This window comes from Rhinoraja longicauda, chromosome 19 (genome assembly GCF_053455715.1).
Source record: "Rhinoraja longicauda isolate Sanriku21f chromosome 19, sRhiLon1.1, whole genome shotgun sequence".
Classification (NCBI taxonomy): domain Eukaryota; kingdom Metazoa; phylum Chordata; class Chondrichthyes; order Rajiformes; family Arhynchobatidae; genus Rhinoraja; species Rhinoraja longicauda.
The window spans coordinates 9,437,066-9,580,494 of NC_135971.1; the positions used below are offsets into that span (position 1 = coordinate 9,437,066).

General features: G+C 47.7%; 4 protein-coding genes and 2 long non-coding RNA genes across 8 annotated transcripts in view; 5 read left to right on the plus strand and 1 right to left on the minus strand.

Moving 5' to 3' along the window:
- The first annotated feature begins 4,212 nt into the window (after positions 1-4,212).
- Positions 4,213-25,161, plus strand: neu1 (neuraminidase 1). Its single transcript, XM_078415934.1, has 6 exons — positions 4,213-4,263; positions 6,837-7,026; positions 9,083-9,345; positions 16,878-17,060; positions 18,692-18,911; positions 22,778-25,161. Exons 1-6 carry the CDS (start codon positions 4,213-4,215, stop codon positions 22,981-22,983), a joined length of 1,113 nt encoding a protein of 370 aa, XP_078272060.1. The 3' UTR covers positions 22,984-25,161.
- A 2,739-nt stretch (positions 25,162-27,900) lies between these two features.
- LOC144603109 (V-type proton ATPase subunit G 2-like) lies at positions 27,901-35,951 on the plus strand. Its single transcript, XM_078416252.1, has 3 exons — positions 27,901-28,132; positions 30,617-30,717; positions 35,514-35,951. Exons 1-3 carry the CDS (start codon positions 28,051-28,053, stop codon positions 35,685-35,687), a joined length of 357 nt encoding a protein of 118 aa, XP_078272378.1. The 5' UTR covers positions 27,901-28,050; the 3' UTR covers positions 35,688-35,951.
- Positions 35,952-35,979: 28 nt separating this feature from the next.
- Positions 35,980-37,549, plus strand: LOC144603112 (uncharacterized). Its single transcript, XR_013548543.1, has 2 exons — positions 35,980-36,026; positions 36,160-37,549. It is a non-coding gene; the product is annotated as an uncharacterized LOC144603112 (long non-coding RNA).
- A 9,063-nt stretch (positions 37,550-46,612) lies between these two features.
- Positions 46,613-101,783, plus strand: tmem268 (transmembrane protein 268). Of its 3 annotated transcripts, XM_078416241.1 has the most exons (10): positions 46,613-46,687; positions 69,934-70,186; positions 75,219-75,305; positions 77,579-77,688; positions 83,436-83,543; positions 86,219-86,380; positions 90,960-91,070; positions 95,021-95,110; positions 96,996-97,205; positions 99,775-101,783. In XM_078416241.1, the coding sequence occupies exons 2-10, from the start codon at positions 70,084-70,086 to the stop codon at positions 99,943-99,945; spliced, it is 1,152 nt and encodes a 383-aa protein (XP_078272367.1). In that variant the 5' UTR covers positions 46,613-46,687; positions 69,934-70,083; the 3' UTR covers positions 99,946-101,783. The 3 variants fall into 3 exon arrangements, with proteins under 3 accessions (XP_078272367.1, XP_078272369.1, XP_078272368.1); XM_078416243.1 differs by lacking the exon at positions 86,219-86,380; XM_078416242.1 differs by lacking the exon at positions 83,436-83,543.
- A 2,859-nt stretch (positions 101,784-104,642) lies between these two features.
- On the minus strand, positions 104,643-114,750 carry LOC144603111 (uncharacterized). Its single transcript, XR_013548542.1, has 3 exons — positions 114,535-114,750; positions 108,890-108,985; positions 104,643-105,568 (listed from the first exon to the last, which is right to left on the minus strand). It is a non-coding gene; the product is annotated as an uncharacterized LOC144603111 (long non-coding RNA).
- Positions 114,751-128,011: 13,261 nt separating this feature from the next.
- The window catches only part of LOC144603088 (cytochrome P450 2K1-like), a 25,532-nt gene continuing 10,114 nt past the window's right edge, over positions 128,012-143,429 (plus strand). Inside the window, exons 1-6 of the mRNA XM_078416224.1 lie at positions 128,012-128,439; positions 132,699-132,861; positions 134,359-134,508; positions 136,519-136,679; positions 138,489-138,662; positions 141,751-141,892. Of these exons, the coding sequence (XP_078272350.1) occupies positions 128,239-128,439; positions 132,699-132,861; positions 134,359-134,508; positions 136,519-136,679; positions 138,489-138,662; positions 141,751-141,892 (991 nt within the window). The 5' untranslated portion in view covers positions 128,012-128,238. The remainder of the gene's footprint in view (positions 128,440-132,698; positions 132,862-134,358; positions 134,509-136,518; positions 136,680-138,488; positions 138,663-141,750; positions 141,893-143,429) is intronic.

The window sequence follows — 143,429 nt, forward strand, 5'->3', positions numbered from 1 at the left end:
GATATGATATCTGCCTCCACCACCACACACGGCAGGTGGCGTTCCAGGCCCCCACCACACTCTCGATGTGTGTAAAGATAACTTGCCCCACACTCCTCCATTAAACTTACCCTCTTCCACCTTTCAGCTGTGCCCTCTAAATTCATACGTCGTGGGAGCAGAATTAGGGCATTCGGCCCATCGAGTCTGCTCCACCATTCAATCGTGGCGGTCACGAAATGCTGGAGTAACCCAGCAGGTCAGGCAGCACCTCTGGAGAGAAGGAATGGGTGACGTTTTCGGGTCGAGGCCCTTCTTCAGACTGATGTGTGAATCAGTCACATCAGTCTGAAGAAGGGTCTCGACCCAAAACATCACCCACTCCTCTCCAGAGATGCTGCCTTGACCCGCTGAGTTACTCCAGCATTTTGTGGTTACATTTGATTTGTAGCAGCTTCTGCAGTTATTTTCCTATTCAATCATGGCTGATTTATCTTTCCCTCTCAACCCCATCCTCGTGCGTTCTTGGTAAGGGAGGGGATTGTGTTTGGTTTAGAGATACAGCGTGGAAACAAGGCCCCTTGGCCCAGGGAGTCCACGCCGACAATGATCACCCGCACACTAGGTTAATTCCCGGAATGGCGGGACTATCATATGTTGAAAGACTGGAGCGACTAGGCTTGTATACACTGGATTTTAGAAGGATGAGAGGAGATCTTATCGAAACGTATAAGATTATTAAGGGGTTGGACATGTTAGAGGCAGGAAACATGTTCCCAATGTTGGGGGAGTCCAGAACAAGGGGCCACAGTTTAAGAATAAGGGGTAGGCCATTTAGAACTGAGATGAGGAAAAACTTTTTCAGTCAGAGAGTTGTGAATCTGTGGAATTCTCTGCCTCAGAAGGCAGTGGAGGCCAGTACTCTGAATGCATTCAAGAGAGAGCTGGATAGAGCTCTTAAGGATAGCGGAGTCAGGGGGTATGGGGAGAAGGCAGGAACGGGGTACTGATTGAGATTGATCATCCATGATCACATTGAATGGCGGTGCTGGCTCGAAGGGCCGAATGGCCTCCTCCTGCACCTATTGTCTATTGTCAATGTTTCTATCCTAGGCAATAGGGACATTTTACTGAGGGAAGCACAGTGGCCTAGCGGTAGAGTTGCTGCTTAAAGCGCTAGAGACCCAGGTTGAGTCTTGACTATGGTTGGTTTTGGACATTGTCTCTGTGACCCGTGTGGGTTTTCTCCAGTTGCCCCGGTTTCCTGCCACACTCCAAAGACCTTGATCGAGGTTTGCAGGTTAATTGTCGCTTGTGTGTGTAAATGTTGTGTTTTGTGTAGGGGGATCGCTGGACTCATTGGGCCAAAGGGCCAGTTTCCGTGTTGTGTCTCGAAACTAAACTAATCTTTGCGTTTGGCATACAGTATGTGGTGGCTGTAATGTTGACTACTGACGTTCAATGTGTATCTTGCGACCACTGACTTGCAGTGGCAATAATTGCGTCAATTAGTGATGACTAGTCTCAAGTGTTTGGCTTAATGTCATTGCTTTCCGTATAAGAGGATACTCTGTTTGTTTCATCGAGATTAGTGAATTCTGTAAAAATAATCAGACTTGATTGAATTTGATTTCAAGCTGGAAAGGCCAAAATGTCTTGTCGGAAGGAACTGCAAGTCAAGTCAAGTCAAGTCAAATTTATTTGTCACATACACATACACGATGTGCAGTGAAATGAAAGTGGCAATGCCTGCGGGTTGTGCACAAAAAGAATTACAGTTACAGCATATAAATAAAGTTAATAAGTTACTATTAGTGTCGACAAAAAATTAGTCTCTGGGGTTATAAAAGTTGACAGTCCTGATGGCCTGTGGGAAGAAGCTCCGTCTCATCCTCTCCGTTTTCACAGCGTGACAGCGGAGGCGTTTGCCTGATCGAAGCATCTGGAACAGTCCGTTACTGGGGTGGCAGGGGTCCCTCATGATCTTACTTGCTCTGGATCTGCACCTCCTGATGTATAGGTCCTGCAGGGGGACGAGTGTAGTTCCCATGGTGCGTTCTGCCGAACGCACTACTCTCTGCAGGGCCATCCTGTCCTGGGCAGAGCTGTTCCCAAACCAGACTGTAATGTTGCCGGACAGGATGCTCTCTACAGCCCCAGAGTAGAAGCAATGAAGGATCTTCAGAGACACTCTGAATTTCCTCAGTTGTCTAAGGTGGTAAAGGCGCTGCTTAGCCTTACCCACCAGTGCGGCAATGTGCATTGCCCACGTCAGATCCTCTGTGATGCGGACTCCCAAGTATTTAAAACTGCTCACCCTATCCACAATCGACCCATTTATCTCCAGTGGCGTGTACGTCCTTGGATGTTTAGCCCTTCTGAAGTCCACAATCAGCTCCTTTGTTTTAGTGACATTCAAGAGGAGGCTATTGTCCTGGCACCAGATCAGCCACCTCCTCCCGGTAGGCCTTCTCATCGTTGTTGGAGATCCGGCCCACCACCACAGTGTCATCAGCAAACTTGATGATGGAGTTTGAGCTGATGCTGGTTTGAACTGGAGATAGACACAAAAAGCTGGATCATGGAACTCAGCGGGTCAGGAAGCATCTCTGGACAAAAGGAATGGGTGATGTTTCGGGTCGAGACCCTTCTTCAGACGGAGTGGCGGGGAATAGGGAAACGAGAGATACAGACAGTGATATAGAGCGAGATATAGAACAAATCAATGAAAGATATGCAAAAGAGTAACGATGATCAAGGAAAGGTGGAGCCCACAATGGTCCATTGTTGGCTGTGGGTTAGATTTTTTAGATTTAGAGATACAGCGCGGAAACAGGCCCTTCGGCCCACCGGGTCCGCGCCGCCCAGCGATCCCCGCACATTAACACTATCCAACACACACTAGGGACAATTTTTAAAAAACATTTTGCCCAGCCAATTAACCTACATACCTGTACGTCTTTGGAGTGTGGGAGGAAACCGAAGATAGATAATAGACAATAGACAATAGGTGCAGGAGGAGGCCATTCGGCCCTTCGAGCCAGCACCGCCATTCAATGTGATCATGGCTGATCATTCTCAATCAGTACCCCGTTCCTGCCTTCTCCCCATACCCTGTGACTCTGCTATCCTTAAGAGCTCTATCTAGCTCTCTCTTGAACACATTCAGAGAATTGGCCTCCACTGCCTTCTGAGGCAGAGAATTCCACAGATTCACAACTCTCTGACTGAAAAAGTTTTTCCTTATCTCAGTTCTAAATGGCCTACCCCTTATTCTTAAACTGTGGCTCCTTGTTCTGGACTCCCCCAACATTGGGAACATGTTTCCTGCCTCTAACGTGTCCAACCCCTTAATAATCTTATACGTTTCGATAAGATCTCCTCTCATCCTTCTAAATTCCAGTGTATACAAGCCTAGTCGCTCCAGTCTTTCAACATATGATAGTCCCGCCATTCCTGGAATTAGCCTAGTAAACCTACGCTGCACGCCCTCAATAGCAAGAATATCCTTCTTCAAATTTGGAGACCAAAACTGCAAAATCTCGGAGAAAACCCACGCAGGTCACGGGGAGAACGTACAAACGCCGAACAAACGGCGCCCGTAGTCTGGATCGAACCTGAGTCTCCGGCGCTGCATTCGCTGTAAGGCAGCAACTCTACCGCTGCGCCACCGTGCCGCCCGATAACGAGTTGCGTGGACAATGAAACTCAACAGGACGACGATGAAACTAGTGCAATTACAAGGGTGGTGGGGGTGGGGGAGGGGCAGAATAGGGAGAGAGAGAGGATGCAGTTGTTACTTGAAATTAGAGAAATCCAATTCATACCACTGGGGTGTAAGCTACCCAAGCGAAATATGAGGTGCTGTTCCTCCAATTTGCATTTGGCTTCACTCTGACAATGGAGGAGGCCTAGGACAGAATAGAATAGAATGGCCTTTATTGTATTCCAAAAACAAGTTTTTGGACGAAATTACGTCCAAATCACAGACAACAATGAGAGGCGATATAAAATAAAGCAATAAAACACACAATCACAAAACCCAACATTTTTTTAAAAAACATCCATCACAGTGAGTCTCCTCCAGTCTCCTCCTCACTGTGATGGCAGGCCAGAATGTCTTTCTCTTCCCTGCCGTCTTCTCCCGCGGTCAGGCAGTCGAAATTGCCACGTCGGGGCGGCCGATATTGAAGCCCCCCGCCGGGCGGTGGAAAATCCCGCGGCCTATTCCCAATGACCGGAAAGCAGTGTGGGAATGGGAACGGGAGTTCGTGTTTGGCGACTGTGAGATCACGTAGGGCAAGGCGGACTGAGCGAAGGTGTTCACCTTCTGCGTAGGCCAACATGTTAACTTGTTTTTAAATCGCTGAACACGTGTAAAATGCCATTGTGAGCCATTCTGTAATTGTTCAACAGTTCAACAGAGCTTTATTTGTCATTCGGTACCAAGGTACCGAACAAAACTACATAGCAGTCACACACAAAAAAGAACACAAGACACATGACCCCAACACATAACGTCCATCACAGTGACTCCAAACACCCCCTCACTGTGATGGAGGCAACAAAACTTCCACTCTCTTCCCCACGCCCACGGACAGACAGCTCGTCCCCGACCGACCCGCACAGTCCCCGCAAGGGGATGGAAGTCCCCGCGGCCGAGTCGCACCGGGCGCTGAGACGTCTCGCGGCCGAACCGGGCGGTGGAAGGCCCCGCGACCGAGCCGTGCGCAGCTAAGTCCCGCGGCCGAGCCGCACCGGGCGATGTTAAATCCAGCGGCCGAGCCGCACGGGGCGATGGAAGGCCCCGCGGCCAAGCTGCACCGGGCGATGTTAAGTCCATCAACTCTAGAAAATAATTGGTAAATGAACTTTCATTGTTTAAAAAAAAATATTCCAATGAACCAACCAGGTAGGCAGTTCAGTGGCACAGCTGGTAGAGCCACTGCCTCGCAACGCCAGAGACCCGGGTTCGATCCTGACCTCGGGTGCTGTTGTTTCCATGTGGCAGAAACATAGAAAATAGGTGCAGGAGGAGGACATTTGGCCCTTCGAGCCAGCACCGCCATGCATTGTGATCATGGCTGATCATCTACAATCAGTAACCCGTGCCTGCCTTATCCCCATATCCCTCGATTCCACTAGCCCCTAGAGCACTATCTCACTCTCTTTTAAATTCATCCAGTGACTTGGCCTCCACTGCCCTCTGTGGCAGAGAATTCCACAAATTCGCAACTCTCTGGGTGAAAAAGTTTCTTCTCACCTCAGTTTTAAATGTCCTCCCCTCTATTCTTAGACTGCGTGGCCCCTGGTTCTGGACTCCTCCAACATTTTTTCTGCATCTCGTGACCACGTTGGTTTCCTCCGGGTGTTCCGGTTTCCTCCTGCATTCCCAGGGTGTTTGTGGGTTAAGTGGCCTCTGTATATTGCCCCGAGTGTGTGGGGAGTGGATGTGAAAGTGGAATAACATGGAACTAGTGTGAATGGGTCGGCTTGGACTTGGCATGTCATATGTTGAAAGACTGGAGCGGAATGGCGGGACTGTCATATGTTGAAAGACTGGAGCGACTAGGCTTGTATACACTGGGATTTAGAAGGACGATCTTATCGAAACATGTAAGATTATTAAGGGGTTGGATACGTTAGAGGCAGGAAACATGTTCCCAATGTTGGGGGAGTCCAGAACCAGGGGCCACAGTTTAAGAATACGGGGTAGGCCGTTTCGAACAGAGATGAGGAAAAACTTTTTCTGTCAGAGAGTTGTGAATCTGTGGAATTATCTGCCTCAGAAGGCAGTGGGGGCCAGTTCTCTGAATGCATTCAAGAGAGAGCTGGATAGAGCTCTTAAGCATAGCAGAGTCAGGGGGTATGGGGAGAAGGCAGGAACGGGGTACTGATTAAGAATGATCAGCCATGATCACATTGAATGGTGGTGCTGGCTCGAAGGGCCGTATGGCCTCCTCCTGCACCTATTGTCTATTGTCCATCGTCTATCGTCTGGTTGAAGGCATCCTTTCCATGCCATGTCTCTGAACTAAAGTAGGCTACCTAACCTTTGACGTTCGAGATACAGCGTGGAAACAGGACTTTCAGCCCCCCGAGTCTGTGTTGACCAGTGTACACTTACACTAACCTACACACTAGGGACAAATGACAATTTTTACAGAAGCCAATTAACCCTACAAACCTGTATGTCTTTGGAATGTGAGAGAAAACAGGTGCACCAGAGAAAACCTGAGGAGCAACTTTTTTTACAAGCGGCTGGGTGGGTATGTGGAATGGGCTGCCGGAGGAGGGAGTTGAAGTAGGTATTAACGGCAGAAGGCTGTGGAGGCCAAGTCAACGGATATCATTAAGGCGGAGATTGACGGATTCAATGGCGGTGCTGGCTCGAAGGGCCGAATGGCCTACTCCTGCACCTATTGTCTATTGTCTCCTGAGATGCTGCCTGACCTGCTGAGTTGCTCCAGCATTTTGTGACTTCTCTCCTGAGATGCTGCCTGAACTGCTGAGTTACTCCAGCATTTTGTGACACCTTCGATTTGTACCAGCATCTGCAGTTATTTTCCTACACCATTAAAATGTGGAATATATCTCATCTATGAATTCACGGATTTTTGTTATGTTTCTTTTTAAATGTTTCTGCCTGCTAAAATGGCGCCGTGACGTGCTACGGTTCTTTGGGTCGAGTGGTCTGTCTTGTTCCTCTATCTTTGCTCTAAACTCAACTAAGGTAATCGCAGCTTTTAGATGCAGGTGCGTGGGTACTGCACTCTGTGTTCTCTGTTTTGCCCAGTGAATGAGAATGTGTGGGCCGCTGGAGCATAGTAGAGTGACTCTTCCCCATTGTGTTCCAGATCCAGCCACTTATTGAAGATGAACAGTTGCTGTGGATTAGTGGTGGGGTTGGCCACGTCGACACCTTCAGGGTGCCTCTCATATCTCTCACCCCCTCCAATGACCTCATTGCTGTGGCGGAGGCACGAAAGCATTCATCGGCCGATATTGGTGCCAAGTTCATTGCCGTCCGCACGTCGACTGACAAAGGTGACTGACCGCTGTTTCCTTTGGTGCGGCAGGGCCCTAGAATAGGACGGCAGAGTATTATCTGAATGGCGCCAAGTTAGAAAAAGGGGACGTACAACGAGATCTGGGTGTCCCGGTGCATCAGTCACTGAAAGGAAGCATGCAGGTACAGCAGGCAGTGAAGAAAGCCAATGGCATGTTGGCCTTCATAACAAGGGGAGATGAGTATTGGAGCAAAGAGGTCCTTCTGCAGTTGTACAGGGCCCTAGTGAGACTGCACCTGGATTACTGTGTGCAGTTTTGGTCTCCAAATTTGAGGAAGGATATTCTTGCTATTGAGGGCGTGCAGCGTAGGTTTACTAGGTTAATTCCCGGAATGGCGGGACTGTCGTATGTTGAAAGACTGGATCGACTAGGCTTGTATACACTGGAATTTAGAAGGATGAGAGGGGATCTTATCGAAATGTATAAGATTATTAAGGGGTTGGACACGTTAGAGGCAGGAAACATGTTCCCAATGTTGGGGGAGTCCAGAACCAGGGGCCACAGTTTAAGAATAAGGGGTAGGCCATTTAGAACTGAGATGAGGAAAAACTGTTTCAGTCAGAGAGTTGTAAATCTGTGGAATTCTCTTCCTCAGAAGGCAGTGGATGCCAATTCTCTGAATGCATTCAAGAGAGAGCTAGATAGAGCTCTTAAGGATAGCGGAGTCAGGGGGTATGGGGAGAAGGCAGGAACGGGGTACTGATTGAGAATGATCAGCCATGATCACATTGAATGGCGGTGCTGGCTCGAAGGGCCGAATGGCCTCCTCCTGCACCTATTGTCTATTGGATATTGGCAGGCAGTGAAGAAAGCTACTGGGCACGTTGGCCTTCCTTGCGAGAGGATTTGAGTACAGGAGCAAGGAGGTCCTAGTGCGGCTGTACAGCGCCCTGCTGTGACCGCACCAGGAGTATTATGTGCAGTTTTGTTCTCTTAATTTGAGGAAGGACATTCTTGCTATTGAGGGAGCGCAGCGTAGGTTTGGAAGTTAGAAAGATGAGAGTGGGGGGGGGGGGGTCACAGTTTAAGAATAAGGGGTCGACCATTTAGGACTGAGATGAGGAAAAACATTTTCACCCAGAGAGTTGCGAATCTGTGGAATTCACTGCCGCAGAAGGCAGTGGAGGTCAATTCACTGGATGTTTTCAAGAGACAGTTAGATTTAGCTCTGAGGGCTAACGGCCTTCTTAGGCAGAAAATTCCACAGATTCACAACTCTAAGGGCGAAAAAGTTTTTCCTCATCTCAGTCCTTATTCTTAAACTGATGAATTCACTGATTTTTGTTAATGTTTCTTTTTAAATGTTTCTGCAAGTTTCTGCCTACTAAAACGGCGATGTTTTTTAGGTTCGAGTGGTCTATCTTGTTCCACTATCTTTGCTCTAAACGCAACTAAGTTAATCGAAACGTTTAGATACTGGATACTGCACTCTGTGTTCTATGTCCCCCCCCCCCTCCCTCATCCTTCTAAATTCCAGTCCATTAGCAAGAATTGGCAAGGGTCAGGATTGAACCAGGGTCTCTGGCGTGGTAAGGCAGGAAGTGTGTGTCTACTGCTGTGCCACCCAGCTTCAATAGACAATAGACAATAGGTGCAGGAGTAGGCCATTCCGCCCTTCGAGCCAGCACCGCCATTCAATGCGATCATGGCTGATCACTCTCAATCAGTACCCCGTTCCTGCCTTCTCCCCATACCCCCTCACTCCGCTATCCTTTAGAGCTCTATCCAGCTCTCCCTTGAAAGCATCCAACGAACTGGCCTCCACTGCCTTCTGAGGCAGAGAATTCCACACCATCACCACCCTCTGACTGAAGAAGTTCTTCCTCATCTCCGTTCTAAATGGCCTACCCCTTATTCTTAAACTGTGGCCCCTCGTTCTGGACTCCCCCCGACATTGGGAACATGTTTCCTGCCTCTAATGTGTCCAATCCCCTAATTATCTTATATGTTTCAATAAGATCCCCCCTCATCCTTCTAAATTCCAGTGTATACAAGCCTAATTGCTCCAGCTGCTTCTTCTTGTCCCCTCCAGGTGCCACCTGGAGCCCCACCACCTTCCTCGACAACGACGGCTCCAAGGTGGACGGGCTGAACTTGGGGGTGATTCTGGTCGATGAGCAGAAGGGCCTGGTTTTCATCATGTACACCATGTGTGCCCACTACTACCACTGCAACGTCTCCAGCACCCTTCTCATCGAGAGCAACGACGATGGGAGAAGTTGGAGCCAACCGAGAAACCTATCCAGAATGATCGGGACCAAGATGTTTGCACCAGGCCCTGGATTGGGAATCCAGGTGGGGCAGATGGTTGCGTTTAGTTTAGTTTTAGAGAAACAGCGCGGAAACAGGCCCACCGAGTCGACACCGACCAGCAATTTATTTCCACCCCCCCCCCCCCCCACATTATACAATAGGTGCAGGAGTAGGCCATTCGGCCCTTCGAGCCAGCACCACCATTCAATGTGTTCATGGCTGATCATTCTCAATCAGTACCCCGTTCCTGCCTTCTCCCCATACCCCCTGACTCCGCTATCCTTAAGACCTCGATCTAGCTCTCTCTTGAATGCATTCAGAGAATTGGCCTCCACTGCCTTCTGAGGCAGAGAATTCCGCAGATTCACAACTCTGACTGAAAAAGTTTTTCCCCATCTCAGTTCTAAATGGCATACCCTTTATTCTTAAACTGTGGTCCCTTGTTCTGGACTCCCCCATCATTGGGAACATGTTTCCTGCCTCTAACGTGTCCAACCCCTTAATAATCTTATACGTTTCGATAAGATCGCCTCTCATCCTTCTAAATTCCAGTGTATACAAGCCTAGTCGCTCCAGTCTTTCAACGCATGACAGTACCGCCATTCCGGGGATTAATCTGGTGAACCTACGCTGCACGCCCTCAATAGCAAGAATATCCTTCCTCAAATTTGGAGAGCAAAACTGCACACAGTACTCCAGGTGCGGTCTCACTTGGGCCCTGTACAACTGCAGAAGGATCTCTTTGTTCCTATACTCAACTCCTCTTGTTATGAAGGCCAACATTCCATTGGCTTTCTTCACTGCCTGCTGTACCTGCATGCTTCCTTTCAGTGACTGATGCACTAGGACACCCAGATCTCGTTGTACGTCCACTTTTCCTAACTTGACACCATTCAGATAATACTCTGCCTTCCTATTCTTACCACCAAAGTGGATAACCTCACACTTATCCACACACTCCGGACAATTTAAACTTATACCAAGCCAATTTATCTACAAACCTGTACGTCTTTGGAGTGGGGGAGGAGACCGGGGGGGAAAAGGGCAGAACGTACAAACTCCGCACAGACAGCACCCGCTGTCGGGGTCGAACCCGGGTCTCCGGCGCTGCAAGGCACCAACTCTCCCGCTGCACCACCCGATGTATAGAGATTTAGTGGAGGAGTCCAGGGCCAGAGGGCACAGCCTCAGAATAAAAGGACAGACCTTTAGAAAGCAGTTGAGGAGCAATTGCTTTAGCCAGAGGGTGGTGAATCTGTAGAATTCATTGCCACCGACGGCTGTGAAAACAACTCATTTGTGAATTTTTAAGGCAGAGATTGATAGGATCTTGATTAGTGAGGGTGTCAAGGGTTTTGGGCAGAAGGCAGGAGAATGGGGCTTGGAGGGAGAGATAGATCGGCCATGATTGAATGGTAGATTAGACTTGATGGGCCGAATGTCTTAATTCTGCAGTTTCTTTTGCATCTCAAGGCCATGTCAAGTTTCAAGCTCTTCTAAAGCTAATGACTATAATATATATACCAAATCTCTCGTTTGTTTGTTTGTTTGTTTGTTCCTGAACTACAGGATAGATAGAGCTCTTAAGGATAGCGGAGTCAGGGGGTATGGGGAGAAGGCAGGAACGGGGTACTGGTTGAGAATGATCAGCCATGATAACATTGAATGGCGGTGCTGGCTCGAAGGGCCGAATGGCCTCCTCCTGCACCTATTGTCTTTTATCTATTGTCTATACAGCCAAAACGGTGCACGAGAGCACGACAATTTCAGGCCCACCTTACTCTGGTGCTAGTGGAAGAAGTTTCATTGAAATCGGTGTTATATTTTTAAAGTTATTCACATTTTAAAGTTTCCTCCTAGGGAGGGGGGGAGGAGGGGGAGGGGGGGGGGAGAAGGAAGGGAAGGATGGAGGATAAAGGGGGTTGAGGGGAGGGGAAGGGGGGAGGGAGGGGGAGGAGGGAGGATAAGGGGGGTTGAAGGGGAAGGAGTGAGGGGGGAGGAGAAGGTGCTGCACCATTGCAGGTGAGGTTTGGGCCCAACAGATCCACTTGGTCTCATCACAAATAAAACTTGCACGAAACATAGAAACATGGAAAATAGGTGCAGGAGTAGGCCATTCGGCCCTTCGAGCCTGCACCACCATTCAATATGATCATGGCTGATCATCCAACTCAGTATCCCTTACCTGCCTTCTCTCCATACCCCCCTGATCCCTTTAGCCACAAGGGCCACATCTAACTCCCTCTTAAATATAGCCAATGAACTGGCCTCAACTACCTTCTGTGGCAGAGAATTCCACAGATTCACCACTCTCTGTGTGAAAAACAAAATGAAGCAGGAAACCAAACAGCAAGAGGCGATGCAATTATTTTCCTTTCTTTGCAATAAGGTCACTTCATTGTATTTAAGAGTAATTCAACCTCACCTTATTGACACAGCTGTAAATAGGTTTGTCACCAATGTTAAGCATTTTTAAGGGAGTCCAGTCCTCAGCCTGTGAGTAACTTGTTTTCAATTGCTGAAAACATGTAAAGAATCCTGTTCTGAACCATTCTATAATTGCACTATGTGCTTTTTTTTTTTAAATTGCTGAATTAATTTCCATTGTTTTAAACGAAACCAAATGGGTTTTTTTGTTGTTTTTTTAAAAAATTTTGAAAAGCATATGTACAAATAGAAATTTAAAAAACACATTTGTTACAGAGTTCTTACATAGCTTCAATTTTTAAAATTTTGAAGAGAGAAAGTTAAAAAAAAACTTTAAAAAAACTATAAACTTGGGGAGAGAGAATAAGAGGGTTAAAAATATATATTTTTAAAAAAAGGATCTAACTATAAAAATTAAAGGGAGTAGATCCGGGAGACAATAACAGTACATCCAACCCCTAACTCAAGTTTCAACTTTTAATTTAAATTTTTTATTTTAGTCCTGTGCCAAACCCATTTACTTTTCTAAAAATTCAATAAATGGAGACCATATTTTAAAAAATAAATCAGGTTTGTCAATTAAGGCAAATCTTATTTTTTCCAAATGTAGGGTCTCTGTCATTTCCGTAGTCCACATTTTAATTGTGGGGGTTATTGTTTTTTTCCAAAATTTAAGTATTAATTTTTTCGCAGTTATTAAGAAAATGTACCTGACTTGCTGTGAAATTTGTAGTATGTTCTGATAATCCTAATATAATTAATTTTGGATCCATATCTAATTTCTTGTTAATAACTTTAGAGACTATTTTTAAAATCTCCAACCAGAAGTTTTGCATTTTTATACAAGTTACGAAAATATGAGTTAAATTAGCTTCTTGAAATTGACATTTATCACAAATATGAGAGATACTAGGAAAAATCCTATTTAATTTCGTCTTCGAATAATGTAATCTATGTATTATTTTAAATTGTATTAAGGAATGTCTAGTATTTAATGAACATTGATGTATATGTTGTAAACTTTCATCCCATATGAAACCAAATGTTTTAATGAACCAAAGAGATTGGGTGCTCAGTGATGCAGTTGGTTTAGCCACTGCCTTGCAACGCCAGAGACCCGGGTTCGATCCTGACCACGGGTGCTCTCTGTGTGGAGTTTGCAGGTTCTCCCAGTGACCTCGTGGGTTTCCTCAGGGTGCTTCGGTTTTCCTCCCGCATCCCAAAGGCGTTGGATAATTCGCCCTCTAGTAAGATTTCCCCTGATGCCCAGAGTCGGGGAATCGAAGACCAGATTTTATATATGTCTTATAAACATATAAGATTATTAAGGGGTTGGACTCGTTAGAGGCAGGAAACATGTTCCCAATGTTGGGGGAGTCCAGAACCAGGGGCCACAGTTTAAGAGTAAGGGGTAGGCCATTTAGAACGGAGATGAGGAAATACTTTTTCAGTCAGAGAGTTGTGAATCTGTGGAAATCTCTGCCTCGGAAGGCAGTGGAGGCCAATTCTCTGAATGCATTCAAGAGAGAGCTAGGTAGAGCTCTTAAGGATAGCAGAGTCAGGGGGTATGGGGAGAAGGCAGGAACGGGGTACTGATTGAGAGTGATCAGCCATGATCACATTGAATGGTGTTGCTGGCTCGAAGGGCCGAATGGCCTCCTCCTGCACCTATTGTCTAGTGTCAGAGGACGTAGGTTCGAGGTGAAGGGGAAAAGATTGAATAGGAATCTGAGGGGTAACTTATTCACACAAAGGGTGGTGGGTGTATGGAACAAGCTGCCAGAGGAGTTAGTTGAGGTTAGAACTATCCCAATGTTTAGGAAACAGCTAAGACAGGTACATGGATAGGACAGATTTGGAGGGATATGGACCAGGCGCAGGCAGGTGGGACTACCGTAACTGGGACATGTTGGCTGGTGTGCGTGAGTTGGGCCGAAGGGCCTGTTTCCACACTGTACCACTCTACGACTCTGAGTGGATAAGGGTAACATAGAATTAGTGTAGGGGCGGCACGGTGGCGCAGCGGTAGAGTTGCTGCCTTACAGCGAATGCAGCGCCAGAGGCCCGGGTTTGATCCTGACTACGGGCGCTGTCTGTATGGAGTTTGTACGTTCTCCCCGTGACCGCGTGGGTTTTCTCCGAGATTTTATTTTTTAGATTTAGAGATACAGCGCGGAAACAGGCCCTTCGGCCCACCGGGTCCGCGCCGCCCAGTGATCCCCGCACATTAACACTATCCTACACACACTAGGGACATTTTTTTTTTATTTTTACATTTGCCCAGCCAATTAACCTGCAAACCTGTACATCTTTGGAGTGCGGGAGGAAACCAAAGATCTCGGAGAAAACCCACGCAGGTCACGGGGAGAACGTACAAACTCCGTACAGACGGCGCCCGTAGTCAGGATCGAACCCGAGTCTCCGGCGCTGCATTTGCTGTAAGGCGGCAACTCTACCGCTGCGCCACCGTGCCGCTCGTGGAGATCTTCGGTTTCCTCCCACACTCCAAAGACCTTCAGGTATGTAGGTTAATTGACTGCGTAATATGTAAAAATTGTCCCAAGTGTGTGTAGGATAGTGTTAATGTGCGGGGATCGCTGGGCGGCGCGGACTCGGTGGGCCGAAGGGCCTGTTTCCGCGCTATATCTCTAAATCTAAACAGGTGATTGATGGTCGGCATAGACTTGGTGGGCCTTAGGGTCTGGATCCATGCTGTATCTCTAAGCTGTGCTGTGTTACCTCTTTTACCTGACTTTAGGCTTAGCAATAGCGCGTGCAAACAGGCCCTTCAGCTCCCTGAGTCCGCACCAACCAGCGGTCACCCCGTATTACAGCACTATCCCACATACTGGGGACAATTTACAAGGCAATTAACCTACAAAACTGCACGTCTTTGGAGTGTGTGAGCAAACCGGAGCACCCGGAGAAAACCCACGCGGTCACATGGAGAACGTACAAACTTAGTACAGACAGCGCCCGTAGTCAGTGTGGAACCTGAGTCTCTGGCGCTGTGAGGCAGCAACTCTACTGCTGCGCTAATCATATCATATATATACAGCCGGAAACAGGCCTTTTCGGCCCACCAAGTCCGTGCCGCCCAGTGATCCCCGCACATTAACACTATCCTACACCCACTAGGGACAATTTTTACATTTTACCCAGCCAATTAACCTACATACCGGTACGTCTTTCTCGTAGATCCTCTCGACGTTCAGTTCTCTCTTGTTCCGTCTCTTCATCCCTTCTGCTTTGCACTCTTTCTCGGAGATCCTCTCGACGTTCAGTTCTCTCTTTTTCTGTCTCCTCATCCCTTCTGTCTCGTTCTCTTTCTCGGAGATCCTCTCGACATTCAGTTCTCTCTTGTTGGGTCTCTTCATTCCTTCTGTCTCGTGCTCTTTCTCGCATATTTTGGAGACGTTGAGCTCTTGTTGCGTCTCTCTATCCCTTCTGTCTCGCGCTCTTTCTCGGAGATATTGCAGACGTTGTTGAAGACTAACTTCCATCTCGCCGTCAGGGTGGCGCAGCGGCAGAGTTGCTGCCTTACAGCGAATGCATCGCCGGAGACCCAGGTTCGGTCCCGTCTACGGGTGCTTGTCTGTACGGAGTTTGTGCGTTCTCCCCGTGACCTGCGTGTGTTTCCTCCCAAATCTTCTGTCCCACATTCCAAAGACGTACAGGTTTGCAGGTTAGGTTAACGTGTAGACACGTTAGAGGCAGGAAACATGTTCCCAATGTTGGGGGAGTCCAGAATCAGGGGCCGCAGTTTAAGAATAAGGGGTAGGCCATTTAGAACGGAGATGAGGAAAAACGTTCAGTGAGAGAGTTGTGGAATTCTCTGCCTCAGAAGGCAGTGGAGGCCAATTCTCTGGATGCTTTCAAGAGAGAGCTAGATGATAGCAGAGTCAGGGGGTATGGGGGAGAAGGCAGGAACGGGGTACTGATTGTGAATGATCAGCCATGATCACATTGAATGGGGGTGCTGGCTCAAAGGGCCGAATGGCCTCCTCCTGCACCTATTGTCTATTGTCTATTAATTGACTTGGTAAATGTAAAAATTGTCCCAAGTGGGTGTAGGATAGTGGTGATCTGTGATAGCGGGGATCGCTGGTCGGCGCAGACCCGTTGGGGTTTAGTTTAGTTTTAGTTTAGACTAACTTCCATCTCAATCGACAATAGACAATAGGTGCAGGATGAGGCCACTCGGCCCTTCGAGCCAGCACCGCCATTCAATGTGATCATGGCTGATCATTCTCAATCAGTACCCCGTTCCTGCCTTCTCCCCATACCCCCTGACTCCGCTATCCTTAAGAGCTCTATCTAGCTCTCTCTTGAATGCATTCAGAGAATTGGCCTCCACTGCCTTCTGAGGAAGAGAATTCCACAGATTCACAACTCTCTGACTGAAATATGATCATTTCAGTTCTAAATGGCCTACCCCTTATTCTTAAACTGTGGCCCCTTGTTCTGGACTCCCCCAACATTGGGAACATGTTTCCTGCCTCTAACGTGTCTAACCCCTTAATAATCTTATACGTTTCGATAAGATCTCCTCTCATCCTTCTAAATTCCAGTGTCTACAAGCCTAGTCGCACCAGTCTTTCAACATATGACAGTCCTGCCATTCCGGGAATTAACCTAGTAAACCTACGCTGCACGCCCTCAATAGCAAGAATATCCTTCCTCAAATTTGGAGACCAAAAATGCACACAGTACTCCAGGTGCGGTCTCACTAGGGCCCTGTACAACTGCAGAAGGACCTCTTTGCTCCTATACTCAACTCCTCTTGTTATGAAGTCCAACATTCCATTGGCTTTCTTCGCTGCCTGCTGTACCCGCATGCTTCCTTTCAGTGACTGATGCACTAGGACACCCAGATCTCGTTGTACGTCCCCTTTTCCTAACTTGACACAATTCAGATAATACTCTGCCTTCCTATTCTTACCACCAAAATGGATAACCTCACACTTATCCACATTAAACTGCATCTGCCAAGCATCCGCCCACTCACACAACCTGTCCAAGTCACCCTGCAACCTCATAGCATCTTCCTCACAGTTTACACCACCGCCCAGCTTTGTATCATCTCGATGAGTCGGCTTGCGAAAGTCTGAAGTCGGGCGTTTTCTCAAACTTCTGTTTCCGCGCAGAAAAAGTTCAACCCGAACAAAGGTCGCTTGATCGCCTGCGGGCATGGATCGATCGAGGAAGATGGGATATTCTGCGTTGTCAGCGATGATCACGGCGTGACCTGGAGGAACGGGGGCAATCTGAAGGGGATTCCGTACAACCAGCCCAAACGCTCCAGTGACTTTAACCCAGACGAGAACCAGGTAACAGTGGGTGGTCGAGCATTCTGCAGGGCGTGGGTGTACTTGCTAAGATAGCACATGGGGTTCAGTGGCTCAATCATTCCTTCGTTATCATGTGTATCAAATTACAGTGAGATTCTTTTTTTCGAATGAATGAATACGTTTATTGGCCAAGTATGTGCACATACAAGGAATGTGCCTTGGTGCTCTGCTCACAAGTAACAACACGAACATACAGTACACAATTAAGAATAAACATTAAAACAATAAGGATACAACATTACAGTCTAAACATGTGGGTGAAAATAAACCAGAACAAAAGGAGGCTAGAGACTTTTGGTTATTGAGTGGAGCTACTACTCGTGGGAAAAACAGGTGGCGCAGCGGTAGAGTTGCAGCCTTACAGCGAATGTAGCGCCGGAGACTCGGGTTCGTTCCTGACTACGGGCGCCGTCTGTACGGAGTTTGTACAGGGCATTGGTGAGACCACACCTGGAGTATTGCGTACAGTTTTGGTCTCCTAATCTGAGGAAAGACATTCTAGCCTTAGAGGGAGTACAGAGAAGGTTCACCAGATTGATCCCGGGGATGGCAGGACTTTCATATGAAGAAAGACTGGATAGACTAGGCTTATACTCGCTGGAATTTAGAAGACTGAGGGGGGATCTTATTGAAACATATAAAATTCTTAAGGGGTTGGAGAAGCTAGATGCAGGAAGATTGTTCCCGATGTTGGGGAAGTCCAGAACAAGGGGTCACAGTTTAAGGATAAGGGGGAAGTCTTTCAGGACCGTGATGAGAAAACATTTCTTCACACAGAGAGTGGTGAGTCTGTGGAATTCTCTGCCACAGAAGGTAGTTGAGGCCAGTTCATTGGCTATATTTAAGAGGGAGTTAGATGTGGCCCTTGTGGCTAAAGGGATCAGGGGGTACGGAGAGAAGGCCGGTACGGGATACTGAGTTAGATGATCAGCCATGATCATATTGAATGGCGGTGCAGGCTCGAAGGGCCGAATGGCCTACTCCTGCACCTATTTTTCTATGTTTCCCCGTGACCTGCGCAGGTTTTCTCCGAGATCTTCGGTTTCCTCCCACGCTCCAAAGACGTACAGGTATGTAGATTAATTGGCTGGGTAAATGTAAAAATTGTCCCTAGGACGGTGTAGGACTAGTGTTGGTGTGCGGGGATCGCTGGAGAAGGCAGGTACAGGATACTGAGTTGGATGATCAGCCATGATCACATTGAATGACGGTGCAGGCTCGAAGGGCCGAATGGCCTACTCCTGCACCTATTTTCTATGCTTCTAAGACCTCCAGCTCCGTGATGTTAGGCCGCAGAGCGACCAGAGATACGATCCAGAAAACAATCGCATCTCCGGCAAGGGAAGAGATTGGGAAAAAAAGTTTCTCCCGACCCCCTCTCCCACCCCCCACATAAAACAAACCAGAGGACATTCACACGAACTTTTAAAACTCACCAAAAATAACACAAAGAGTTTGAGAAGGACCGACAGACTGTCGGCGAGGCAGCGATCGAGCGGCACCCCCTGGTGGTATTGACTGATCGCTGGTTGACGTGGACTCGGTGGGCCGAAGGGCCCGCTTCCACGCTGTATCTCTTAACTAAACGCGTGCATGTGTTTGCGTTTAAGCCCTACGAGCTGCCCGATGGGTCTGTGGTGGTCAACGCCAGGAACCAAAACTTCTACCACTGCCACTGCCGAATCATAGTGAAGAGTTACGATGCCTGTGACACCCTCCCGATAGAGAACGTGACCTTCGACGAGGATCTGATAGACCCCGCGGTGGCGGCAGGAGCCGTCGTCAAGAACAACATCGTCTTCTTCAGCAACCCTGCAAACGCCAACAAACGTAAGTTTGTTCCCGCCGGCGCAAAACGCACAGTCCAGCTCTGTTTTGGTCTCCTAATCTGAGGAAAGACATTCTAGCCTTGGAGGGAGTACAGGGAAGGTTCACCGGATTGATCCCTGGGATGGCAGGACTTTCATATGAAGAAAGACTGGATAGACTCGGCTTGTACTCGCTGGAATTTAGAAGACTGAGGGGGGATCTTGTAGAAACTTACAAAATTCTTAAGGGGTTGGAGAGGCTAGATGCAGGAAGATTGTTCCCGATGTTGGGGAAGTCCAGAACCAGGGGTCACAGTTTAAGGATAAAGGGGAAGTCTTTTAGGACCGAGATGAGAAAACATTTCTTCACACAGAGAGTGGTGAGTCTGTGGAATTCTCTGCCACAGAAGGTAGTTGAGGCCAGTTCATTGGCTATATTTAAGAGGGAGTTAGATGTGGCCCTTGTGGCTAAAGGGATCAGGGGGTATGGAGAGAAGGCAGGTACAGGTTACTGAGCTGGATGATCAGCCATGATCATATTGAATGGCGGTGCAGGCTCGAAGGGCCGAATGGCCTACTCCTGCACCTATTTTCTATGTTTCTATGTCTATGTTTTGCGTCCAATCTCAGTAACGTATTGACATCCCCAAGCACCATCCCCGATCAGCCAGCAAGTTGCTGCCTCACAGCGCTGGAGACCCAGCTTCGATCCTGTCCGCAGGTCCTCCCCTTACGTAGTTTGTACATTAATGACTTGGATGAAGGGACTAAAAGTACCATTAGCAAATTTGCAGATGATACAAAGCTGGGTGGCAGTGTGAACTATGAGGAAGATGCTATGAGGATGCAGGGTGACTTGGACAGGTTGTGCGAGTGGGCGGATGCATGGCAGATGCAGTTTAATGTGGATAAGTGTGAGGTTATCCACTTTGGTGGAAAGAATAGGAAGGCAGAGTATTATCTGAATGGTGTCAAGTTAGGAAAAGGGGACGTACAACGAGATATGGGTGTCCTAGTGCATCAGTCACTGAAAGGAAGCATGCAGGTACAGCAGGCAGTGAAGAAAGCCAATGGAATGTAGGCCTTCATAACAAGGGGAGTTGAGTATAGGAGCAAAGAGGTCCTTCTGCAGTTGTGCAGGGCCCGAGTGTGACCGCACCTGGAGTACTGTGTGCAGTTTTGGTCTCCAAATTTGAGGAACGATATTCTTACTATTGAGGGCGTGCAGCGTAGGTTTACTAGGTTAATTCCCGGAATGGCGGGACTGTCATATGTTGAAAGACTGGAGCGACTAGGCTTGTATACACAGGAATTTAGACGGATGAGAGGGGATCTAATCGAAGCGTATAAGATTATTAAGGGGTTGGACACGTTAGAGGCAGGAAACATGTTCCCAATGTTGGGGGAGTCCAGAACAAGGGGCCACAGTTTAAGAATAAGGGGTAGCCCATTTAGAACGGAGATGAGGAAAAACTTTTTCAGTCAGAAAGATGTGAATCTGTGGAATTCACTGCCTCAGAAGGCAGTGGAGGCCAATTCTCTGAATGCATTCAAGAGAGAGGTAGATAGAGCTCTTAAGGATAGCGGAGTCAGGGGGTATGGGGAGAAGGCAGGAACGGGGTACTGATTGAGAATGATCAGCCATGATCACATTGAATGGCGGTGCTGGCTCGAAGGGCCGAATGGCTTCCTCCTGCATCTATTGTACGTTCTCCCCGTGACCTGCGTGGATTTTCTCCGGGTGCTCCGATTGCCCTCCCGCACTCCAGAGACGTGCAGGTTTTTTAGGTTAATTGGCTTCCGTAAATTGTAATTTGTCCCGAGTGTGCGTAGGATAGTGTTAGTGCGCGGGGATCGCTGGTCAGTGCGGACTTGGTGGGCCGAGGGGCCTGTTTCCACGCTGTATCTCTAAACTAAACTAAGAAATGGCCCACTAAGACCGCATGCAAAGCGCCAAGATTTAACATATAACATATATAACATATAACAACTACAGCATGGAAACAGGCCTGTCCGGCCCTACCAGTCCACGCCGACCATTCTCCCTGACCTAGTCTCATCTACCTGTACTCAGACCATAACCCTCCAATCCCCTCCTATCCATATACCTATCCAATTTACTCTTAAATAATAAAATCGAGCCAGCCTCCACCACTTCCACCGGAAGCCCATTCCATACAGCCACAACCCTCTGAGTAAAGAAGTTCCCCCTCATGTTACCCCTAAACCTTTGTCCCTCAATTCTGAAGCTATGTCCCCTTGTTGGAATCTTCCCCACTCTCAAAGGGAAAAGCCTACCCACGTCAACTCTGTCCGTCCCTCTCAAAATTTTAAAAACCTCTATCAAGTCCCCCCTCAACCTTCTACGCTCCAAAGTGGCGGAGTTTCGAAAGTCCTGTCCTGTCTTATGAGACGCGCTCGATCCAGGCGAGCCCCAGGCTACTGCGGGGCATCCAACCATCACCTGCCATGGACATCTGTATGTAGGGTTGCCAACTGTCCCGTATTTGCCGGGACATCCCGTATTTTGGGCTAAATTGGTTTGTCCCGAATGGGAACGCCCTTGTCCCGTATTAGGCCCGGACGCTGTAGGCCCGGAGGCCTGGGCACCGCCTAATGGAGGTTGCATAGCAACCCGCCTCCAGGCCCGGTCGGCCGCCATTGGTGGAGCCGAAGCACGTGGCAGCTGGCTGGGTGAGGTCACGTGGGGCGCGGTGACATCACCTTGTCCCTTATTTGGGATTGAGATAGTTGGCACCCCTATATGTATCATCGAGCAAACTGAGTCGGAAAAATCTGAAGAAGGGTCTCGACCCGAACCGTCACTCAGTCCTCTCCAGAGATACTGCCTGTCCCACTGAGTTACTCCAGCATTTTGTGTCCATCCAGCGAACTGACATGGCTCTTATTTGCAGCCTGTGCTACTGGGGCCTCTGTCATTACACACTACCAACGCGCTCTTTCCAGCAGGGCAAAAAAATTGTTGACGCAAGGAACTGCAGATGCGAGATTCTTGCGTAAAAAGACGCAGGTTAATTCAGCAGTTTGTGTTCTGCGGGGAAAATATTATTCTTTTGTGGATGGCGATAGACAATAGGTGCAGGAGGAGGCCATTCGGCCATTTGAGCCAGCACCACCATTCAATGTGATCATGGCTGATCATTCTCAATCAGTACCCCGTTCCTGCCTTCTCCCCATACCCCCTGACCTCCGCTATCCTTAAGAGCTCTATCCAGCTCTCACTTGAATGCATTCGGAGAATTGGCCTCCACTGCCTTCTGAGGAAGAGAATTCCACAGATTTACAACTCTCTGACTGGAAATGTTTTTCCTCATCTCCGTTCTAAATGGCCTACCCCTTATTCTTAAACTGTGGCCCCTGGTTCTGCACTCCCCCGACATTGGGAACATGTTTCCTGCCTCTAACGTGTCCAACCCCTTAATAATCTTATATCATATCATATCATATATATACAGCCGGAAACAGGCCTTTTCGGCCCTCCAAATCCGTGCCGCCCAGCGATCCCCGTACATTAACACTATCCTACACCCACTAGGGACAATTTTTACATTTACCCAGCCAATTAACCTACATACCTGTACGTCTTTGGAGTGTGGGAGGAAACCGAAGATCTCGGAGAAAACCCACGCAGGTCACGGGGAGAACGTACAAACTCCTTACAGTGCAGCACCCGTAGTCAGGATCGAACCTGAGTCTCCGGCGCTGCATTCGCTGTAAAGCAGCAACTCTACCGCTGCGCTACCATGTTTCGATAAGATGTTGAAATCATTTTTCAATTAACTTTGTCGTTTTTTTTTCTCTCTCTCTCTCTCTCACTCTCTCTCTCTCTCTCTCTCTCTCTCTCTCTCCTCTTCATTTGATGACCAGGGGTCAATCTGACCGTCAGGTGGAGTTTTAACAACGGGATGTCATGGGAAAAGGACAGGCTGTCGATTTGGCATGGCCCGAGTGGCTACTCATCAATGACCACCTCCAACAGCACGAGCAACGAGCAGCACCTCTACCTGGTCTACGAGAAGGGGCACGTGGACACCACCGAATCCATTTCCTTCGTGAAGATCCGAATTGTTTGAAGGGAGCCTGGACGTCCCCCATTCCATCCACGGAGAAAGTCGGGGTGGCAAGGAGCGCGAGGACCGATCGGGTCTTCACGGACAGTGGCTCCGGTCGCCCCAGGAAGAATTTGGTTTTCTTCTTCGCCACTCTGCACCAGATGATAGACTTGCGCCCTGCGGTTGGTGAAATGGGTCCGAAGATGAAATCGATCTTGTAAAACTCTAAATTTCCTTCTCCTAATCTTGCCAGGTTTATTATTCCGCAAAGCTCGGCGATGGGCTGGGCTCGTGTCTCTGGGCCTGGGTTGTCACGTGTCAGCCCTAGGGGTCTTTCAATTGCCCGACAAGGGCCTGTTTTCTACCGGCATCTACAGTGCCTTCCTTCGGATTAAGACGAAGGTGTTAATACATCTCTCCGTTTATTGAATATATTTTTACAATTAAAACCTGGTTTTGGGAATTTGATTAACTGTGGAAGCTATTGTTGTGAATGGACCTCTGAACTTGTGCAGAGAGAGTTCGAGAGAGAGTTCCAAGAGTTGCCTCATTTGGTGGAATGGAACTTGCCTCCTTGGTCCCAAGTCCGAGATATCAATGCCATGGGGGCGGAGTTTTCTGAGCGCCAATTTCCGGTAGGGAAGAGCTTTGGGAAGACCGTAGGAAAGGCCATTTGAGGGGAGGCAGAGCCTTTCTGAAGCTGTAGACCGCAATTGAAGGTTATTGGACAGTGGAGACACCAGCTCAACTAAGAGTCCTTTTCTTATCTACTGTTATCGTGTACAAACGAGAGGTCAAGTGATGTCTGTGGAGCGGACTGAATAGTCAGAATAAAAGCTTTATATTATTTTTAATAAATTCTCAGGGACTCTGGCTGGTGACTGAGCGTGGCGGTACAAAATGCATATTGGTGATAGGAAAGTTACTCTTTGAACGAGAGTATGGAGATGTGGTTAGGGTTTCGATATGGCACCAAGGTGATGCCCAAACTAGTGGCAACCCCAATAACAGTAACTGGGCATCCACACCGCTGTACCACAAGCATATTTGTGGGCCGAATGACAGAGCGATAAGCCTCTACTAATAACATCCCAACATCCCGAATAACCTACTGAAATGGTCAGTGGAAAGCCTCAGTTATAATGCCAAAGCCTTTTAGATTTAGATATATTATAGATATAAATCTAAATCTATATCTATAATCTATAATATATCTAAATCTATATATCCATAACTTTGGTATCATTCAAATAAAGTCCAATTCTCTTTTTGTTCTAGAGGTGATGGTGAGGGAGAGATTATAAAGCAAATCTAGATATAAGAATTTAAAAAATGATATTTTACTTGACGAGTCAATATTTTTACTTTGCCTTGCAAAAAATTTTACTTGACGAGTTAATATCTTTACTTTGCCTTACATTATTATTTTAGAGGATGAGATAGATAGATAGAAAGATAGAAAACATAGGAAAAATAGGTGCAGGAGTAGGCCATTCGGCCCTTCGAGCTAGCGCCGCCATTCAATATGATCATGGATGATCATCTAAAATCAGTGTCCCGTTCCTGCTTTTTCCCCCACATCCCTTGATTCCTTTAGCCCTCAGAGCTAAATCTAACTGTCTCTTGAAAGATTTCTCCCCAGCAACTGGTTCGATCCTGACTACGGGTGTTGTCTGGACGGAGTTTATACGCTCTCCCCGTGACCTGCGTGGGCTTTCTCCGGTTTCTTCCCGCACTCCAAAGACGTACAGGTTCGTCGGCTAATTGGCTTGGGCGAAATTGACAATTGTTCCCAATGTGGAGGATGGTGCTGGTGTTTGAGGATCGCTGGTCAGTACGGGGTCGGTGGGCCGAAGGGCCTGTTTCCGCGCCCTACCTCCTAACGAGACAGCGAATACACCTTCATCCCGCTGATGAGATTGGGACAGTGATCATGTCCCTGAATAAAATATTGATACCTCGTTCTGAATCTGGACTAATGGTTTCCTTTGTGAAGTGCACCAAATGAAAATATGTGGCATTGATTCATCGTGTACTGTGTTTTACTTGTACATCCTGTCTCCCTTTGCCCCAGATATCTCTGAACATTACAGAATTTTATTGTGCCTTGAAAATACAGAAATTAAAATGGGTGTCTATACGACCCTGGGTAATCAGTGGTTTTCTGAAGTTTTGCTGATGCAAATAATAAATTGTACAACAGCACTTTTTAAACGTTCTTGTTTGTAGCACGTCTTGCACAGCTTCACGTTTTATTATTTTTTTCTGACCGCTGTCTCGTGTGTCAGTCAGTTCGTAAGTGACGGGAGCAGAAGTTGGCCGTTCGGCCCATCGAGTGTATTCCGCCATTCGATCGTGGCTGGTCTACCATAAATAGACACAAAACGCCGGAGTAACTCAGCGGGCTAGGCAGTATCTCTGGAGAGAAGGAATGGATGACGTTTCGGGACGAGAACTGTGAGGAAGATGCTATGAGGTTGCAGGGTGACTTGGACAGGTTGTGTGAGTGGGCGGATGCATGGCAGATGCAGTTTAATGTGGATGAGTGTGAGGTTATCCACTTTGGTGGTAAGAATAGGAAGGCAGATTATTATCTGAATGGTGTCAAGTTAAGAAAAGGGGACGTACAACGAGATCTGGGTGTCCTAGTGCCTCAGTCACTGAAAGGAAGCATGCAGGTACAGCAGGCAGTGAAGAAAGCCAATGGAATGTCGGCATTCATAACAAGAGGAGTTGAGTATAGGAGCAAAGAGGTCCTTCTGCAGTTGTACAGGGCCTGGAGTACTGTGTGCAGTTTTGGTCTCCAAATTTGAGGATTGATATTCTTGCTATTGTGGGCGTGCATCGTAGGTTTACTAGGTTAATTCCCAGAATGACGGGACTGTCGTATGTTGAAAGACTGGAGCGAGTAGGCTTGTATACACTGGAATTTAGAAGGATGAGAGGGGATCTTATCGAAACGTCTAAGATTATGAAGGGGTTGGACACGTTAGAGGCAGGAAACATGTTCCCAATGTTGGGGGAGTCCAGAACAAGGGGCCACAGTTTAAGAATAAGGGGTAGGCCATTTAGAACGGAGATGAAAAACGTTTTCAGTCAGAGAGTTGTGAATCTGTGGAATTCTCTGCCTCAGAAGGCAGTGGAGGACAATTCTCTGAATGCATTCAAGAGAGAGCTAGATAGGGCTCTTAAGGATAGCGGAGTCAGGGGGTATGGGGAGAAGGCAGGAACGGGGTACTGATTGAGAATGATCAGCCATGATCACATTGAATGGCGGTGCTGGCTCAAAGGGACGAATAGCCTCCTCCTGCACCTATTGTCTATTGACACAATACATATTATTGTCAGAAGAACTGGAGTAACTCAGCGGGCCAGGCAGCATTTCTGGAGAGAAGGAATGGGTGACGTTTCGGGTCGAGATCCTTCTTCAGAAACATCACCTGTTCCTTTTCTCCAGAGATGCTGCCTGTCCCACTGGGTTAATCCTACTTTTTTTTGCGTCTATCTTTGGCGTAAACCAGCATCTGCAGGTCTTCTTCTTCTTGTTGGCATTCATAGCGATGGGATTTGAGTATGGGAGCAGGGAGGTTCTGCTGCAGTTGTACAGGGCATTGGTGAGACCACACCTGGAGTATTGCGTACAGTTTTGGTCTCCTAATCTGAGGAAAGACATTCTTGCCATAGAGGGAGTACAGAGAAGGTTCACCAGATTGATTCCTGGGATGGCAGGACTTTCATATGAAGAAAGACTGGATAGACTCGGCTTGTACGCGCTGGAATTTAGAAGATTAAGGGGGGATCTTATAGAAACGTACAAAATTCTTAAGGGGTTGGACAGGCTAGATGCAGGAAGATTGTTCCCGATGTTGGGGAAGTCCAGAACAAGGGGTCACAGTTTAAGGATAAGGGGGAAGTCTTTTAGGACCGAGATGAGAAAACATTTCTTCACACAGAGAGTGGTGAATCCGTGGAATTCTCTGCCACAGAAGGTAGTTGAGGCCAGTTCATTGGCTATATTTAAGAGGGAGTTAGATGTGGCCCTTGTGGCTAAAGGGATCAAGGGGTATGGAGAGAAGGCAGGTACAGGATACTGAGTTGGATGATCAGCCATGATCATATTGAATGGCAGTGCAGGCTCGAAGGGCCGAATGGCCTACTACTGCACCTATTTTCTATGTTTCTATGTTTCTACAACAGAAGCAGAAGCAGCTTCTGAATCTGAATCAGAATTACCTTTATTGTCATCCAAAAAAAAACAAGTCTTTTGGACGAGATTTTGTCACCCACAGTCCAACAATAAGAGCAATAAAATATGCCTTTACACACATAACCACAAACCAACACAAAACAAAAAAAAGAAACATCCATCACAGTGAGTCTCCTCCAGTCACCTCCTCACTGTGATGGAAGGCCAGAATGTCTTTTCTCTTCCCATGCCGTCTTCTCCCGCGGTCAGGCTGTTGGAGTTGCCACGTTCCAGGCCGCGCCGGACGGTGGAAGGTCCGCGGTTCATAACTTCTGTTGCATCAAACGCAAGAAGAAACATAGAAAATAGGTGCAAGCGTAGGCCATTCGGCCCTTCGAGCCTGCACCGCCATTCAATATGATCATGGCTGATCATCCAACTCAGTATCCTGTACCTGCCTTCTCTCCATACCCCCTGATCCCTTTAGCCACAAGGGCCACATCTAACTCCCTCTTAAATATAGCCAATGAACTGCCCTCAACTACCTTCTGTGGCAGAGAATTCCACAGATTCACCACTCTCTGTGTGAAAAAAAACTTTCTCATCTCGGTCCTAAAAGGCTTCCCCCTTATCCTTAAACTGTGACCCCTTGTTCTGGACTTCCCCAACATCGGGAACAATCTTCCTGCATCTAGCCTGTCCAACCCCTTAAGAATTTTGTAAGTTTCTATAAGATCCCCCCTCAATCTTACACCTATTTTCTATGTCTATGTTTCTTCCGAGCTCCAGCGGCTGGGGCTCTGTTGAAATTCGACCAGCATTAGGACCTGTAGGAATCGCAGTCTCCATTCATCATCTGGTACCTTGGCTGGAGGAGACTCAGAGTCGAGAGAGGGGATAAGATGGCAAGTCAGTCCCAAGGAATACAGCAGCTTCTCCATGCTGAAAAACGAGCTGCAGAGAAGGTTGCAGAGGCCCGGAAACGTGAGCAATTTCTGATTATTTCATTTGAGATTGGCGAAGGTTAAATTTAAAAAAAATTAAAACCCGTGCCTTTTTGCATTGCGGGGAAAGACGCCATCGGCGGCATCCAACGCTACAAGGGCTTTGGCAGAATGCCGATTACAAAATAAAACGGGATGAAATAACAGAGACGAAATTCTAAAGGAACATTTTGCATCAGAAATAATGGGAAATATATATTAACGTTTGCACGGTTTGTACATCGATGCATCGGGACGTGAGCAGGTTTTTATTGTTGCAAATGAACGTGAAGCTTAGAACGAAAATAAAAAAATGCAATCTTTTCCCATTGATTCAATATTTCAATCTTTCAGGCCAAAAAAAAAAGATTAAAAGATTTGCATTCCTGGGGAGATTTTTCTGACTTAACGACCGCCATACTGCCAGACAGCAAAAGGGATTGAGAGACAACTGCGTTGCGTTTTAATATTTGATTGAGTTGTTTTTCTATTTTCTTAGTCTGTTATTTCAATCCCTCCATCTTTCACTCGACCTTGGCTCACATACTCGTCAGAGCCGCTTAGAGGGAGGTCGGTGGGTGATTTTTTTTAAAATGACACACTGCTGCTCAGAAATCGAGTCTAAGGACAACTAGACCAAGTGGACACGTTGGGCCCAAACCTCTCCTGCATTGGTGTAGCACCCTCTCTTCCCCCTCCCCTTCCCTCTCCCCCATCATCCTTCCCCCTCCCCGTCCCCCTTCCTCCCCCCCCATCCCCCCCCCGTCCCCCTTCCCTCTCCACCTCGTCCCCTTCCCTCTTCCCCCCTCCCCCTCCCCTCTCCCCCCTCCCCTTCCCTCTCCCCATCACCCTTCCCTCTCTCCGTCCCCTTCCCTCTCTCCCCTCCCCTTCCCTCTCCCCCCTCCCCTTCCCTCTCCCCCCATCCCCCTTCCCTCTCCCCCCTTCCCTCCCCCCCTTCCCTCTCCACCCCGTCCCCCTTCCCTCTCCCCATCACCCTTCCCTCTCCCCCCTTCCCTCTCCACCCCGTCCCCCTTCCCTCTCCCCATCACTCTTCCCCCCCCCTGTCCTCCCCTTCCCCTCCCTCCCCCACTCCATCCCCCTCAACCCCCTCATGATTTTACACACCTCTATAACCGCTGCACGGTGGCGCAGCGGTAGAGTTGCCGCCTTACAGCGAATGCAGCGCCGGAGACTCAGGTTCGATCCTGACTACGGGTGCTGCACTGTAAGGAGTTTGTACGTTCTCCCCGTGACCTGCGTGGGTTTTCTCCGAGATCTTCGGTTTCCTCCCACACTCCAAAGACGTACAGGTATGCAGGTTAATTGGCTGGGCAAATGTAAAAAATTGTCCCTAGTATGTGTAGGATAGTGTTAATGTGCGGGGATCGCTGGGCGGCACGGACCCGGTGGGCCGAAGGGCCAGTTTCCGCGCTGTATCTCTAAATCTAAATCTAAATACTTTCCTCATTCTTGATTTCCCTACTGTGGGTAAAGATACTGTATATCTGTGCTATTTATTCCCCTCATGATTCTGTATACCTTCTAAGATCATCCCTCACCCTTCTGCGCCCTAAGGAATAAAGTCCTAGTCTGCCCAACCCCTCCTGTAGCTCCGGCCTTCGAGCCCGAGCAACGACCTTGTAAATATTGCATGCTTTCCAGCTTAATAGCATCTTTCCTATAGATGGGTGGGCAAAAGTGATAGGTAATGTGATAAATAAGAAGTTACTATTCCCAAGATAGGTGGCACGGTGGCACAGCGGTAGAATTGCTGCCTCACAGCGCCAGAGACCCGGGTTCGATCCCGACTACGGGTGCTTGCCTGTACGGAGTTTGTACGTTCTCCCCGTGACCTGCGTGGGCTTTCCCCGGGTTCCCTGGCTTCCTCCCACACTCCAAAGACGTACAGGTTTGTAGGTTAATTGACTTAGTATCACTGTAAATTGTCCTGTGTTGGATAGAGTTAGTGTAAGAAAATAACTGCAGATGCTGGTACAAATCGAAGGTATTTACTCGCAAAATGCTGGAGTAACTCAGCAGGTCAGGCAGCATCTTTTTGTGAATAAATACCTTCGATTTGTACCAGCATCTGCAGTTATTTTCTTACACGCCCATTCCTTCTGTCCTTCTCTCCTGAGATGCTGCCTGACCTGCTGAGTTACTCCAGCATTTTGTGAATAAATACCTTGGATAGAGTTAGTGTACAGGGATCGCTGGATGGCGTGGACTCGGTGGACCAAAGGGCCTGCTTCTGCACTGTATAACTAAACTAAACTAAACTAAACCAAGAATTTAGATGATTTGAGGCATTCTGCATTGAGGGATAATTAGATGGGATTTCACTGTAAGGGATAAATGAGAGGCGCCTTTAATCGAATGGTTTAATCGGGCATAAACACTTTGAGTGTAATCGCGCTGAGTTGCTTACTTCTGATGGAGGATCACAGAGGTCCAGCTAATGATGCAGCCTTGGTTCTTGTTTCAGGAAAGGCTCGGAGACTGAGACAAGCGAAGGAGGAGGCCCAGGGTGAGATTGAACAATACCGTCAGGAAAGAGAGAAGGACTTCCGACATAAACAGGAAGCGGTGAGAAGCATTTGGTAAACTCATAGAGTCGGACAGCATGCAGACAGGCCCTTCAGCCCAACTTGTCCATGTTGACCAAGGTGCTCCATCTACGCTCGTCCCATTTAGTCATAGAGCCATACGGCATGCCAACGGGCCCTTCGACCCAACTTGCCCATGCCAGCCTACATGCCCCATCTCCATTAGTCCCACCTGATTGTGTTTGGCCCATATCCTTCTATACCTTCTCTATCCATGTTCCTGTCCAAAAGTCTTCAACATGCCCCACCTGCCTCAACGACCTCCTCTGGCAGCTATTTCCACATACCCACCACACTCTGTGTGAAAAAGGTGCCCCTCGGGGTCCTATTAAATCTTTCTCCTCTCACCTTAAACCTATGTCCTCAGGTTTTTTATATTGCTGCTCTGTGCAATCACCTTATCTATTCCTTTCATGATCCTGCACGCACCTCTGTAAGATCAATGCTCAGCCCTCTGAGCTCTAATCTATAAAATCCTAGCCTGCCCAGCCTTTCCCTTTCCCTCAGAGCCTCGAGACCTGACAACATCTTCGTAAATCTTCTCTGCAACTCTTTCCAGTCCAACAACATCCTTCCAATCGATTTATTCACAAAATGCTGGAGTAACTCAGCAGGTCAGGCAGCATCTCGGGAGAGAAGGAATGGGTGACGTTTCGGGTCGAGACCCTTCTTCAGACTGAAGAAGTGTCTCGACCCGAAACGTCACCCATTCCTTCTCTCCCGAGATGCTGCCTGACCTGCTGAGTTACTCCAGCATTTTGTGAATAAATCGATTTGTACCAGCATCTGCAGTTATTTTCTTATAACATCCTTCCATTGGCCGGGTGATCAAATCTGAACACAATGCTCCAAATGCGGCCTCACCAAGATGTTGTACAGCTGTAGCATAACCTCCCAATGTCTACATTCAACATGTGTGGGAAAGAAAACTGCAGATGCTGGTTTCAATTGAAGGTAGACACAAGTGAATCAGCGGTTCAGGCAGCATCTCTGGAGAGAAGGAATGGGTGGCATTTGAAGAAGTCTGAAGAAGGGTCTCGACCCGAAACGTCACCCATTCCTTCTCTCCAGAGATGCTGCCTGACCCGCTGAGTTACTCCAGCATTTTGTGTCTACCTTCAATTGAAACCAGCATCTGCAGTTTTTTTCCCCACACATATTGAGTATAGACATTGGGAGGTTATGTTATAGTCTACCGACTGTACTTAATACTCTGACTGATGAAGGCCAATATGCCAAAAGCCTTCTTGACCACCCAATCAACCTGTGAGTCTGGCTTAGGATTGTGTTTTTGTCATCTGTTGACAAGGTTTTAACAGCGCACTTTTGTATTTGTTAGATTTTTGAAGGAAGATACAATTTTTCAAAATCTGCAGTACCCAGATTACTTGTGATATGTTGAACTGATCACAAAGACAGGGTGAAAAAGGAAAATAACTGCAGATGCTGGTTCAAATTGAAGGTAGACACAAAATGCTGGAGTAACTCAGCGGGCCAGGCAGCATCTCAGGAGAGAAGGAATGGGTGACGTTTCAGGTCGAGATCCTTCTTCGGACTGATGTCAGGGGAGGGGGCGGGACAAAGATAGGATGTAGTTGGAGACAAGAAGACTAGTGGGAGAACTGGGAAGGGGAGGGGAAAGAGAGGGACAGAGGAGCTATCTGAAGTTGGAGACGTCAATATTCATACCGCTGGGGTGTAAACTGCCCAAGCGAAATATGAGGTGCTATTCCTCCAATTTGCGCTGGGCCTCACTATGACAATGGAGGAGGCCCAGGACAGAAAGGTCAGAGTGGGAGGGGGAGTTGAAGTGCTGAGGATCAGGTTGGCTAAGGTGGACTGAGCGGAGGTGTTGAGAAAAGTCATGTGGGGATTTAGTTTTCGATTGATTGAAAGATGCAGCCTGGAAACAGGCCCTTTGGCCCACTGAGTCCATGCCGACCATCGATCACCCATTCACACTAGTTCTCTGTTGTCCTACTTTCTCATCCACTTCCTGCACACCAGGGGCAACTTACAGAGTGCCAATTAACCCGCAAACCCGCACGTCTCTGGAATGTGGGAGGAAAGCGGAGCGCCCGGAGGGGACCCACACCGACACTGGGAGAACGTGCAAACTCCACACAGACAGCACCCGATGTCAGGATCGGACCCCGGGTCTCGGGCGCTGTGAGGCAGCAGCTCTACCAGCTGCGCCACTGCGCCACATTATACCGTTTAGTCCCATCGCCACTTGCTAGCGTTGTGGTTCCCTGATCCTCGAAATTAAGACAGGCGACACGGAGAATTCTTCGAGAAGTTAAAAGCCTTTATTTGCAAACAACGGCTGGAACAATCAGGAAGCCAACCACCTGACTGCCCACTTAGTACACTGGGCAGTCAATTTTTATCGGATTCTTCCAAACCTAACCTTCTTTACATTACCTCATACCCACACTCCTTTCTTCAGTCATTCATTTCTTTGCAGTCACTCGTCTGTCCCGCCACCATTAAATCCCATTCAGTAATATATCCTTATCCCAATCCCTTCAAACTTCGCCACCCTTATTTCCCTGCTAGTTCATCCCTCACATCCATCCATCACCCCAAAGCCTATGTCTTTCCTTATCTCGCCACCATTATCGTTCATCCAACACAGAAAAAGTTCAAAGGATGTCGAAACAGTTTTACAATAGACAATAGACAATAGGTGCAGGAGTAGGCCATTCGGCCCTTCGAGCCAGCACCGCCATTCAATGTGGTCATGGCTGATCATTCTCAATCAGTACCCCGTTCCTGCCTTCTCCCCATACCCCCTGACACCGCTATCCTTAAGAGCTCTATCTGGCTCTCTCTTGAATGTATTCAGAGAATTGGCCTCCACTGCCCTCTGAGGCAGAGAATTCCACAGATTTACAACTCTCTGACTGAAAAGGTTTTTCCTCATCTCTGTTCTAAATGGCCTACGACTTATTCTTAAACTGTGGCCCCTGGTTCTGGACTCCCCCAACATTGGGAACATGTTTCCTGCCTCTAACGTGTCCAACCCCTTAATAATCTTATACGTTTCGATAAGATCCCCTCTCATCCTTCTAAATTCCAGTGTATACAAGCCTACAAGTTTTACCATGTAACAACGTGTAAGGAATGCCTAAGCCAATGATGTACAACAATGTAACAAGGAATAAGAAAGTGTAAGATAAAGCAAATGGTTCAAAGAACGTGGAAGCAATTATAATACGTCTTAATGTGTTACTGATTACAGACAGTTGCAATGTACTAAAGTATAAAGAATGCCTACGCTGTTAAATTTAAATGGCTAATAATGATTGCAGCAGTTACAATACAACAAACTCATATACAAAATACAACACTAGTTAGGTCCCCACTTCAACATTTGTGCTTTACAAAGACATCTTTTATTCATATGTGTACCATCTGTTTACGAACTGTCTTTAAATATTTTATCGCTTTGTTTATTCCAAAAGAGTACACTGGGCCTGTACTCGCTGGAGTGTAGTGAGGATAATATAAGAAAATAACTGCAGATGCTGGTACAAATCGAGGTCAGGGGGCGGGACAAAGGAAGGATATTGGTGGAGACAGGAAGATAGAGGGAGAACTGGGAAGGGGGAGGGGAAGAGAGGGACGGAGGGCCTATCTAAAGTTGGAGAAGTTAATGTTCATGCCGCTGGGCTGCAAGCTGCCCAAGCGAAATATGAGGTGCTGTTCCTCCAATTTCCGGTGGGCCTCACTATGGCACTGGAGGAGGCCCATGACAGAAAGGTCAGACTGGGAGCGGGAGTTGAAGTGCTCAGCCACCGGGAGATCAGGTTGGTTAAGGCGGGCTGAGCGAAGGTGTTGAGCGAAACGATCGCCGAGCCTGCGTTTGCTTTCGCCGATGTAAAGAAGTTGACATCTAGAGCAGCGGATGCAATAGATGAGGTTGGCGGAGGTGCAGGTGAACCTTTGTCTCACCTGGAAAGACTCTTTGGGTCCTTGGATGGAGTTGAGGGGGGAGGTAAAGGGACAGGTGTTGCATCTCCTGCGGTTGCAGGGAAAAGTGCCCGGGGATGGGGTGGTTTGGGTAGGAAGGGACGAGTGGACCAGGGAGTTACGGAGACTGTTTTGCTAGGTTGTCGCAGATGCATTTAGAAGCGCGTAACATTAAATTAAGAAAAGGCATTTGAAGATACCAGAAGATAGTTTTCTTTAACCAATTTATTTACCGTCAGGACATTTGACAGGTAGACTGGAGGCGACAGTTTGACGGTCAGGTAAGTGTGGGAATTTCGCGATGTTTCCGATGATGGTGTAATCTCTTAGCCAGGTGCTAGTTTCATTAAAAAAGTGGCTTGTGCATAATGAATGGGAGAATCCTGAACCATCTGACATGTTGTAGATATGTATGGGCCTGCGCCTTTGAAGAATGTAGAGGTTTTGCTGTCAAATTGTGCATTTGTATTTGTGATATGATGTATTGTGAACACATCAGCTGCAAAGGGGTGTCCAGGGAGGGTGGGTGAGGGTTATTTTTGTTGTTATATATAAAGAACAAAATGGAGGGGAATGTAATGCGTTATGTTTTTCGTATTGTATCTTTCCTTCAATAAAAATTAATATTTTTAAAAAATAAAAAAAGTGGCTTGATCGACCTGACTGGACATTGTCGTGGTCATTGTCAATGAAAATTTTGCCGATCTGCTACGACTTTGACAGTCGCCTTAAAAATTCGCCTAACTGGGCCTTTAAGTTTCCATTTGCTCTCATTATTCCTTTTTTCTCTTCTTGGCAAAGGTCATGGGCTCTCAGGGGAACCTGGCGACGGAAGTGGAACAGCTGACCCACCAGAAGATCCAGGCCATGCAGGCGAACCACCACCGCAACAAGGAGAAGGTCCTTCGGCAACTGCTCACACTCGTGTGCGACATCAAGCCAGAGATCCACGCCAATTACCGCCTCAAAATGTAGACGGGGCCCCGCGTGCGACCGGATGGAAGCAGACACACTGTGGACTATGTTGTGATCGTCTTGAGTATTGTTCCCTTGCTTGTCCTTGTGTACCATACATCACAGACACTCCCCGACTGACGTTAAGGGTTACGTCCTGCGGACCGTTGCGCAGGTCAGGTGTTACGTAAGTCGGAGACCGAAGCGCTACTGTGCGCGTGTAATGTTACTGTTCGTACTGTGTGGTTCCTGTGGGAGACCATGGGGGAGCTCCGAGGTGGGGACCACGGGGGGGGGGGGGGGGGGGGGGGGGGGGGGGGAGCTCCGGCGTGGAGACTACGAGGGAGCTCCAACGAGGAGGCCGTGGGGGTGCTCCGTCATGGGGACCACAAGGGGGGGGAGCTCCGGCGTGGAGACTACGAGGGAGCTCCAACGAGGAGACCGTGGGGGTGCTCCATCATGGGGACCACAGTGGGGGAGCTCCAACGTGGAGACTATGAGGGAGCTCCATCATGGAGACCACGGGGGGAGCTCCAACGTGGAGACTGGGAGTGCGGAGCTCAGAGTTAGGGTCCACGGGGGAGCTCCGAGGTGGGAACCATGGGGGCAGCTCCGATGCAGAGACCACATGGGAGCATGCACAAGAACAGCAGAAACGGCCGCATACGACATCAGTAGTGCATTGCTATCGCATTTTTAGGAATAGAGCAGCAGACCTAAAGAATTGTTTACGTAAGTGTGAGTTTACACAAGTCGCCTGTTACGTAAGTCGGGGAATGCCTGTGTAAGTTGTTGTGTTCATTATCTGGTAGCAATTAAGTTGTGGAAAATATGCAGCATGTGGATACCCAATATTGATGTAAATAGAAAATAGACGCAAAGCTTTTGAGCAACTCAGCGGTTCAGGCAGCATCTCCGAAAGAACATGGACAGGTGAAGTTACAGGTCAGGGCCCAGTTCTGGACTAAAGAAGGGTCCAGACCCGAAATATCACTTATCTAGGTCCTCCAGGGATGCTCCCTGACCCATTGAGTTACTCCAGCACTTTGAGTTGTAACTCAATCATTCCCAGTCTGACCTTTCTGTCATGGGCCTCCTCCAGTGCCATAGTGAGTCCCACTGGAAATTTGAGGAACAGCACCTCATATTTCGCCTGGGCAGCTTGCAGCCCAGTGGTATGAACATTGACTTCTCCAACTTTAGATAGTTCCTCTGTCCCTCTCTTCCCCTCCCTCTTCCCAGATCTCCCACTGTCTTCCTGTCTCCACCTATATCCTTCCTTTGTCCCGCCCCCCTGACGTCAGTCTGAAGAAGGGTCTCGACCCGAAACGTCGCCCATTCCTTCTCTCCTGAGATGCTGCCTGACCTGCTGAGTTACTCCAGCAGTTTGTGAATAAATACCTTTGATGTAATAACAAGGATCCTTGGTTTTTACCAAAGGTAGACACAAAATCCTGGAGTAACTCAGCGGGTCAGGTAGCATCCCTGGAGAACATGGATTGGTGACGTTTCTGGTCAAAACCCTTCTTCGGAACCTGATGAAGTCTTAAAGTATTAAAAAAACATGTTTCTGGTTGGAGTCCTTCGTTAGACTAGGTTTTCTTAATAGTTTAAGACTTCTTTGGGGTCTGAAGAAGGGTTCTGACCGTAGACACCACCAATCCATGTTCTCCTGATCTGCTGAGTTACTCCAGCATTTTGTTTCCATCGGAAGTATTAAATGATTTTGCACCACAGATACCATTTTGTATTATACTCAATAAATCCAGATTAATTCACTTCTGGCACGTACTAAAAATCATGTTACTTCTGAGCTCCTTATCATAGATATTACACGCTACCTGTACCCACTGACTTCAAAATAAAATTAATTCAAAATATTACTCTATATTTCAATGCTGAACTGAATTTTCAATGTGCAGAGATGGCAACACAGCAGAGAAAATTTCAAGAAAGGAACATAATCAATATGTGCCTTCGACGGAATAAGAACTAGGTTTTCATCAAATGCAAGAGAATAAAAGAGGAATAAATAACTCGGTGGATCAGGCAGCATCGTTGGAGAACTTGGATAGCTGATGCTTCGGGTCAGAACAAGTCCAAAGAAGAGTGGATTCTGAAGCGCAGGAGGATGAGGGGTGATCTTATAGAGAGGTGTATAAAATCATGAGAGGAATAGATCTGGCAAACGCACAGAGTCTCTTGTCCAGAGTAGATGAATTGGGGACCAGGGGGCATTGGTTTAAGATGATGGGGGAAAGACTCAATAGGAATCTGAGGGGGAGCTTTTTCACACAGAGGGTGGTGGGTGTATGGAACAAGCTGCCAGAGGAGGTAGTTGAGGCTGGGACTATCCCAACATTTAAGAAACAAACGGGTTTGGAGAGATATGGACCAAACGCGGACAGGTGGGACTAGTGTAGCTGGGATAGGTTGGCAAGTTGGGCCGAAGGGCCTGTTTCCACCCCGCTTCACTCTATGACTCCAAGGGTCTCGACCCGAAACGTTGCCTGTCCATGTTCTCCGGAGATGCTGCCTGGCCCACTGAGTTACTCCAGTACTTTGTGTCTTTGTTTGAAATATTTAGTTCAACTGGGGCTTTGCAAATTGCAAGCTTCTTTTCACCCTGTTTCTTGGAAATTAGTGGGCATTATTGTTTAGTAGTCATCTTAAATGAAGGCATAGTTGCACATTTAATCAGTAATTGCATTACTAATATAGAGAAAATTAAATAATAATAATAATAATAATAATACATTTAATTTATATAGCGCTTTTCAGGAAACTCAAAGACGCTTTACAGAGCAAACAAGACATAAAAACAAACGAACAAACAAAAGATTTGTCCAGATGGAGAAATGATTCTTAAAGTGTAACAAATCAGAAATAAGAATATTTAAAATCTCATTTCAGTTCCCAGAGGTGCATTATTCCCTAAGCATGGAACATCCATGTTTCACTCTGAAATTATTTATTTACCTCTTGATTTCCGCCACTGAATATTTATTTTTGAGACTGACATCATATTTGCCATGACTATATTCCCTCGAGACCGTAACTGCAGCAATTGTGGCTCTTTGAATTTTGTGGTGTGACAGGAATGTTGTATTAAATATGTAGAAACAAGGAACCGCAGATGCTAGTTTGACCAAGGAAAGACACAAAGTGATGGAGTAACTCAGCGGTTCAGGCAGCATCCCGGGAGATCTTGGATAGGTGACGTTTCGGGTCAGGAGCAGTCTGAAGAAGGTCTCGACCGGAAACATCACCCATCCATGTTCTCCAGAGATACCGCCTGACCCACTGAGTTACTCCAGCGGATAGACACAAAATGCTGGAGTAACTCAGCGGGACAGGCAGCATCTCTGGAGAGAAGGAATGGGTGATGTTTCCGGTCGAGACCCTAACCAGACTTCAGAAGGTCTGAAGAAGGGTCTCGACATGAAACGTCACCCATTCCTTCTCTCCAGAGATGCTGCCTGTCCAGCATTTTGTGTCTATCTTCAGTTTAAATCAGCATCTGCAGTTCCTTCATACGAGTTACTCCAGCACTTTGTTTCTGTGTTCGAAATATTTTGTTTCGCTAGAACTCTGCAAACTGTATGGTTTTTCTTCACGGTATCTTAGAAATTCATGGGCATTATTCTTTCGTAGTAATCTTGTGAAGTCTACAAATGTTGCAGGAAAATATGAAATGTGAGAAGTCCTTGCAAGAGTTATTTTTAAATGTATAACGTTGTAGGTGTAATTACCATCAAATGGGTGTTGGTTTTCTCTCTGTATGCCATAACCAATGTTCATCTGGAGAATATTGTGTTTGAAGTGTAAAGTGTTGATGTGCTGGTCGTTTGCTATGAAGTTGTCAGCTACTGCAAATGAACTTTAAAGTAGTCTAAGAGTGTCTCGATGGTTCCTGTGCTTTGCAGTGTGTGTTACATCTCTAACCACAAACCCCTATGTGAAACAACTGGTTTTATTCCTGTTTCCCTGGGGAGGTATTTACTTAATTCAACCCGCTGACGCGATTGGAGTCCAGGCACGCAGTTTACTTTTCTTTAGACTTCATAGATACGGCGCGGAAACAGGCCCTTAGGCCCACCGTCCGCACTGACGAGCGATCACCCCTTACACTGTCCGACAGAAGTCAATTAACCTACAAACATGTACGTCTATGCAGATGTGGGAGGAAACAGCATTTTGGTACAGTTCTCTGAGCTGGAAGACAGACAGGTACTGCAGGAGTCATAATAATAGACAATAGACAATAGGTGCAGGAGTAGGCCATTCGACCATTCGAGCCAGCACCGCCATTCAATGTGATCATGGCTGATCATTCTCAATCAGTACCCCGTTCCTGCCTTCTCTCCATACCCCCTGACTCCGCTATCCTTAAGAGCTCTATCTAGCTCCCTCTTTAATGCATTCAGAGAATTGGCCTCCACTGCCTTCTGAGGCAGAGAATCCCACAGATTCACAACTCTCTAACTGAAAAAGTTTTTCCTCATCTCCCTTCTAAATGGCCTACCCCTTATTCTTAAACTGTGGCCCCTTGTTCTGGACTCCCCCAACATTGGGAACATGTTTCCTGCCTCTAACGTGTCCAACCCCTTAATAATCTTATACGTTTCGATAAGATCCCCACTTATCCTTTCTAAATTCCAGTGTATACAAGCCTAGTCGCTCCAGTCTTTCAACTTACGACAGTCCCGCCATTCCGGGAATTAACCTAGTAATAAGGCCTTAATGCTGGTTTAGTTTTAGTTTAGAGATACTGTGCGGAGACAGGCCCACCGAGTCCGTACAGACCAGCGACCCCCCGCACTCTAACACAACCCTACACACACTCGGGACAATTTACAATTTTTCCAAACCAATTAGCCTACAAACAAGTACGTCGTTGGAGTGTGCGAGGAAACTGGAGCACCCAGAGAGAACCCAGCCGATCATGGGGAGAATGTACAAACTCCATACAGACAGAACTCGAAGTCAGGATCGAACCCGGGTCCCTGGCAGCAACTCTGCCACTGTGCCGCCCTGCACGGTCCAATGAGCAGGGGGAAAAACACCCCCTCCATTCCTTCCTCAGGCTTCACGATTCAATAAGAGTATTCATCGACATATGAAGAGAGGGGGCGGGGAGGAGTTGAAGAGAAAAGAGGAGGAGTGGGGGCTGAAGAGGGGGAGAGGGTGGAGTGGGGGGGAGGGTGGAAAAGGGGGGAAGGGGAGAAGGCAGGAACGGGGTACTGATTGAGAGTGATCAGCCATGATCGCATTGAATTTGAGGAAGGATATTCTTGCTATGGAGGGCGTGCAGCGTAGGTTCACTAGGTTAATTCCCGGAATGTCGGGATTGTCGTACGTTGAAAGGCTGGAGCGATTGGGCTTGTATACACTGGAATTTAGAAGGATGAGGGGCGATCTTATTGAAACATATAAGATAATTAGGGGATTGGACACATTAGAGGCAGATAACATGTTCCCAATGTTGGGGGAGTCCAGAACAAGGGGCCACAGTTTAAGAATAAGGGGTAGGCCATTTAGAACGGAGATGAGGAAGAACTTTTTCAGTCAGAGAGTGGTGAAGGTGTGGAATTCTCTGCCTCAGAAGGCAGTGGAGGCCAGTTCGTTGGATGCTTTCAAGAGAGAACTGGATAGAGCTCTTAAGGATAGCGGAGTGAGGGGGTATGGGGAGAAGGCAGGAACGGGGTACTGATTGAGAGTGATCAGCCATGATCGCATTGAATGGCGGTGCTGGCTCGAAGGGCTGAATGGCCTACTCCTGCACCTATTGTCTATTGTCTATTGTCTATTGAATGGCGGTGCTGGCTCGAAGGGCTGAATGGCCTACTCCTGCACCTATTGTCTATTGTCTAAAAGGGGAGAGGGAAGAAGAGAGGGGGGTAGGAGGGTGGAAATGGGGGAGAGGGAGGAAGAGAGGGGGAAGAGAGGGGTGAGAAGAACGGAGGGAGGGGGGAAAGGGGGAGGAGAGAGCAGGGGAGAGGGAAGAAGAGAGGGGGTAGGAGGGTGGAAATGGGGGGAGAGGGTGCAAAAGGGGGGAAGGGGAGGAGAGCAGGGGAGAGGGAAGAAGAGGGGGGTAAGAGGGTGGAAGTGGGGGGAGAGGGGGTAGGAGGATGGAAATGGGGGAGAGGGAGGGAGGGGGAAGAGAGGGGTGAGAAGAAGGGAGGAGGGGGAGGAGAGGAAAAGGGGGAGCGAAGAGACGAGGGATGCATAGAAAAAAAACCCTGCAGATGCTGGTTTAAATCGAAGGTAGACACAAAATGCTGGAGTAACTCAGCGGGCCAGGCAGCATCTCAGGACAATAGACAATAGACAATAGACAATAGGTGCAGGAGTAGGCCATTCAGCCCTTCGAGCCAGCACCGCCATTCAATGCGATCATGGCTGATCACTCAATCAGTACCCCGTTCCTGCCTTCTCCCCATACCCCCTCACTCCGCTATCCTCAAGAGCTCTATCCAGCTCTCTCTTGAAAGCATCCAACGAACTGGCCTCCACTGCCTTCTGAGGCAGAGAATTCCACACCTTCACCACCCTCTGACTGAAAAAGTTCTTCCTCATCTCCGTTCTAAATGGCCTACCCCTTATTCTCAAACTGTGGCCCCTTGTTCTGGACTCCCCTAACATTGGGAACATGTTATCTGCCTCTAATGTGTCCAATCCCCTAATTATCTTATATGTTTCAATAAGATCCCCCCTCATCCTTCTAAATTCCAGTGTATACAAGCCCAATCGCTCCAGCCTTTCAACATACGACAGTCCCGCCATTCCGGGAATTAACCTAGTGAACCTACGCTGCACGCCCTCCATAGCAAGAATATCCTTCCTCAAATTTGGAGACCAAAACTGCACACAGTACTCCAGGTGCGGTCTCACCAGGGCCCGGTACAACTGTTGAAGGACCTCTTTGCTCCTATACTCAACTCCTCTTGTTACGAAGGCCAACATTCCATTGGCTTTCTTCACTGCCTGCTGTACCTGCATGCTTCCTTTCATTGACTGATGCACTAGGACACCCAGATCTCGTTGAACTCCCCCTCCTCCTAACTTGACACCATTCAGATAATAATCTGCCTTTCTATTCTTACTTCCAAAGTGAATAACCTCACACTTATCTACATTAAACTGCATCTGCCATGTATCCGCCCACTCACACAACCTGTCCAAGTCACCCTGCAGCCTTATTGCATCTTCCTCACAATTCACACTACCCCCCAACTTAGTATCATCTGCAAATTTGCTAATGGTACTTTTAATCCCTTCGTCTAAGTCATTAATGTATATCGTAAATAGCTGGGGTCCCAGCACCGAACCTTGCGGTACCCCACTGGTCACTGCCTGCCATTCCGAAAGGGACCCATTTATCCCCACTCTTTGCTTTCTGTCTGTCAACCAATTTTCTATCCATGTCAGTACCCTACCCCCAATACCATGTGCCCTAATTTTGCCCACTAATCTCCTATGTGGGACCTTGTCGAAGGCTTTCTGAAAGTCGAGGTACACCACATCCACTGACTCTCCCTTGTCAATTTTCCTAGTTACATCCTCAAAAAATTCCAGTAGATTTGTCAAGCATGATTTCCCCTTCGTAAATCCATGCTGACTCGGAATGATCCCGTTACTGCTATCCAAATGCTCAGCAATTTCGTCTTTTATAATTGACTCCAGCATCTTCCCCACCACTGATGTCAGACTAACTGGTCTATAATTCCCCGTTTTCTCTCTCCCTCCTTTCTTAAAAAGTGGGATAACATTTGCTATCCTCCAATCCACAGGAACTGATCCTGAATCTATAGAACATTGAAAAATGATCTCCAATGCTTCCACTATTTCTAGAGCCACCTCCTTAAGTACTCTGGGATGCAGACCATCAGGCCCTGGGGATTTATCAGCCTTCAGTCCCATCAGTCTACCCAAAACCATTTCCTGCCTAATGTGGATTTCCTTCAGTTCCTCCATCACCCTAGGTTCTCCGGCCCCTAGAACATTTGGGAGATTGTGTGTATCTTCCTCAGTGAAGACAGATCCAAAGTAACGGTTTAACTCGTCTGCCATTTCTTTGTTCCCCATAATAAATTCCCCTGCTTCTGTCTTCAAGGGACCCACATTTGCCTTGACTATTTTTTTCCTCTTCACGTACCTAAAAAAACTTTTGCTATCCTCCTTTATATTATTGGCTAGTTTACCCTCGTACCTCATCTTTTCTCCCCGTATTGCCTTTTTTAGTTAACTTTTGTTGCTCTTTAAAAGAGTCCCAATCCTCTGTCTTCCCACTCTTCTTTGCTATGTTATACTTCCTCTCCTTAATTTTTATGCTGTCCCTGACTTCCCTCGTCAGCCACAGGTGTCTCTTACTCCCCTTAGAGTCTTTCCACCTCTTTGGAATAAATTGATCCTGCAACCTCTGCATTATTCCCAGGAATACCTGCCATTGCTGTTCTACCGTCTTCCCTGCTAGGGCCTCCTTCCAATCAATTTTGGCCAGCTCCCGCCTCATGCCTCTGTAATCCCCTTTGCTATACTGTAATACCGACACTTCCGATTTTCCCTTCTGCCTTTCCATTTGCAGAGTAAAACTTATCATGTTGTGATCACTGCCTCCTAATGGCTCTTTTACCTCTAGTCCCCTTATCAGATCAGGATCATTACACAACACTAAATCCAGAATTGCCTTCTCCCTGGTAGGCTCCAGTACAAGCTGTTCTAAGAATCCATCTCGAAGGCACTCTACAAACTCTCTTTCCTGGGGTCCATTTCCAACCTGATTTTCCCAGTCTACCTGCATGTTGAAATCTCCCATAACCACAGTAGCATTACATTTTTGACACGCCAATTTTATCTCCTGATTCAACTTGCACCCTATGTCGAGGCTACTGTTTGGGGGCCTATAGATAACTCCCATTAGGGTCTTTTTACCCTTACAATTTCTCATTTCTATCCATACTGATTCAACATCTCCTGATTCTATGTCACCCCTTGCAAGGGAATGAATATCATTCCTAACCATCAGAGCAACCCCACCCCCTCTGCCCACCTGTCTGTCTTTTCTATACGTTGTGTACCCCTGGATATTCAGTTCCCAGCCCTGGTCCTCTTGTAACCATGTCTCAGTGATCCCTACAACATCATACTTGCCCATGACTAACTGAGCCTCAAGCTCATCCACTTTATTTTTTATACTACGCGCATTTAAGTACAACACTTTAACTTCTGTATTTACCTCCTCTCTCACATCGTTCAGAGAAGGAATGGGTGACGTTTCTAGTCGAGACCCTTCTTCAGACTGAGGGATGCTGTTCAGATTATTTACCTACAAATTGGTGAAACCGTCAGGTTCTAAGCTACCCAATACTAATAATAATAACAAATTTTATTTGTCATTTCCACTCCTTGCAGATCATACAACGAATAGGACGAAACAGAGTGCAGTACAAATTCAAAACATATAGACAGGGGATGACAGTGCAGTACAATACGATAAAGTACAATACAATTAGACAGTGCAATACAATACAACACAATACATATAGACAGGGGATGACAGTGCAATACAATACAATACATATAGACAGGGATTAATGCATGTAAACGGTAAAAGGTAAAGAAAGCATAAATGTAAAGTTTATCCTGCTGTTGGTTGTGACAGTTTTCCCACCTCTAACAATGACCGCACAGCAATGCAATGGTTGCTTGGCCTTGAAACACACTTTGCAAGGGGAGTCCACATCAAAGAGTATCTGACATGGACAACACACATTGCCGCACTGGTGGGTAAGGCAAAGCAGCGCCTTTACCACCTTAGACAGCTGAGGAAATTCAGAGTGTCTCTGAGGATCCTTCAATGCTTCTACTCTGGGGCTGCAGAGAGCATCCTGTCCGGCAACATCACAGTCTGGCTTGGGAACAGCTCTGCCCAGGACAGGAAGGCCCTGCAGAGAGTAGTGCGTTCGGCTGAACGCACTATGGGAACTACACTCGCCCCCCTGCAGGACCTATACATTAGGAGGTGTAGATCGAGAGCAAGCAAGATTATGAGGACCCCTACCACCCCAGCAACGGACTGTTCCAGCTGCTACGGTCAGGCAAACGCCTCCGCTGTCACGCTGCGAAAACGGAGAGGATGAGACGGTTTCTTCCCACAGGCCATCAGGACTGTTAACTTTTATAACTCCAGGGACTAATTTTTGTCTTCTCTGTATTAACTTTAATTTATATGCTATAGACAATAGACAATAGACAATAGGTGCAGGAGGAGGCCATTCGGCCCTTCGAGCCAGCACCGCCATTCAATGTGATCATGGCTGATCATTCTCAATCAGTACCCCGTTCCTGCCATCTCCCCATACCCCCTGACTCCACTATCCTTAAGAGCTCTATCTAGCTCTCTCTTGAATGCATTCAGAGAATTGGCCTCCACTGCCTTCTGAGGCAGAGAATTCCACAGATTCACAACTCTCTGACTGAAAAAATTCCTCCTCATCCCAGTTCTAAATGGCCTACCCCTTATTCTTAAACTGCTGTAACTGTAATTCTTTTTTTTGCACAATCCGCAGGCATTGCCACTTTCATTTCACTGCACATCGCGTATGTATGTGTGACAAATAAACTTGACTTGACTTGGATCCGAGAGGACAGACTGGGACTCAATGAATAGCTGCCCATCAGATCAGACCAATGGCTCATCTCAACTTGCGTCAAGTCCCGCCCCCTCCCGCCCTTCCTCTGATGGGCACCAGGCCCGGCCAATCACCGGCCGCCAATCGTCCTGCCTGCGGGACCGGGCTCTCTTTTGCAGTCCCGCCCTCCCTCCCTCCGGGGAACAACCAAGCTTGCTGGCCGGCCGCTAGATTGACGTGCGAGTGGACCAATGGGAAGCCGTCGGTCAATGGAGGCGCCTCTCTATAAGAGGGCTTAGTGGCCCGGGCCAAGTTTGGTTGCGCCGCGCCGCTCGGAGCGATGGAGGGAGCGTGAAGTCTGAAGACGACGGTCAACTTGCGATGGGGGTGAGTGGGGTCGCCTTATCCGTGAACCTGTGGAAATATATGTACCGGGTACAACACAAGCACACGTCCCCATGTGCATTAAAAAAAAAAAAACTATAACAGTGCGCAAGGAGACAAAAACCAATGCCCCCAGGTCGATGTTGTTGAGAGTTTGTTTGTTTGTGCGTAACTGCCCAGCAACTTGTAGGAGGGATGTGGGATGCAAGTGCTCTGCCAAACCTGCTCCTTCACCTTGTACTGGCTGTCTGTCGCACAGCTGCTGGGAATTCCCCAGTGCTATCTGTACTGAATAAGCCACATTAAGCTTTCAGGCTATTAAACACAACAAACTCTGAACGACGTCGACATATAAAATTATTAAGGGATTGGACAGGCGAGATGCAGGAAACATGTGCCCGGTGTTGGGGTTAAGAGTAAGGGGTAGGCCATTTAGAACTGAGACGAGGAAAACGTTTTTCACCCAGAGAGTTGTGAATTTGTGGAATTCTCTGCCTCAGAAGGCAGTGGAGGTCGATTCACTGGATGCATTCAAAAAGAGAGTTAGCTAGAGCTTTTTGGGCTAGTGGAATCAAGGATATGGAGAGAAGGCAGGAACAGGGTACTGATTGTGGTTGATCAGCCTCGATCGCATTGAATGGCGGTGCTGGCTCGAAGGGCCGAATGGCCTCCTCCTGCACCTATTGTCTATTGACCTGGGCCACTGGTTTTGTCTTCGTATGCATGCGTCGGTACACAGATACATGGGCAATGGGAGGAGGCCGTTCTGCCCTTTGAGCCAGCACCACCATTCAATGGGATCATGGCTGATCATCCACAATCAGTACCCTGTTCCTGCCTTCTCTCCATATCCTTGATTCCACTAGCCCTAAAAGCTCTATCTAACTCTCTTTTGAATGCATCCAGTGAATCGACCTCCACTGTCTTCTGAGGCAGAGAATTCCACAGATTCACAACTCTCTGGGTGAAAAACATTTTCCTCATCTCAGTTCTAAATGGCCTACCCCTTATCTTAAACTGTGACCCCTAGTTCTGGACCCCCCCCCCCCCCCCCCCCCAACATCGGGCACATGTTTCTTGCATCTTGCCTGTCCATCCCTTAATAATTTTATATGTTTCTATAAGATCCCCTCTCATCCTTCTAAATTCCAGTGAATACGAGCCCAGTCGACCCATTCTTTCATCATATGACAGTCCTGCCATCCTGGGAATTAACCTTGTGAACCTTTGCTGCACTCCCTCAATAGCAAGAATTAGTATAAGCCATGAAGCTATCAGGGCTATTAAACACAACAAAGTCTGAATGACATCGACCTGGGACAATGATTTTTGTCTTATGCGCTATTAATGTTTGTTTTTATATGTATACGGATGTGTGTGTGCATGAGTATATTGTGTATATATTTAAAGTATGCAGTATATGTAAAGTATATAAAGTAAATATAAGTATATATAAATAATATATATAAGAATAATAATACACACACACACACACACATATATATATATATATATTTACCTGACATTTGGACAGATACATGGAAAGGAAAGATTTAGAGATATTGGCTAAATGTGGGCAGGTGGGACTAGTGTAGATGGTAGACAAAGTCACAGAGTCATACAGTATGGGACCAAGGCCTATATTACCGTCAATATCTCTTGTTCCCCTGATTCTCAGTCTGAAGAAGGGTCTCGACCAGAAACGTCGCCTGTTCCTTTTTTCTGGAGAGGCTGTCTGACCCGCTGAGTTACTCTAGCTTTTTGTGTCTATCATCAGTGTGGCTGCTGGATATGGGACAATTTGATCAGTATGGGCAAGTTGGGTCAAAGGGCCTGTTTTCATACAGTATGACTCTATTTCTTAGTCGGAGAGCCATAGAGTGACACAGTGTGGAAACCGGCCCTTTGGCCCAACTTGCCAATGCCGGCTAAATGTCCCAGCTACACTAGTCCCACCGGCTTGCGTTTGGTCCATATCCCTCCAAACTTGTCCCATCCATGTACCTGTCTAACTGTTTCATAAATGTTTGGGTAGTCCATCCCTCAACTACCCCCTCAGGCAGCTCGTTCCACACACACCCACCACCCTTCGTATGAAAACGTTACCCCTCAGATTCCTATTAAATCTTTTCCCCTTCGCATTCTTGCTATTGAGGGCGTGCAGCATAGGTTTACTAGGTTAATTCCCGGAATGGCGGGACTGTCCTATGTTGAAAGACTGGAGCGGTTAGGTTTGCATACACTGGAATTTAGAAGGATAAGAGGGGATCTTATCGAAACATATAAGATTATTAAGGGGTTGGACATGTTAGAGGCAGGAAGCATGTTCCCAATGTTGGGGGAGTCCAGAACCAGGGGCCACAGTTTAAGAATAAGGGGTAGGCCATTTAGAAAGGAGATGAGGAAAAACTTTTTCACTCAGAGTTGTAAATCTGTGGAATTCTCTGCCTCAGAAGGCAGAGGAGGCCAATTCTCTGAATACATTCAAGAGAGAGCTTGATCGACCTCTTAAGGATAGCGGAGTCAGGGGTTATGGGGAGAAGGTAGGAATGGGGTACTGATTGAGAATGATCAGCCATGATCACATTGAATGGTGGTGCTTGCTCGGGGGGCCGAATGGCCTCCTCCTGCACCCCTATTGTCTATTGCCTTAATCCTCTGTCGTCGATTCATCTTGTCTGAGCTAGAGACTCAGCATGACTATGATTTAGTCTGTTAGTTCCTTAAATGTTTCCGAACTTAGACATTGATATCCTCATTGAGACGACCTGCCTTTCAATATTCTACTCTCCTATTCTAATAAGGTGTTTCCCCCTCACGAATTTTACATCTTTATTTCCTCATTCTAAACAGCAATGATACAATGCGTAACAACAGTGGTTTCAGCACCTTAGTTACGACTGGATTCATTTCTCTTTGTTGGTTCAGTATATGTGAAACCCAATTACCACGATGGATAGTAGAAACAAGAGAAAATATTATTCTGCAAACATTCTCCAGAAGGCATGATAATTGCGAATGCATTTTCTAAAAGATTCCATTTAATTGACTTCAGAGAGAAAACAAAATCAGTGCAATTTGCTGTCATAGATATTTTCCACATAAATAGCACTGGATTTCGAACCGTGATGTGCATGAGCACTTCACAAAAATGTTAGTCTGAAAATGCACAGAATTCGTATTATCTTACGTAGAAACATAGAACATAGGTGCAGCAGGAGGCCATTCGGCCCTTCGAGCCAGCACCGCCATTCATTGTGATCACGGCTGATCGCCCCCAATCGCCACCCTTGCCTGCCTTCTCCCCATACTCCTTGATTCCACTAGCCCCCAGAGCTCAATCTAACTCTCTCTTAAATCCATCCAGTGATTTGGCCTCCACTGCCCTCTGTGGCAGAGAATTCCACAAATTCACAACTCTCTGGGTGAAAAAGTTTTTTCTCACCTCAGTTTTAAATGGCCTCCCCTATATTCTAAGACTGTGTGGCCCCTGGTTCTGGACTCGCCCAACATTGGGAACATTTTTCCTGCCTCTGGCTTGTCCAGTCCTTTTATAATTTTATACGTTTCTGTAAGATCCCCTCTCATCCTTCTAAACTCCAGTGAATACAAGCCTAACTCCGGTGAATTCAAGCCTAACTCCAGTGAATACAAGCCTAACTCCAGTGAATACAAGCCTAACTCCAGTGAATACAAGCCTAACTCCAGTGAATTCAAGCCTAACTCCAGTGAATACAAGCCTAACTCCAGTGAATACAAGCCTAACTCCAGTGAATACAAGCCTAACTCCAGTGAATACAAGCCTAACTCCAGTGAATACAAGCCTAACTCCAGTGAATACAAGCCTAACTCCAGTGAATACAAGCCTAACTCCAGTGAATACAAGCCTAACTCCAGTGAATTCAAGCCTAACTCCAGTGAATACAAGCCTAACTCCAGTGAATACAAGCCTAACTCCAGTGAATACAAGCCTAACTCCAGTGAATACAAGCCTAACTCCAGTGAATACAAGCCTAACTCCAGTGAATACCAGCCTAACTCCAGTGAATACAAGCCTAACTCCAGTGAATACAAGCCTAACTCCAGTGAATACAAGCCTAACTCCGGTGAATACAAGCCTAACTCCAGTGAATACAAGCCTAACTCCAGTGAATACAAGCCTAACTCCAGTGAATACAAGCCTAACTCCGGTGAATACAAGCCTAACTCCAGTGAATACAAGCCTAACTCCAGTGAATTCAAGCCTAACTCCAGTGAATACAAGCCTAACTCCAGTGAATACAAGCCTAACTCCGGTGAATACACCAAAGGGAGACACAAAGTGCTGGAGTAACTCAGTGGGACAGGCAGCATCATCTCTGGAGGGAAGGAAATGGGTGAATTTTTCGGGTCGAGATCGGGTCTGAATAAGGGTCTCGACCTGAAACGTCACCCATTCCTGCTCTGCACAGATGCTGCCTTTCCCGCTGAGTTACTCCAGCATTTTGCGTTTATTTCTTCCCTTTATCCTGTTTTCAAGATTCAAGATTCAAGATAGCTTTATTTGTCATCCAAAAAAACGATTTTTTTGGACGACACGGTAGCGCAGCGGTAGAGTTGCTGCTTTACAGCGAATGCAGCGAATGCAACGCCGGAGACTCAGGTTCGATCCTGACTACGGGTGCTGCACTGTAAGGAGTTTGTACGTTCTCCCCGTGACCGGCGTGGGTTTTCTCCGAGATCTTCGGTTTCCTCCCACACTCCAAAGACGTACAGGTATGTAGGTTAATTGGCTGGGTAAATGTAAAAATTGTCCCTAGTGTAGGATAGTGTTAATGTACGGGGATCGCTGGGCGGCACGGACTTGGAGGGCCGAAAAGGCCTGTTTCCGGCTGTATATATATGATATGATATGATATGAAATTCAGTCACCCACAGTCCAACAATAAAAACATTAAATTAGGCAGATTACACAATAAAGCATTAAAATAGGCAAATTACACAACCCCAAAAACACACAAAAAAAAAAGAAACATCCATCACAGTGAGTCTCCTCCAGTCCTCTCCTCACTGTGATGGAAGGCCACAATGTCTTTTCCCTTCCCCTGCCGTCTTCTCCCGCAATCAGGTTGTTGTGGTTGCAGGCCGCGCCGGACGGTGAAAGGTCCGCATTATTCCCTTCATCCTGTACCTGTACACTATGTTGTGGTCTGATTGTAATCACGTCACAATCGGGCAGCACGGTGGCTCACCGGTAGAGTTGCTGCCTTACAGCGCAAAGCAAAGTGTGGAAAACATGGAGGGGTGATATTTTGGGTCGGGACCCTTCTTCAGACTCTTCAGAGCTTAGGAATGAGGAGTCTTGGACCTGGTTTGTGTTTTTGTTCCTGAAGCTATGTATCAAACACATCACAAAGACAGCCTTCTTCCACCTCACAAACATTGCCCGTCTCCGTCCATCCCTCTCCTCGACAGCTGCAGAAACCCTCATCCACGCCTTCATCACCTCCCGTCTGGACTACTGCAACAGCCTCCTCTATGGCTCACCCTCAAAAAATCATCAGTAAACTTCAATACATTCAAAACTCCGCTGCCCGTCTACTCACCCACTCCCCGATCCGTGACCATATCACCCCCGTCCTTTACAAACTCCACTGGCTCCCCATCCCCCAGAGAATCCAGTACAAAATCCTCCTCATGACCTACAAAGCCCTCCATAACCTGGCCCCATCCTACCTGACTGACCTCCTCCACAGGCACACTCCCACCTGCACCCTCCGCTCTGCTGCTGCCAATCTCCTGTCCCCCCCCATCCGGACCAAACTCAGATCCTGGGGGGACAGGGCTTTCTCCATCGCTGCTCCCACCCTCTGGAACTCACTACCCCAAACTGTCAGAGACTCCTCCACACTCACCACATTCAAAACATCACTGAAGTCTCACCTCTTCAGCACTGCCTTCAACCACTGAAGGTCACCTCACCTTCTGTCTCCTTTTTCTGTTCGTTTACTTATTTATCTATTTATTCACTTCTCTATGTTCTAGAAATCCCTGTAAAGCGTCTTTGAGTGTTTGAAAAGCGCTATATAAATGTAATGCATTATTATTATTATTATTATTATTACACCAAGCCCACTTCCCTGCAGCACTGAAAAATGATGAGTTCCATGATTTAGGCCCATTGAAAATGAGGAACAACAATGTGCTTCCTAGGCAGGTTTAGTTTAGTTTAGAGATACAGTGCGGAAGCAGGCCCATTGAGTCTGCACCGACCAGCGATACCCACACGCTTACACTATCCTACACACACTAGGGACAATTTTTACATTTATACCAAGTGAAATAACCTACAAGCCTGTACGTCTTTGGACAGGGCATTGGTGAGACCACACCTGGAGTACTGCGTACAATTTTGATCTCCTAATCTGAGGAAAGACATTCTTGCCATAGAGGGAGTACAGAGAAGGTTCACCAGATTGATTCCTGGGATGGCAGGACTTTCATATGAAGAAAGACTGGATAGACTCGGCTTGTACTCGCTGGAATTTAGAAGATTGAGGGGGGATCTTATAGAAACTTACAAAATTCTTAAGGGGTTGGACAGGCTGGATGCAGGAAGATTGTTCCCGATGTTGGGGAAGTCCAGAACAAGGGGTCACAGTTTAAGGATAAGGGGGAAGTCTTTTAGGACCGAGATGAGAAAGTTTTTTTTCACACAGAGAGTGGTGAATTTGTGGAATTCTCTGCCACAGAAGGTAGTTGAGGCCAGTTCATTGGCTATATTTAAGAGGGAGTTAGATGTGGCCCTTGTGGCTAAAGGGATCAGGGGGTATGGAGAGAAGGCAGGTGTGGGATACTGAGTTGGATGATCAGCCATGATCATATTGAATGGCGGTGCAGGATCGAAGGGCCGAATGGCCTACTCCTGCACCTATTTTCTATGTTTCTATGGAGTGTGGGAGGAAACCGAAGATCTCGGAGAAAACCCACGCAGGTCACGGGGCGAACGTACAAACTCCGTACAGACAGCACCCGTAGTCGGGATCGAACCGGGGTCTCTGGCGCCGTGAGGCAGTAGCTCTACCGCTGCGTCACTGTGCCGACCGGTGGAGTGACCTTGAGAGAAGCTGGCAGATGGTGGCATTATCATGCACCTACCGCCTGGCCTCTGGTGTTGGGGATAGTCGGAGAGGCAGGCAAAGCTGGTCATGGAATGACTCCAACAAGGAATTTGGTTGAACCTTCTTTACTGAGTGTACTGTGGGAATATGGAGCTGGCTACCAAAGGGGTTCTTTGAAGGGAATAGCAAAACACATACAATGGGAAGATGGGCAGAGACAGAGGGCATTAGGGAGAAAGGAAGAGAGGGCCTCACCGACAGAGGAAGCTGAAGAGAGTGTGTGGAGGCTCTGGGATACTGATAGTGGTAATTCTGTGCAATAAATGTCAGTAACAATCAGGTGGACAATCCCAGTAGAACCAGTCACAACTTGACTGACCCTAAGGCATAGGGGCAGAATTAGGCCATTCGGCCCTTTGAGTCTGCAGTGCCATTTGATCATAGACAATAGGTGCAGGAGTAGGCCATTTGGCCCTTCGAGCCAGCACCACCATTCGATGTGATCATGGCTGACCATTCTCAATCAGTACCCCGTTCCTGCCTTCTCCCCATGCCCCCTGACTCCGCTATCCTTAAGAGCTCTATCCAGCTCTCTCTTGAATGGCGCAGATGCGGCATAGACGGAGGAATTGGGAGTAGGGGGATAGACTTTTTGCAGGAGACAGGGTGGGAAGAAGTGTAGTCCAGATAGCAGTGCGAGTCAGTGGGTTTTGTAGTAGATGTCGGTCACTAGTCTGTCTCCTGTGATGGAGATGGTGAAAAGAGATTAGCATCGTACGCCAGTGCTGTGGAGCAGAAAAGTTTCCTGTTGTGTCACGGCATCTGTGGCAGCTGGCACCCCCACAGGAACTGCAGTGGGGTGCGAGTGAGAAGGAGTAGGGAAAATGCGCTGGAAACTTGGCCTCCAGAGCCCACAGCGCGCTGACTAGTCGAACAGAAACCCCAGCAAGGCAGGAAGACTGGAAACGGACCCGAAAGAAGCAGCAGCATAACTGCAGCTGATTGAAGTTCGCAAGTCATCCATTTTTGAGAATGGTTTCTCTGCTCGTGATCTGCGGCCTAAAAATTGCGCTTCTGCTCAGGAAATTGATTTTGATTGAACCGTTGAAGTGCGACCAGTTTACTAAAGTGTGACTGCTTGCCTTTTGCCCTGAAATATTGCTGAGAAAAATAATATTTTTTTTGTTAGGGTTTAGTTTACTGTCACGTGTTCCGAAGTGCAGTGGAAAGACAATAGACAATAGGTGCAGGAGGAGGCCATCCGGCCCTTCGAGCCAGCACCGCCATTCAATGTGACCATGGCTGATCATTCTCAATCAGTACCCCGTTCCTGCCTTCTCCCCATACCCCCTGACTCCGCTATCCTTACGAGCTCTATCCAGCTCTCTCTTGAATACATTCAGAGACTTTGCCTCCACTGCCTTCTGAGGCAGTGAATTCCACAGATTCACAACTCTCTGACCGAAAAAGTTTTTCCTTTTGTTGCGTGAAGGACTATACATGTTTACAATCGAGCCATCCACTGAGCACAGTGTGTTAGGGAGTAACGTTCAGTGCAAGATAAAGGTTTAGGTTAACTGACTTTATTGTCAAGTGTACTCAGGTACAGTGAAAAGCTATTGTTGCATGCTAACCAGTCAGTGGAATACAATACAATAATACAATACAATATATCTTTATTGTCATTGTACAGGGATACAACGAGATTGGGAATGCGCCTCCCGTACGATGCAATAATTTAATTAGCTAGTCAGTATTAATTTAAACAACAACAACCCGACGAAACAAATTGTAACAGTTTTAAGACAGAATAAAGTGCAAGTAGATCTGTGCCGGTTCACTGTGCGATGTGACCATCCGGCTCAGCAGGACCGGTTCATAGCAGCTATGGCCCTGGGGATGAAGCTGTTCCTGAGTCTGGAGGTGCGGGCGTAGAAGGCCTTGTATCGTCTGCCCGATGGAAGGAGTTCGAACCGACTGTTGCAGGGGTGTGAAGAGTCTTTGTGGATGCTGGTGGCTTTTCTGAGGCATCGTGTGTTGTAGATGCCCTCCAAGGCTGGGAGCTGTGTTCCGATGGTCCTCTGAGCTCTATGGACTACCCGCTGAAGAGCGTTCCTTTCTGCCTCCGTGCAGCTGAGGTACCACACAGGGATGTCATGTGTTAGGATGCTCTCTATGGTGCAGCGGTAGAATGTCGTCAGCAGCTGTTGGGGTAGACCAGACTTCTTCAGTGTTCTTGGGTAGAACATGATTGTAGTCGAGCCGTCCAGAGTATTGATGCAGGATAATGGAGCAACATACAGGGCAAGATGAAGTTTCGTTTCGTTTATTGTCACGTTCACCGAGGTACACCGATGGATCAATAAAATTGTAAATTTGCAAATGGCAGTAAAAGCAAACCAAAGCTGCTATTTTGACCAACTTGTCAAATATCATCTTTGTAATGTTTTTGATTTTGAAATGTTTGTATATGCGGAAATTCCAACTGGTAATGGCCTGGCAACTTCAAAGTGCCAGTGCTAAAACCACAGCACAGAATCAGATTTAAAAAACCTCTTTAAATCGTTGCTGCATCAGCTACATGTTTTGACACCAAGCCACTTCCTGTGAATAATTCTTTGACAGCTTCGAGTTAAGGCTACGGCTCCAAACAGAATTACTGATCTTCCTGGTTTACTTGGCGATGTTAATACAGGGCTAAGACAATAGACAATAGGTGCAGGAGGAGGCCATTCGGCCCTTTGAGCCAGCACCGCCATTCAATGTGATCATGGCTGATCATTCTCAATCAGAACCCCGTTCCTACCTTCTCCTCATACCCACTGACTCTGCTATCCTTAAGAGCTCTATCTAGCTCTCTCTTGAATGCATTCAGAGAATTGGCCTCCACTGCCTTCTGAGGCAGAGAATTCCACAGATTCACAACTCTCTGACTGAAAAGGTTTTTCCTCATCTCCGTTCTAAATGGCCTACCCCTTATTCTTAAACTGTGGCCCCTTGTTCTGGACTCCACTAACATTGGGTTCATGTTTCCTGTCTCTAACGTGTCCAACCCCTTATACGTTTCGATAAGATCTCCTCTCATCCTTCTAAATTCCAGTGTAGACAAGCCTAGTCGCTCCAGTCTTTCAACATATGACAATCTGTGTGAGATTGTTGATCTTTATTAGGTTGTATGCTTTATCTTCCATTTGTTTGTTGAGACATTGTGGGCATTTCTGAAATAGGACGTCACTTTGCAGAATTGAAAGGTGTTCTATCTTTATCAGTTTCACTTTTGTAGCAGAAATGCTGTTTCAGAAGAAAACTGTGGCTTGGAACTATTCTGATCTGGGTGACATTTTAAGTGGTTTAGTTTAGTTTAGAGATACGATACAGCGTGGAAGCAGGCCCTTCGGCCCACTGAGTCCGCACCGGCCAGTGATCCCCGCGTACGTTATACTATCCGAAACACACTCGGGACAATTTACAATCCTACCGAGCCAATCGACTTGCAAACCGGTGCGTCTTTGGAGTGTCGGAGGAAACCGGAGCAGCTGGGGTGAACGTACAAGCTCCCTACAGGCAATCACCCCGTGGTCAGAATTGAACCCGGGTCCCTGGCTCTGTAAAGGCAGCAACTCTACCACTTTCCAGGTGAGACAAAGGTTCACCTGCACCTCCTCCAACCTCATCTATTGCATCCGCTGCTCCAGATGTCAACTTATTTACATCGGCGAAACCAAGCGCACGCTCGGCGATCGCTTCGCTCAACACCTGCGCTCGGTCCGCATTAACCATACTGATCTCCCGGTGGCCGAGCACTTCAACTCCCCCTCCCACTCCCAGTCTGACCTTTCTGTCATGGGCCTCCTCCAGTGCCATAGTGAGGCCTACCGGAAATTGGAGGAACAGCACCTCATATTTCGCCTGGGCAGCTTGCAGCCCAGTGGTATGAACATCGACTTCTCCAACTTTAGATAGTTCATCTGTCCCTCTCTTCCCCTCCCCCTTCCCAGATCTCCCTCTGTCTTCCTGTCTTCACCTATATCCTTCCTTTGTCCCGCCCCCCTGACATCAGTCTGAAGAAGGGGCTCGACCCGAAACGTCACCCATTCCTTCTCTCCTGAGATGCTGCCTGACCCGCTGAGTTACTCCAGCATTTTGTGAATAAATACCTTCGATTTGTACCGGCATCTGCAGTTATCTTCTTATAACTCTACCACTGTGCTGGCCTCTTGGTGAATTTTATCCAAAACTGTTGCACGTCTCCTGAAATTCAGTCCAGTTTATCCATGTTGAGTGAAGCAGCAGGTAGGGCTGCTGCCTCACAGCGTCGGAGACCCCAGGGAGCTGGGATAATATGCTGACATCTCTCGGGTGGGACACAATAGACAATAGGTGCAGGAGGAGGCCATTCGGCCCTTCGAGCCAGCACCGCCATTCAATGTGATCATGGCTGATCATTCTCAATCAGTACCCCGTTCTTGCCTTCTCCCCATACCCCCTGACTCCGCTATCCTTAAGAGCTCTATCCTTGATGTTAATTCATTTAAAAGCAACTAGATCTCTTCAACGTGGTCAGAAAGGCCCACTTCAAAATTTTATCACTGCTCCACTCACTGTATCTCAGGCTAGATACAGGAAGACTGTTCCCGATGTTGGGGAAGTCCAGAACAAGGGGTCACTGTTTAAGGATAAGGGGGAAGTCTTTTAGGACCGAGATGAGAAAGTTGTTTTTCACACAGAGTGGTGGATCTGTGGAATTCTCTGCCACAGAAGGTAGTTGAGGCCAATTCATTGGCTATATTTAAGAGGGAGTTAGATGTGGCCCTTGTGGCTAAAGGGATCGGGGGTATGGAGAGAAGGCAGGTACAGGATACTGAGTTGGCTGATCAGCCATGATCATATTGAATGGCGGTGCATGCTCGAAGGGCTGAATGGCCTACTCCTGCACCTATTTTCTATGTTTCTAAATGGCCTACCCCTTATTCGTAAACTGTGCCCCCCTGGTTCTGGACTCCCCCAACATTGGGAACATGTTTCCTGCCTCTAACGTGTCCAACCCCTTAATAATCTTATACGTTTCGATAAGATCTCCTCTCATCCTTCTAAATTCCAGTGTAAACACTGCAGAATCAGGCTAAGACTTGTTGCAATTTACAAGGAGATTCACAAAATCACGACATCAAATCTTCCGTCATCCCAGAGCAACAACCGCCATGAAACAAGACAAGATTACGGTCCCTATATCATCAACGGGCTAAATGTCAATAAACTTTGCTACCAATAGTCCCTTTACTCTCGGACGATAAGGGAATGGAATTATGTTACCACCCAACACACACTTGCTGCCCCCGATGTTAAGTCACTTAAAAAGGGGATTGAGCAACTAGATCTCTTCAACTTGGTCAAAAAGGCCCACTTCAAAATTTTATCACTGCTCCGCTCACTCCGACCTGCGCGAGATAAGCACCTATGATGTGTTAGTGCAGTAATCAACCAGAACCAGATTCTGACCTTGTGTGTGGAGTTTGCACGTTCTCCCTGTGATCTCCTGGGTTTACTCTGGTTTCCACCCTTTCTCCCTCCCCCATTACAATCAGCCTGAAGATGGGTCTCGACCAGAAAAGTCGCCCGTCCGAGTTCTCCACAGATGCTGCCTGACCCGCTGAGTTACTCCAGCACTCTGAAACGTCACCTATCGATGTTCTCCAGAGATGCTGCCTGACCCGCTGAGTTACTCCAGCACTCTGTGAAACGTCACCTATCCATGTTCTCCAGAGATGCTGCCCGACCCGCTGAGTTACTCCAGCGCTCTGGAGAACATGGATAGGTGACGTTTCACAGAGTGCTGGAGTAACTCAGCGGGTCAGGCAGCATCTCTGGAGAACATGGATAGGTGACGTTCCACAGAGATGCTGCCTGACCCGCTGAGTTACTCCAGCACTCTGTGAAATGTCACCTATCCATGTTCTCCTCAGGTGCTGCCTGACCCGCTGAGTTACTCCAGCACTCTGTGAAACGTCACCCATCCACGTTCTCCACAGATGCTGCCTGACCCGCTGAGTTACTCCAGCACTTTGTGTCCTTTTGTGTATTTAGCGGCATCTGCAGTTTGTTGTGTTGGCGTTGTAACACCAGGTTGTGCCACCTCTGGGGAACCCGGTTGCTGGAGACGAAGATGTTCCATGTGCTGACAAAGTGGTATCAGGGGATACCAGACCTGACCCAGTCGACAATTGTTCCGTTTATTTATATCAATAGCCAAGAATGCTGCACTCCAGGGTGCTCCGTTTCCCAGTAGGAATTCCTGGCAAGCCATAGAAGTGGAAAATATCTGACATTAGTTCCAGCTGTCCAACACTACCCTGCTTTTGACGCACAGTTTGAGATACATTGATCATATGGGGAGGTCATAAGTGATCGGAGTAGAATTAGGCCTATTCGGCCCATCAAGCCTACTCTGCCATTCAATCGTGGCTGATCTATCTCTCCCTCTTAACCCCATTCTCCTGCCTTCTCCCCGTAATCTCTTGACACCTGTACTAATCAAGAATCTATCTATCTCTGCCTTAAAAATATCCACTGACTTGTGGCCTCCACAGCCCACTGTGACAAAAAATTCCACAGATTCACCACCCTCTGACGAAAGACATTTCTCCTCATCTCCTTCCTAAAAGAACGTCCTTTAATTCTGAGGCTGTGACCTCTTGTCCTAGACTCTCCCACCAGTGGAAGCATCCACCCTATCCAAGATAGACACAAAATGCTGGAGTAACTCAGCGGGACGGGCAGCATCTCTGGAGAGAAGGAATGGGTGACGTTTCGGGTCGAGACCCTTCTTCAGACTGATGTCGGGGGAGTGACAGGGAGTGACTGATGTCAGGGGCCACAGTTTAAGAATAAGGGGTAGGCCATTTAGAACTGAGATGAGGAAAAACTTTTTCAGTCAGAGAGTTGTGAATCTGTGGAATTCTCTGCCTCAGAAGGCAGTGGAGGCCAATTCTCTGAATGCATTCAAGAGAGAGCTGGATAGAGCTCTTAAGGATAGCGGAACCAGGGGGTATGGGGAGAAGGCAGGAACGGGGTACTGATTGAGAATAATCAGCCATGATCACATTGAATGGCGGTGCTGGCTCAAAGGACCAAATGGCCTACTCCCGCACCTATTGTCTACTGAGTGGGCAGGACAGAGATAGAATGTAGTCGGAGACAGTCAGACTGGTGGGAGAACTGGGAAGGGGGAGGGGATGGAGAGAGAGAGAGAGGGAAAGCAAGGACTATTTGAAGTTGGAGAAGTCAATAGACAATAGACAATAGGTGCAGGAGGAGGCCATTCAGCCCTTCGAGCCAGCACCGCCATTCAATGCGATCATGGCTGATCACTCTCAATCAGTACTCTCACTCTCAAGTCAGTGTCCATACCGCTGGGGTGTAAGCTCCCCAAGTGAAATATGAGGGGCTGTTCCTCCAATTTGCGCTGGGCCTCATTCTGACAATGGAGGAGGCCCAGGACAGGAAGGTCAGATTGGGAATGGGAGTGGGGGGGGTTAAAGTGCTGAGCCACCGGGAGATCAGGTAGGTACATCTACCTGATTTCCCCATTGCTCAGTGATGAACTACAGAGTCATAACAACACGGACACAGGACCTTCGGCCCTCAATGTCCATGCTGGCAATAGAGTAATCACCCCATTTACCAGGTTTTGGTTCACAGCCTGCTGTACCTCGAAAGTGCAGAGGCATGGAAAGCTATCCTGCCAGGCATTGGTGTTTGGATTCCAGCCACCCTTTAGTTTAGCTTTAGTTTAGAGATACAGCGCGGAAACTGGCCCTTCGGCCGGCAGAGTCTGTGCCCACCAGCAATCCCTGCACACAAAAACTATCCTTTTTTTTTTTCTTTTTTTTAAATTTTTGAAAAGCATATGTACAAATAGAAATTTTTTAAAAACACATTTGTTACAGAGTTCTTGCATAGCTTCAATTTTTAAATTTTTGAAGAGAGAAAGTAAAAAAAAAAACAACAAAAAAAACTATAAACTTGGGGAGAGAGAATAAGAGGGTTAAAAAATATATTTTAAAAAAAAGGATCTAACTATAAAAATTAAAGGGAGTAGATCCGAGAGACAATAACAGTACATCCAACCCCTAACTCAAGTCACAACTTTTAATTTAAAAATTTTATTTTAGTCCTGTGCCAAATCCATTTACTTTTCTAAAAATTCAATAAATGGAGACCATATTTTTAAAAATAACTCAGGTTTGTCAATTAAGGCAAATCTTATTTTTTCCAAATGCAGGGTCTCTGTCATTTCCGTAGTCCACATTTTAATTGTGGGGGTTATTGGTTTTTTCCAAAATTTAAGTATTAATTTTTTCGCAGTTAATAGACTGTAATCAAAAACTATCCTAAGCGTACCAGGGGCAATTTACCAAGGCAATTAGCCTACAAACCTGTACGTCTTTGGAGTGTGGGGGGAAACCCACACAGGTTTTGAAGCACTTCCCTCTGGAAGGCGACTCCGGACTGTCAAAGCAGCCACAGCCAGACATAAAAACAGCTTTTTTCCCCACGAGTAGCAGGTCTACTCAATAACCCAAGTCCGTAGTCTCTTTTTTGCTCTGGTTTATTTTCTGCCTCAGAATTCTCTGCCTCAGAAGGCGGTGGAGGCCAATTCTCTGAATGCATTCAAGAGAGAGCTAGATAGAGCTCTTAATGATAGCGGTGTCACGGGGTATGCGGAGAAGGCAGGAACGGGTTACTGATTGAGAATGATCAGCCATGATCACATTGAATGGCGGTGCTGGCTCGAAGGGCCGAATGGCCGCCTCCTGCACCTATTGTCTATTGTCACCCACGTGTTTAGACCGTAATGTTGTATCCTTATGCCCTGGGATGGCAGGAGTTTCATATGAAGAAAGACTGGATAGACTAGGCTTATACTCGCTGGAATTTAGAAGACTGAGGGGGGATCTTATTGAAACATATAAAATTCTTAAGGGGTTGGAGAGCCTTGATGCGGGAAGATTGTTCCCGATGTTGGGGAAGTCCAGAACCAGGGGTCACAGCTTAAGGATAAGGGGGAGGTCTTTTAGGACCGAGATGAGAAAACATTTCTTCACACAGAGTGTGGTGAGTCTGTGGAATTCTCTGCCACAGAAGGTAGTTGAGGCCAGTTCATTGGCTATATTTAAGAGGGAGTTAGATGTGGCCCTTATGGCTAAAGGGATCAGGGGGTATGGAGAGAAGGCAGGTACAGGTTACTGAGCTGGATGATCAGCCATGATCATATTGAATGGCGGTGCAGGCTCGAAGGGCCGAATGGCCTACTCCTGCACCTATTTTCTATGTTTCTATTGTTTTGATGTGGTTATGCTTTATTTTAAAAAAAATATATCATTTTTATTGCTTTTTCAAATAACATACAAAAACATTTAACATAACATAACATAACATAACATAACAAGGCACATCAACAGCAAGGTCACTTTTAGGCACCTAAAGGCACTTTAAATATAAAGGAAGTAAGGCACATTTCTGCTATAGTACATGTTTATTTATATATATATATATTTATAAACTGCTCGCACCTTTAATAACCTAACCAGACAATAATCGCAATGAAAATAAAGACAGTCAGCAGTTCACTACAAGGGCCTCAGTAAAATCTTTCCCCTCCAGAAATTTCATAAACGAGCCCCAAATCTTTTCAAAAGTGTCGTATTTCCCCTTAACTATATATGTACGTTTCTCCAAAGCAAGGCACTGCAGTAATCCATCAACCCAACTTTGCTTGTTTGGTCTATAAACTGATTTCCATGACAAAGCAATTTGATGTTTAGCTTCAAGCAGACAAAATATAACCATCTTCTTATCTGGATTGTTAAGTTTACAGCTTAGACAATAGACAATAGGTGCAGGAGTAGGCCATTCAGCCCTTCGAGCCAGCACCGCCATTCAATGCGATCATGGCTGATCACTCTCAATCAGTACTCCGTTCCTGCCTTCTCCCCATACCCCCTCACTCCGCTATCCTTAAGAGCTCTATCCAGCTCTCTCTTGAAAGCATCCAACGAACTGGCCTCCACTGCCTTCTGAGGCAGAGAATTCCACACCCTCACCACTCTCTGACTGAAAAAGTTCTTCCTCGTCTCCGTTCTAAATGGCCTACCCCTTATTCTTAAACTGTGGCCCCTTGTTCTGGACTCCCCCAACATCGGGAACATGTTTCCTGCCTCTACTGTGTCCAATCCCCTAATTATCTTATATGTTTCAATAAGATCCCCCCTCATCCTTGCTGGGAAACTCCCGAAAATACAAAGTTTAGGACAGAGTGGAAGCTTCTCTTTTGTGGCAATGGATAAAGTTGTTATTATCTCCTTCCCAAAGGCAATGAAACAAGCTACCCTCATGTACACCACATTTAATACACAGATCAGGTGTGTTAGGGTTAATGCCATGCAGTAAAACAGGAGTAATATGTAGTCTCATTATCCATTTGTACTTGAGACTGTAAACATATATCCTGCCATTTTTCTACAGTAATTTCTTCATCAAGATCTGAACACCACGCAAGCCTTTTATCTTCTGAAGATTCCTTTGCTGTTGCTATAATCATTTGGCAAAATCGTGAGATTTGGCCACCTGCCTCATGATGGGTTAAAGCCACCTTTTCTAAGGAGTTTTGAGTTGTCAGTCCGAGTGAGCTTTGCGTCTTTTTTTATGAAGTTTCTAATCTGGAGATACTTAAAAAAATGTTTTGAGTCAAGTCCAAATTTTTGTTTTACTTCCGCACGAGATGCAACACCTGTCCCTTTACCTCCCCCCTCAACTCCATCAAAGGACCCAAACATTCTTTCCAGGTGAGACAGAGGTTCACCTGCACCTCCTCCAACCTCATCTATTGCATCCGCTGCTCAACCGCACGAGATGCAACACCTGTCCCTTTACCTCCCCCCTCAACTCCATCAAAGGACCCAAACATTCTTTCCAGGTGAGACAGAGGTTCACCTGCACCTCCTCCAACCTCATCTATTGCATCCGCTGCTCTAGATGTCAACTCATCTATATCGGCGAAACCAAGCGCAGGCTCGGCGATCGCTTCGCTGAACACCTGCGCTCGGTCCGCATTAACGCCACTGATCTCCCGGTGGCCCAGCACTTCAACTCCCCCTCCCATTCCCAGTCTGACCTCTCTGTCATGGGCCTCCTCCAGTGCCATAGTGAGGCCCGCCGGAAATTGGAGGAGCAGCACCTCATATTTCGCCTGGGCAGTTTGCGGCCCGGTGGTATGAACGTCGACTTCTCCAACTTCAGATAGCTCCTCTGTCCCTCCCTTCCCCTCCTCCTTCCCAGATCTCCCTCTATCTTCCTGTCTCCACCTATATCCTTCCTTTGTCCCACCCCCGACATCAGTCTGAAGAAGGGTCTCGACCCGAAACGTCACCCATTCCTTCTCTCCCGAGATGCTGCCTGACCTGCTGAGTTACTCCAGCATTTTGTGAATAAATCGATTTGTACCAGCATCTGCAGTTATTTTCTTATACTACATGTCATTATAATATAAATCTACTCCGCCCATATCTTAAAAACCAAGCCGGACCCTGACGTGAGAGGACGCTGGCGTTGTTTATTCGCCGCTTCTCCGTTAGGATAGTTTGTCTGTTTGTTTTTATGTTATGATTGTTTATGTAAGCGCTTTGAGCTTCTGGAAAGGCGCTATATAAAATAAATGCTTATTATTATTATTATTATTATTATTAGTGCCTGGCATAAAGTTTCTATTTCCCCAGATTGGTGAAAATTGGGATAGAGGAGGATTTATGATTTATTCTTAATTGTTAACTGTATGATTGTGTAGTCATTTGTGAGCGGAGCACCAAGGCACATTCCTTGTATATGCACATACTTGGCCAATAAACTTATTCGTTCATTCATTCAGGTTTCGGGGAGAACGTGCAAACTCCGTACAGACAAGCTCCCGTGGTCAGGATCGAACCCGGGTCGCTGGCACTGTAAGGCAGTAACTCTACCGCTGCGCCACCGTGCCGCCCCTTTGAGTACTCTACACCTCTGACTGTAACTCAATGGGTGAAGGGATTAAAAGTACCATTAGCAAATTTGCAGATGATACAAAGCAGGGTGGTAGTGTGAACTGTGAGGAAGATGCTATGAGGTTGCAGGGTGACTTGGACAGGTTGTGTGAGTGGGCGGATGCATGGCAGATGCAGTTTAATGTGGATAAGTGTGAGGTTATCCACTTTGGTGGTAAGAATAGGAAGGCAGAGTATTATCTGAATGGTGTCAGGTTAGGAACAGGGGACGTACAATGAGATCTGGGTGTCCGAGTGCATCAGTTTCTGAAAGGAAGCATGCAGGAAGAGCAGGCAGTGAAGAAAGCCAATGGAATGTTGGCCTTCATAACAAGAGGAGTTGAGTATAGGAGCAAAGAGGTCCTTCTGCAGTTGTACAGGGCCCTAGTGAGACCGCACCTGGAGTACTGTGTGCAGTTTTGCTCTCCAAATTTGAGGAAGGATATTCTTGCAATTAAGGGCGTGTAGCGTAGGTTTACTAGGTTAATTCCCGGAATGGCAGGACTGTCACATGTTGAAAGACTGGAGCGACTAGGCTTGTATACACTGGAATTTAGAAGGATGAGAGGAGATCTTATCGAAACGTGTAAGATTATTAAGGGGTTGGACACGTTAGAGGCAGGAAACATGTTCCCAATGTTGGGGGAGTCCAGAACAAGGGGCCACAGTTTAAGAATAAGGGGTAGGCCATTTAGAACCGAGATGAGGAAAAACCTTTTCAGTCAGAGAGTTGTGAATCTGTGGAATTCTCTGCCTCAGAAGGCAGTGGAGGCCAATTCTCTGAATGCATTCAAGAGAGAGCTGGATAGAGCTCTTAAGGATAGTGGAGTCAGGGGGTATGGGGAGAAGGCAGGAACGGGCTACTGATTGAGAATGATCAGCCATGATCACATTGAATGGCGGTGCTGGCTCGAAGGGCCGAATGGCCTCCTCCTGCACCTATTGTCTGACTCAATGGGTTCCAAGTTCAGGAATTGGCCAATGGCTGGGGATATGTTTCGCTCAGCTGCTCAGTCTAAAATTACCTGGCACCATCGTCGAAAAGTGGTGTTGCAATTTAGGAATGAGATGACAAATTCCTTCACTCGGGGGATGTGAAACTTTTGAAATTCCCCTCGCTGGGAGGGCTTATAAGCCTGACATCGGCAGACTTTAGTTCCCACAGTCGTACAAGGAGAAAGTATGTCTGAGAAAATGCTGAGAGGAAATCAATGTCCATCTCCTTATTGATAACAAAGGAAGATACCTCCACAAATTCAGGGATAGTTTCTTCCTAGATGTTATCAGGCAACTAACGTGCTCCAAAGACGAACAGGTTTGTATGTTAATTGTAAATTGTCCCGTGTGTGTGTGTGTGTGTGTAGGATAGTATTAGTGTGCAGGGATCGCAGGTCGCTGCGGGCCTGGTGGGCCGAAAAGCCTGTTTCCATGCTGTATCTTTAAACCAAACTAAATTGAAACATCCTATCACCGACCGGAGAACGGTTCTGACCGAGCATCTACCTCGTTGGAGACCCTCGGACTATCTTTAATCGGACTTTACTGGACTGTATCTTGCACTGAATGTTATTGTCTGCTTTGAAGAAGGGTTCTGATTTGAATCATCAGCTATTGCTTTTCTCCAGAGATGCTACCTGACCCGCTGAGTTACTCCAGCATTTTGTGTCTATCTCCACTATCAACCAGCATCAGCAGTTCCTTCCTACACTAAATGTTATTCCCTTTATCCTGTATCTATCTGTACACTGTGGACGGCTTGATTGTAATCGTGTATCGTTTATCTGGCAATAGTCAATAGGTGCAGGAGGAGGCCATTCGGCCCTTCGAGCCAGCACCGCCATTCAATGTGATCATGGCTGATCATTCTCAATCAGTACCCCGTTCCTGCCTTCTCCTCATACCCCTTGACTCCGCTATCCTTACGAGCTCTATCTAGCTCTCTCTTGAATGCATTCAGAGAATTGGCCTCTGAGGTAGAGAATTCCACAGATGCACACCTCTCTAACTGAAAAAGTTTTTCCTCTTCTCACTTCTAAATGGCCTACCCCTTATTCTTAAACTGTGGCCCCTTGTTCTGGACTCCCCCAACATTGGGAACATGTTTCCTGCCTCTAACGTGTCCAACCCCTTAATAATCTTATACGTTTCGATAAGATCTCCTCTCATCCTTCTAAATTCCAGTGTGTACAAGCCTAGTCGCTCCAGTCTTTCAACATATGACAGTCCCGCCATTCCGGGAATTAACCACGCTGACAGGATGGGATACAACAAAAAATCTTTTCGCTGTTCCTCGGTACACGTGACAATAAACTAAAGTAAAGTAAGAAAATAACTGCAGATGCTGGTACAAATCGAAGGCATTTATTCACAAAATGCTGGAGTAACTCAGCAGGTCAGGCAGCATCTCAGGAGAGAAGGAATGGGTGACGTTTCGGGTCGAGACCCTTCGTCAGTCTGAAGAAGGGTCTCGACCCGAAACGTCACCCATTCCTATCTCCTGAGATGCTGCTTGACCTGCTGAGTTACTCCAGCATTTTGTGAATAAAAACTAAAGTAAAGGATCTGTTGACCACACGGCCTTGTTCTCCTGTTTCTGGAGTTCTTAATCAAGTTTCATAGCTGTAAAGGAAGGCCAAGCTGCAATATCAAAGTTGCCTTCCATCTTTTGTTTCACTGCTATCTCTCAGCTTCCCTTTATTTAGTCAGAGGGTGGTGAATCTGTGGAATTATTTGCCACAGAAGGCTGTGAACGGCAAGTCAATGGATATTTTTAAAAGGCTGGGATGGAAAGATTCTTGATTAGTACGGGTGTCAGGGGTTATGGGGAGAAGGCAGGAGAATGGGGAGAAGACCTGGGTGTCATGGTGCACCAGTCATTGAAAGCAAGCGTGCAGGTGCAGCAGGCAGTGAAGAAAGCGAATGGTATGTTAGCATTCATAGCAAGAGGATTTGAGTATAGGAGCAGGGAGGTTCTGCTGCAGTTGTACAGGGCTGTGGTGAGACCGCACCTGGAGTATCGTGTAGTTTTGGTCTCCTAATCTGAGGAAGGACATTCTAGCCTTAGAGGGAGTACAGAGAAGGTTCACCCGATTGATCCCTGGGATGGCAGGACGGTAGCGCAGCGGTAGAGTTGCTGCTTTACAGCGAATGCAGCGCCGGAGACTCAGGTTCGATCCTGACTACGGGTGCTGCACTGTAAGGAGTTTGTACGTTCTCCCCGTGACCTGCGTGGGTTTTCTCCGAGATCTTCGGTTTCCTCCCACACTCCAAAGACGTACAGGTATGTAGGTTAATTGGCTGGGTAAATGTAAATGTAAAAATTGTCCCTAGTGGGTGTAGGATAGTGTTAATGTACGGGGATCACTGGGCGGCACGGACTTGGAGGGCCGAAAAGGCCTGTTTCCGGCTGTATATATATGATGATGATGATGATGACTTTCATATGAAGAAAGACTGGATAGACTAGGCTTATACTCGCTGGAATTTAGAAGACTGAGGGGGGATCTTATTGAAACATATAAAATTCTTAAAGGGTTGGAGAGGCTAGATGCGGAAAGATTGTTCCCGATGTTGGGGAAGTCCAGAACCAGGGGTCACAGCTTAAGGATAAGGGGGAAGTCTTTTAGGACCGAGATGAGAAAACATTTCTTCACACAGAGAGTGGTGAATCTGGAATTCTCTGCCACAGAAGGTAGTTGAGGCCAGTTCATTGGCTATATTTAAGAGGGAGTTAGATGTGGCCCTTGTGGCTAAAGGGATTAGGGGGTATGTAGAGAAGGCAGGTACAGGTTACAGAGCTGGATGATCAGCCATGATCACATTGAATGGCGGGGCAGGCTCGAAGGGCCGAATGGCCTACTCCTGCACCTATTTTCTATGTTTCTAATGGGGTTAGGAGGGAGAGATAGATCGGCCATGATTGAATGGCGGGGTAGACATGATGGGCCGAATGGCCTAATTCTGTTCCTATCACTTGTGACCTGATGATCTTCTTCGTGAGATACTATTCCCTTTGAAATGTGAAAAAAAACAAAAAAAATCTGATTTTTGTTTTGTAATCTTTATTTTGCTTTAGGTTGGCCGGGCCTCAAGATGTACCATTATCGAAGTGAAACGTTGGGTATCGCTGACCAGCAGTGAATCTGAAGACGTGCGGCCTTAAAGCCATGGTTGAAGCTTCAGCAAAGCAAGATCCTGCTGCATTGCGCGGGCAGAGAATAGGGTGATGGCAATGTACAATGGCGGGGAAAACATCTCACCAGCTCGATCCTCTGTCACGTCATTTGAGGCTGTTGTGGAAGAGCCTGACCTTATTCACTGGATAAATGGTAACTAGTGGCATGGTGGCGCGGCGGTAGAGTTGCTGCCTTCCAGCACCAGAGACTCACCTTCGATCCCGACTACGAGTTTAGTTTAATAAAATAACTGCAGATGCTGGTACAAATCGAAGGTATTTATTCACAAAATGCTGGAGTAACTCAGCAGGTCAGGCAGCATCCCGGGAGAGAAGGAATGGGTGACGTTTCGGGTCGAGACCCTTCTTCAGACTGATGTCGGGGGGCGGGACAAAGGAAGGATATAGGTGGTGACAGGAAGATAGAGGGAGATCTGGGAAGGGGGAGGGGAAGAGAGGGACAGAGGAACTATCTAAAGTTGGAGAAGTCGATGTTCATACCACCGGGCTGCAAGCTGCCCAGGCGAAATATGAGGTGCTGTTCCTCCAATTTCCGGTGGGCCTCACTATGGCACTGGAGGAGGCCCATGACAGAAAGGTCAGACTGGGAATGGGAGGGGGAGTTGAAGTGCTCAGCCACGGGGAGACCAGTTTGGCCAACGCGGACCGAGCGCAGGTGTTGAGCGAAGCGATCGCCGAGCCTGCGCTTGGTTTCACCGATGTAAATAAGTTGACATCTAGAGCAGCGGATGCAATAGATGAGGTTGGAGGAGGTGCAGGTGAACCTTTGTCTCACCTGGAAAGACTGTTTGGGTCCTTGGATGGAGTTGAGGGGGGAGGTAAAGGGACAGGTGTTGCATCTCGTGCGGTTGCAGGGGAAAGTGCCTGGGGTTGGGTTGGTTTGGGTAGGAAGGGACGAGTGGACCAGGGAGTTACGGAGGGAACGGTCTCTGCGGAATGCAGAAAGTGGAGGGGATGGGAAGATATGGCCAGTGATGGGGTCCCGTTGGAGGTGACGGAAATGTTGGCGGATGATATGTTGGATCCGCTGGCTGGTGGGGTGGAAGGTGAGAACGAGGGGGATTCTGTCCTTGTTGCGAGTGGGGGGAGGAGGAGCATGAGCGGAGCTGCGGGATATTGAAGAGACCCTTCTAGACCCGTTTAGTTTAGACATGCAGTGCGGAAACAGGCCCTTCGGCCCACAGAGTCCTCACCGACCAGCAATTCCTTGGCATTAACGCTGACACACACACACACACACACACACACACACACACACACACACACACACACACACACACACACACACACACACACACACACACACACACACACACACACACACACACACACACACACACACACACACACACACACACACACACACACACACACACACACACGCACACACACACGCACACACGTAAAGCACATTTAAAAACAACCCATGTTGTCCAAAGTGCTGTACATCAGTCCATGTACTAAGAAACGAACATACAATGGCACACAAACCATACATAAACAGTTCACAGCGCCCCCTCAGAGGGCCTCAAACACTAGGGAGTAGAAATAGGTTTTGAGCCTGGACTTAAAGGAGTGGATGGAGGGGTCAGTTCTGATGGGGACTAGGAGCTGCAACCGCAAAAGCGCGGTCACCCCTGAGCTTAAGCCTACACCGCGGGATAGTGAGTAGCCCCAAGTCGGCCGACCTGAGGGACCTGGAGATAGAGTGGTGGGTTAGAATATTTTTGATATAGTGGGGGGTGGGTGGGGGGGGGGGGGTGCGTTTAAGGCTTTGTATGTGAATAGGAGGAGCTTGAAGTTGATTGTGTACTGTACTGGGAGCCAGTGGAGTGGTATACACCTGCACGTCTTTGGTGGATTGTGGGAGGAAACCAACGATCTCAAAGAAAACCCACACAGTCACGGGGAGAACGTACAAACTCCGTACAGGCAGCGCCCGTGGTTGGGATCGAGCCCGGGTCACGCAACTGAGGCCGCCCAAAATTAGCCTGTCTACGGTGCTGTCTGTACGGAGTTAGCACGTTTCTCCCTGTCAGCACGCCGGTTTTCTCCTGGTGCTCCGGTTTCCTCCCACACTCCAAGGACGTACAGGTTTGTGGGTCAATTAGCTTTGAGAAAAATTGTAAGTCGTCCCCGCGTGTGTAAGATAGTGCTAATGTACGGAGGTCACTGGTTGGCCCATACTCAGCGGGCCGAAGGGCGGCACGGTGGCGCAGCGGTAGAGTTGCCGCCTTACAGCGAATGAAGTGTCGGAGACTCGGGTTCGATCCTGACTACGGGCGCTGTACTGTACGGAGTTTGTACGTTCTCCCCGTGACCTGCCTGGGTTTTCACTGAGATCTTCGGTTTCCTCCCACACTCCAAAGACGTACAGGTATGTAGGTTAATCGACTGGGTAAAATGTAAAAATTGTCCCTAGTGTGTGTAGGATAGTGTTAATGTGCGGGGATCGCTGGGCGGCGCGGACTTGGTGGGCTGAAGGGCCTGTTTCCGCGAGTACTGTGTGCAGTTTTGGTCTCCAAATTTGAGGGAGGATATTCTTGCTATTGAGGGCGTGCAGCGTAGGTTTACTAGGTTAATTCCCGGAATGGCGGGACTGTCATATGTTGAAAGACTGGAGCGACTAGATTTGTATACACTGGAATTTAGAAGGATGAGAGGGGATCTTATCGAAACGTATAAAATTATTAAGGGATTGGACACGTTAGAGGCAGGAAACATGTTCCCAATGTTGGGGGAGTCCAGAACCAGGGGCCACAGTTTAAGAATAAGGGGTAGGCCATTTTGAACAGAGATGAGGAAAAACTTTTTTAGTCAGAGTTGTGAATCTGTGGAATTTTCTGCCTCAGAGGGCAGTGGATGCCATTTCTCTGAATACATTCAAGAGAGAGCTGGATAGAGCTCTTAAGGATAGCGGAGTCAGAGGGTATGGGGAGAAGGCAGGAACGGGGTACTGATTGAGAATGATCAGCCATGATCACATTGAATGGCGGTGCTGGCTCGAAGGGCCGAATGGCCTTCTCCTGCACCTATTTTCTATTGTCTATTGTATCTCTAAATCTAAAAATCTAAAATCTTACGCGCAGTATCTCTGAACTAAACTAAACAAAACTAAAAAAAGACGGTCTGTATCTGGAATGAGTTGTAGATGAAGTGTTGGAAGTGACTACAACTGCAACTTTGAAAGGACATTTGGAGAGATATATGGATCAGAAGTGTTTTGGAGGGCTATGGGGCTTATACAAGACCAATATGCCAACTTGGCCAATATGGACAAGGTGGGCCGAAGGGCCTGTTCCTGTGCTGTACAGCTCAGTGACTGCTCTCTGGACTGGGGTTTGGACCCAGAGGAAAGAGTGCATCTTGTAGAGTCTGCCAACAAGACTGCTGATATTAGTCACAATGCACCTTCATGTGAATTGCTGGGAGGTCACATTACACTTGGCTTGTAAATGTAACAGTGACCTGAAATGTGCTGTCTAAAACGAGAGTGGAAGCTAATTCAATGGTAATAAGCAAGAGGAATTTTGAGAAGGACTTGCAGGTCAAGGGACTAATTGAATAACTCGTAGTGTAAGAAAATAACTGCAGATGCTGGTACAAATCGAAGGTATTTATTGACAAAATGCTGGAGTAACTCAGCAGGTCAGGCAGCAGCTCAGGAGAGAAGGAATGGGTGACGTTTCGGGTCGAGACCCTTCTTCAGACTGATGTCAGGGGGGCGGGACAAAGGAAGGATATAGGTGGAGACAGGAAGATAGAGGGAGATCTGGGAAGGAGGAGGGGAAGAGAGGGACAGAGGAACTATCTAAAGTTGGAGAAGTCAATGTTCTTACCACTGGGCTGCAACCTACCCAGGCGAAATATGAGGTGCTGTTCCTCCAATTTCCGGTGGGACTCACTAAGGCACTGGAGGAGGCCCATGACAGAAAGGTCAGACTGGGAATGGGAGGGGGAGTTGAAGTGCTCAGCCACCGGGAGATCAGATTGGTTAACGTGGACCGAGCGCAGGTGTTGAGCGAAACGATCGCCGAGCCTGCGTTTGAATAACTCTGAGAGTTGATGTGGCCTTGTTATTTCTCTCTGCATCATTCTTTTTCCTTCTTTCCTCTCTCTCTCTCTCTCCCTTCATTTATACATGACTCGACAATATCTTTCCTATAACATGGTTCCCAGATCTGAACACAATACTCTAAATGTGGTCTCACCAACGTTATTAAATTTTAAAAGACATTTGGACAGGTACATGGATAGGATAGGATTAGAGGGACATAGTTGATCCATTGACACGTTAGAGGCAGGAAACATGTTCCCAATGTTGGGGGAGTCCAGAACCAGGGGCCAGAGTTTAAGAATAAAGGGTAGGCCATTTAGAACGGAGATGAGGAAAAACTTTTTCAGTCAGAGAGTTGTGAAGCTGTGGAGGCCAATTCTCTGAATGCATTCAAGAGAGAGCTAGAAAGAGCTCTTAAGGATAGCGGAGCCAGGGGGTATGGGGAGAAGGCAGGAACGGGGTACTGATTGTGGATGGCGGGACTTACATATGAGGAAAGACTGGATAGACTGGGCTTGTACTCGCTGGAATTTAGAAGACTGAGGGGGGATCTTATAGAAACATATAAAATTCTTAAGGGGTTGGAGAGGCTAGATGCGGGAAGATTGTTCCCGATGTTGGGGGAGTCCAGAACCAGGGGTCACAGCTTAAGGATAAGGGGGAAGTCTTTTAGGACCGAGATGAGAAAACATTTCTTCACACAGAGAGTGGTGAGTCTGTGGAATTCTCTGCCACAGAAGGTAGTTGAGGCCAGTTCATTGGCTGTATTTAAGAGGGAGTTAGATGTGGCCCTTGTGGCTAAAGGGATCAGGGGGTATGGAGAGAAGGCAGGTACAGGCTACTGTGCTGAATGATCAGCCATGATCATATTGAATGGCGGTGCAGGCTCGAAGGGCCGAATGGCCTACTCCTGCACCTATTTTCTATGTTTCTATGTTTCTATGATCAGCCATGATTACATTGAATGTAATGGCTCGAAGTGCCGAAGGGCCTACTCCTGCACCTATTGTCTATTGAACCTGTATCTGTGCTGCATAAATTTATGACTCAATCTTACCTCCGTGTGTTATACGTCACCGATTCCCATCTCCTGATTTTTCCCTGCTAGATCCAAACAGATTAGGCAGCAGCAGCAGCAGCAGCAGCAGCAGCAGCACCAACGATCCAGAGTGTTACTCCACATCAGAGAGACCAGGTGAGTTTAAGAGTCAAGCATCCAGAGTCGATTGTCATACGTAAAGTTGTGCGAGTGGGCGGATGCATGGCAGATGCAGTTTAATGTGGATAAGTGTGAGGTTATCCACTTTGGTGGTAAGAACAGGAAGGCAGAGTATTATCTGAATGGTGTCAAGTTAGGAAAAGGGGACGTACAACGAGATCTGGATGTCCTAGTGCATCAGTCACTGAAAGGAAGCATGCAGGTACAGCAGGCAGTGAAGCAGGCACGGTAGCGCAGCGGTAGAGTTGCTGCTTTACAGCGAATGCAGCGCCGGAGACTCAGGTTCGATCCTGACTACGGGTGCTGTACTGTAAGGAGTTTCTACGTTCTCCCCGTGACCTGCGTGGGTTTTCTCCGAGATCTTCGGTTTCCTCCCACACTCCAAAGACGTACAGGTATGTAGGTTAATTGACTGGGTAAATGTAAAAATTGTCCCTAGTGTGTGTAGGATAGTGTTAGTTTGCGGGGATCGCTGGGCGGTGCGGACTTGGTGGACCGAAAAGGCCTGTTTCCGCGCTGTATCTGAAATATAAATATGAAGAAAGCCAATGGAATGTTGGCCTTCATAACAAGAGGAGTTGAGTATAGGAGCAAAGAGGTCCTTCTGCAGTTGTACAGGGCCCTTGTGAGACCGCACCTGGAGTAATATGTGCAGTTTTGGTCTCCAAATTTCAGGAAGGATATTCTTGCTATTGAGGGCGTGCAGTGTAGGTTTACTAGGTTAATTCCCGGAATGGCGGGACTGTCATATGTTGAAAGACTGGAGCGACTAGGCTTGTATACACTGGAATTTAGAAGGATGAGAGGGGATCTTATCGAAACATATAAGATTATTAAGTGGTTGGACATGTTAGAGGCAGGAAACATGTTCCCAATGTTGGGGGAGTCCAGAACCAGGGGCCACAGTTTAAGAATAAGGGGTAGGCCATTTAGATCGGAGATGAGGAAAAACCTTTTCAGTCAGTGTTGTGAATTTGTGGAATTCACTGCCTCAGAAGGCAGTGGAGGCCAATTCTCTGAATGCATTCAAGAGAGAGCTCGATAGAGCTCTTAAGGATAGCGGAGTCAGGGGGTATGGGGAGAAGGCAGGAACGGGGTACTGATTGAGAATGATCAGCCATGATCGCATTGAATGGTGGTGCTGGCTCGAAGGGCCGAATGGCCTCCTCCTGCACCTATTGTCTATCTGTCTTCCACTCTACTCCATTCTCTTGCCTGCTACCATAACCCTTGACTCCCATACTAATCAAGAATCCATCTATCTATCTAAGCCTTAAAAAAAAATGTCCATTGACTTGGCCTCCACAGCCTTGTGTGGCAATGAATTCCACAGATTCACCACCCTCTGACTGAAGAAATTCCCTCCTCATCTCATTCCTTAAAGGAACGTCCTTTAGAAACATAGAAACATAGAAAATAGGTGCAGGAGTAGGCCATTCGGCACATCGAGCCTGCACCGCCATTCAATATGATCATGGCTGATCATCCAACTCAGTATCCTGTACCTGCCTTCTCTCCATACCCCGTGATCCCTTTAGCCACAAGGGCCACATCTAACTCCCTCTTAAATATAGCCAATGAACTGGCCTCAACTACCTTCTGTGGCAGAGAATTCCACAAATTCACTACTCTCTGTGTGAAAAAAAAATTCTCATCTCGGTCCTAAAAGACTTCCCCCTTATCCTTAAACTGTGACCCCTTGTTCTGGACTTCCCCAACATCGGGAACAATTTTCCTGCATCTAGCCTGTCCAACCCCTTAAGAATTTTGTGAGTTTCTATAAGATCCCCCCTCAATCTTCTAAATTCCAGCGCGTACAAGCCGAGTCTATCCAGTCTTTCTTCATATGAAAGTCCTGCCATCCCAGGAATCAATCTGGTGAACCTTCTCTGTACTCCCTCTATGACAAGAATGTCTTTCCTCAGATTAGGAGACCAATACTGTACGCAATACTCCAGGTGTGGTCTCACCAATGACCTGTACAACTGCAGCAGAACCTCCATGCTCCTATACTCAAATCCCCTTGCTATGAATGCCAACATACCATTCGCTTTCTTCAGAGTCTGCTGCTCCTGCATGCCTACTTTCAATGACTGGTGTGCCACGACACCCAGGTCTCGTTGCATCTCCCCTTTTCCTAATCGGCCACCATCCTGAGGTTCTGGCCTCTGGTCCCAAGGCATGCACTTTCTTGATCTCCGACCATCTTCCTTTGGCAAAGAGCAAACCTCGCACGATTTGTGTTGCAGAGTTGTACAATGGCCGCACGCTGCTGGTCCTCGCGTCCGGCGGTCCTTGGTGGACTCGTGGATTCGATCTCGAGTCATGCGAGGAAGTTCTCTCCGGATTTGGGATCCAGGTACGACACCTACCTTACTTTGTGCAACGGTCCCTGCTTTTGTAATGGAGAATTCAGACAGGTACAGCATGGAAACAGGCCCTTCGGCCCACTGTATCCACGCGGACCACCGACCACACTAGTCCCATGTGATCCCACTTTCCTATCCACTGCCAGCAGACCAGGAGCAATTTACAGAGGGCCATTTAACCAACAAACCCCGAGCGTCTTAATTCCCGGAATGGCGGGACTGTCATACGTTGAAAGACTGGAGCGACTAGGCTTGTATACACTGGAATTTAGAAGGATGAGAGGAGATCTTATCGAAACGTAAAAGATTATTAAGGGGTTGGACACGCTAGAGGCAGGAAACAAGTTCCCAATGTTGGGGGAGTCCAGAACAAGGGGCCACAGTTTAAGAATAAGGGGTAGGCCATTTAGCACTGAAATGAAGAAAAATGTTTTCAGTCAGAGTTGTGAATCTGTGGAATTCTCTGCCTCAGAAGGTAGTGGAGGCCAATTCTCTGAATGCATTCAAGAGAGAGCTATATAGAGCTCTTAAGGATAGCGGAGTCGGGCGGTATGGGGAGAACGCAGGTACGGGGTACTGATTGAGAATGATCAGCCATGATCACATTGAATGGCGGTGCTGGCTCAAAGGGCCGAACGGCCTCCTCCTGCACCTATTGTCTATTGTCTATTGAATTGGCCTCCGCTACCCTCTGTAGCAGAGAATTCCACAGATTCACAACTCTCTCTGTCAAAAAGTATTTCCTCATCTCAGTCCTAAATGGCCTTCTCCTTCTTCTTGAACTGTGACCCCTGGTGCCTTGACTCCCCCAACATCGGGTGCACCTATAAGCCGCAGTGAGTGCTCAGAATATTCTCCCAGCAGACTTACTGTGTGTTCTGGTGATGGGTACCGTGATAGACAACATGTTTACACCTCCTGTAATAATCTCCGATGAATTGCTCGTGCCGTTGGTAATGACGGCTGATAACTATCTTTGAAGCGTGACGGAGAGCAAATGTGGTTATTCACAAAAACTGCTGCAGCCCAACTCGAGCACATCACAGACAATAGATAATAGGTGCAGGAGGAGGCCATTCGGCCCTTCGAGCCAGCACCGCCATTCAATGCGATCATGGCTGATCATTTTCAATCAGTACCCCGTTCCTGCCTTCTCCCCATACCCCCTGACTCCGCTAACCTTAAGAGCTCTATCTAGCTCTCTCTTGAATGCATTCAGAGAATTGGCCTCCACTGCCTTCTGAGGAAGAGAATTCCACAGATTCACAACTCTCTGACTGAAAAAGTTTTTCCTCATTTCAGTTCTAAATGGCCTACCCCTTATTCTTAAACTGTGGCCCCTTGTTCTGGACTCCCCCAACATTGGGAACATGTTTCCTGCCTCTAACGTGTCCAACCCCTTAATAATCTTATACTTTCGCCTAGATCTCCTCTCATCCTTCTAAATTCCAGTGTATACAAGCCTAGTCGCTCCAGTCTTTCTACATATGATAGTCCCGCCATTCCGGGAATTAACCTTGTAAACTTACGCTGCACGCCCTCAATAGCAAGAATATCCTTCCTCAAATGTGGAGATCAAAACTGCAGAAGGACCTCTTTGCTCCTATACTCAACTCGAGTAGAAGGGGAGGAGCAAGTCGGAACAAACTGGTCCTTCTGCAGTTGTACAGGGCCCTGGTGAGACCACATCTGGAGTATTGTGTGCAGTTTTGGTCTCCTAATTTGAGGAAGGACGTCCTTGCTATTGAGGCAGTGCAGCTTAGGTTTACTAGGTTAAACGTAGGTTCCCGGAATGGCGGGACCATCATATGTTGAAAGACTGGAGCGACTCAGCTTGTATACACTGGAATTTAGAAATATGAGGTGCTGTTTCTCCGATTTCCGGTGGGCCTCACTATGGCACTGGAGGAGGCCCATGAAAGAAAGGTCAGACTGGGAATGGGAGGGGGAGTTGAAGTGCTCGGCCACCGGAAGACCAGTTTGGCCAACGTGGACCGAGCGCAGGTGTTGTGCGATGCGATCGCCGAGCCTGCGTTTGGTTTCGCCGATGTAAATAAGTTGACATCTAGAGCAGCGGATGCAATAGATGAGGTTGGAGGAGGTGCAGGTGACCCTCTGTCTCACCTGGAAAGACTGTTTGGGTCCTTGGATGGAGTTGAGGGGGGAGGTAAAGGGACAGGTGTTACATCTCGTGCGGTTGCAGGGGAAAGTGCCGGGGGATGGAGTGGTTTGGGTAGGAAGGGACGAGTGGACCAGGGAGTTACGGAGGGAACGGTCTCTGCGGAACGCAGAGAGGGGAGGGGATGGGAAGATGTGGCCAGTGGTGGGGTCCCGTTGTAGGTGACGGAAATGTTGGCGGATGATTTGTTGGATCCGCTGGCTGGTGGGGTGGAAGGTGAGAACGAGGGGGATTCTGTCCTTGTTGCGAGTGGGGGGAGGGGGAGCAAGAGCGGAGCTGCGAGATGTAGAAGAGACCCTGGTCAGAGCCTCATCTATAATGGAAGAGGGGAAGCCCCTGCTATCTTGGATCAACACGATCCTACACCTCCTAGGGACAATTTATCATATCATATATCATATCATATATATACAGCCGGAAACAGGCCTTTTCGGCCCACCAAGTCCGTGCCGCCCAGCGATCCCTGTACATTAACACTATCCTACACCCACTAGGGACAATTTTTTTACATTTACCCAGCCAATTAACCTACATACCTGTACGTCTTTGGAGTGTGGGAGGAAACCGAAGATCTCGGAGAAAACCCACGCAGGTCACGGGGAGAACGTACAAACGACGTACATTTATACCAAGTCAATTAACCTACAAACCTGTACGTCTGAAGAAGGAACCTGAGCCCGAAGCCACACCTATCCATGTTTCTCCAGGGATGCTGCCTGATCCGCTGAGTTACTCCAGCACTTTGTGTCTTTCTCTGGTGAACCTACATCTGCAGTTCCTTGTTAATACAGGGCGTCTCGACTGGTCGAATCTGGACAGGGATTTTTCCTGTAACCTCCTGACTCCTCGACTCCCCGACTTTCAGTTCCTGGTTTTGACTTGACTTCAGGGAAGTTGAGATATTTTTTATAGTTCCTGCTTAAATTGCAGAAGTCTTTGGTCTTCTGCGTGACCCATGGTGGGAACAGAGTAACGAAAGGTATTCACCTCTGCAAGAAACTTACAGGCGGGGCTCAGATCCTTGTGTAGGAAGTAGACACAAAATGCTGGAGTAACTCAGCGGGTCAGGCAGCATCTCAGGAGAGAATAGACAATAGACAATAAACAATAGGTGCAGGAGGAGGCCATTCGGCCCTTCGAGCCAGCACCGCCATTCAATGTGATCATGGCTGATCATTCTCAATCAGTACCCCGTTCCTGCCTTCTCCCCATACCCCCTGACTCTGCTATCCTTAAGAGCTCTATCTAGCTCTCTCTTGAATGCATTCAGAGAATTGGCCTCCACTGCCTTCTGAGGCAGAGAATTCCACAGATTCACAACTCTCTGACTGAAACAGTTTTTCCTCATCTCAGTTCTAAATGGCCTACCCCTTATTCTTAAACTGTGGCCCCTTGTTCTGGACTCCCCAAACATTGGGAACATGTTTCCTGCCTCTAACGTGTCCAACCACTTAATAATCTTATACGTTTTGATAAGATCTCCTCTCATCCTTCTAAATTCCAGTGTATACAAGCCTAGTCGCTCCAGTCTTTCAATATATGAAAGTCCCGCCATTCCGGTAATTGACCTAGTGAACCTACGCTGCACGCCCTCAATAGCAAGAATATCCTTCCTCAAATTTGGAGACCAAAACTGCACACAGTACTCCAGATGCGGTCTCACTAGGGCCCTGTACAACTGTAGAAGGACCTCTTTGCTCCCATACTCAACTCCTCTTGTCATGAAGGCCAACATTCCATTGGCTTCGGTGACCCTTCTTCAGACTGATATCAGGGGGGGATGCAGGACATAGATAGAATGTAGTCGGAGACAGTAAGACTAGTGGGAGAACAGGGGAGGGGATGGAGAGAGAAAGCAATGCCTACCTGAAGTTAGAGAAGTCAATGTTCATACCGCTGGGGTGTAAACTACCCAGGCGAAATATGAGGTGCTGTTCCTCCAATTTGCGCTGGGCCTCACTCTGACAATGGAGGAGGCCCAGGACAGAAAGATCAGATTGGGATTGGGAGGGGGATTTGAAGTGCTGAGCCACTGAGATCAAGTAGGTGAACACAATAGACAATAGGTGCAGGAGGAGGCCATTCGACCCTTCGAGCCAGCACCGCCATTCAATGTGATCCTGCCTGATCATTCTCAATCAGTACCCCGTTCCTGCCTTCTCCCCATATCCCCTCACCCAGCTATCCTTAAGAGCTCTATCTAGCTCTCTCTTGAATGCATTCAGAGAATTGGCCTCCACTGTCTCCGTTGACATCAGTCTGAAGAAGGGTCTCGACCCAAAACGTCACCCATTCCTTCTCTCCCAAGGTGCTGCCTGACCCGCTGAGTTACTCCAGCATTTTGTGTTGACCCCAGATCCTTGGGGGCTGTTGCTGTCTGAGCTCTGTGTGTCATCATGACATATTCGATCAGTGGAAGAGTCTATTACCAGAGGGCACTGCCTCCGAATAAAAGGACTGGCCTTTATAATGGAGGGGAGGAGACTGCTGTGGAGACCAAGTCAATAGACAATAGGTGCAGGAGGAGGCCATTTGTCTCTTCGAGCCAGCACCGCCATTCAATGTGATCATGCCTGATCATTCACAATCAGTACCCCGTTCCTGCCCTCTCCCCATACCCCCTGACTCCGCTATCAATAAGAGCTCGATCTAACTCTCTCTTGAAGGCTTCCAGAGAATTGGCCTCCACTGCCTTCTGAGGCCGAGAATTCCACAGAACTGCAACTCTCTGAGTGGAAAAAGTTTTTCCTCATCTCCATTCTAAATGGCCTACCCCTTATTCTTAAACTGTGGTCCCCGGTTCTGGACTCCCCCAACATTGGGAACATGTTTCCTGCCTCTAACATGTCCAACCCCTTAATAATCATGTATACATTGGAATTTAGAAGTATGAGAGGAGACCTTATCGAAACGTATAAGATTATTAAGGGGTTGGACACGTTAGAGGCAGGAAACATGTTCCCAATGTTGGGGGAGTCCAGAACCAGGGGCCACAGTTTAAGAATAAGGGGTAGGCCATTTAGAACTGAGATGAGGAAAAACGTTTTCAGTCAGAGAGTTGTGAATCTGTGGAATTCTCTGCCTCAGAAGGCAGTGGAGGCCAATTCTCCGAATGCATTCAAGAGAGAGCTAGATAGAGCTCTTAAGGATAGCGGAGTCAGGGGGTATGGGGAGAAGGCAGGAACGGGGTACTGATTGAGAATGATCAGCCATTGAATGGCGGTGCTGGCTCGAAGGGCCGAATGGCCTCCTCCTGCACCTATTATCTATAAACCGAAGATTGACACAAAAAGCTGGAGTGACTCAGCAGGTCAGACAGCACGTAGAAGGGTCTCGACCCGAAACGTCACCTGCTCCTTTTATCCACAGGTGCTGCCTGATCCGCTGAGTTTCTCCAGCTTTCTGTGTCTGTCTTGTAAATGTTCAGGGATGCAGCGTGGAAACAGGCCCTCTGGCCCATCGATGGATGATCAAGACCGTACTTGTTAGCAGGAGTCCTAGCCAAGGAAAGGACATCACGGGTGGACTCACTTTGGGCTTTTTTTTCACGCTTCACAGATACCGCCGGAAGATTACAAGCTGCCCATTCAAGCCACGCTGATGAGCTCAGAAGTAAGACGATACATGTACTTCAGTTCCAGCGGCTTCCTGATGCTGCTTACTCCAGTAAGTAGTAGACAATAGACAATAGGTGCAAGAGTAGGCCATTCGGCCCTTCGAGCCAGCACCGCCATTCAATGTGATCATGGCTGATCATTCTCAATCAGTTCCTGCCTTCTCCCCATACCCCCTGACTCTGCTATCCTTAAGAGCTCTATCTAGCTCTCTCTTGAAAGCATCCAGGGATCCTTAAGATATCCGCTATCTAGCTCTCATGTGAATGTATTCAGAGAATTGGCCTCCACTGCCTTCTGAGGCAGTGAATTCCACAGATTCGCAACTCTCTGACTGAGAAAGTTTTTCCTCATCTCAGTTCTAAATGGCCTACCCCTTATTCTTAAACTGTGGCCCCTTGTTCTGGACTCCCCCAACATTGGGAACATGTTTCCTGCCTCTAACGTGTCCAACCCCTTAATAATCTTATACGTTTCGATGAAATCCCCTCTCATCCTTCAAAATTCCAGTGTATACAAGCCTAGTCGCTCCAGTCTTTCAACATACGACAGTCCCGCCATTCCGGGAATTAACCCAGTAAACCTACACTGCACGCCTACGCTATGCTGCAAACCCAGTACTGCCACTTCCTAATTAAGAGAATAGATTTAACTAGATTGCACAGCTGTAGAGTTGCTGACTTTCAGAGCTTGCAGCACCAGAGATGTGGGTTTATTCCCGAGTACGGGTGTTGTCTGTACCGAGTTTGTACGTTCCTCGTGACCGCTTGCGTTTTCTTCAAGATCTTCGGTTTCAAGTCAAGTCACGTTTATTTGTCACACACATATACAAGATGTGCAGTGAAATGAAAGTGTCAATGCCTGCGGATTGTGCTAAACTACAAAACACAATAGCAAAAAAAAAATTTTTTTTTAACACAAAAAATAAATTAATACAGTAAATTAAATTAGTCCCTGGTGATGTGAGAGTTAAGTTCTGACGGCCAGTTGGAAGAAACTCCGTCTCATCCTCTCTGTTTCCACAGCGTGACAGCGGAGGCATTTGCCTGACCGCACACTCTCCAAAGACGTACAGGTTCGTAGGTTAATTGGCTTGGGTTTGTACGTTCGGTGTAAGTGTGTATTGCCCCTCGTGTGTGTGTGTGCGTGGGATAGTGTTAATGTGTGGGGATTGCTGGTCGGCGTGGAGTTGGTGGGCCAAAGCGCTTGTTTCCACGCTGTATTTCTAAACTAAACTAAGATATAATAATAATAATAATACATTTTATTTATATAGCGCTTTTCATATACTCAAAGACGCTTTACAGAGATTTTGAGAACATAGGGAAATTAATAAATAGATAAATAAGTAAATAAATAAATGAACAGAGAAAGGAGACAGTAGGTGAGGTGACCTTCAGTGGTTGAAGGCAGTACTGAACAGGTGAGACTTCAGCGATGTTTTGAATGTGGTGAGTGAGGAGGAGTCTCTGACGGTTTGGGGTAGTGAGTTCCATAGGGTGGGAGCAGCAATGGAGAAAGCCCTGTCCCCCCAGGATCTGAGTTTAGTCCGGATGTGGGGGGATAGGAGATTGGCAGCGGCAGAGCGGAGGGTGCAGGTGGGAGTGTGCCTGTGGAGGAGGTCGGTCAGGTAGGATGGGGTATATCAGGTATATCCAAGATATAGCATGGAATGAGGCCCTTCGGCCGACCGAAACCACACCAACCATCGATCACCCCATCACCAGTTCTCTCCTACACACTCGGGCCAATTCACAGAAGCTATCGGCCTACAAACATGCACATCCTAGGAATGTGGGAGGAAACCGGAGATAACAGACGTGGTCACTGGGAGAACGTACAAACTCTGTACGGACTGCCCTGGTCGTCTGGATTGAACCCGGTTCTCTGGCGCTGTAAGGTGAGCAAATCTACCATTGTAATAGACAATAGGTGCAGGAGCAGGCCATTCGGCCCTTCGAGCCAGCACCGCCATTCAATGAGATCATGGCTGATCATTCACAATCAGTACCCCGTTCCTGCCCTCTCCCCATATACCCTGACTCCGCTATCATTAAGAGCTCTATCTAACTCTCTCTTTTATGACTCTCCGAGTGAAAAAGTTTTTCCTTACCTCTGTTCTAAATGGCCTGCCCCTTATTCTTAAACTATGGCCCCTTGATTCTGGACTCCCCCCAACATTGGGAACATGTTTCCTGCCTCCAGCGTGTCCAATCCCTTAATAATCTTGTATGTTTCGATAAGATTTCACTGGATGTTTCGAAGAGAGAGTTAGATTTAGCTCTTTGGGCTAAAGGAATTGTGGAATATGGGGGGAAAAAGCAGGAATGGGGTACTGATTTTAGATGATCAGACATGATCATGTTGTTCGTTCTCCCCGTGACCCGCGTGGGTTTTCTCCGAGATCTTCGGTTTTCCTCCCACACTCCAAAGACGTACAGGTATGTAGGTTAATTGGCTGGGCAAATGTAAAAATTGACGACTAGTGTGTGTAGGATAGCGTTAATGTGCGGGGATCGCTGGGCGGCGCGGACCCGGTGGGCCGAAGGGCCTGTTTCCGCGATGTATCTCTAAAAAAAAAAAAAGAAAAAAGAATGGTGGTGCTGGCTCGAAGGGCCGAATAGGCCGAAAGGCCTACTCCTGCACCTATTTTTCTGTGTTTTTTGTAAACCAGCATCTGCAATTCCTTCCCACACATTGTTACAATCTCGCCTGTTGCTCACTTAGGTGTTCTACGTGGCCGCCTGGTGTTGCCTCTTCTCCACCTTCCACGTCTACTTGAGCCAGTATCTGAAGAGCTTCTTCTGGGCTTTCTGCCTGTTGGTCACCGTCGTTTCTGTGCTGCTCACCACAGGCCTGCTTCTCCTCCTGCACTGGCACCACAGTAAGGTAGGAACGAGAGACTGCAGTGGCAACGAAGCGTGTACCTTTAGACTTTAGAGATACTGCATGGAAACAGGCCCACCGGATCATAGAAACATAGAAAATAGGTGCTGGAGTAGGCCACTCGGCCCTTCGAGCCTGCACCGCCACCCAATAGGTTCACGGCTGATCATCCAACTCAGTAGCCTGTACCTGCCTTCTCTCCATACCCCCGATCCCTTCAGCCACAAGGGCCACATCTAACTCCCTCTTAAATATAGCCAATGAACTGGCCTCAACTACCTTCTGTGGCAGAGAATTCCACAGACTCACCACTCTCTGTGTGAAGAAATATTTTCTCATCTCGGTCCTAAAAGACTTCCCCTTATCCTTAAGCTGTGACCCCTGGTTCTGGACTTCCCCAACATCGGGAACAATCTTCCCGCATCTAGCCTCTCCAACCCCTTAAGAATTTTATATGTTTCTATAAGATCCCCCCTCAGTCTTCTAAATTCCAGCGAGTACAAGCCTAGTCTATCCAGTCTTCATATGAAAGTCCTGCCATCCCAGGGATCAATCTGGTGAACCTTCTCTGTACTCCCTCTAAGGCTAGAATGTCTTTCCTCAGATTAGGAGACCAAAACTGTACGCAATACTCTAGGTGCGGTCTCACCAAGGCCCTGTACAACTGCAGCAAAACCTCCCTGCTCCTATACTCAAATCCTCTTGCTATGAATGCTAACATACCATTCGCTTTCTTCACTGCCTGCTGCACTTGCTGGATCGGAGCTGACCAGCGATTCGCCCCACTCAAGATGGCCGCCAAACCAGGCTACTTTTCCTTGCACGAAACATGAATCTCTTCTCGTGTATCCATACACTGTAAATGGCTCGATTGTAAACATGTATTTTCTTTCCCCTAACTGGTTAGCACGCAACTAAAGCTTTTCACTGTATCTCGGTACACGCGATAACAAACTAAACTAAAGAATGTCAATAGACAATAGACAATAGGTGCTGGAAGAGGCCATTCTGCCCTTCGAGCCAGCACCGCCATTCAATGCGATCATGGCTGATCACTCTCAATCAGTACCCCGTTCCTGCCTTCTCCCCATACCCCCTCACTCTGCTATCCTTAAGAGCTCTATCCAGCTCTCTCTTGAAAGCATCCAACGAACTGGCCTCCACTGCCTTCTGAGGCAGAGAATTCCACACCTTCACCACTCTCTGACTGAAAAGGTTCTTCCTCATCTCCATTCTAAATGGCCGACCCCTTATTCTTAAACTGTGGCCCTTAGTTCTGGACACCCCCAACATTGGGAACATGTTTCCTGGCTCCACCACAATGGCTCCACCCTTTCAAATCCCCGCTCCAACAACAGCGTCTCTTACTTACACGTTATTCCCTTTATCACGTGTCTGTTCACCGTGGATGGCTCGATTGTAAATTCGTGTATTGCCTTTCCGCTGACTGGTTAGCACGCAGCAAAAGATTTTCACTGTACCTCTGTACACGTGAGAATAAACTAAATTCACTGGCACCATCCTACATACTAGGGACAACTTGCAGAAGCTATCTAGGGCGGCATGGTGGCGCAGCGGTAGAGTTGCTGCCTTACAGCGAATGCATCGCCGGAGACCCAGGTTCGATCCTGACTACGGGCGCTGTCTGTACGGAGTTTGGACGTTCTCCCCGTGACCTGCGTGGGTTTTTCTCCGAGATCGTCGGTTTCCTCCCACACTCCAAAGACGTGCAGGTACGTAGGTTAATTGGCTTGGTAAATGTAAAAAATTGTCCCTAGTGTGTGTAGGATAGTGTTAGTGTGCGGGGTTCGCTGGTCGGCGTGGACCCGGTGGGCCGAAGGGCCTGTTTCCGCGCTGTATCTCTAAACTAAGTACTAGGGACCACTTACAGATTCCAACTAACCTACAAACCGGCACGTCTTTGGAGTTCACTGTGGAGTGTGCAAGGATACCCACACGGTCACGGGGAGAATGTACAAGTTCCGTGCAGACTGGAGCGACGAGGCTTGTACACACTGGAATTTAGAAGGATGAGAGGGGAACTTATCGAAACGTGTAAGATTATTAAGGGGTTGGACACGTTGGAGGCAGGAAACATGTTCCCAATGTTGGGGGAGTCCAGAACAAGGGGCCACAGTTTAAGAATAAGGGGTAGGCCATTTAGAACGGAGGTGAGGAAAAACATTTTCAGTCAGAGTTGTGAATCTGTGGAATTCTCTGCCTCAGAAGGCAGTGGAGGTCAATTCTCTGAATGCATTCAAGAGAGAGCTGGATAGAGCTCTTAAGGATAGCGGAGTCAGGGGGTATGGGGAGAAGGCAGGAACGGGGTACTGATTGAGAATGATCAGCCATGATCACATTGAATGGCGGCGCTGGCTCGAAGGGCCGAATGGCCTACTCCTGCACCTATTGTCTATTGTCACACACCACCCGTAGTCAGGATCGAACCCGGGTCTCTGACTATTCCCCAAATGCGGCCTAATCAACGTCCTATAGAGCTGCATCATGACTTCATGTAAGAGAGAGTTAGATAGAGCTCTGAAAGATAGAGGAGTCAAGGTTCGATCCTGACTACGGGTGCTGCACTGTAAGGAGTTTGTACGTTCTCCCCGTGACCTGCGTGGGTTTTCTCCGAGATCTTCGGTTTCCTCCCACACTCCAAAGACGTACAGGCTTAATTGGCTGGGTAAATGTAAAAATTGTCCCTAGTGGGTGTAGGATAGTGTTAGTGTACGGGGATCGCTGGGCGGCGCAGACTTGATGGGCCGAAAAGGCCTGTTTCCGCTCTGTATATATATGATATGATATGATAAGGGATATTTTTTTTTTAGATTTTAGATTTAGAGATGCAGCATGGAAACAGGCCCTTCGGCCCACCATGTCCGCGCCGCCCAGCAATCCCCGCACATTAACGTTATCCCACACACACGAGGGACAATTTTTACATTTAATTAACCCAGCCAATTAACCTACAAACCTGCACGTCTTTGGAGTGTGTGGGAGGAAACCGAAGATCTCGGTGACAACCCACGCCGGTCACGGGGAGAACGCACAAACTCCGTACAGACGGCACCCGTAGTCGGGATCGAACCCGAGTCTCCGGAGAATATGTGGAGAAGGCAGTCGTACTGAATGTGGATGATCGGCCGTGATCACAGTGAATGAGAGGGGATTTTATAGAAACATATAACATTTTTAGGGGATTGGACAGGCTGGATGCGGGAAAAATGTTCCTGATGTTGGGGGAATACAGAACCAGGGGTCACAGTGTAAGAATAAGGGGTAGACCATTTAGGACTGAGATGAGGAAAAACTTTTTCAGCCAGAGTTGTGAATCTGTTGAATTCTGTGCCACAGAAGGCAGCGGAGGCCAATTCACTGGATGTTTTCAAGAGAGAGTTAGATAGAGTTCTTCGGGCTAACGGAATCAAGGGTTATGGGGGAAAAAGCAGGAACGGGGTACTGATTCTGGATGATCAGCCATGATCATATTGAATGGCGGTGCTGGCTCGAAGGGCTGAATGGCCTGCTCCTGCACCGATTTTCTATGTTTCTATGTTTCTATGAATGGTGGTGCTGGTTTGAAGGTCCCAATGGCCTACTCCTGCACCTATTGTCTATTGTCTAAGATTCTTGTATATTGATCTCCAATATGAACTGCCCGGTGAAGTCTAAGATCTGAAATCATCATCATTGGTCCAAAAACGCTCACCAAATCCACCCAAAACTTCATCCTCAACATTGATGGTCTCCCAGTATCCACCTCACCTCACATCCGGAATCTTGGAATCATCCTTGATCAAACCCTCTCCTTCGACAAACACATCAAACACATCACAAAGACAGCCTTCTTCCACCTCAAAAACATTGCCCGTCTCCGTCCATCCCTCTCCTCCACAGCTGCAGAAACCCTCATCCACGCCTTCATCACCTCCCGTCTGGACTACTGCAACAGCCTCCTCTATGGCGCACCCTCAAAAATCATCAATAAACTTCAATACATTCAAAACTCCGCTGCCCGTCTACTCACCCACTCCCCGATCCGTGACCATATCACCCCCGTCCTTTATAAACTCCACTGGCTCCCCATCCCCCAGAGAATCCAGTACAAAATCCTCCTCATAACCTACAAAGCCCTCCATAACCTGGCCCCATCCTTCCTGACCGACCTCCTCCACAGGCACACTGCCACCTGCACCCTCCGCTCTGCCGCTGCCAATCTCCTATCCCCCCACATCCGGACTAAACTCAGATCCTGGGGGGACAGGGCTTTCTCCATCGCTGCTCCCACCCTATGGAACTCACTACCCCAAACCGTCAGAGACTCCCCCACACTCACCACATTCAAAACATCACTGAAGTCTCACCTGTTCAGCACTGCCTTCAACCACTGAAGGTCACCTCACCTTCTGTCTCCTTTCTCTGTTCGTTTATTTATTTACTTATTTATCTATTTATTCATTTCCCTATGTTCTCAAAATCTCTGTAAAGCGTCTTTGAGTATATGAAAAGCGCTATATAAATAAAATGTATTATTATTATTATTATTATTATTAAAATCTAACTGTTATCTATTTTAAAGATTAGCGTGAACACGGATTTGCGTCTCATGTCGACCAACGAGAGCCTCCTGAAACACAACGTCCTAGTTGGAGCAATGGATGTGACAAAATATTGCACAAGTGTGCTGCATGTATCCTTTCCAAAACGGCAAAATAATCTCTGAGGATTTAAGAGGCCAAAGATGTCACATGTCCAAGCAAAGGAACAATGAAATTCTTACCAGCTGCAGCTTAACAGAGCCACTAATGCAATAACACAAATATATACTAATCAATAATCCAATCAATTAATAATCGGTAACAATAGGTAACCACATCAGTGCAAGACTAGAAACATAGAAAATAGGTGAAAGGCTGGAGCGATTGGGCTTGTATACACTGGAATTTAGAAGGATGAGGGGGGATCTTATTGAAACATATAAGATAATTAGGGGATTGGACACATTAGAGGCAGGAAACATGTTCCCAATGTTGGGGGAGTCCAGAACACGGGGCCACAGTTTAAGAATAAGGGGTAGGCCATTTAGAACGGAGATGTGGAAGAACTTTTTCAGTCGGAGAGTGGTGAAGGTGTGGAATTCTCTGCCTCAGAAGGCAGTGGAGGCCAGTTCGTTGGATGCTTTCAAGAGAGAGCTGGATAGAGCTCTTAAGGATAGCGGAGTGAGGGGGTATGGGGAGAAGGCAGGAACGGGGTACTGATTGAGAGTGATCAGCCATGATCGCATTGAATGGCGGTGCTGGCTCACAGGGCTGAATGGCCTACTCCTGCACCTATTGTCTATTGTCTATTGTGCAGGAGTAGTCCATTCGGCCCTTCGAGCCTGCACTGCCATTCAATATGATCATGGCTGATCATCCAACTCAGTATCCCGTACCTGCCTTCTCTCCATACCGCCTGATCCCTTTAGCCACAAGGGCCACATCTAACTCCCTCTTAAATATAGCCAATGAACTGGCCTCAACTACCTTCTGTGGCAGAGAATTCCACAGATTCGCTACTCTCTGTGAGAAGAAAAAAAACGTTCTCATCTCGGTCCTAAAAGACTTCCCCCTTATCCTCAAACTGTGACCCCTTCCCCCTTTAGCCCGTATCGCAAACAAAGTCCATAAAAAACTGTCCATGGGCGACACGTTGGCGCAGCGGTAGAGTTGCTGCCTCACAGCGCCAGAGACCCGGGTTGCATCCCGATTACGGGTGCTGTCTGAACGGAGTTTGCACGTTCTCCCCGTGACCGGGTGGGTTTTCTCCGAAGTCTTCTTTTGCCTCCCGCGCTCCAAATACGTACAGGTTTGTAGGTTGTCAGGATAGAACTGCGGGTGCTCGTTTAAAACGAAGGTAGGCACAAAATGCCGGAGTAACTCAGCAGGACAGGCATCATCTCTGGAGAGAAGGAATGGGGTCGAGACTGTAGAAGGGTCTCGACCTGAAGCGTCACCCATTCCTTCTCTCCAGAGATGCTGCCTGTCCTGCTGAGTTACTCCAGCATTTTGTGTCTACCTCAGGTTTGTAGGTTAGTTGGCTTGGGTTTGTGTAGTTGGTATAAGTGTAAATTGTCCCTAGTGTGTGTAAGGCTTGTGTTAATAAATGTGTACATTGGTCGACATGGACTCAGTCGCCCAGTCAATGAAAGGAAGCATGCAGGTACAGCAGGCAGTGACGAAAGCCAATGGAATGTTGGCCTTCATAACAAGAGGAGTTGAGTAGAGGAGCAAAGAGGCCCTTCTGCAGTTGTACAGGGCCCTAGTGAGACTGCACCTGGAGTACTGTGTGCAGTTTTGGTCTCCAAATTTGAGGAAGGATATTCTTGCTATTGAGGGCATGCAGCGTAGGTTTACTAGGTTAATTCCCGGAATGGCGGGACTGTCATATGTTGAAAGACTGGAGCGACTAGGCTTGTATACACTGGAATTTAGAAGGATGAGAGGAGATCTTATCGAAACGTACAAGATTATTAAGGGGTTGGACACGTTAGAGGCAGGAAACATGTTCCCAATGTTGGGGGAGTCCAGGACAAGGGGCCACAGTTTAAGAATAAGAGGTAGGCCATTTAGAACTGAGATGAGGAAAAACTTTTTCAGTCAGAGAGTTGTGAATCTGTGGAATTCTCTGCCTCAGAAGGGAGTGGAGGCCAATTCTCTGAATGCATTCAAGAGAGAGCTAGATAGAGCTCTTAAGGATAGCGGAGTCAGGGGGTATGGGGAGAAGGCAGGAACGGGGTACTGATTGAGAATGATCAGCCTTGATCACATTGAATGGCGGTGCTGGCTCGAAGGGCCGAATGGCCTCCTCCTGCACCTATTGTCTATTGTCTATTGTCCAAACTAAACTCAGATCATAGTTGCTGTGATTGTTGGCAGTGTTCAAGACTCTGATGGGAAGAAGCAGGTCTTGAACCTGGTGGTCACGGTTTTTGGGCTCCCGGACCTCCTTCCCAGTAGACCCTCACTCACGGAGTTTGTATCTTCTCCCCGTGACCTGCGTGAGTTTTCTCCGGGAAGCTCTGGTGTCTTCCCACGCACCAAAAGACACACAGCTTTGTAGGTTAATTGGCTTGGTATCGTTGTAAAATTGTCCCGAGTGTGTCTAGAATAGGTTCAATATGCGGGGATCGCTGGTCGGCGAAACAAATGAATTTCACTGCATCTGGGTGCAGTTGACTATTAATCGACAATAGGTGCAGGAGTAGGCCATTCGGCCCTTCGAGCCAGCACTGCCATTCAATGTGATCATGGCTGATCATTCTAATAATAATAATAATAATGTATTTTATTTATATAGCGCTTTTCATATACTCAAAGACGCTTTACAGAGATTTAGAGAACATAGGGAAATGAATAAATAGATAAATAAGTAAATAAATAAACGAACAGAGAAGGGAGACAGAAGGTGAGGTGACCTTCAGTGGTTGAAGGCAGTACTGAACAGGTGAGACTTCAGCGATGTTTTGAATGTGGTGAGTGTGGAGGAGTCTAACGTTTTGGGGTAGTGAGTTCCATAGGGTGGGAGCAGCGATGGAGAAAGCCCTGTCCCCCCAGGATCTGAGTTTGGTCCGGATGTGGGGGGATAGGAGATTGGCAGCAGCAGAGCGGAGGGTGCAGGTGGGAGTGTGCCTGTGGAGGAGGTCGGTCAGGTAGGATGGGGCCAGGTTATGGAGGGCTTTGTAGGTTATGAGAATTTGTAGATTCTCATCAACAATAAAGTGTTGTGATCAAGACGTACTCCAAAGACGTACAGGTTTGTGGGTTAATTAACTGGGTAAAATGTAAAAAAATTGTCCCATAAGTGTGTGTAGGATAATGTTAATGTGTGGGGATCGCTGGGCGGTGCGGACTCGGTGGGCCGAAGGGCCTGTTTCTGCGCTGTATCTCTAAATCTAAATCTAAAAAAATCATCAACAGTAGAGTATTGTCATCACTGCCTTCCAGCGAATGCAGCACCAGAAACCCGGGTTCGATCCCGACTACGGGTGCTGTCTGTACGGAGTTTGTACGTTCTCCACGTTGGTTTTCTCCGACATCTTAGGTTTCCTCCCACACTCCAAAGACGTACGGGTTTGTAGGTTAATTGGCTTGGTATAAATGTAAAATTGTCCCTAGTGGGTGTAGGATGGTGTTAATGTGCGGGGATCGCTGGTTGGCGCGGACCCGATGGGCCGAAGGGCCTGTTTCCGCACTGTATCTCTAAACCAATCATCTCCATAAACTGTAAGAAAAAAAACTGCAGATGCTGGTACAAATCGAGGGTATTTATTTCACAAAATGCTGGAGTAACTCAGCAGGTCAGGCAGCATCTCAGGAGAGAAGGAATGGGTGACGTTTCGGGTCGAGGCCCTTCTTCGGACTGATGTCAGGGGGCGGGACAAAGGAAGGATATAGGTGGAGACAGGAAGATAGAGGGAGAACTGGGAAGGGGGAGGGGAAGAGAGGGACAGAGGAACTGTCTAAAGTTGGAGAAGTCAATGTTCATACCGCTGGGCTGCAAGCTGCCCAAGCGAAATATGAGGTGAAATATGAAATATTCTCCATAAACTAATCATCTCACTAGGCCACCACTGGAGATTGTTCCTTGACCAACACCCAGCTCTGTTTTGTTTATTTCAACATTCGGGGATGTGAGAGGAGACTGGCTTCTCTGCTGGAAGCAAGACGTCACCAAGGCTCTGGGCTCCAGGTAGCTTTTGCATCCATTGCCTGCTCGTGAATCTAGGTCGTGGAATCACGGACTTGTGCGGCGCCGAAACTATACACTGGAATTTAGAAGGATGAGAGGGGATCTTATCGAAACGCATAAGATTATTAAGGGGTTGGACACGTTAGAGGCAGGAAACATGTTCCCAATGTTGGGGGGAGTCCAGAACCAGGGGCCACACAGTTTAAGAATAAGGGGAAGGCCGTTTAGAACGGAGATGAGGAAAAACTTTTTCAGTCAGAGAGTTGTGAATCTGTGGAATTCTCTGCCTCAGAAGGCAGCGGAGGCCTGTTCCCTGAATGCATTCAAGGGAGAGCGAGATAGAGCTCTTAAGGATAGCGGAGTCAGGGGTTACGGGGAGAAGGCAGGAACGGGGTATTGATTGAGAATTATCAGCCGTGATCACATTGAATGGCGGTGCTGGCTCGAAGGGCCGAATGGCCTACTCCTGCACCTATTGTCTATTATCTCTTCAGTCCAACGCACACATGCCGACCAATTTACCCCACTTCGAAGCTCATCCCAATTGCCCACATTTGCCCCCCCCCTTTTCCAACACAACAGCAGACCATTTTAACACACCAAAGTGGAGCAGTGGTAGAAACATAGAAAATAGGTGCAGAAGGAGGCCATTTGGCCCTTCAAGCCAGCACCGCCATTCATTGTGTTCAAGGCTGATCATCTGCAGTCAGTAACCTGTGTCTGCCTTCTCCCCACTTCCCTTGATTCCACTAGTCCCTAGAGTTCTTTCTAACTCTATTTTAAATCCATCCAGCGAATTGGCCTCCGCTCCTCTGTGGCAGAGAATTCCACGAATTCACAACTCTCTGGGTGAAAAAGTTTCTTCTCACTTCAGTTTTAAACGGCCTCCCCTTTATTCTTGGACTGTGTGTGGCCCCTGGTTCCGGTCGAGTTGCTGCCTCACAGCTCCGAAGGCCCAGGTTCAAAATCCTGACCTTCGGTGCGGTCTGTAAGACGTTTGTACGTTCTCCCTGTGACCGCGTGGGTTTTCTCCGGGTGCTCCGGTTTCCTCCCACACTCCAAAAACATGCACGTCTGCAGCTCAGACACAAAGTGCTGGCCCAACTCGGCGGGTTTGTAGGTTACTATGTAGGAAGGAACGGCAGATGTGTGGGCAGGGAAGGCAGACGGGCGGGGAGGGACGGCAGGAACTGTCAGAAGAAGACGCATAGACACAAAAAACTGGAGTAACTTAGCAGGACAGACAGCATCTCTGGAGAGAAGGAACGGGTGACGTTTTGGGTCGAGACCCTTCTTCAAACCCTGGAACTGCAGATGTTGGTTTACATGTAGTGTAAGAAGATAACTGCAGATGCCGGTACAAATCGAAGGTATTTATTCACAAAGTGCCGGAGTAACTCAGCAGGTCGGGCAGCATCTCGGGAGAGAAGGAATGGGTGACGTTTCGGGTCGAGACCCTTCTTCAGACTGATGTCGGGGGGACAAAGGAAGGATATAGGTGGAGACGGGAGGATGGAGGGAGATCTGGGAAGGAGGAGGGGAAGGGAGGGACAGAGGAACTATCTAAAGTTGGAGAAGTCAATGTTCATACCGCTGGGTTGCAAGCTGCCCAGGCGAAATATGAGGTGCTGTTCCTCCAATTTGCGCTGGGCCTCACTATGGCACTGGAGGAGGCCCATGACAGAAAGGTCAGACTGGGAGTGGGAGGGGGAGTTGAAGTTCTCGTCCACCGGGAGATCAGATTGGTTGGTTTCTAAGTTATTTGTCCCTTGCGTGCAGGATAGAACTAATGCACAGGCCGATTGTTGGTCAGTGTGGGCCGAAGGGCCTGTTGCCACGCTGAATCTGTAAATTAAACGAACCAGTTTGTGTTTCCAACCCACAGTCCCTTCTGCGTCAGAAGCTGGGCCATCTCTGCATCGTCGTTGAGACGACCCAAGTCAGTCGTCTGAATGAAGTGGGCGCAGAGTCTGAAGAGTCTGAAGAGTCTCCACTGTTACCAGAGAACGACGATGACGCTACGAGTCATGGCGGTCGGCAACCAAAGCATGTCTTTCATACCCTGACCCGCTTGGTGCCCGAGGGCACATCTGAGGTAATGTATCTCTCTTAGACAGTAGACAACAGACAATAGGTGCAGGAGGAGGCCATTCGGCCCCTCGACCCTTCGAGCCAGCACCGCCATTCAATGTGATCATGGCTGATCATTCTCAATCAGTACCCCGTTCCTGCCTTCACCCCATACCCCCTGACTCCGCTATCCTTAAGAGCTCTCTCTTGAATGCATTCAGCAAATTGGCCTCCACTGCCTTCTGTGGCAGAGAATTCCACAGATTCACCACTCTCTGACTGAAAAAGTTTTTCCTCATCTCAGTTCTAAATGGCCTACCCCTTATTCTTAAACTTTGGCCCCTTGTTCTGGACTCCCCCAACATTGGGAACATGTTTCCTGCCTCTAACGTGTCCAACCCCTTTATAATCTTATACGTTTCGATAAGATCTCCTCTCATCCTTCTAAATTCCAGTGTATACAAGCCTAGTCGCTCCAGTCTTTCAACATATGACAGTCCCGCCATTCCGGGAATTAACCTAGTAAACCTACGCTGCACGCCCTCCATAGCAAGAATATCCTTCCTCAAATTTGGAGACCAAAACTGCACACAGTACTCCAGGTGCGGTCTCACTAGGGCCCTGTACAACTGCAGAAGGACCTCTGCCATCAACCTCATTGGGGACCCTCGGACTATCCAAAAGTGCCTCAAATACCTCAACCACTTGGTGTCTGCCTCCACCATCACCTCGGGAGAACATGGGTTCTCTTTGGGACCCTTCTTCAGATTCCTAACCATGTTCTCCAAAAAAAGCCCGAAGAAGAGTCCCGCAGAGAAAAGTCACCTGTCCATGTTCTCCAGAGTCTGAGGAAAAGTCCTGACCCAAAATGTTATCTGTCCACGTTCTCCCGAGGTGCTGCCTGAGCTGCTGAGCTACTCCAGCTCTCTGCCCTTCTTTCGTAAACCAGCATCTTACAGTTACACAGAATGCTGGTGTAACTCAGCGGGACAGGCAGCATCTCTGGAGAGAAGGTGTGGGTGACATTTTGGGTCGAGACTGATCTTCAAAATGGTCTCAACCCGAAACTTCACCCATTCCTTCTCTCCAGAGATGCTGCCTGTTCCCGCTGAGTTACTCCAACATTTTGTGTCTATCTCCAATTTAAACCAGCATCTGCAATTCTTTCCTAAGCATCTTACAGTTAGACAATAGACAATCGGTGCAGGAGGAGGCCATTCGGCCCTTCGAGACAGCACCGCCGTTCAATGTGATCATGGCTGATCATTCTCAATCAGTACCCCGTTCCTGCCTTCTCCCCATACCCCCTGACTCCGCTATCCTTAAGAGCTCTATCTAGCTCTCTTTTGAATGCATTCAGAGAATTGGCCTCCACTGCCTTCTGATGCAGAGAATTCCACAGATTCACAACTCTCTGACTGAAAAAGCTTTTCCTCATCTCAGTTCTAAATGGCCTACCCTTTATTCTTGAACTGTGGCCCCTTGTTCTGGACTCCCCCAACATTGGGAACATGTTTCCTGCCTCTAATGTGTCCAACCCCTTTATAATCTTATTCGTTTCGATAAGATCTCCTCTCATCCTTCTAAATTCCAGTGTATACAAGCCTAGTCGCTCCAGTCTTTCAACATATGATAGTCCCGCCATTCCGGGAATTAACCTAGTAAACCTACGCTGCACGCCCTCAATCGCAAGAATATCCTTCCGCAAATTTGGAGACCAAAACTGTACACAGTACTCCAGGTGCGGTCTCACTAGGGCCCTGTACAACTGTAGAAGGACCTCTTTGCTCCTATACTCAACTCCCCTTGTTATGAAGGCCAACATTCCATTGGCTTTCTTCACTGCCTGCTGTACCTGCATGCTTCCTTTCAGTGACTGATGCACTAGGACACCCAGTGAAAAGCTTTTTGTTACAGTTTAGTTTATTGTCACTTGTACCGAGGTGCAGTGGAAAGCTTTTTGTTGCGTGCAGTCCAGTCAACAGAAAGACAATACATGATTACAATCGAGCCATCTGCAGTGTATAGATACATGAAAAGGGAATAACGTTTAGTGCAAGGTAAAGCCTGCAAAGGGTGGCACGGTGGCGCAGCGGTAGAGTTGCTGCCTTACAGCGAATGCAGCGCCGGAGACTCGGGTTCGATCCTGACTACGGGCGCCGTCTGTACGGAGTTTGTACGTTCTCCCCGTGACCTGCGTGGGTTTTCTCCGAGATCTTCAGTTTCCTCCCACACTCCAAAGACGTGCAGGTTTGTCGGTTAATTGGCTGGGCAAATGTAAAAATTGTCCCTAGTGGGTGTAGGATAGTGTTAGTGTGTGCGGGGATCGCTGGGCGGCGCGGACTCGGTGGGCCAAAGGGCCAGTTTCTGCGCCGTATCGCTAAATCTAAGTCTATAAATCTAAAAAGGATAGTCCGAGGGTCACCAATGAGGTAGATGGTAGTTTCGGACTGATCTCTGATTGTGGTTCTTGCAATCCCTGCGGTTCTCTTGTTTTGTAAGAAATACTTTGTAAGATCCTGAGAACGGCACTGATATTTTGATGTCTTATCTCACTTTCACTTTTATCAAAAATCTTTTTGTTGCTGTTGCAGGAAATGGCATATCAACTGCTGGTCATCTACAGCGGATATTATGTGAAGCTACTTACAATGAACCAGCTTCCCCACACCAGGGCTTCCATTCACACCGACCACGCACAAGTCCCTTGCCTTTGCCAGTACATAGAGACCTCAATACTGAAGCTATCGAGCTGTGAGTCATAGCCATAGACTGTGAGCTTTGGACGGACGCCTCATCACCTCCGAAACGTTATTGGACTTTTGAGCCACGAGTGGTTTAAACACTGCGATCGCGTTGGATGAATGCAATAGTTTGCAAAACCTGCAAGGACGTCTGTGGAAAAGATGTGTCGATCAGCTGCCCTTGAGCTCACTTTACGATCTCAACAAGAAACTTGGCTGGAGTTCAGTCCGTCCTTGCGCATTGGCCCTGTTTATCCAAAGCGGTCAGACGTTCCACTTACGTTGGAACACTTGGAAATTCGGGTTCCCAGCTCTCTCTCCCTCTCGCCCACCTTCCACCTTTTTCTTTCCCCACCAGCATCTGCAGTTCTTCGTTTTTACATTTCATCTGCTCCATTGCGAAATCTCCTCAAGGTGAGTCGACTTTGACAAAGACCTCTTCCTCTCTCCAACAGGAGTTCAGTCCCGACCCGAAACGTCACCCATCCTTTTTCTCCAGAGATGCTGCCTGACCCGCTGAGTTACTCCAAAACTATCAACCTCCATCTCCAGTCCTTTGTTCCCACATCTATTTGCATCTATCATTCTAAATGATAGCACAGGCTAGGTCTAATACTATTTATCCATGCTGTCTGCTTGTATAACTCAAGGGCCGAATGGCCTCCTCCTGCACCTAATTTCTATGTTTCTATGAACCAGTGCTTTGTACTGGTCCACCATTGGTGTGAAACATAGAAACATAGAAAATAGGTGCAGGAGTAGGCCATTCGGCCCTTCGAGCCTGCACCGCCATTCAATATGATCATGGCTGATCATTCCAACTCAGTATCCTGTACCTGCCTTCTCTCCATACCCCCTGATCCCTTTAGCCACAAGGGCCGCATCTAACTCCCTCTTAAATATAGCCAATGAACTGGCCTCAACTACCTTCTGTGGCAGAGAATTCCACAGATTCACCACTCTCTGTGTGAAAAAAAACGTTCTCATCTCAGTCCTAAAAGACTTCCCCCTTAAACTGTGACCCCCTTGTTCTGGACTTCCCCATCATCGGGAACAATCTTCCTGCATCTAGCCTGTCCAACCCCTTCAGAATTTTGTAAGTTTCTATAAGATCCCCCCTCAATCTTCTAAATTCCAGCGAGTACAAGCCGAGTCTATCCAGTCTTTCTTCATATGAAAGTCCTGCCATCCCAGGAATCAATCTGGTGAACCTTCTCTGTACTCCCTCTAAAGCAAGAATGTCTTTCCTCAGATTAGGAGACCAAAACTGTACGCAATACCCCAGGTGCGGTCTCACCAATGCCCTGTACAACTGCAGCAGAACCTCCCCTGCTCCTGTACACAAATCCCCTCGCTATGAATGCCAACATACCATTCGCTTTCTTCACTGCATGATGCACCTGCATGCCTACTTTCAGTGAAGTCTTGTCCTATTGAGTCTGGATAGATCCATCTGGGAACATTTTAGTTTAGAGATACAGCTTGGAAACAGGCTCAAATTTGGAGACCAAAACTGCACACAGTACTCGCGGAAACAGGCCCTTCAGCCCACCGAATCCGCGCCGACCAGCGATCCCCGCACATTAACACTATCCTACACACACTGGGGACAATTTTACATTTATACCAAGCCAATTAACCTGCAATAGACAATAGGTGCAGCAGTAGGCCATTCAGCCCTTCGAGCCAGCACCGCCATTCAATGTGATCATGGCTGATCACTCTCAATCAGTACCCCGTTCCTGCCTTCTCCCCGTACCCCCTCACTCCGCTATCCTTAAGAGCTCTATCCAGCTCTCTCTTGAAAGCATCCAACGAACTGGCCTCCACTGCCTTCTGAGGCAGAGAATTCCACACCTTCACCACTCTCTGACTGAAAAAGTTCTTCCTCATCTCCGTTCTAAATGGCCTACCCCTTATTCTTAAACTGTGGCCCCTTGTTCTGGACTCCCCCAACATTGGGAACATGTTTCCTGCCTCTAATGTGTCCAATCCCCTAATTATCTTATATGTTTCAATAAGATCCCCCCTCATCCTTCTAAATTCCAGTGTATACAAGCCTAATTGCTCCAGCCTTTCAACATACGACAGTCCCGCCATTCCGGGTCGAGACCCATCTTCAGACTGCTGGTGTAATTTCAGAATGCAGGTCTCGCCCCGAAACGTCACCCGTTCCTTCTCTCCGTAGATGCTGCCTGACCTGCTGAGTTGCTCCAGCTTTTTTGTGTCCATCTTCGGTGTACTTTTAACTGTTTATTTAATGGCAACTCAGTGGACAATTTTGTAGATGGACTGCGGGTTGCAACATTTCAGGAGAGTTAGTGTGTTTCTTGCAATGTATAGACAATAGGTGCAGGAGGCCATTCGGCTGATCATTCTCAATCAGTACCCCGTTCCTGCCTTCTCCCCATACCCCCTGACTCCGCTATCCTTAAGAGCTCTATCTAGCTCTCTCTTGAATACATTCAGAGAATTGGCCTCCACTTCCTTCTGAGGCAGAGAATTCCACAGATTCACAACTGAAAACGTTTTTCCTCATCTCAGTTCTAAATGGCTTACCCCTTATTCTTAAACTGTGGCCCCTTGTTCTGGACTCCCCCAACATTGGGAACATGTTTCCTGCCTCTAATGTGTCCAACCCCTTAATAATCTTATACGTTTCGATAAGATCTCCTCTCATCCTTCTAAATTCCAGTGTATACAAGCCTAGTCGCTCCAGTCTTTCAACATATGACAGTCCCGCCATTCCGGGAATTAACCTAGTAATTCCGGGAATTAACCTAGTACCCTGGATACCTCTTCTGGATGGATTTTAAATAAAGAGATCTTTATTTTAGTAGCAGCTGTATTTATTTTATGGCTCTGTGATAAGATTTCCTTGAAGCTGGGTGTGGGCATTGTTTGGTCAAGGAGCAGCAGATGACTGGGTGTGCAGATATCTTTATTAGCACACCATAAGGGAACTATGGATAAATGGCGCAGCGGTAGAGTTGCTGCCTTACAGCGAATGCAGCGCCGGAGACTCGGGTTCGATCCTGACTACGGGCGCCGTCTGTACGGAGTTTGTACGTTCTCCCCGTGACCTGCGTGGGTTTTCTCCGAGAACTTCGGTTTCCTCCCACACTCCAAAGACGTACAGGTATGTAGGTTAATTGACTGGGTAAAATGTAAAAAAATGTCCCTAGTGTGTGTAGGATAGTGTTAATGTGCGGGGATCGCTGGGCGGCGCGGACTCGTTGGGCCGAAGGGCCTGTTGCCAGAGGAGGGAACTGAGGCAGGGACTATTGCAATGCTTAAGAAACAGTCAGACAGGTACATGAATAGGACAGGTTTGAAGGGATATGGGCCAAACGCAGGCAGGTGGAACTGGTGGACATGGGACATATTAGGCGGTGTGGGCAAATTAGGCCGAAGAGCCTGTTTCCACAAAGTATGGCTCAATGACTACAATACAATACAATACAATATATCTTTATTGTCATTGTACCCAGGGGTACAACGAGATTGGGAATGCGCCTCCCATACGATGCACTAATTTAGGTAATTTAGACAGCAGCAACCCAACGAAACGAACAGTTGTAACAGTTTTGGACAGGGTAAAGTGCAAGTTGATCTATGCGTTGTGGCCATCCGGCTCAGCAGGACCGGTTCATAGCAGCTATGGCCCTGGGGATGAAGCTGTTCCTGAGTCTGGAGGTGCGGGCATAGAAGGCCTTATATCGTCTGCCCGATGGAAGGAGTTCGAACAGACTGTTGCAGGGGTGTGAAGAGTCTTTGTGGATGCTGGTGGCTTTTCTGAGGCATCGTGTGTTGTAGATGCCCTCCAAGTCTGGTAGCTTGTTATAGGAGTAGATTTATGCCATTCAGCCCATCAACCCCAACCCCAATCTATATCCACCTATTACTTGCCTGGCTTGACGAACTTTCACTCCCCTACTACAATCGGTCTGAAGAGGTACCCTGATGTGAAACGTCACCTATCCATGTTCTCCAGAGATGCTGCCCGACCAGCTGAGTTACTCCAGCACTCTGTGAAACGTCACAATAGACAATAGGTGCAGGAGGAGGCCATTCGGCCCTTCGAGCCAGCACCGCCATTCAATGTGATCATGGCTGATCATTCTCAATCAGTACCCCGTTCCTGCTTTCTCCCCATACCCCCTGACTCCGCTATCCTTAAGAGCTCCAGCTAGCTCTCTCTTGAATGTATTCAGAGAATTGGCCTCCACTGCCCTCTGAGGCAGAGAATTCCACAGATTCCCAACTCTCTGACTAAAAAGGTTTTTCCTCATCTCTGTTCTAAATGGCCTACCCCTTATTCTTAAACTGTGGCCCCTGGTTCTGGACTCCCTCAACATTGGGAACATGTTTCCTGCCTCTTAATGTGTCCAACCCCCTAATAATCTTATATGTTTCGATAAGATCCCCTCTCATCCTTCTAAATTCCAGTGTATACAAGCCTAGTCGCTCCAGTCTTTCAACATATGACAGTCCCGCCATTCCGGGAATTAACCTAGTAAACCTACGCTGCACGCCCTCAATAGCAAGAATATCCTTCCTCAAATTTGGAGACCAAAACTGGACACGCTTTGCTGCGGTCTTACGTGTACTGTTGTGATGAAATCATTCAAATGCATCAAATGCCTAAGACATTAGAGGAGCAAACGGACTTGGGAGTGCTGGTGCAGTATTCCCAAAGAGTTAATTTGCAAGTCATATCAGTAGTAAGGAAACAGTATTTATTTCAAGAGGAGAAGAATACAAAAACAGGAATGTAATGTTGAGGCTCTGTTCGGCGATGGGCAGGCCACATTTGGAGTATTGTGAGCAATGTTGCCCTCCCCCCCCCCCCCCACCCATCTGAGGAAGGATGTGCTGGCTCTGGAGAGGGTCCAGAGGAGGTTTACAAGAACGATCCCAGGAATGAGTGGGTTAACATATGATGAGCGTTTGACAGCACTCTCTGGATTTCAGAAGGATGAGGGGGGAGACCTCGTTGGAACTTACCGAATAGTGAAAGGCTTGGATAGAGAGGATGTGCAAAAGGAAGTTTCCACTAGTGGGAGAGTCTAGGACTAGAGGTCACGGCCTCAGAATTAAAGGATGGTCTTTGAGGAAGGAGCTGAAGAGGAATTTGTTTAGTCAGAGGGTAGTGGATCTGAGGAATTCTTTGCCACGGAAGGCTGTGGAGGCCAAGTCAGTGGATGTTTTTAAGGCAGAGAGAGATAGATTCTTGATTTGTCGAGGTGACGGGGGTTATTGGGAGAAGGAAGGGGAATGGGGTTGAGAGGGAAAGATAGATCGGCCATGATTGAATGGCAGAGTAGACTTGTTGGGCCAAATGACCTGATTCTACTCCGACAACTTATGAACCTGTGAACTTTAAAACACAGCAGGTATCTTCAGAAATGCCCATCTCACTGGTAAGAGAGTTGCTGGGCAGGTCTTCATGCTTTGCTGTGGTCTCACATATTCGGTTGTGCCGGGAACTATCCAAGTGCACCAAAGGCCAAGCGAGACAGGCGAGGCCGGTGCACGCTTTACCCTCAGGACCCGCTCTGCTGGACCATGGCTCCCGATGCCGGCGGCTTTTCCAGGAACAATCCGTCACCCTCCGAAGTGCTTACCGGATTGTACTTTTCATCTGCATGGGGAAAGGATGTTTTATTATCGTGTTATGTCCCGAAACAGAATAAAAAGGAATTCTTACTTCCAACGCTGTGGTAAAAGCCAGCTTCGTACCATAGCTAAAATCGAACCATTCCTCAAATTTGACATAGAAACATAGAAAATAGGCGCAGTAGTAGGCCATTCGGCCCTTCGAGCCTGCACCGCCATTCAATATGATCATGGCTGATCATCCAACTCAGTATCCCGTACCTGCCTTCTCTCCATACCCCCTGATCCCTTTAGCCACAAGGGCCACATCTAACTCCCTCTTAAATATAGCCAATGAACTGGCCTCAACTACCCTCTGTGGCAGAGAATTCCACAGATTCACCACCACTCTGTGTGAAAAAAATCTTTCTCATCTCGGTCCTAAAAGACTTCCCCCTTATCCATAAAAACTGTGACCCCTTGTTCTGGACTTCCCCAACATCGGGAACAATCTTCCTGCATCTAGCCTGTCCAACCCCTTAAGAATTTTGTAAGTTTCTATAAGATCCCCCCTCAATCTTCTAAATTCCAGCGAGATTGACGACTAAATTGACGACATTGAAAAAATCATCCGCGCATTCATCTCCTCCCGCCTAGACTACTGCAACTCCCTATACACTGGGAGCAGCCAATCATCCCTGTCCTGCCTGGAATTGGTCCAAATCGCCGCAGCGAGACTCCTGACGGGTACCCGTAAAAGGGACCACATCACCCCGATTCTGGCCTCTCTCCACTGGCTCCCAGTACAGTACAGAATCAACTTCAAGCTCCTTCTATTCACATACAAAGCCCTAAACGGGCTTGCCCCCCACCCCCATATCAAAAATCTTCTAACCCACCACTCTATCTCCAGGTCCCTCAGGTCGGCCGACTTGGGGCTACTCACTATCCCGCGGTCTAGGCTTAAGCTCAGGGGTGACCGCGCTTTTGCAGTTGCAGCTCCTGGACTGTGGAACAGCATCCCTCTCCCCATCAGAACTGCCACCTCCATCGACTCCTTTAAGTCCAGGCTCAAAACCTATTTCTACTCCCTAGTGTTTGAGGCCCTCTGAGGGGGCGCTGTGAACTGTTTATGTATGTGCTGTTATGTTTGTGTGCCAGTGTATGTTCGTTTCTTAGTACCTGGACTGATGTACAGCACTTTGGTCAACGTGGGTTATTTTTAAATGTGCTATACGAATAAAATTGACTTGACTTGACTTACTTGCAGCAGTGCAACAGGTAGGTAAACATGTGAGTGGACAAGTTGGGCCCAATGACCTGTTTTTTCCACGCCCCATGACTTAATTCCCCAATTTTAGTTTAGTTTAGAGATACAGCACGGAAACAGGCCCTTTCGTCCTACCGGGTCCGAGCCGCCCAGCGATCCCCGCACACTAACACTATCCTACACCCACTAGGGACATTTTTTACATTTACCAAGCCAATTAACCTACAAACCTGTCCGTCTTTGGAGTGTGGGAGGAAACTGAAGATCTCGGGGAAAACCCACGCAGGTCACGGGGAGAACGTACAAACTCCGTGCGGAGAGCAACCGGCACGGTGGCGCAGCGGTAGAGTTGCTGCCTTACAGCGAATGCAGCGCCGGAGACTCGGGTTCTATCCTGACTACGGGCGCCGTCTGTACGGAGTTTGTACGTTCTGCCCGTGACCTGTGTGGGTTTTCTCCGAGATCTTCGGTTCCCTCCCACACTCCAAAGACGTACAGGTATGTACGTTAATTGGCTGGGTTAATTATATGTAAAAATTGTCCCTAGTGTGTGTAGGATAGTGTTAATGTGCGGGGATCGCTGGGCGGCACGGACTCGGTGGGCCGAAAGGGCCTGTTTCCGCGCTGTATCTCTAAATCTAAAATCTAAATAAGATTATTAAGGGGTTGGACACGTTAGAGGCAGGAAACATGTTCTCAATGTTCGGGGAGTCCAGAACCAGGGGCCACAGTTTAAGAATAAGGGGTACGCCATTTAGAACGGAGACAAGGAAAAACTTTTCCGGTCAGGGAGTTGTGAATCTGTGGAATTCTCTGCCTCAGAAGGCAGTGGAGGCCAATTCTCTGAATGCTGGATAGAGCTCTTAAGGACAGTGGAGTCAGGGGGTATGTGGAGAAGGCAGGAACGGGGTACTGATTGAGAATGATCAGCCATGATCACATTGAATGGTGGTGCTGGCTCAAAGGGCCGAATGGCCTCCTCCTGCACCTATTGTTTATTGACAGCCCCTGTAGTCGGGATCGGACCCGGGTCTCTGGCGCTGCGTTCGCTGTAAGGCAGCAACTCTACCGCTGCGCCACCGTGACCGCCCCATCTTCTTCAATGTTGTGCCAGGAGATTGTAGCTTACAACTCTATTTCCCCAACTGTGTAAAGCCCTGAGGCGAATAGATCGTGTGAGTGGGCTCGAACTTTAATCCCTGCAGTGCAGGAGGATGAGGGATGATTTTGCCTGGCTGCATCAGGCCTCGAGAGGAATAGGCAGTGTAAATCCCCAGAGTCTTTCATCCAGAGGAGGGGAATCTAAAACCAGAGAACCGGTTTGGAGGGATATGGACCAAACGCGGGCAGGTGGGACTAGTGTAGCTGGGACAAATCGAAGGTATTTATTCACAAAATGCTGGAGTAACTCAGCAGGTCAGGCAGCATCTCAGGAGAGAAGGAATGGGTGACGTTTCGGGTCGAGACCCTTCTTCAGACCAGCATCTGCAGTTATTTTCTTACACTAGTGTAGCTGGGCACATGTTGGTCGGTGTGGGCAAGTTGGGCCGAAGGGCCTGTTTCCACGCAGTATCACTACATGGCATATGTTTAAGGTGTGGGGGGCAAAGATTTAACAGACAAGGAATAGACAATAGGTGCAGGAGTAGGCCATTCGGCCCTTCGAGCTGGCACCGCCATTCAATGAGATCATGGCTGCTCATTCACAATCAGTACCCCGTTCCTGCCCTCTCACCATACCCCCTGACTCCGCTATCTTTAAGAGCTCTATCTAGCTCTCTCTTGAATGCATCCAGAGAATTGGCCTCCACTGCCTTCTGAGGCAGAGAATTCCACAGATTTACAACCATCTGACTGAATCTGAGGGGAAACTTTTTTTATACAGAGGTTGGTAGGTATGTGGAACGAGCTGTGAGAAGACCTGGTTGAGGTAAGTCCTGTCACACAGTTTAAAAAAACATTTGGACTAGTGCATTGGAAAGAATAGGTTTAGAGGGATATGGGCCAAGCGCGCGCGGGCAGGTGGGACGAGAGTAGATGGGGCAAGTATAGGAGCCGTGTATGGAACCCCTGGAATGAAGTGATGGAGATACTGACCTTGGATCTGGCTGCTTTGTAGCTCGGACTTGCCAAAAGGTGGGTCTTCCTGCTTGCTTATAACGCTGCCGATCTTGCTTGCCACATAGTGGCAGGCTGCAAAAGAAATAACATTCAGAACATATAACGCTTCAATAGTTTGTGTCAAGTCAAGTCATGTTTATTTGTCACACACATATACAAGATGTGCAGTGAAATGAAAGTGGCGGATTGTGCTAAACTACAAATCAGAATAGAAAAAATAAAATTAAAATTTTTAACACAAAAAATAAATTAATTTGTTAAATTAAATTAGTCCCTGGTGATATGAGAGTTAACAGTCCTGATGGCCTGTGGGAAGAAACTCCGTCTCATCCTCTCTGTTTTGACAGCGGAGGCGTTTGCCTGACCGTAGCAGCTGGAACAGTCCGTTGCTGGGGTGGTAGGGGTCCCCCATAATGTTGCTGGCTCTGGATCTGCACCTCCTGATGTATAGGTCCTGCAGGGGGGCGAGTGTAGTTCCCACGGTGCGTTCGGCCGAACGCACTACTCTCCGCAGAGCCTTCCTGCCCTGGGCAGAACTGTTCCCAAACCAGATTGTGATGTTCCCGGACGAGATGCTTTCTACAGCCCCAGAGTAGAAGCACTGAAGGACCCTCAGAGAGACTCTGAATTTCCTCAGCTGTCTGAGGTGGTAAAGGCGCTGCCTTGCCTTACTCACCAGTGCAGCAATGTGTGTTGTCCATGTCAGATCCTCTGTGATGTGGACTCCCAGGTATTTAAAGCTGCTCACCCTATCCACAGTAGACCCATTTAACTCCAGTGGCGTGTACGTCCTCGGATTTTGAGCCCGTGTAGCCAGGTACAGTGAGTTTATGTTTGCATACACATCAGCAAGATTAATGGCATTCATACACCAATCAGCCAAAATATCATGACCACTGACAGGTGAAGTGAATAACATCTCCCGGTGGCCGAGCACTTCAACTCCCCTTCCCTCTCCCAGTCTGACCTTTCTGTCATGGGCCTCCTCCAGTGCCTTAGTGGGTCCCACCGGAAATTGGAGGAACAGCACCTCATATTTCGCCTGGGCAGCTTGCAGCCCAGCGGTATGAACATCGACTTCTCCAACTTTAGATAGTTCCTCTGTCCCTCTCTTCCCCTCCCCCTTCCCAGATCTCCCTCTATCTTCCTGTTTCCACCTATATCCTTCCTTTGTCCCGCCCCCCTGACGTCAGTCTGAAGAAGGGAATCTCGACCCGAAACGTTTCCCATTCTCTCCTGAGATGCTGCCTGACCTGCTGTGTTACTCCAGCATTTTGTGAATAAATACCTTTGATTTGTACCAGCATCTGCAGTTATTTTCTTACACAACATTGATTATCTTGTTCCAAGGGCACCAGTCAAGGGGTGGGATATATTAGGCAGCAGGTGAACAGTCAGTTCTTGGAGTTGATGCAGGAGAAATGGGCAGGAGTAAAGACCTGAGCGACTTTGACAAGGGCCAAATTGTTATGGCCAGACGACTGGGTCAGAGCATCTCTGAAACGGCAAGGCTTGTGGGGTGCTCCCGGTCAGCAGCGGTGAGTACCGACCGACAGTGGTCCGAGGAGGGACAAACCACAAACCGGCGACAGGCAGGGTGTTGGGCGCCCAAGCCTCTTCGATGCGCGAGGGCAACAAAGGCTATCCCGTCTGGTCCGAACCGACTGTGGGAAGACGACAAGCGGGTGGAGGGAGTGTGATGCTCTGGGCAATGTTCTGCTGGGAAACCCTGGGCCCGGCCATACATGTGGACGTCAATGTGACACGTGTCACCCACCTAAACATCGTTGCAGACCAGGTACACCCCTTCGTGGCAATGGTATTCCCCGATGGCTTTCAGCAGGATAATGCTCCCTGCCACACTGCACACATTGTTCGGGAATGGGTTTGAGGAACATGATGAAGTGTTCACGGTTTTGCCCTGGCCTCCAAATTCTCCAGATCTCAATCCGATTGAGCATCTGTGGGATGTGCTGGATCGACAAGTCCGATCCACGGCGGCTCCACCTCGCAACTTAGAGGACTATGTTGGGGGAGTCCAGAACCAGGGGGCCACAGTTTAAGAATAAGGGGTCGGCCATTTAGAACAGAGATGAGGAAAAACTTTTTTAGTCAGAGAGTTGTGAATCTGTGGAATTCTCGGCCTCACCAGGCAGTGGAGGCCAATTCTCTGAATACATTCAAGATAGAGCTAAATAGAGCTCTTAAGGATAGCGGAGTCAGGGGGTATGGGGAGAAAGCAGGAATGGGGTACTGATTGAGAATGATCAGCCACGATCACATTGAATGGCGGTGCTGGCTCAAAGGGCCGAATGGCCTACTCCTGCACCTATTGTCTATTGTCTATTGACTTGACGGGTCTGCTGCTAATGGTTTGGTGCCAGATACCACAGGACACCTTCAGGGGTCTTGCAGAGTCCATGCCTCGGCGGGTCGGCGCTGTTTTGGCAGCACACGGAGAACCAAGAGCATATTAGGCGGCTGGTCGTAATGTTTTGGCCGATCGGTGTACATACAATCCCCGATTTAGTTCCAAATGCATAGAAACAAACCACTGAGCCCAGATGCAAGAGTGGGCCAGGTTTTGGTGGCATTAGGTAAGAGGTATTGTTGCTATCATGTTCGGCAGAAACTTTGTGGGCTTTTTATGTTGTACTGACCCATGTTCTGAAACAATCTTCAAAAAGTAGTAGCAAAGAAAAAGGCATTGTGATCACACCAAAAATGAGCTGTTCAGACCAGATATGTGTGGATTGTAATCACCCCAGGCTGGGTATCCTCAGAACGGCCCCAAGGAACTAGGGTTGCCCACTGTCCCGTATTAGCCGGGACATCCCATATTTTGGGCTAAATTGGTTTGTCCCATACGGGACCGCCCTTGTCCCGTATTAGGCCCGGGGGAGCATTGTAGGCCTGGATGCTATAGGCCCAGACACTTTAGGCCCCGACACTTTAGGCCCCGACAGTTTAGGCCCCGACAGTTTAGGCCCCGACAGTTTAGGCCCCGACAGTTTAGGCCCCGACAGTTTAGATCCCCACAGTTTAGGCCCGACAGTTTAGGCCCCGACAGTTCAGGCCCCACAGTTTAGGCCCCGTCAGTTTAGGTCCCCGACAGTTTAGGCACGACAGTTTAGGCCCCGACAGTTTAGGTCCCCACAGTTTAGGCCCTGACAGTTTAGGCCCCGACAGTTTAGGCCCCCGACAGTTCAGGCCCCCACAGTTTAGGCCCCGACCACTCTAGGTTTCTGACATTTCAGCTCCGGTCAGTCTAGGTCCGGAGGTCCGGGCGCCTGCTAACGGAGGTTGCATAGCAACCCGGGCGGCCGCCATTGGTGGAGCGGGAGAATTTGGCCGCTGGCTGGGCGAGGTCACGTGGGGCTCGGGGCGATGACATCACCTTGTCCCGTATTTGGGAGTGAGATAGTTGGCACCCCTACAAGGGACACATCCGGGCGGCACGGTGGCGCAGCGGTAGAGTTGCTGCCTCACAGCGCCAGAGACCTGGGTTCAATCCTGACTAAGGGCTATCGGGAGTTTGTACGTTCTCCCCGTGACAGTGCGGGCTTTCTCCACGATCTTCGGTTTCCTCCCACACTCCAAAGACTTGCATGTCTGTGGGTTAATCGGCTTGGTATAATTGTAAATTGTCCCTCTTGTGTGCAGGATAGTGTTAGTGTGCGGGGATCACTGGTCGGTGTGGACTCGGTGGGCCGAAGGGCCTGATTCTGGGCTGTGTCTCTAAACTAAACTGCTAATATGGGGCTGGGCGGAGGGGGTGAGGAAGCTGCTGTGAATGAGTTTCACCACCCATGAAAATCTGGGAGTTAGCACAGACATAGGTGGGCCAAAGGGCCTGTCCCTGTGCTATCCTGTTCAATGCAACTGGGAACAGAAGTGGGTGCAGGTGGGTTCACTGAGTGGAAGTGTGTGTGTTGAGGTCTTACATAGAAACATAGAAAAATAGGGACAGGAGTAGGCCATTCGGCCCTTCGAGCCAGCACTGTACCCCGTTCCTGCTTTCCCCCCCATATCACTTAGAGCTCTTAATGATAGCGGAGACAGGGGAGAGGGCAGGAACGGGGTACTGATTGTGGATGATCAGCCATGATCACATGGAATGGCGGTACTGGCTCGAAGGGCCGAATGGCCTCCTCCTGCACCTATTGTCTATTCCTTTAGCCCCAGAGAAGGGAAATCAAGAGCCAGAGGACTCAAGGGCAAGGTGAGAGGGGATGGATCTAATAGGTGACGTTTTCACGTTAGTATGATTATTTATATTGTTTTTTCTATAAAAAATAATAAAAAATAAATCAATAAAGAAAACAAAAATAATTTTTTTTTTTTTTTTTAAAGGATCTTATCGAAACATAAGATTATTAAGGGATTGGACACGTTAGAGGCAGGAAACATGTTCCCAATGTTGGGGGAGTCCAGAACCAGGTTTAAGAATAAGGGGTAGGCCATTTAGAACAGAGATGAGGAAAAACTTTTTCAGTCAGAGAGTTGTAAAACTGTGGAATTCACTGCCTCAGAAGGCAGTGGAGGCCAAGACTGAATGCATTCGAGAACTAGATAGAGCTCTTAAGGATAGAGGAGTCAGGGGGTATGGAGAGAAGGCAGGAACGGGGTGCTGATTGAGAATGATCGGCCATGATCACATTGTATAAGAAAATAACTGCAGATGCTGGTACAAATCGAAGGTATTTATTCACAAAATGCTGGGGTAACTCAGCAGGTCAGGCAGCATCTCAGGAGAGAAGGAATGGGTGACGTTTCGGGTCGAGACCCTTCTTCAGACTGATCACATTGAATGGCGGTGCTGGCTCGTAGGGCCGAATGGCCTGCTCCTGCACCTACTGTCTATTGACTCAGAGGGTGATGGTTACATGGAACAAGCTGCCAGAGGAGGTAGCTGACACAGCTACAATAGCAACATTTGAAAGACATTTGGACAGGTACATGAATAGGAGAGGTTTAGAGGGATGTGGGCTAAATGCGGGCAAATGGGACAAGTTCAGATGGCGCAACTTTTGTCGACCTGGACAAGACGGGGCCTGTTTCCACGTATACCTCTATAAATCTTTTACACACCTACAGTGCATGTTGGAAAGTGGAATCTTATCCAAAAAATAAAATGTAGAAACATAGAAACATAGAAAATAGGTGCAGGAGTAGGCCATTCGGCCCTTCGAGCCTGCACCGCCATTCAATATGATCATGGCTGATCATTCAGCTCAGTAGCCTGTACCTGCCTTCTCTCCATACCCCCTGATCCCTTCAGCAAAAAGGGCCACATCTAACTCCCTCTTAAATATAGCCAATGAACTGGCCTCAACTACCTATGTAGAAAAGTGATCTTAAACAGTGTCACTAATTTTTGACAACTTATATTCAATCTTCCATATTCTTCTCCGTAAAAGACTTTCTGATGCAGGCTTTTGACCGACCAAAGTACATTTGAATTATCTTCACGTATAAATCTGCTCTGTTCAATCCCACCATTTTGTGGTGTAGAAAATGTAAACAGGGAATCTGTAGCCATGACTTGCACTTTTTCCAAATTCTGGTTAAACTGGTTGCTTTTTTAAAAATATATAAAATCAAGGAAGATTCCTACTCACCCTTAATGATTAGTCAGACCATTTTTTATTTATTTTTTTAAATCCTGCTTTTCGAACCCTTCTGTCCAGAAAGAACTGTTGTAACAAGGATCGTGTCTGTCCCTCTGAGTTACTCCAGCGTTTTGTGGCGATCGGCGAGTATCTTATCTGTTGCATCTGACGTTTCCGCGTTGAGCAGCTGTGACTCTGCACGCTGGGCGTTGCAGTCAACCTTTGCTTGAACGTCGGCCACCGAGGGCCTTGCAAAGAACTACAACGCAGTTGCAAATATTCAAAGGGGTGGAGTTGCTGCCTTGCAGAGCCCCGGAGAAGCGGGTTCGATCCCGACAACGGGCGGGTGGTTTTTTTCTTCGGTTTCCACCCACACTGATAATGCCAGTTGGTAATTGTACAATGTAAATCAGCATCCAGTCAAGTCAAGTTTATTTGTCACGTACATATATACAAGATGTGCACCCTAACCCTGACCCTAATGTTTCATTGGGTTGTTTAAATTAATACTGACTAGCTAATTAAATTATTGCATCGTATGGGAGGCGCATTCCCAATCTCGTTGTACCCCTGTACAATGACAATAAAGATATATTAGACAATAGACAATAGGTGCAGGAGGAGGCCATTCGGCCCTTCGGACCAGCACCGCCATTCAATATGATCATGGCTGATCATTCTCAATCAGTACCCCGTTCCTGCCTTCTCCCCATACCCCCTGACTCCGCTATCCTTAAGAGCTCTATCTAGCTCTCTCTTGAATGCATTGAGAATTGGCCTCCACTGCCTTCTGAGGCGGAGAATTCCACAGATTCATAACTCTCTGACTGAAAAGGTTTTTCCTCATCTCAGTTCTAAATGGCCTACCCCTTATTCTTAAACTGTGGCCCGTTGTTCTGGACTCCGCCAACATTGGGAACATGTTTCCTGCCTCTAACATGTTCAACCCCTTAATAATCTTATACGTTTCGATAAGATCTCCTCTCATCCTTCTAAATTCCAGTGTATACAAACCTAGTCGCTCCAGTCTTTCAACTTTTGATAGTCCCACCATTCCGGGAATTAACCTAGTAAACCTATGCTGCACGCCCTCAATAGCAAGAATATCCTTCCTCGAATTTGGAGACCAAAACTGCACACAGTACTCCAGGTGCGGTCTCATTACGGCCCTGTACAACTGCAGAAGGACATCTTTGCTCCTATGCTCAACTTCTCTTGTTATGAAGGCCAACATTCCATTGGCTTTCTTCACTGCCTGCTGTACCTGCATGCTTCCTTTCAATGACTGATGCACTAGGACACACATATTGTATTGTATTGTATTGTATTGAAATGAAAGTGGCAACGCCTGCGGATTGTGCTAAAACTACAGAACAGAATAGAAACATTTTTTTAACACCAAAAAATAAATTAATAGAGTAAATTAAATTAGTCCCTGGTGTTATGAGAGTTAACAGTCCTGATGGCCTGTGGGAAGAAACTCCGTCTCATCCTCTCTGTTTTCACAGCGTGACAGCGGAGGCGTTTGCCTGACCGTAGCAGCTGGAACAGTCCGTTGCTGGGGTGGTAGGGGTCCCCCATAATGTTGCTGGCTCTGGATCTGCACCTCCTGATGTATAGGTCCTGCAGGGGGGCGAGTGTAGTTCCCATAGAGCGTTCAGCCGAACGCACTACTCTCCGCAGAGCCTTCCTGTCCTGGGCAGAGCTGTTCCCAAACCAGATTGTTTCCTGCCTCTAGCGTGTCCAACCCTTTAATAATCTTATATGTTTCAATAAGAACCCTTCTCATCCTTCTAAATTCCAGTGTATACAAGCCTAGTCGCTCCAGTCTTTCAACATTCGATAGTCACGCCATTCCGGGAAATAACCTAGTAAACCTACGCTGCACTCCCTCAATAGCAAGAACGTCCTTCCTCAAATTTGGAGACCAAAACTGCGCACAGTACTCCAGGTGCGGTCTCACTAGGGCACTGTACAACTGATTCCTTCTCTCCTGAGATGCTGCCTGACCCGCTGAGTTACTCTAGCATTTTGTGTCTACCATCAACTTGGACAAATGATTTTGTTGCTGCAGTGCCTGACTTTTGCCAAATCACAATAATAATCACAATAATACTTTAATAGCCAATTATGTTTTGCAACATACGAGGAACTTCATTTGCCATACAGTCATAAGGGGTAGGCCATTTAGAATGGAGATGAGGAAGAACTTTTTCAGTCAGAGAGTGGTGAAGGTGTGGAATTCTCTGCCTCAGAAGGCAGTGGAGGCCAGTTCGTTGGATGCTTTCAAGAGAGAGCTGGATAGAGCTCTTAAGGATAGCGGAGTGAGGGGGTATGGGGAGAAGGCAGGAACGAGGTACTGATTGAGAGTGATCAGCCATGATCGCATTGAATGGCGGTGCTGGCTCGAAGGGCTGAATGGCCTACTCCTGCACCTATTGTCTATTGTCTATTGTCTATAACAGTAAAAAGCAACAGGCCCCCACGAAATACATTTTAACATGAACATCCACCACAGTGACTCCTCCACATTCCTCACTGTGATGGAAGGCGAAGAAAAGTTCAATCTCTCCCTTCTTTGTCCTCCAGCGGTCGGGGAGTCTCGAACCTTCCGTTGGCGGGACGATCTTGACCGCCGTAGCCGGCGGCGAGCCTTCCTCGTCGGGGGCGACCAAGCTCCTGCAACATTGCATTCTGCGTGGAACATGTGTGTTGCTTTGAGCCTGAACGTTTGTGATGCAGTAATACAGCAGGTCTTCAGTAAGTGGTGCTGTTGCATGGAAAAAAACCCCACGTCTGATTCTTGTGCAAGATAAGACATAAAGTAACTGGAGTAACTCAGCGGGTCAGGCAGTATCTCCGGAGAAAAAGGATAGGTGACGTTTCGGGTCGGGACCCTTCATCAGACCGAAAGCAGAGGGGAGGGAACTGGAGGTAAGAAAAGGCCAGGGCAAAGCAGAATTGGCAGCAGATGACTGAGGGAGGGTGGAGTCAATAGACAATAGACAATAGGTGCAGGAGGAGGCCACTCGGCCCTTCGAGCCTGTACGCACCGCCATTCAATGTAGAATAAGACAATAATCATCCAATGTGATCATGGCTGATCACTCTCAATCAGTACCCCGTTCCTGCCTTCTCCCCATAACCCCTGACTCCGCTATCCTTAAGAGCTCTATCTAGCTCTCTCTTGAATGCATTCAGTGAATTGGCCTCCACTGCCTTCTGAGGCAGAGAATTCCACAGATTCACAACTCTCTGACCGAAAAAGTTTTTCCTCATCTCCGTTCGAAATGGCCTACCCCTTATTCTTAAACTGTGGCCCCTTGTTCTGGACTCCCCCAACATTGGGAACATGTTTCCTGCCTCTAACGTGCCCAACCCCTTAATAATCTTATACGTTTCGATAAGATCCCCTCTCATCCTTCTAAATTCCAGTGTATACAAGCCTAGTCGCGCCAGTCTTTCAACATATGACAGTCCCGCCATTCCGGGAATTAACCTAGTAAACCTACGCTGCACGCCCTCAATAGCAAGAGTATCCTTCCTCAAATTTGGAGACCAAAACTGCACACACAGTACTCCAGGTGCGGTCTCACTAGGGCCCTGTACAACTGCAGAAGGACCTCTTTGCTCCTATACTCAACTCCTCTTGTTATGAAGGCCATCATTCCATTGGCTTTCTTCACTGCCTGCTGTACCTGCTTGCTTCCTTTCAGTGAGTGATGCACTAGGACACACAGATCTCGTTGTACGTCCCCTTTTCCTAACTTGATACCATTCAGATAATACTCTGCCTTCCTATTCTTACCACCAAAGATAGAGTTATAGAGTGGTACAGAGTGGAAACAGGCCCCTCGGCCCACCTTGCCCACACCGACCAACAATGTCCCAGCTACACATAGTCCCATCAGCCTGCGTTTGGTCCATATCCCTCCAAATTTGTCCTATCCATGTACTGTACACGCCGAACTGTTTCTTCTGTGTTGGAATAATCCCTGTCTCAACTACATCCTCTGGCAGCTTGTTCCATACACCCACCACCCTTTCTGTGAAAAAATTATCCTTCAGATTCCTATTAAATCTTTCCCCCTTCACCTTGAACCTATGTCCTCTGGTCCTCGATTCCCCAACTCTGGGCAAGAGACTCTGTGCATCTACCCGATCTATTCCTCTCATAATTTTATACACCTCTATAAGACCTCCACTCATCTTCCAGCGCTCCAAGGAATAGAGTCCGAGCCTACTCAACCTCTCCATATGGCTCAGACCCTCCAGTCCTGGAAACAGGTACTGGCAAAGACGTACAGGTATGTAGGTTAATTGGTTGGGTAAATGTAAAAATTGTCCCTAGTGGGTGTAGGATAGTGTTAATGTGCGGGGATCGCTGGGCGGCGCGGACTAGGTGGGCCGAAAAGGCCTGTTTCCGCGCTGTTTATATATATGATATGGTATATGATAACATCCTCGTAAGAGATGGTGATAACAAACAGAGCACAGGACAGATGGCATCGCAGTGGCACCCTTCCATTCTCTCGCGTCAAATCGTGTTCTTGTCTCCAAACCAGATAACTTCCGAAAATGCCGGGGTATCAAGTATCTGCTAAATGATCCATCTGGTGAGAGCAACCCCCTGCTCAACTAACACCTGGTCAAAGGTATCACGCACAGTCGAGAAGGCTTTTGTACCAAACACACGTACAGAACACAAAGCTGCCAGACGTGGTGGAGGAGGCAGATGCCAAAGTATGAATGAATGAATGAATTTTTTTAGATTTAGAGATACAGCGCAGAAACAGGCCCTTCGGCCCACCAAGTCCGCGCCGCCCAGCGATCCCCGCACATTAACACTATCCTACACCCACTAGGGACAATTTTTGTAATTTTTTTTTTTTTTTAACATTTGCTCAGCCAATTAACCTACAAACCTGTACGTCTTTGGAGTGTGGGAGGAAACCGAAGATCTCAGGGAAAACCCACGTAGGTCACGGGGAGAACGTACAAACTCCGGACAGACAGCACCCGTGGTCAGGATCGAACCTGAGGCTCCGGCGCTGCATTCGCTGTAAGGCAGCAACTCTACCGCTGCGCCACCGTGCGGGTGAATATGAATGAATAAGTTTATTGGCCAAGTATGTGCGTGTACAAGGAATGTGCCTTGGTGCTCCGCTCACGAATAACAACACAAACGTACAGTTAACAATTCAGAATAAAGCATAAACACATCAAAACAATAAGGATACAACATTACGGTCTAAACATGTGGGTGAAAATAAACCAGAGCAAAAAGACGGGAATTAACTTAGTAAACCAACGCTGCACGCCCTCAATAGCAAGAATTGGGCAAAGAATTGGGCAAAGACTTGTCCAAAACGCCTGTTCCTGTGCTGTACTGTTCTGTGTTCAATGAACTATTTAAGCACCTCATTTAAGATTCTTTTCATTTGTCCAAATCTTATCACTCTCCCTATTTCTGTAATCCCCTTTAGATCTGGAAATTCTCTGAGGTATTTGAGTTCCATTTTACTGGCTTCCTGATCAACAAGGCTGCACACCAGTCTCACAGCATTCATCCTGTAGCAAGGTTTGTAGGCTAATTGGCTTGGTTAAATTGTCCTTAGTGTGTGTAGGCTGGTGTTAGTGTGCGGGGAGCACTTGGTCAGCCCAGACCTGGTGGGCCGAAGGGCCTGTTTCTGCCCTTTATCTCTGCAGGTTTTAGCTTTTGATGGTTTGGCAGACTTGGGTTGCTGAGTTTTGTTTAGAGATACAATGTGGAAACAGGCCCTTCGGCCCCACCGAGTCCTCGTAGACCAGTGATTCCCCCGTCCACTAACACTATCCTTCACACTCAAGGGACAATTTACAATTTTACCAAAGCCAATTAACCTACAAATCTGCACATGTGTGGGAAGAAACCGGGGATCCCGGAGAAAACCCACACGGTCACGGGGAGAACGTACAAACTCGGTACGGACAGCGCCCGTGGTCAGGATCGAACCCGGGTCTCCGGCGCTGTGAGGCAGCAACTCTACCCTTTTTAAAAAATGTCAAAATATACTTTATTCGAGAAATAAATATACACAAACCAAAGATACTAGAGGAACAAGATGGACCACTCCGTTGAAATCGCCTATACTGAAGTGTAGTACGCAAAGGAGCGTAACGTCCGCCATTTTAGTAAGCAAAAACCGCCGTTCGTTATGCCTCTCGCAGTGTAATCAGTGTTTTGGGGGAACAGTATGTGTGATGACACCATTAAAATGCAGAATATATCTCATCTAACAATTCACAGATTTTTGTTATTTTTCTTTTTTAATGTTTCTGCAAGATTCTGCCTACTAAAATGGCGCCGTGACTTACTACGGTTTTTAGGGTCGAGTGGTCTATCTTGTTCCTCTAGTATCTTTGATGCAAACCATGTCCCTTATAATGGAGAGAAGGAATGGGTGTCGTTTCGGGTCGAGACCCTTCTTCAGTCTGAAGAAGGGTCTCGACCCGAAACGACACCCATTCCTTCTCAATTGAGATGCTGCCTGACCTGCTGAGTTACTCCAGCATTTTGTGAATAAATACCTTCGATTTGTACCGGCATCTGCAGTTATTGTCTTATACTATAGGTCCCTTATAATAGTCAATAGTCAATTTTATTTGTCACATACACATAAATGTGCAGTGAAATGAAAGATTACCCACAGTCCAACAATAAGAGCAATAAAAATAAGCAATAACACACACAATCGCTAACCAACGCCAAACGACAAGAAACATCCATCACAGTGAGAATAGTTAAAAAACTCCATCCAACATTCTCGGAGGCTAAACATACATTCACTGCATATATTCTATACACCAATCATTGGTTGACAGACAGAAAGCAAAGAGTGGCGATAAATGGGTCCCTTTCAGAATGGCAGGCAGTAACTAGTGGGGTACCGCAAGGCTCGGTGCTGGGACCGCAGCTATTTACAATATACATTAATAACTTAGATGAAGGGATTAAAAGTACCATTAGCAAATTTGCAGATGATACAAAGCTGGGTGGCAGTGTGAACTGTGAAGAAGATGTTATGAGGTTGCAGGGTGACTTGGACAGGTTGTGTGAGTGGGCGGATGCATGGCAGATGCTGTTTAATGTGGATAAGTGTGAGGTTATCCACTTTGATGGTAAGAATAGGAAGGCAGAGTATTATCTGAATGGTGTCAAGTTAGGAAAAGGGGACGTACAACGAGATCTGGATGTCCTAGTGCATCAGTCACTGAAAGGAAGCATGCAGGTACAGCAGGCAGTGAAGAAAGCCAATGGAATGTTGGCCTTCATAACAAGAGGAGTTGAGTATAGGAGCAAAGAGATCCTTCTGCAGTTGTACAGGGCCCTAGTGAGACCGCACCTGGAGTACTGTGTGCAGTTTTGGTCTCCAAATTTGAGGAAGGATATTCTTGCTATTGAGGGCGTGCAGCGTAGGTTTACTAGGTTAATTCCCGGAATGGCGGGACTGTCATATGTTGAAAGACTGGAGCGACTAGGCTTGTATACACTGGGATTTAGAAGGATGAGAGGGGATCGTATTGAAACGTATAAGATTATTAAGGGGTTGGACACGTTAGAGGCAGGAAACATGTTCCCAATGTTGGGGGTGTCAAGAACAAGGGGCCACAGTTTAAGAATAAGGGGTAGGCCGTTTAGAACTGAGATGAGGAAAAACTTTTTCAGTCAGAGAGTTGTGAATCTGTGGAATTCTCTGCCTCAGAAGGCAGTGGAGGCCAATTCTCTGAATGCATTCAAGAGAGAGCGAGATGGAGCTCTTAAGGATAGCGGAGTCAGGGGGGTATGGGGAGAAGGCAGGAACGGGGTACTGATTGAGAATGATCAGCAGTGATCACATTGAATGGTGGTGCTGGCTCGAAGGGCTGAATGGCCTACTCCTGCACCTATTGTCTATTGTCTATTGTCTACCTTACTAATGTAATTTTTAAAATCTTATTTATCCTTGGAATATTACTGCTGAGGTGACCCGTTGTCTTGTCAAAAACATTTCATTGTAATGTTGACCCTGTGCCAACCTGCAATAGACAAATAAGATTTATTATTTTAAAATGTATTATTATACATTCAATACACCAATCACACAAAATTACTCCAGCCTTGTCGCTCATGAAGCCCTCTGACATGGTGAACCTTCCCCTATTTCGAGAGACATCTCCTCCACACCCTGCCCCCCCCCCATGTGCAGCAGCGGAACCCGGGCAGCCATAGTTTGGCCTGTGGATTCCCATGTTCTCAGGGTTTAATGAAGCCATCAATTGCTGGCTCTCGCTCGCAACACCGTGGTGAACAGAGGGTGCTTCACACATTTAAAAGCTGCTTTAGTCAAACTGGATGAATCTGGGAGATGGAAATGGGCTTTGCGCAGCGGACCGCGCGAGCGTTTGGTTCACAGACCAATATCACCGACTGTGCGGGCATTCAACGGAGCCACATGCGAGCGGGCTTTTTTTGGGCCTTGTTGTTGCCGTGGGAACTGAGGCTGACCCAGTCTCTGTGGCAAACATCCTCTGTACCACCCCCGCACTAACCTAGGAGTGGGGACGGATGGGGGAGGTGTGTGTGTGTGTGTGTGAGTGAACTGCGAATCTCGTTGCCATGGTATCCAGTGTAGAACCTGATAAGAATTCATGGCACCAAGGTTAAAGATTAAAAGGCTGGCTCGGTGACCTGGAGTGCCTCGCCAATGACACAGCGGGTGTGGAAGGCAGAGCTAGTGGTCTTGCAAATGCCTGCCCTGAACCTAAAGTGAACACAGTCAGAGTATTGACTACAGAAAACGACACAAAGTTCTGGGTTGACTCAAAGCGGGTTAACCGGTCTGAAGAAGGGTCTCGACCCGAAACGTCACCCAATTCCTTCCCTCCAGAGAGACGCTGAGTTACGCCAGCTTTTTTTGTGTCTATCGTGGGATAATCAGCATCTCTGGAGAACATGGATAGGTGAGGTTTCAGGTCGAAGGCCATTCTTCAGACCCAACTTCGTGGGAGCAGCCGTGGTCAGGATCGAACCCGGGTCTCTGGCGCTGTGAGGCAGCAATTCTACCGCTGCGCCACCGTGTCGCCCTGTATGGCTGCTTTATAGACAATAGACAATAGACAATAGGTGCAGGAGTAGGCCATTCGGCCTTTCGAGCCAGCACCGCCATTCAATGTGATCATGGCTGATCATTCTCAATCAGTACCCTGTTCCTGCTTTCTCCCCATACCCCCTGACTCCGCTATCCTTAAGAGCTCTATCTAGCTCTCTCTTGAATGTATTCAGAGAATTGGCCCCCACTGCCCTCTGAGGCAGAGATTTCCACAGATTCACAACTCTCTGGCTAAAAAAGTTTTTCCTCATCTCTGTTCTAAATGGCCTACCCCTTATTCTTAAACTGTGGCCCCTGGTTCTGGACTCCCCCAACATTGGGAAAATGTTTCCTGCCTCTAACGTGTCCAACCCCTTAATAATCTTATACGTTTCGATAAGATCCCCTCTCATCCTTCTAAATTCCAGTGTATACAAACCTAGTCGCTCCAGTCTTTCAACATAAGACAGTCCCGCCATTAATTATGAGTTTGTATGTTCTCCCCGTGACTGTGTGGATTCAATTATGACCACGGGTGCTGTCTGCACCGAGTCCGTACGTTCTCCCCGGGACCAAGTGGGTTTTCTCCAGGTGCTCCGGTTTCTCTCCCACACTCCAAAGACGTGCAGGTTTCATGGTTAATTACCTTGTGTGCGGGACAATGCTGTTATACATAGTGGTCGCTGGTCAGTGCCGACTGGGTAGGCCGAAGGGCCTGTTTCCACGCTCCATCTCTAAAGTCCGAAGACTACAAAGGATAGATGACGTTTCGGGTCTGAAGAAGAGCCCCGACCCGAAACGTTACCTATCCATTTTCTCCAGAGATGCTGCCTGACCCGTTGAGTTTAGATTTTTAGTTTCGAGATACAGCGTGGAAACAGGGCCTTCGGCCCACCGAGTCCTTCGCACCAACCAGCGATGCCCGCACATCAATACTATCCTACACACACAATAGACAACAGACAATAGGTGCAGGAGTAGGCCATTCGGCCCTTCGATCCAACACCGCCATTCAATGTGATCATGGCTGATCATTCACAATCAGTACCCCGTTCCTGCCGTTCCTGGGAGTCCAGAACCAGGGGTCACAGTTTAAGAATAAGGGGTAGGCCATTTAGATCTGAGATGAGGAAAAACTTTTTCAGTCAGAGAGTTGTAAATCTGTGGAATTCTCTGCCTCAGAATGCAGTCGAGGCCAATTCTCTGAATGCATTCAAGAGAGAGCTAGATAGAGCTCTTAAGGATAGCGGAGTCAGGGGGTATGGGGAGAAGGCAGGAACGGGGCACTGATTGAGAATGATCAGCCATGATCACATTGAATGGCGATGCTGGCTCGAAGGGCCGAATGGCCTCCTCCTGCACCTATTGTCTATTGTCTATTGTCTCTCCCCATACCCCCTGACTCCACTATAGCCAATAGACAATAGGTGCAGGAGGAGGCCATTCGGCCCTTCGAGCTATCATTAAGAGCTCTATCTAGCTCTCTCTTGAAAGCATCCAGAGAATTGGCCTCCACTGCCTTCTGTGGCAGAGAATTCCACTGATTTACAACTCTCTGAGTGAAAAAGTTTTCCCACACTAGGGACAATTTTACATCGACACCAAACCAATTAACCTACATGCCTGTATTGTCTTTGGAGTGTGGGAGGAAACCGAAAATGTTGGAGAAAACCCAGGCGGTCACGGGGAGAACGTGCAAACTCCGTACAGACAGGGCCCGCAGTCGGGATTGGAACCCGGGTCATACAAACGCTGTATGGCAGCAACGCTACCGCTAGCACCACCGTGGCCGCCCATGGAGTTACTCCAGCACTTGCGTGTTCATCGGATTCTCAGGAGCAGATTTGAGATTCTGAAAGGATTTGCCCCCAGACAAAACAAATCTCAAACAGCGAAAAGTAAACTTTAATCCCGTGTCGCTGTCTGCTGGTGCCAATGATTACACCCGTGTTTGGAGAGGCAAACAGTGCTGGTGGAGTTAGGGTTCGGCGGCCTCCAGCTGGGATCGACCTTGAAGACTCCGGTCGCAGGGCCTGGACTTACCATCTCGAAGGTTTCGGCCGTGGGCCCTGCAGACCGCAACATCGGGAGTTCGCAGGTCCCTGGCTGGCGACCGGCTTTCGGGAGCTCCAGCCGGAGCAGCTTCGACTGCCCCGAAGCGCGAGTTTTGATTGACCCGCTCGCAGGCCCCTCATCGCCCTGCGTGGCCTGGCCGCAGCACTTTCCATTGCCCGGTGGGGGCTTAGGACCTTCATCGGCCTGCTCGGCTCGGCTCGGCCCTGGGACTTTCCATCGCCCGGTGGGGGCTTCAAAAGTTTGGAGCCTCGATCACCTCGAGGCACCACGGGAGAAGAATGAGGAGGAGATAAGACTTTTCTTTGCCTTCCATCACAGTGAGGGTGTGCCTGGAGCAATCACTATGATGGTTGTTTGTGTTAAAAATTGTAATTGTGTGTCTTGTGTTCTTTATTGTCTACTGCCGGACCCTGACGTGAGAGGACGCTGGCGCTATTTGTTCGCCGCTTCTCCGTCAGGACAGTTCGTCTGTTTGTTTTTATGTCTTGACTGTATTGTAAAGCATCTTTGAGCATTTGGAAAAGCGCTATAAAAAATAAATGCTTATTATTATTATTATTATTATTATTATTATTATTATAATTATTATAATAATAATTATTATTATTATTATTATTATTATTAATATTATTAATATTATTATTATAATTATTATAATTATTATTATTATTATTATTATTATTATTATTATTATTATTATTATTATTATTATTATTATTATTATTATTATTATTATTATTATTATTATAATTATTATAATTATTATTATAACAATTATTATTATTATTATTATTATTATTATTATTATTATTATTATTATTATTATTATTATTATTATTATTATCTCTATTAACATAGAAACATAGAAACATAGAAAATAGGTGCAGGAGTAGGCCATTCGGCCCTTCGAACCTGCTGATCATGGCTGATCATCCAACTCAGTATCCCGTACCTGCCTTCTCTCCATACCCCCTGATCCCTTTAGCCACAAGGGCCACATCTAACTCCCTCTTAAATATAGCCAATGAACTGGCCTCAACTACCTTCTGAGGCAGAGAATTCCACAATCTGGTGGAAGGGATGTCACCAAAAGGGGGGGCCACATGAATGTTTCGTTTAAAGATCGACGTGCGAACACCACTGGGACAATTTACAAGTCTGACAAAGACAACTGGCCTGTAATCCTGCACGTCTCTGTAGTGTGGGCGGAAAACCGGAGCACCCGGGGAAACTCTCCCCGCGCGCGTCACGTGGAGTGCGTGCAAACTCCGTGCGGACGGCACCCGCGGTCAGGATTGAACCCGGGTCTCCGGCGCTGTGAGGCAGCAACTCTACCGCTGCGCCACCGTGCCGGACGCTTCTGCACCATCCCTAAAGCCTCCACATTCTTCCTGTATCCCAGGAGCAAAGAGGTCCTTCTGCAGTTGTACAGGGCCCTAGTGAGACTGCACCTGGAGTACTGTGTGCGTTTTGATCTCCAAATCTGAGAAAGGATATTCTTGCTATTGAGTGCATGCAGCGTAGGTTCACTAGGTTAATTCCCGGAATGGCGGGACTGTCATATGTTGAAAGACTGGAGCGACTAGGCTTGTAGACACTGGAATTTAGAAGGATGAGAGGGGATCTTATCGAAACGTTTAAGATTATTAAGGGGTTGGACACGTTAGAGGCGGGAAACATGTTCCCAATGTTGGGGGAGTCCAGAACCAGGGGCCACAGTTTAAGAATAAGGGGTAGGCCATTTAGAGCGGAGATGAGGAGAAACTTTTTCAGTCAGAGAGTTGTAAATCTGTGGAATTCTCTGCCTCAGAAGGCAGTGGAGGCCAATTCTCTGAATGCAATCAAGAGAGAGCTAGATAGAGCTCTTAAGGATAGCAGAGTCAGGGGGTATGGGGAGAAGGCAGGAACGGGGCACTGATTGAGAATGATCAGCCATGATCACATTGAATGGCAGTGCTGGCTCGAAGGGCCGAATGGCCTCCTCCTGCACCTATTGTCTATTGTCGATGACAATAAAGATATATTGTATTGCATTGTATATTGTATTGTATTGTATTGTATTGTATTGTATTGTTTTGTAAATTACTTTTGGTTTAAAAAGCAAATCCAGCGCCTTGGCGTTGGCTGCGCCGAGCTTCAGTGCGTCCCTCAGCACGTACTCCCGCAGTCCGCAGCGGGCCCAGTCAACAACATTCCCCGACGGACATCTCGCTGTGCGTCATGTGTGGAGTAACTGACCTGTTGTCATCCAGGGTAGGCGTCGCTGGCAGCAACCCATTCACAGGTCGGAGTCCAACGAACCTCCTCGCGAAGAGGCAGAGAGATCAGAATCTGTGCTGACAACATGTCACGGTTTTTGTTCCAGGGTGCCTGACCGTTCGGGAGGAGACTGAAACAACCGGTCGAGCGAAGAAGGATTATCGAAGCCTTGGCATACATGCAGGAGATTTAGTTACCTGCCCAGACAGTTGGAATTAATAGAGCGATTGGAGTCATTGATAAATAGTAACTTTAGATCCTTCCCGCGATGGCTATATTTGAATTGCTTTCGTCCAGTCTCATCACCACAATGCTGGCTAGTTCCCTCATCGTGATCCTCCTGATCCATCTCCTCATTGGGTTGGGAAGCAGCACGCAGCTCAACTACCCACCCGGGCCAAGACCCTTGCCCATAATTGGGAACTTGCACCAGTTGGACCTGAAAAGACTCTACAAGTCCCTGGTGGAGGTAAGAGGGAATCGCTCGTCTCCCGCGACAGAAACGAAATGCCGGAGTAACTCAGCGGGTCAGGCAGCATCTCTGGAGAGGAGAAGGAACGGGTGACGTTTCGGGTTGAGGCCCTTCCTCAGACTGAAGTCAGGGGGAGTGAGGCCAGTTCATTGGCTATATTTAAGAGGGAGTTAGATGTGGCCCTGGTGGCTAAAGGGATCAGGGGGTACGGAGAGAAGGCAGGTACGGGATACTGAGTTGGATGATCAGCCATGATCATATTGAATGGCGGTGCGTACAGCTCGAAGGGCCGAATGGCCTACTCCTGCACCTATTTTCTATGTTTCTATGTTTCTATGAGTGGGCGGGAGTGAGATAGAATGTAGTCGGTGTTTATTCACAAAATGCTGGAGTAACTCAGCAGGTCAGGCAGCATCTCTGGAGGGAAGTCTGAAGAAGGATCTCGACCCGAAACGTCACCCATTCCTTCCCTCCTGAGATGCTGCCTGACCTGCTGAGTTACTCCAGCATTTTGTGAATAAATACCTTCGATTTGTACCAGCATCTGCAGTTATTTTTAGATTTAGATCTTTTTAGATTTAGAGATACAGCGCAGAAACAGGCCCTTCGGTCCACCGGGTCCGTGCCGCCCAACGATCCCCTCACACCAACACTAGTCCTACACCCACTAGGGACAATTTTTACATATACCCAGCCAATTAACCTACATACCTGTACGTCTTTGGAGTGTGGGAGGAAACCGAAGATCTCGGGGAAAACCCACGCAGGTCACGGGGAGAACGTACAAACTCCGTACAGACGACGCCCGTAGTCAGGATCGAACCTGAGTCTCCGGCGCTGCATTTGCTGTAAGGCAGCAACTCTACCGCTGTGCCACCTACACTTTCTTACACTAGAATGTAGTCGGAGGCAGTAAGACTGGTGGGAGAACTGGGAAGGGCGAGGGGATGAAGAGAGAGGGAAAGCAAGGGCTATTTGAAGTTAAAGAAGTCTATGATCTTACACCTGGGGTGCAAGCTACCCAAGTGAAATATGAGGTGCTGTTCCTCCAATTTGCGCTGGGCCTCACTCTGACAATGGAGGAGGCCCAGGACAGAAAAGTCAGATTGGGAATGGGAGGGGGAGTTAAAGTGCTGAGCCACCGGGAGATCAGGAAGGTTAAGGCAGACTGAGCGGAGGTGTTGAGTGAAACGATCGCCGAGCCTGCGTGCGGTCTCGCCGATGTACAGGAGTTGACGTTCGGAGTTGGAACAGCGGATGCAGTAGATGAGGTTGGAGGAGGTGCAGGTGAACCTCTGCCTCACCTGAAAAGACTGTCTGGGTCCTTGGATGGAGTCGAGGGGTGAGGTAAAGGGACAGGTGTTGCATCTCCTGCGTTTGAAGGGGAAAGTACCTGGGGAGGGGGTGGTTTGGGTGGGAAGGTATCTCCTGTTCCCTGTTGAGCCTTTGCAAACGCGATCGCCAGTTGGAAAACACCTTGGGGTCCAATAGACAATAGACAATACGTGCAGGAATAGGCCATTCGGCCCTTTGAGCCAGCACCACCATTCAATGTGATCATGGCTGATCATTCTCAATCAGTACCCCGTTCCTGCCTTCTCCCCTGACTCCGCTATCCTTAAGAGCTCCATCCAGCTCTCTCTTGAATGCATTCAGTGAATTGACCTCCACTACCTTCTGAGGCAGAGAATTCCACAGATTTACAACTCTCTGACTGAAAAAGTTTTTCCTCATCTCCGTTCTAAATGGCCTACCCCTTATTCTTAAACTGTGGCCCCTGGTTCTGGACTCCCCCAACATTGGGAACATGTTTCCTGCCTCTAACGTGTCCAACCCCTTAATAACCTTATATGTTTCGATAAGATCCCCTCTCATCCTTCCACACCTGGACCCGTTTTCGGCAAAGCATCTGAGAGGGCCAGAGCAAAGATACTAGAGGATACTAGGGGAGCAAGATAGACCACCCTGCCCTAAAAACAGCAGTGCCTCATGGCGCCATTTTAGTAGGCGGAAACCTGCAGAAACATTTAAAAAGAAAAATAACAACAATCTGTGAATTGATCGATGAGATATATTCTGCATTTTAAATGGTATCATCACACATACTGTTCCCCCACAACACTGATTACACTGCGAGAGGGATAACGGACGGTGGATTTTTGCTTACTAAAATGGCTCCTTTGCATACTACACTTCAGTATAGGCGATTTCAACGGAGTGGTCTATCTTATTCCTCCAGTGTCTTTGGTCCAGAGGAGGTTAACGAGGACTATCCCAGGGATGATTGTGTTAACGTGTGATGAACGTTTGTCGGCACTGGGCCTGTACTCGCTGGAGTTTAGAAGGATGAGTGGGGACCTAATTGAAACTCATCGAATAGTGAAAGACCTGGGTAGAGTGGGTGTGGAGAGGATGTTTTCACTAGTGGGAGAGTCTCGGACCAGAGGGCACAGCCTCAGGGTGAAAGGACGTACCTTTTGAAAGGAGATGATGAGGAAGAATTTCTTTCGGATGCTGAATCTGTGGAATTAATTGCCACAGGCAGCTGTGGAGGCCAAGACATTGGGTGTTTATAAAGGGGAGGTTGATAGGTCCTTGATTAGTAAGAGTGTCAAAGGTTTCGGGGAGAACACAGGCGACAAGAGTTTTATTGTCAGAAATGTCCCAGACAGAACAATATAATTCTTACTTGCAGCAGCACAATAGAATATGCAAACATAATATTCTGCAGACAATATAATAAATGAAAAAAAAATTAGTGTATCTATATAGAAATACGTGTGTGTGTGTGTGTGTGTGTTGTGTATATGTGTGTGTGTGTGTGTGTGTATATATATGTGTGTATATGTGTGTGTATATGCATGTATGTGTGTATATATGTGTGTGTGTGTGTGTATATATGTGTGTGTGTGTGTGTGTGTATATACGTGTGTGTATATATATATAAGTCTATATATCTAGGAAAATAAACTGCAGATGCTGGTTTAAATCGAAGGTAGACACAAAATGCTGAAGGCATCTTGGGAGAGAAGGAATGGATGATGTTACGGGTCGAGACCCTTCTGAAGAAGATGGGTCTGACAGAGATGCTGCCTGACCCGCTGAGTTACTCCAGCATTTTGTATCTATTTGAATATTTCAATACGTACATGGGTATGTGTATATATATATATATATATATATATATATATATATATATATATATATATGCACACACACACATATATATATACATATATACACACACATATAAACAAACATAATAATAATTGGATGGGGTGGGAGGGAAAGGTCGATCAGCCACGATTGAATGGTGGGGTAGACTTGATGGGCTGAATGGCCTGATACTGCTCCTGTGACCTTATGGTCTAATGCAAAGTGATCAATTCTTGCTATTGAGGGCGTGCAGCGTAGGTTTACTAGGTTAATTCCCGGAATGGCGGGACTGTCATATGTTGAAAGACTGGAGCGACTAGGCTTGTATACACTGGAATTTAGAAGTACAGTCCTCCAGTGCCATAGTGAGTCCCACCGGAAATTGGAGGAACAGCACCTCATATTTCGCCTGGGGAGCTTGCAGCCCAGTGGTATGAACATTGACATCTCCAACTTTAGATAGTTCTTCTGTCCCTCTCTTCCCCTCCCCCTTCCCAGATCTCCCTCCATCTTCCTGTCTCCACCTATATCCTTCCTTTGTCCCGCCCCCCCTGACATCAGTCTGAAGAAGAGTCTCGACCAAAACGTCACCCATTCCTTCTCTCCCGAGATGCTGCCTGACCTGCTGAGTTACTCCAGCATTTTGTGAATAAATACCTGGAATTTAGAAGGATGAGAGGGGGTCTTATCGAAACGTATAAGATTATTAAGGGGTTGGACACGTTAGAGGCAGGAAACATGTTCCCAATGTTGGGGGAGTCCAGAACAGGGGGCCACAGTTTAAGAATAAGGGGTAGGCCATTTAGAACGGAGATGAGGAAAAGCGTTTTCAGTCAGAGAGTTGTGAATCTGTAGAATTCTCTGCCTCAGAAGGCAGTGGAGGCCAATTCTCTGAATGCATTCAAGAGAGAGCAAGATAGAGCTCTTAAGGATAGCGGAGTCAGGGGGTATGGGGAGAAGGCAGGAACGGGGTACTGATAGAGAATGGTCAGCCATGATCACATTGAATGGCGGTGCTGGCTCAAAGGGCCGATTGGCCTCCTCCTGCACCTATTGTCTATTGTCTATTGATGAACGCAGACTTTCCCCTTGGATTCCAGCTGTCAGAGAAGTACGGAACGGTGTATTCCGTGAGACTTGGGCCGGAGAAGGTGGTGGTGTTAGCCGGCTACCAAACGGTGAAGAACGCTCTCATCAACCACGCCGATGAATTCCTCGGCAGACCCGATGTACCAATCATGAACATCCTCAAAGAAGGATCTGGTAAGCTATCCGCCATGTTTTCCCGAGTGCGGGTCCACCAGCGATTTTCCCGGCATCTGGTAGTCCGGCACCTCCTTTAACCCGGACAAAATCCCGAGAGCGCGCTTCCAACCAAAGATTTTTTTTAGATTTAGAGGCAGGAACCATGTTCCCAATGTTGGGGGAGTCCAGAACAAGGGGCCACAGTTTAAGAATAAGGGGTAGGCCATTTAGAACTGAGATGAGGAAAAACTTTTTCGGTCAGAGAGTTGTGAATCTGTGGAATTCTCTGCCTCAGAAGGCAGTGGAGGCCAATTCTCTGAATGCATTCAAGAGAGAGCTAGATAGAGCTCTTAAGGATACCGGAGTCAGGGGGTACGGGGAGAAGGCAGGAACGGGGTACTGATTGAGAATGATCAGCCATGATCACATTGAATGGCGGTGCTGGCTCGAAGGGCCGAATGGCCTCCTCCTGCACCTATTGTCTATTGTCTATTGGGTTGCGTCCATCAGCAGCCTGCGTGTGTGGAGCAGACCAGCAAACTGCGCTGTCCTCCGTCCCTCTGGTGGAGGGGTAGACCTCACGGCCCTTCGACAACAGCACATTGCACTGGCTGCAGCGCCTGGAGGCCGTTACATAACTTCTGCTGCATCAAACGCACGAAGAAACATAGAAACGTATAAAATAGGTGCAGGAGTAGGGCATTCGGCCCTTCGAGCCTGCACCGCCATTCAATATGATCATGGCTGATCATGCAACTCAGTATCCTGTACCTGCCTTCTCTCCTTACCCCCTGATCCCTTTAGCCACAAGGGCCACATCTAACTCCCTCTTAAATATTGCCAATGAACTGGCCTCAACTACCTTCTGTGGCAGAGAATTCCACAGATTCACCACTCTCTGTGTGAAAAAAACCATTCTCATCTCGGTCCTAAAAGACTTCCCCCTTATCCTTAAACTGTGACCTCTTGTTCTGGACTTCCCGAACTTCGGGAACAATCTTCCTGCATCTAGCCTGTCCAACCCCTTAAGAATTTTGTAAGTTTCTATAAGATCCCCCCTCAATCTTCTAAATTCCAGCGAGTACAAGCCGAGTCTATCCAGTCTTTCTTCATATGAAAGTCCTGCCATCCCAGGGATCAATCTGGTGAACCTTCTCTGTACTCCCTCTATGGCAAGAATGTCTTTCATCTGATTAGGTGACCCAAACTGTACGCAATACTCCAGGTGTGGTCTCACCAATGCCCTGTACAACTGCAGCAGAACCTCCCTGCTCCTATACTCAAATTCCCTCGCTTTGAATGCCAACATACCATTGGCTTTCTTCACTGCCTGCTGCACCTGCATGCCTACTTTCAATGACTGGTGTACCACGACACCCAGGTCACGTTGCATCACCCCTTTTTCTGCTTTCCTGTTCTTGTCACCAAAGTGGATAACCTCACATTTAACCTTACAGAAGAGGAAGATGCTCAGGATGTGCGGGATTGATAGGCTCTCTGATTTGCCCCCCCTAGGTGTGGTTTGGTCTAACGGAGAGGCCTGGAAGCAGATGCGAAGGTTTATGCTGTCGACCCTGCGAGACTTTGGGATGGGCAAGAGGTCCATCGAGGAGAAAATAGTGGAGGAGGCCGGGTTCCTGGTGGAAAAGATTCGATCGTACAAAGGTCAGGCTGCATGCTTGCTGAATACTATTCTGATTACACTGTCTAAGAATAAAGTGCGATGTAACACTGAGATGAGAAAAAAACTTTTTCACCCAGAGAATTGTGAATCTGTGGGATTCTCTGCCACAGAAGGCAGTGGAGGCCAATTCACTGGATGAATTTAAAAGAGAGTTAGATAGAGCTCTAGGGGCTAGTGGAATCAAGCGATATGGGGAGAAGGCAGGCACGGGTTACTGATTATAGATATGAATAAGAAAATAACTGCAGATGCTGGTACAAATCGAAGGTATTTATTCACAAAATGCTGGAGTAACTCAGCAGGTCAGGCAGCATCTCAGGAGAGAAGGAATGGGTGACGTTTCGGGTTGAGACCCTTCTTCAGACTGATGTCAGGGGGGCGGGACAAAGGAAGGATATAGGTGGAGACAGGAAGATAGAGGGAGATCTGGGAAGGAGGAGGGGAAGAGAGGGACAGAGGAACTATCTAAAGTTCGAGAAGTCGATGTTCATACCGTTGGGCTGCAAGCTGCCCAGGCGAAATATGAGGTGCTGTCCTCCAATTTCCGGTGGGCCTCACTCTGGCACTGGAGGAGGCCCATGACAGTAATTGGAGGAACAGCACCTCATATGTTGAAAGACTGGAGCGTCTAGGCTTGTATACACAGGAATCTAGAAGGATGAGAGTGGATCTTATCGAAACATATGATTATTAAGGGGTTGGACACGTTAGAGGCAGGAAACATGTTCCCAATGTTGGGGGAGTCCAGAACCAGGGGCCACAGTAAAGGGAATAACGTTTGCTGCAAGTTAAAATCTGGTAAAGTCTTAAAGTAGACTGAAGGTCTCCAATGAGGTAGATGGGAGGTCAGGACTGCAATCTAGTTGGTGACAGGGTGACTCAGTTGCCTGATAACATCTGGGAAGTCCCTATCCAGGTTCTCCGGAGAAGCTGACTGAACCACTGAGTTACTCCAGCAGTTTATGTGCTTTTTTGTAAACAAGCAACTGCAGTTCCTTGTTTCAACTTTCTAATTTTAGTTCAGTTTGGTTTAGTTTAGAGATACATCACAGAAACAGGCCCTCCCGCTCACCGAATCCGTGTCGACCAGCGATCCCCGCACGCTAATACTATACTGCACACTGGGAACAATTTACATTTACACCAAGCCAATTAGTCCTACAAACCCATACGTCTTTGGAGTGTGGAAAAAAAATGGAGATCCCAGAGAAAACCCACTAGGGACAATTTTTACCCAGTCAATTAACCTACAAACCTGTGCGTCTTTGGAGTGTGGGAGGAAACCGAAGATCCTGGAGAAAACCCACGCAGGTCACAGCGAGAACGTACAAACTCCATACAGACAGCACCCGATGTCAGGATCGAACCTGGGTCTCTGGCGCTGTAAGGCAGCAACTCTACCGCTGCGCCATCCTTGCGGGTTGTGATGATCATGATCTCATCAGGCGGGGAGTTATTCACCTTCTCTGAATGCATTCAAGAGAGAGCTAGATAGAGCTCTTAAGGATAGCGGAGTCTGGGGAGTATGGGGAGAAGGCAGGAACGGGGTACTGATTGAGAATGATCAGCCATGATCACATTGAATGGCGGTGCTGGCTCGAAGGGCCGAATGGCCTCCTCCTGCACCTATTGTCTATTGGGGGAGTCCAGAACAAGGGCGGAGCGGTTGCGCAGCGGTAGAGTTGCTGCCTTACAACGAATGCAGCGCCGGAGACGCGGCTTCGATCCTGACCACGGGCGCCGTCTGTACGGAGTTTGTACGTTCTCCCCGTGACCCGCGTGGGTTTTCTCCGAGATCTTCGGTTTCCTCCCACACTCCAAAGACGTACAGGTATGTAGGTTAATTGGCTGGGTAAAATGTAAAAATTGTCCCTAGTGTGTAGGATGGTGTTAGTGTGCGGGGATCGCTGGGCGGCGCGGAATCGGTGGGCCGAAGGGCCTGTTTCCGCGCTGTATCTAATCTAAATCTAAATCTAAATGTATGTTTCCAGCTCAGCCGTTCAACACAGACATCATTACCAACTTCGCCACGGCCAATGTCATCTGTTCCATCGTTTTTGGCGAGAGGTTCGATTACGAAGACAAGGCGTTCCTGAACATAGGGAACCTGGTTCATGAAAGCTTTCGGCTGCTTGGTAGCCCCATGGTCCAGGTAACCTCTGCTGCCTTGCTATGTTTGCGGAAGAGGTGTTGTTTGGTAAGGTTCACCGAAACGTCGTCACTAAGCCCTCTGGTACGGCAGCGGCAGTATCTCTTGAGGAAGCTCAACCCCTCTGGGGTTAGCAAGGACATCCTCGTAACGTCTTCCGACTCCTTCATTGAGAACGTGGTCACGTTCTCCTTCACCTGCTGGTACCGCTCCATCAAGGGCGGCGCGGTGGCGCAGCGGTAGAGTTGCTGCCTTACAGCGAATGCAGCGCCGGAGACTCGGGTTCGATCCTGACAAAGGGCGCCGTCCGTACGGAGTTTGTACGTTCTCCCCGTGACCTGCGTGGGTTTTCTCCGAGATCTCCGGTTTCCTCCCACACTCCAAAGACATGCAGGTTTGTAGGTTAATTGGCTTGGTATCAATGTAAAAATTGTCCCTAGTGTGTGTAGGATAGTGTTAGTGTGCGGGGATCGCTGGGCGGCGCGGACTCGGTGGGCCGAAGGGCCTGTTTCCGCGCTGTATCTCTAAATCTAAAATCTAAAATCTAAATCTAAATTAGCCTTCAGAACAGAAACCGCCTGCAGAACACCAGCAAAGTTATAACAAGAGGAGTTGAGTATTGGAGCAAAGAGGTCCTTCTGCAGTTGTACAGGGCCCTAGTGAGACCGCACCTGGAGTACTGTGTGCAGTTTTGGTCTCCAAATTTGAGGAAGGATATTCTTGCTATTGAGGGCGTGCAGCGTAGGTTTACTAGGTTAATTCCCGGAATGGCGGGACTGTCATATGTTGAAAGACTGGAGCGACTAGGCTTGTATACACTGGAATTTAGAAGGATGAGAGGGGATCTTATCGAAACGTATAAGATCATTAAGGGGTTGGACACGTTAGAGGCAGGAAACATGTTCCCAATGTTGGGGGAGTCCAGAACAAGGGGCCACAGTTTAAGAATAAGGGGTAGGCTTTTTTAGAACAGAGATGAGAAAAAACATTTTCAGTCAGAGAGTTGTGAATCTGTGGAATACTCTGCCTCGGAAGGCAGTGGAGGCCAATTCTCTAAATGCATTGAGGGGAGAGCTAGATAGAGCTCTTAAGGATAGCGGAGTCAGGGGGTATGGGGAGAAGGCAGGAACGGGGTACTGATTGAGAATGATCAGCCATGATCATATTGAATGGCGGTGCTGGCTCGAAGGGCCGAATGGCCTCCTCCTGCACCTATTGTCTATTGTCTATTGTCTATTGAGGACGTGCCCACCAACTCACTGACCTGTGAGATGAGTATTTCCGAAATTACCTGCTGTGTTTTAAAGTCTATAAATTAAAAATCAATCATGCTCGATGCCAAAGATGTGTCTTAAATGTGCAAAATACTTTTAAAAGAACAAAAGTGTGGTGGGTGTATGGAACGAGCTGCCAGAGGAGGAATTTGAGGCAGGGACTATCGCAACGTTTACGAAACAGTTAGACAGGTACATGGATAGGACTGGTTTGGAGGGATATGGGCCAAATGCAGGGAGGTGGGACTAGTATAGCAGGGACATAGAAACATAGAAAAATAGGTGCAGGAGTAGGCCATTTGGCCCTTCCAACCAGCACCACCATTCAATATGATCATGGCTGATCATCTAATCTCTGAATGCATTCATGAGAGAGCTAGATAGAGCTCTTAAGGATAGCGGAGTCAGGGGGTATGGGGAGAAGGCAGGAACGGGGTACTGATTGAGAATGATCAGCCATGATCACATTGAATGGCGGTGCTCGCCCGAGGCCAGGGCTTGCTGCTGATGGTCACTGATCCAACTTAATACTTGGCAGGTGTACAACGCTTACCCCTTTCTGCGCTTCCTGCCCGGGAGCCACAAGGAGATCTGCACGCACTTCAAGAAGTTGAAGGCCTGCCTGAAGGACATCATCGAGGCCAAACACCAGCAGCTGAACGAAAACGACATCAGGAGCTTCATCGACACCTACTTTGTGAAGCAGCAGGAGGTGAGCGTGCCGCCACAGGTGGCGTAGACTGGCCCAAGCCAAGCTAGGAGGAGGGGGAGTTCAACGAGATCTGGGTGTCCTAGTGCATCAGTCAATGAAAGGAAGCATGCAGGTACAGCAGGCAGTGAAGAAAGCCAATGGAAAGTTGGCCTTCGTAACAAGAGGAGTTGGGTATAGGAGCAAAGAGGTCCTTCTACAGTTGTACCGGGCCCTGGTGAGACCGCACCTGGAGTACTGTGTGCAGTTTTGGTCTCCAAATTTGAGGAAGGATATTCTTGCTATGGAGGGCGTGCAGTGTAGGTTCACTAGGTTAATTCCCGGAATGGCGGGACTGTCGTATGTTGAAAGGCTGGAGCGATTGGGCTTGTATACACTGGAATTTAGAAGGATGAGGGGGGATCTTATTGAAACATATAAGATAATTAGGGGATTGGACACAATAGAGGCAGGAAACATGTTCCCAATGTTGGGGGAGTCCAGAACAAGGGGCCACAGTTTAAGAATAAGGGGTAGGCCATTTAGAACGGAGATGAGGAAGAACTTTTTCAGTCAGAGAGTGGTGAAGGTGTGGAATTCTCTGCCTCAGAAGGCAGAGGAGGCCAGTTCGTTGGATGCTTTCAAGAGAGAGCTGGATAGAGCTCTTAAGGATAGCGGAGTGAGGGGGTATGGGGAGAAGGCAGGAACGGGGTACTGATTGGGAGTGATCAGCCATGATCGCATTGAATGGCGGTGCTGGCTCGAAGGGCTGAATGGCCTCCTCCTGCACCTATTGTCTATTGTCTATTGTCTATTGTCTATTATCAGTGTTTCGCTGATCGCCTGGACCTTCCTGATCTCCCGGCTGACAAACACTTTAATCCCACTCGTCCCCCTTGTTTAAAGCCAGTCGTCCCTTCCCACACTGACCTTCCTGTCGCGGGCCACCTCCACTGTCAGAGTGAAGCCAAACTGGAGGAACGGCACCTCATAATTTCGGTTGGGCAGCTTACACCACAGCGGTATGTAGAAAGGTCTGAAGAAGGGTCTCCACCCGTAACGTCACCCATTCCTTCTCTCCTGAGATGCTGCCTGACCCGCTGAGTTACTCCAGCATTTTGTGAATAAATACAGCGGTATGAACCTTGATTACTCGACCCTTGCATTCCCCCCCTCTCTTCATCCTTCCCCATCCTAGTTGTACCAGCTTCAACGTTGTCTTGTTGAGTCTCATTGTCTGAAACTCATTTTCACCCATATCCGGGCGAACAATGGCACGTTTCCTTTATCATCGTTATTTTTTTGCCTATCATTCATTCCTTTCTTCTATATCTCTCTAATATCGCCGTCTACATCTCTCTACATCACTATGGCACTGGAGGAGGCCCATGACAGTAATTGGAGGAACAGCACCTCATATTTCGCCTGGGCAGCTTGCAGCCCAGTGGTATGAACATCGACTTCTCCAACTTTAGATAGTTCCTCTGTCCCTCTCTTCCCCTCCCCCTTCCCAGTCCTCCCTCTATCTTCATGTCTCCACCTATATCATTTCCTTTGTCCCGCCCCCCCGACATCAGTCTGAAGAAGGGTCTCGACCCGAAACGTCACCTATTTCTTTTCTCTGCAGATGCTGTCCGACCTGCTGAGTTACTCCAGCGTTTTGTGTCTATCTTCGGTTTAAACAGGGCATCTGACAATAGACAATAGACACAATAGGTGCAGGAGGAGGCCATTCGGCCCTTCGAGCCAGCACCGCCATTCAATGTGATCATGGCTGATCGTTCTCAATCAGTACCCCGTTTCTGCCTTCTCCCCATACCCCCTGACTCCGCTATCCTTAAGAGCTCGATCTAGCTCTCTCTTGAATGCATTCAGAGAATTGGCCTCCACTGCCTTCTGAGGCAGAGAATTCCACAGATTTACAACTCTCTGACTGAAAACGTTTTTACTCATCTCCATTCTAAATGGCCTACCCCTTATTCTTAAACTGTGGCCCCTGGTTCTGGACTCCCCCAACATTGGGAACATGTTTCCTGCCTCTAACGTGTCCAATCCCTTAATAATCTTATATGTTTCAATAAGATCCCCTCTCATCCTTCTAAATTCCAGTGTATACAAGCCTATCTCCATTTCCTATCTGCATTTCCTTTCTGCACAATCACAGTTTAAGAATAAGGGGTAGGCCATTTTTGAACCGAGATGAGGAAAAACTTTTTCAGTCAGAGAGTTGTAAATCTGTGGAATTCTCTGCCTCAGAAGGCAGAGGAGGCAAATACTCTTGATGCATTCAACAGAGAGTTCTTAAAAATAGTGGAGTCAGGGGGTATGGGGAGAAGGCAGGAACGGGGTACTGATTGTGAATGATCAGCCATGATCACATTGAATGGCGGTGCTGGCTCGAAGGGCCAAATGGCCTCCTCCTGCGTCTATTGTCTATTGTCTATCGTCTATCGTCTATCGTCTATGGTCTATTGTCTATTGTCCATTGTCTATTGTCTATTGTCTATTGTCTATTGTCTATTGTCTATTGTCTTTAGTCTATAGTCTATAGTCTATAGTCTATAGTCTATTGTCTATAGTCTATTGTCTATTGTCTATTGTCTATTGTTTATAGTCTATAGTCTATTGTCTCTAGTCTCTAGTCTCTAGTCCATTGTCTATTGTCTATTGTCTATTGTCTATTGTTTATTGTCTATCGTCCATTGTCTATTGTCTATTGTCTATTGTCTATAGTTTATAGTCTATTGTCTATTGTCTATTGTCTATTGTCTATTGTCTATTGTCTATTATCTATGGTCTATGGCCTATAATCTATAGTCTATTGTCTATTGCCTATTGTTCATTGTCTATTGTCTATTGTCTATTGTCTATAGTCTATTGTCTATTGTCTATGGTCTATAGTCTAAAGTCTATTGTCTATTGTCTATTGTCTATTGTCTATTGTCTATTGTCTATTGTCTGTTGTCTATTGTGGTTGGGGCGGCACGGTGGCGCAGCGGAAGAGTTGCTGCCTCACGGCGCCAGAGACCCGGGTTCGATCCTGGCTACCGGGTGCTGTCTGTCCGGAGTTTGCGCCTTCTCCCCGTGACTGTGGTGCGACTCTCTTTCCAAGGAATCGGGAAACCCGGACACGTACTTCCATGAGAAGAACCTCCTGATCACCACGAGCGATCTCTTCATCGCTGGGATGGGCACCGCTGCCACCACCATTCGCTGGGCGATGTACATCATGATGAAATACCCCGACATCCAGAGTAAGGGGAGACCTCGGCCGTTCCCTCCTTTTTCAGTCCCCAAAGGTTGTTCTTATTCATCCGTATTAAACTCCTCTAAACATTCCTCAGCCCAGTCGCCAGCTGAGACATAGACATAGAAAATAGGTGCAGGAGGAGACCATTTGGCCCTTCGAGCCAGCACCGCCATTCATTGTGATCATGGCTGATCATCCACAATCAGTAACCCATGCCAGCCTTCTCCCCATATCCCTTGATTCCACCAGCCCCTAGAGCTCTATCTAACTCTCTCTTAAGTCCATCCAGTGATTTGGCCTCCACTGCCCTCTGCGGCAGAGAATTCCACAAAATTAATAGAGACATAGAAACATAAAAACATAGAAAATAGGTGCAGGAGGAGGCCATTTGGCCCTTCGAGTCAGCATCGCCATTCATTGTGATCATGGCTGATCATCCACAATCAGTAACCCGTGCTTGCCTTCATATCATATCATATCATATATATACAGCCGGAAACAGGCCTTTTCGGCCCTCCGAGTCCGTGCCGCCCAGTGATCCCCGCACATTAACACTATCCTACACCCACTAGGGACAATTTTTACATTTACCCAGCCAATTAACCTACATACCTGTACGTCTTTGGAGTGTGGGAGGAAACCGAAGATCTCGGAGAAAACCCACGCAGGTCACGGGGAGAACGTACAAACTCCTTACAGTGCAGCACCCGTAGTCAGGATCGAACCTGAGTCTCCGGCGCTGCATTCGCTGTAAAGCAGCAACTCTACCGCTGCGCTACCGTGCCGCCCATATCCCTTGATTCCATTAGCCCCTAGAGCTCTATCTAACTCTCTTTTAAATTCATCCAGTGAATTGGCCTCCACTGCCATCTGTGGCAGAGAATTCCACAATTTCACAACTCTCCGGGTGAAAACGTCTCTTCTCACCTCCGTTTTAAATGGTACGCGTGACAATGAACTAAATTGAACTAGTGTGTAGTGTAGGGCAGCATAGGTATATGGGGTGGTTGCTGGTCAGAGCGGACTCGGTGGGCCGAAGGGCCTGTTTCCGCGCTATATCCCTCAAACTAAAACTAAAAAGCTAAAGATTCCCCTCCCAGGTACTTTCCCCTGCAACCGCAGGAGATGCAACACCTGTCCCTTTACCTCCCCGGTCGACTCCATCCAAGGCCCCAAACAGTCTTTCCAGGTGAGGCAGAGGTTCACCAGCACCTCCTCCAACCTCATCTGCTGTATCTGCTCTTCCAGGTGTCAACTTCTCTCCATCGGCGAGACCAAGCGCGGGCTCGGCGATCGTTTCGCTGAACACCTCCGCTCAGTGCGCCTTAACCAACCTGATCTCCCGGTGGCTCAGCATTTCAACTCCCCCTCCCACTCCCAATCTGACCTTTCTGTCCTGGACCTCCTCCATTATCAGAGTGAGGCCCAGCGCAAATTGGAGGAACAGCACCTCATATTTACACCCCAGTGGTATGAACATTGACTTCTCTAACTTTAAGTAGCCTTCCCTGTCTCTCCATCCCCTCCCCCATCCCAGTTCT

Coding starts and splice junctions, on each gene's coding strand:
- neu1 (XM_078415934.1), top strand. CDS start 4,213: ATGACCGGAAAGCAGTGTGGGAATGGGAACGGGAGTTCGTGTTTGGCG. Junction 4,264..6,836: donor GGAGTTCGTGTTTGGCGACT/GTGAGATCACGT, acceptor ATTGTGTTCCAG/ATCCAGCCACTTATTGAAGA. Junction 7,027..9,082: donor CCGCACGTCGACTGACAAAG/GTGACTGACCGC, acceptor TGTCCCCTCCAG/GTGCCACCTGGAGCCCCACC.
- LOC144603109 (XM_078416252.1), top strand. CDS start 28,051: ATGGCAAGTCAGTCCCAAGGAATACAGCAGCTTCTCCATGCTGAAAAA. Junction 28,133..30,616: donor GGTTGCAGAGGCCCGGAAAC/GTGAGCAATTTC, acceptor TTCTTGTTTCAG/GAAAGGCTCGGAGACTGAGA. Junction 30,718..35,513: donor TCCGACATAAACAGGAAGCG/GTGAGAAGCATT, acceptor TTCTTGGCAAAG/GTCATGGGCTCTCAGGGGAA.
- tmem268 (XM_078416241.1), top strand. CDS start 70,084: ATGGCAATGTACAATGGCGGGGAAAACATCTCACCAGCTCGATCCTCT. Junction 77,689..83,435: donor TCTCCGGATTTGGGATCCAG/GTACGACACCTA, acceptor CACGCTTCACAG/ATACCGCCGGAAGATTACAA. Junction 83,544..86,218: donor TCCTGATGCTGCTTACTCCA/GTAAGTAGTAGA, acceptor TTGCTCACTTAG/GTGTTCTACGTGGCCGCCTG.